Source organism: Vitis vinifera, chromosome 16 (assembly GCF_030704535.1).
Source record: "Vitis vinifera cultivar Pinot Noir 40024 chromosome 16, ASM3070453v1".
Taxonomy (NCBI): Eukaryota; Viridiplantae; Streptophyta; class Magnoliopsida; order Vitales; family Vitaceae; genus Vitis; species Vitis vinifera.
In genome coordinates this window covers 593567-737745 of record NC_081820.1, presented here as the reverse complement: position 1 = coordinate 737745, position 144179 = coordinate 593567, and the positions used below count along the sequence as shown (strand labels likewise).

The following is a 144179-nucleotide window of genomic DNA, read 5'->3' as shown; positions in this document are numbered from 1 at the left end:
CCACTTCATGCAGCAGGTACTTAAATACTATATATCTTTATAAGTTTTTACTTTGTATTTAAGTTTCTTAAAAAAAAAAATACTAACTCTACTAAATTTTATTGTAGCATACTTCTTGAATCCAAGATTTCAATATAGGCGTGGAGTTGGTAGTGATCCGAAACTACTTCAAGCTGTCCATGATCCAACTACTGAATCGCTTGGTCAATTTGGAAATGAGGTGAATAAAAAATTGTTATTTTTGTCAATAAAACAATAATTTCATTCATCAATTTATTTGAATGTTTACTAACAAATTAAATGTTGAATACATAGCTTGTACTTTTTCGAGATGCAAAAAGAGGATTCGGTGATTGAGCGGCAATTGCATCAAGGTCAACCATGGTGCCCGGTGAGTCTTTATAGGAAAAAATTGATTATTATTATTGTAAATTCACCACATAAGTATTTATATGATTATCAAATTCGTTGCAGCTGAATGGTGGTTTATGTATGGGAATCAAACACCTACATTGAGAAAGTTAGCCATCAAAGTTCTCTCACAAACTGCATCATCTTCTGCATGTGAGAGAAATTGGAGCACGTTTGCTCTCATCCACACAAAGCAACGAAATCGTTTGGCTTACCCTCGATTGGAGCAATTAGTGTTTTGTTATTATAATATGAGGCTAAAGTTACGCGATATGGAGGCAGAAAATGATCGAGTTGTTGAAAAAGATTACCTTGATCTTCTTGACATTTCAGTCGAGGTGGGTGAAGAAGAAGATAATCAGTTGTTCCAGTGGGTTAGGCCTATACACTTAGATGACGAAGTTGGAAATCCTGATCCACGAATTGCCACTCATGCTCGAGAATTTGGAGTTAATGTTGAACGTGTGTTGTCCGAAGAAGTTCACTCTGAAAGTTTTAGCAAAGATACTGATGATTCACTTCATGCGACATTGCATTCCTACCAAGAGATTGACTCCACAAGTGCTGGCCATAGTAGTAGACCTAGTGCTGCAAGTACTTCTGCTTCTGGTTACGATGGTTCAAGAGGTGGAACTAATGATGGAAGCGATAATGGGGGAGGAGATATTGATGAACGTCGACATAGTCAATATCCAATCGGCCAATTTACTTGTGAAAATGATTTCACACACTGCACACATGATGAAGACCATGGCTTTAGAAGAGCTAGTCCAGGCATAGGAGCTATTGGGAGGCCTTATAGAGGAAGAGAACGAATGATGGAACCATATAACGAGGAGTTACTTTCAGGGAGTTTTGAATCTATGAGTATAGGGACTCAATTTAGTGACTCCTCGAATGAGGCTAACATCTACCCTTCTCATGTGATGAGTTATGGTCAACCTTCAAGTTCAACAGATGAAGAGTATGGTATGTCGCATTATTCCCCTTCCAGACAAATGCCATATCAAATTCCATATCAGATGGAAGAAGGATTTGGCGTTAACACATGGGTGAACTTTGAGTATCCTATCCATGTAGAAGCAGTAGGCAGGACTCTAGAGATATATGCATGGCATGTTAGAATTTATAACCAATATTATCGAGGCTCATTGACTTGGTAACAATATTGTCTCCTACAACAAGTCGGGGTTCCTTCATCTATCAATCCCATTGAACCACATCGATCCTCATTTTGGTACTAAAGGGACATTGCAATGTAATGTGTACAAATTATTGTTATTTAATGAAATGAAGTATTTGATGTGACTTTATAATGAGAACAATTACGAAATTAACATTTCTTATAGATCGACATGATATAATTACATCTAATATCGCAAATTATATCATATATATATATATATATATATCACATTTTTCAATAAAACAATTTTAAAATGTCTATTATACTTCTAATTATATTATTATGAGGTTTTTCTTGCATTTCCATGAGTTTTTAAAAATTTTAAGCCTACCAATAATATCCGCCGATATATCTCCGATATATCCAAAAATATCTCCGATATATCCGATATATCCGTAAAATCGAATTACCGATATATCCGTGATTACCGATATTTTCATCTTTGCTTGGAAGCATGTTTGTCCACCAAATGTTGTTAGCGACTTTTATAGCCTCTTAATTTCATATGACTGCCTTTGACTGAGCGTAAAACCATAAGCAAGTTTCACCTGAGAAAAAAACTCTTATACTCTTGAACAGGTTGAGTAAAATGCAACATGTTTTAACTTATCATTTTGATAGAGGTTTAGTTGTCAACTATGATTAGGAAGGATGTCCTGGTTTGTAGGTGTAGGTTGAGTTGCTTTGCTCATCTTTGAGAATGAGGTACCTATGGTTACCTGAGATAAAAATTGTTTGGTTACCCTAGATAGAGATTGTCATGTTTTTTGTACCATGGGCTTGTAACTAGGTCACTGACCATTTTCCAATGTGTAGTAGTTGTTGAATTGACAGGCTCCAATTTTCAAACTTGTTTCTCTTACTTTACAAATATTATTAGGTATGTTTGCGAATAATGAGGTCTAAGTCATAGCACGTAGGGCTTAGGTCATGGATCCTAAGGCTATAGGTTTTAGGTAGACATATCTTCTCATAATTATTATCATATTCAAGAATTACTCTCTTAGCATGAAACAAAGAAGGGTACTATTCTGATCCATATTTGCTTCTCTTTAATCCCATATTTCTGAAACTTCAAAGCTAATATTCTTTTGAATATCACACAAGATAAAAATGATTGAAGAAAAGATTACAAAAGGAAAGGAAATAAAAGAAAACTCCATTGGAATGATTCAACTTCATTTTTTATCCTTCACGATTTTTCTAACTAAGTAGTGAAGGCTTAGACTTTCACATAGATGGCACCAATAAAGATGCTCAAAATCTTCATGAAAGAATTTTTATTCATCAAATTGGCAAACACAAAGAAGGATTTTCGTCATTTGGTAGATGCAGAGAGTGATTTTTTGTGGAGGAGGAAGACCTCCATTTGGCATACATTTTGGGGTTCATATAGTTAGGGTATTCTATCATGAGTCAAACTTTTTCACGGGTTGGCACATGGGTTGACTACCTTTTTCACTAGAAGCCAAGAGTTGATAATATCTTTTTTTTAAGGGTCAGATCTATTAGTTTATCAGACCATTAGGTAGGTCGTTGCCAAGGTACCTATTTTTAGGTGAGCTAATTTTAGGTAGCTTCACTCCCTATTATTTATGGTGTTATGTATGTTTGTATGGTAGGTAGGTAGTTAGACTAGATCTAGTTGATGTCAAGAGTAAAGAAAATATTTAACTCATTAGAATAAATTAAAGAAACAAATATTATGAGATGAATGTAAAATACAAAACTATTTTTAACTTGTATTACTCATTGATTTACTCTTTTAATCCCTTAAAAAATTATGTTTTTATGCTCTTGAGTTGCATACCTTTGGATGTTATTTTAAGGGTATGTGGTTCTTCATCATAGGTATGGATGAATATGGCTATTCAATTGAGGTTATATAGTTTCAGGACCTATGGTCTTATCCCAATTTTTTGTGTGTCTAAAAGGCATTTTATATCTTTAGATTTCAAAAAAGAGAAATATTGTAGTAAAACAGTTAGTGGGGTGGGAGTGGATGTGGAGATGGGTCAGCTAGGATGCAAGACAATGGTAGTAATTAGAATATTGGAGGGCTGAATTTCTATTTATAGTCATTGGTTAATGCCAAAATCATGAAGTTTCTTTCTCTTCTCCAAAATTAGTTATCATATATAGTTAATATTTAATTATTTTATATAAAGGGTGTGTCACGCATCTTCAAAGGCCAAATGGGTTAAATTTTAAGAGGGAAATGGAAATAAAGAAATAGGAGTTTTCCATGGTGGTATAAGTAATAGGGTATGGAACAAGGAACCATTAATTTGGGCAACAATCATGGCTAAAGAATATAGGCAAAGTCTAGACAAGTTTGAGATGAGGACAAAATCTCCTATTGTGCTTTTATAATGGTTGAATTTGGTTTGTTCAATGTACTTTTCAAATGCTTTGAAGATTCAGATAGAGTTCTTTGAGAATGAGGTACCTTTGGTTACTTGAGATGAAGATTGTCTAGTTTTTTGTACCATGGGCTTGTAACTATGTCACTAACCATTTTCCAATATGTAGTAGTTGTTGAATTGGTAGGCTCCAATTTTCAAACTTGCTTATCTTGCTATACAAATATTATTAGGTATGTCCATGTACAAGGGGGCTAAGTCATAACACTTGGGGCTTAGGTTATGGACCCTAAGGCTATAGGTTTTAGCTATACATATCTTCTCAGAATTCTTATCATATTCAAGAATTACTCTCTTAGCGTGAAACAAAGAAGGGTACTATTGTGATCCATACTTGCTTTTCTTCAATCCCATATTTCTGAAACTTCAAAGCTAACATTCTTTTGAATATCACACAATATAAAAATGATTGAAGAAAGATTACAAAAGGAAAATAAATAAAGAAAACTCCATTGGAATGATTCAACTTCATTTTCGACCCTCCATGACAACTTTTTGTTCTAACTAAGGAATGCTTAGACTTTCACACAAACAATGCCAATGAAGATGCTCAAAATCTTTATGAATGAATTTTTATTCATCAGTTTGGTAAACACAGAGAAGGATTTTTTTCATTTAGTAGATGTAGAGAGTGATTTTTTTATGAAGGAGGAGGACCTCCTTTTGCCATGCATTTTAGGATTTATATAGTTAAGGCATTCTGTCATGAGTAAAACTTTTTCACTAGTTGGCACATGGGTTAATAACCTTTTTCACTAGATGCCAAGAGCTGGTAATATCTAGTTCTTTTGAAGGTCAGGTTTGTTAGTTTATTAGACCTTGAGGTAGGTCATTGCCAAGGTACCTATTATTAGGTAAGTTGATTTTAGGTAGCTTCACTCCCCATTATTTATGGTGTTATGTATGTGTACGGTGGGTAGATAGTCAAACTAGATCTAATTGATATCAAGACTAAAGACAATATTAAATCCATTAGAATAAATTAAAGAAACAAATATTATGAGATGAAAGTAAAGTACAAAACTATTTTTAACTTGTATTACTAATTGGTTTACTCTTTTAATCCCTTCAAAAATTATGTTTTTATGCTCTTGAAATCCATATACCTTTGGATGTTATTTTAAGGGTTCATGATTCTCCATCAAGGGTATGGATGAATATGGCTATTCAATTGCGGTTGTATAGTTTCAAGGACCTATGGCTCTTTTCCCAAATTTTTGTCTAAAACGCATTTTATATCTTTAGAATTCAAAAAAGAGAAATATTGTAGTTAAGTAGTTAGTGCAGTAGAAGTGGGTGTGGGGATGGTTCCAACTAGGATGCCAGACAATGGTAGTAATTAGAATATTGGAGGGTTGAATTTCTATCTATAGTCATTGGTCAATGCCAAAATCATGAAGTTCCTTTCTCTTCTCCAAAATTAGTTACCATATATAGTTAATGTTTAATTATTTTGTATAAAGGGAGTGCCACTTCTTCGAAGGCCAAATGGATTAAAATTTTAAAAGGGAAATGGAAATAAAGAAATAGGAGTTTTCAATGGTGGTATAAGCAAGGATGAAAATATCGGTAATCACGGATATATTGGTATTTCGATTTTACGGATATATCGGAGATATATTGGATATATCGGAGATATATCAGTGGATATTTTGGAAAAAAATATCGGTAAGCTTAAAATTGTTAAAAACTCATGAAAATGTAAGGAAAACTTCATAATAATATAATTAGAAGTATAATAGACATTTTAAAGTTATTTTATTGAAAATTTTGATATATGTGTAACACGATTTATCATATTTGATAATAATATCGTATGCATCGATAAAATATGAATTTTATAAGTGTACATTTATTATTAAATTACACCTAATATTATGATATTTGATTATAATATGTCTAATTTTAAAATATATATTTGTATTAAAATATGATCCATTTAATTCAATTGTATTAAACAATATAAAATAAATAATGATATATATATATATATATATATATATATATATATAATTTTTTAATATTTAATTAATTATTAATGATATTAAAAACATTATGAAGAAAATTATATAATTTTTATATTTTTGGTAATTAATTAAAAGACTTTGCATTTAATTATAAAATAATTATAATTAATTTGCTCTTTAAAATATTCTTATATTTTCTTTATATAATGAATTTAAGTATATATATAGTTGTTGCATATTGTGTATCAAAAGGCAACTTAGCCCAGGTGGTAAGCGGGTGTTTGGGGTTCAAATCCTCTCAGCAGCAAACAAATGTGGAGGCACTGTAGCATTACTGTAGCGTGTTGACGGGTACTGTAGTGGGTTTGACTTTCGTTGACCCGCGTTGACCACACGATATATCGGAGAAAAATCGCCGATTTATCGCCAAATCACCGATATATCGCGATAAATCACCGATTTCTCGCGATGAATCCCGAAATATCGCCGGACCGATATTTCTCCATGAAATATCGTGTTGAAACCCTTCGATTTGGCGGTATATCGCAACATTTTCTTCCTTGGGTATAAGTAAGAGGGTATAGAACAAGGAACCATTAATTTGAGTAGCAAGCATGGCTAAAGAATTTAGGCATAGTCCATATAAGTATGGGATAAGGACAAAGTCTCCTATTGTGCTTTTATAACGGTTGAGTTTGGTTTGTTCAATTTGCTTTTCAAATGCTTTAAAGATGAAATTAGAATTCTTGTATAGTTTGTGCATGAATTGTTCTTATATGCATCATTGATTTTCTTTCTTAAGTGACAACATCTAATGGCTCAATTTATACAAGCAACATCTAATGAATTAATGGATATGGATTATACAATTTTATGGAGTTCTACCATAGAAAAATTTTCATAGATATATATCATGGTAGAGGAAATAAATGAAGGAAACATGAGAGGTGAAATATTTATACAAAAAATATAGATTAAAATTCATGAAGATATGAAAAGAAAAACAATCGAAACTAACCTATAAAACAAGTTAAATAGAAATTTAATAGGTTTGGCATTAAGCATTGTAAGTTTAGTAAGCTATTAAAACAAATAAGATTTAATTGGGGTGTTGAAAGAAACACTATGAATGTTACAAAGGAAGTGTGATAAAACTATTTACAAGTATATATATATATATATATTTAGATATATCCAAAGACATCACAATTTCAAAAGAGAGGATATCAGCATAACAAGTTTTTAGGACTTACCTTTAATAAAACTACTAATATTGGAGTGCTTCACCATGCATCCACTTAAAAACCACCTAAAACTAATGATGAGATAGAATTGGAGAATCAACTTATTCACTTAAACACTCATATGAATTTTGATGCCAATAGCACTAGCTATAGTAATCCTACTCATATCTTTGATGGATCAACAAGTCACCATTGAAAACAAACTGCTACAAGTGTAAAGAATAGAAAAACAAAAAAGAGAATAAATCAAAATACGTTGGTTATGCCCTTCAAGCATGAGTTGAGGCAAGAAAGGCAAAAATAGATGCCTCTTTAAACAACCAAAAACTCATAAAAAAATATTCAATTATAGACATTCCTTAGTTAGAAACATAATTAAGCATTATTTTTATGTGTTGAAAGTACTTTGTAAATGTTTTAAAGTATTTTCTTATTAAAACAAAATAAAGATATTTGGCAAAGTTTTCATTTCTAAAAATTTAAAAAGCCTTTTGAAGTCAGTTTAGGACAATCACTTATTAAATAGGGAATTTGAAATTCAGTTTTTAAAAATTATACTCTCAAAGTATTTTCTTTTATTTACATCAAAACACTAGTTAAAAAAAGGTTGTAATTTATAATCATCTCAAAATCATTTTAAAATGGATTTTAAAAACTTTTATATTCATATTATATGTACATCTTTATGTGCTATAGTTTTCTAACCAAGTTTTATTCGTTTATAATAATTTTATTTATTTATATCTTGATTTTACTCTTATCAAAGGCCTAGAATTCACACACATTCAAAGGCATAGTGGCTTGATGAGCATGGACCACCTTGGTATTTTCCAAACACGTTTCTGTTTGCAGAATATATTTTCATATTTGAAAGGATCGATACAAAAGTTGAGTTGGAAAGAAAGGTGAAAGTACATGGAATTTAGTCAAACCCAATGGCTTTTGACGACTAAATGAAATCCCCATTTTGTCTCAAATTGAACAAGAGATGGATTAAGCCTAGTTCCCATCTCTTCTTCCCAAACTATTTTTGCAACAGGTCTTGCCACCCACCCACCAAGTACTCACCTATTAATATGATATTGCTCTTTCGTCCAAATTCAATCAATCAAAATTGTGGGAGGAAGGCATGCTTGATTGATCGGTTACAAAAACCAATCTTGTATTTATACTTAGTCAAATAATTTTTCATTAAAAATTGATGAAAAAAATCATATGATTTAATAAATAAAACTCATATTCATATCATATGAAAAAGTCTCATTTATATTTTATGAACGGTAAAGATTATATGATTTAATAAATAAAACTTATATCTATATCATATGAAAAAGTCTCATCTATATTTTATGAATGATAAAAATCATATGATTTAATAAATAAAACTCATATCCATATCATATGAAAAAGTCTTGGTTATATTTTATGAATGGTAATAAAACTCATATCTATGTGACCCATATTTACATTACATATATCATCTACATATTAATTTTTGAAATTACGTTTTTATCTATTTTTTAATTTATTTTTAAAATTTGGTGAAAATAATTTTTATTTATTCTTTAAAAATTGTTCTTCATTTTTCTTTGTTTTTAAAAATTAGAAATAAAAAACAACTACCAAATAATATGCTAAAATTTTGAAAAGAATTTTCTATTTCTATAAAGACTGAAAACCGTTTTTTAACTTCTTTTAGGTAGTGCACATGGTCAAATGAAATTACATTAAGGAGGCTAACAACTCCCACATCCCACCAACCCTTTGACCGCACACCACATTTGTCTTGGGTTTTGGCTGGTAAGAAACATCCGGGCTCCATCCCTATATCCACGTGGATTCCACGTCACGTTGCAGCATCTGAGCCTTTGGCGTAGACAGATTAAGGGTCTGGATTGGTTTTCAACAAACCACATGAAGCCAGTTCGCCATCCAGCCCACCTACCAGTGACCCTGTGGGATTTCAAAGACTGCAGGGCTGAAAAGTTCTATATAAGTAGAAGCTTCATTCACCATACACCTTAGTAAGTTCAGAGCACTACTGTCTAGTTCCTCTCTCTCTCTCTCTCTTTCCTTCTTGGTTGTCGAGAGAAACCAGCTTTTTGAAGTTGTTTCTTTGTGGGGATTCTAAGATATGGATGCAACGAACTGCCATGGAAGCAACAAGGTGGAGAGTTTCTGCGTGAGTGATCCGCTGAACTGGGGAATGGCTGCGGAGACGTTGAAGGGAAGCCATTTGGATGAAGTGAAGCGCATGGTGGCGGAGTACCGGAAGCCGGTTGTTCGGCTCGGTGGTGAGACGCTTACCATATCGCAGGTGGCGGCTATCGCCGGGCGGGAGGGGGATGTGAATGTGGAGTTGTCGGAGACGGCGAGAGCGGGCGTGAACGCGAGCAGCGAGTGGGTGATGGAGAGCATGAGCAAAGGCACCGACAGCTATGGTGTCACCACTGGGTTTGGTGCTACTTCACATAGGAGAACCAAACAAGGTGGTGCCCTTCAGAAGGAGCTCATCAGGTAAAAATACTTCGTGTTTTTTGAAAATATTTATAGGCATTAAAAGCATTTTTGAAGGAAAATGACGAGTGTGTTTGAAAATGATTTTAAGGAAGTGTTTCTAACATTTATAATACTTGAAAATTTTCATCCTGTATTAAAAATATTAGAAATACTTCTTATAATCATTGTCAAATACATTCTAAGTCTTTTGTAAAATTTAAAAATCATTTTTAAAATATTGAATACTTAATACTTGATAGACTATAAGCTTAAAAATATTTTCATTAAAAACACTTTTATTAAAAGTATTTTGATTAAGAACTAGTTTGATAGTGATGTTAGGAAGCATTTTTAATATTTCTAATACGTTAAAATTTTTATCATTTAAATGTTAGAAATGTTAGAAACACTTTCTAAAATCACATTCAAGTGTACTCTTAGAGTGTGTTTGATAATGATTTTAGGAAATATTTCTAATATCTTTAATAATTTAAGAGTGCGTTTGATACTAATTTTAAAAAATGTTTATGATTTTCTAATGTTTGAAAAATAAAAATTTTTAAATATTAAAAATGTCAAAAATGCATTTTAAAATCTGTATCAAACTCACTCTAAAAATCATGACTAATACATTCTAATAAACCCATTTTAGGAGTGTTTTTTTAACGTACAAAATATTTTAGAAAAAAAATAATTAACAAAATTTAAAAAACACTTTTAAAATTGGATAAGTAAGTGTAATAGTGTCAAACCAATCAACTTTGACTTGTTAAGTTATTCGGATTTCTTAATGAATATGGTCAACACGTCCGAGCCCTTTTCGGTTACTTTCTATTATCTAAAACAGTTGTGTTCTGATTTGAAAACATGAAATGGTTGGTGATGTGCTGGGTTGTTGATGATTGATACAGGTTCTTGAATGCTGGGATATTTGGGAACGGAAGAGAGTCATGCCACACACTGCCTCACTCAACAACAAGAGCCGCCATGCTCGTGAGGATCAACACCCTCCTCCAAGGCTACTCCGGCATCAGATTTGAGATTCTGGAAGCAATCACCAAGCTCCTCAATCACAACATCACTCCATGCTTGCCTCTGCGTGGCACCGTCACTGCCTCCGGAGACCTGGTTCCTCTCTCCTACATCGCTGGTCTTCTCACCGGCAGGCCTAATTCCAAAGCTGTTGGACCTTCCGGTGAAGTTGTCAATGCCGAAGAGGCCTTTAAAATGGCTGGGATCGAGTCGGGATTTTTTGAGTTGCAGCCTAAGGAAGGCCTGGCTCTTGTTAATGGCACCGCAGTTGGCTCTGGCTTGGCCTCTATGGTGCTTTTTGAGACCAATGTGCTGGCAGTTTTGTCTGAAGTTTTATCGGCTGTTTTTGCTGAAGTGATGCAGGGGAAGCCCGAATTCACTGACCACTTGACTCACAAATTGAAGCACCACCCTGGCCAAATCGAGGCTGCAGCCATTATGGAGCACATTCTAGATGGAAGCTCTTATGTGAAAGAAGCTAAGAAGCTACATGAGATGGATCCTCTGCAGAAGCCGAAGCAAGATCGATATGCTCTCAGGACTTCACCTCAATGGCTTGGCCCACATATTGAAGTCATCCGAGCATCAACTAAATCCATCGAACGGGAGATCAACTCTGTTAATGATAACCCCTTGATCGATGTTTCCAGGAACAAGGCTCTACATGGTGGCAACTTCCAGGGGACCCCAATTGGAGTCTCCATGGACAACACCCGCTTGGCCATTGCAGCCATTGGGAAGCTTATGTTTGCCCAGTTCTCAGAGCTTGTCAATGACTTCTACAACAATGGACTGCCATCAAATCTCTCTGGAAGCCGAAACCCGAGTCTGGACTATGGTTTCAAGGGAGCAGAAATTGCCATGGCTTCCTACTGTTCAGAGCTCCAGTTCTTGGCCAATCCTGTCACCAACCATGTCGAAAGTGCTGAGCAACACAACCAAGATGTGAACTCCTTGGGCTTAATCTCCTCCCGGAAAACAGCTGAAGCGGTGGATATCTTGAAGCTCATGTCTACCACATACCTAGTGGCACTCTGCCAGGCCATTGATTTGAGGCATTTGGAGGAGAATTTGAAGAGCACGGTGAAGAAGACTGTAAGCCACGTAGCTAAGAAAACTCTAACCACTGGAGCCAATGGAGAACTCCACCCATCGAGATTCTGCGAGAAGGACTTGCTAAAAGTGGTGGATAGGGAACATGTATTTGCCTACATCGATGACCCCTGCAGCGCCACATATCCACTGATGCAGAAGGTAAGGCAAGTTCTTGTGGAACATGCGCTGAACAATGGCGAAAATGAGAAGAATGGAAGCACCTCAATCTTCCAAAAAATAGTGGCATTCGAGGAGGAGTTGAAGGCCGTTTTGCCCAAAGAGGTTGAGAGCGCAAGAGGTGGGGTGGAGAGTGGAAACCCATCAATTCCGAACCGAATCAAGGAGTGCAGGTCATACCCATTGTACAAGTTTGTGAGGGAGGAGCTGGGAACAGGGCTGCTGACTGGTGAAAAGGTGAGGTCACCAGGGGAGGATTTTGACAAGGTGTTTACTGCAATGTGTGAGGGGAAGATCATCGACCCTCTTCTGGATTGTCTCAGTGCTTGGAACGGTGCTCCTCTCCCAATCTGCTAGGGGATTTCACCCTTGCACATACTCTTTTACTTTACACTTCCAACTTTCTTTCATCTCTGTTCGTAAAACTTGAGATTGTCTGCACGCTTTCAATTTTGTGATACAAAATTTTTTGTATTAATGGATGCTTCTTTCTTAAAATCTGTTTTCTAGGTTTGATTGGTAAGTAAAGATACCAAAAATCACCCCACTTGTGAGTAAGGTCTTCTACAAGAGACGACCTTCAGAACCAACCTCCTTTCCTATTTTTTGCTGAAAAGAAATCTCCAACCACCTTTAGCAGCTTGTGGTAGACGTAAAATGAAACAGAAAAAGCTAGAGGGGAAGAATGACTATAAAAAGCCCATGGCAGCAAATAGAAGGGCATGAGACTTCCCCTATACAGTCGAAGTTGTGAAGCAGCTAAAAACTAATTCCATCTAGGCAAAAAGGAAGCCCCTCCAAACAAAACCGCCTTAAGGCAACTCGGGGAAAACCCCTCACATGACCAAAATTGACTCTTCCTTTCAAGAAATTCTTATTTGTTTTTATTAGAATATCGCTTCTGCCTTTTAACTTACAATCTTCTTCCATTTCTTTTCCAAGCACTATAAAAGCACCAAATAAATTTTGTAATATCTACTTAAATATTAAAATAGGTCTACCCTTCATCAATCCTTTCTTCCTTATTCAGAAGGATTGAGAATTTGAATGTGACCAAAACATTTGCAATTGTAGCATTAGATAGCGAAAAAGCTAGAATACTTCCTACTTCTTGCCATGCTTCTTCCTCATCCTTTGTTTGGAGAAGTATAAGAATTTGCTTTCTTTTCATCATTAGAACTCCAAAAATAATGAAGTATAAGAATTTTCTTTCTTTTCATTTTCAAATTTCACTACAAGGGAAAAAAAAAATGGTGACATTTATAATGAGTCACTATAAACATAGGGTGTCACTACAACATAGCGTCTCCTAAAATTATTATTTCTTTCATGGCTATATTCACCTTCTTTCTTTGAAACATCCTTTAGAAGAAGATGAAGTTTGCAAAGATTGTCATAGATGAACATGATTCAATTACTTACTTTGCCCTAAGTCGTGAGATTGGAGTGATCCCATCAAGCTTGATTCTTCACCCCAGCTACAACAATATGTTCAATTTTCTTGTCATGCTTCTCGAAATCATTTCAATAATATTTCGATAACCACTGAGCTCCATTTGATCACATTTCATTGACAACAAATAATCGTGATCAAATGGAGCAAATTCAAAATATTTTGTTTGACAATAAATGAATATGATCAAAATGTTAACAATATGTTCAATTTTCTAGTCATGCTTCTCAAAATCATTTCAATATTTTTTTTTATTATCAATTTGGTCCACTTGATTGGATTTGATTGAAAAGAAAATGAACTTGATTGAAATATTCTTTAAGAACATTTTTGGAATCCTTCATTATGAAGGTATCAAATTCACCTTTATAAGTTGCTTGTCTTGCCCTTGGATCCTTAATATTGTTTTAACTTTGTTTTCACCCTTATAGGAAGTTAATGTTTGTCTTGCCCTTGAAGTCCCATTAGTTTAACTTTGTCTTTACCCTTATAGGTTATTTGTTGTCACATCTTATTTCTCCTGCAAGTTGATCTTAATTTCTTATACAAGGAAAATATTTGTAGAAAAAAATACCTACATCATTGACTCATGATAGAAAAGACTATTGGTAAAAATATAAAGTGATCAGATTGTTTGAATATATATCCTTTCTTCACTTGTTATATGTCTTATATAGGAAGGTTAATTTGCTTCTTGTTTGTTTTTGCAATTATTAATTTATAAAATTCCCATTAAGGAACACTAAGCCAAGATGTAAATCATAAAGCCTGAAAATGACACAAAAAATAAATCATAAAGGGGTGAGGATGAAAGAGATTGGTATGGAGATAATGACCTCAAGACTAAGCTCTTCATTTACTAAGAATTAATACGTACCTAGATCAAGATGTCCAAAATCCTTACATTAATTGTAGTGATTTGGTCATTTTCACATTCAAAGTTCTCGTCACATGCAATGGATTCTTCAATAACAAAAAGCCCTATTTGAAAAGGGAGCAAGGCTACTTTTGGCTTAACCAAAACCTTTCATAGGATCAATCTGGCCATTTATTACTCTTCCAATGGTGTAGAAGCCTGTTAACACAATGGGGAAGATATTTATAAGTTTTCACATAGAGACTACAGAAGGTAGCTTGACCAGTATCTGATAACGGAATCGAATGTAGCATGCCATCACTTTCAAACAAGTGATGAGGGCCATGAGGTTGGTGATGGGGGTTGAGACCATTTCGAATATAGGTGCCATGCATTAAGGGCAAGCTCTCCCTCCACCATGGAGCGGTGGGTGGGAAGAAGCTCCTGGTTCCTTACTGTCACCATCTCTACTGGACTTCTGTGTTGGGAGGCTTTGGAAGAACTGGAATTCTCTCTGATGTGGAGAGTGTTGATGCCATATTATTTATGAGGATTTTATTTCGTTTAATTTTCATTTACAATTATAAAAAATAATACAGCAAATGAATTATAGAAACCACAATGAGAGAGGACAGAATTTAATTGCATGCATGCATTTACTAGTAGACTTCTCAAAGTAAAATTTTACTTGTGTAATTATCTTATTAATTTTAAGTCCTGATTATGTAGATCCATAGGAGTGGTGTTGCAGAACGTTACACCAAATGCTTCAACCCCATTGCCTTTTCTGTTCATGAACCTCTCAGCCTTGAACGCCATTGGATCTTGCCTAGTCTTTGGGATCCAACCCATCTCCTTTAATTCACAGCCTTTCTTTGAATGAGCCTTTCTTAGTGAATCTCATGATGTTTAAAGGAATGCCAGTGAGTGCTGAGATAGACAAGGTTCCGAGAATTGGAGTGCTTCCACGGTCTGCATCAACTGACTCCAAAATCCGGTGGTTCGAGGCGCCTGGCTTTAATGCAATGCATGCCATCAATGCATGGGAAGAAGGGGATGAAGAGATCATCCTGGTTGCACCCAATGCCATATCCATAGAGAACCTCGTTCACAACATAGAAAAGGTCCATTTCTCATTAGAAAAGGTGAGAATCAACTTGAGGAATAGCTCAGTCACAAGAACCACCCTTTCACAGAAGAATTTGGAGTTGGGCTCAATAAACCCTAGCTACGTGGGGAAGAGAAACAGGTATGCTTATATGGGTATAGGGGAAATGATACCAAAAATGAGTGGGGTTGTGAAAATTGACTTGGAGTTGGTGTGTGAAGTGTCAAGAAGGCTATATGGAGCTGGGTGCTTTGGAGGAGAACCCTTGTTTGTGGCGAAGGATGGTGCAAGTGAGGAGGATGACGGGTACATAGTGTCATACGTGCATGATGAGAAGAGTGGAGCCTCAAGGTTTGTGGTGATGGATGCCAAGTCACAAACCCTTGATGTTGTCGCAACAGTGAAGCTTCCTAGAAGAGTGCCTTATGGCTTCCATGGCCTTTTTGTGAAAGATGGGGATATCAGAGAGATTTACTAAGAAAGGCTCATTTTCTTGTTAAGTGACAAACAGTAATTGACTCAAATAAAACTCCTCCAATCTATCTTATGATGTAAGCAAGTTAGGTGAAAGTCACTCAATATGTCAATTTCTCTTATAAATTCTAGTTAAAAGGAAGTAAAATTCATCAACTAGCTACTTTGAAACTTATTTATCAACAGGTGTTACCACAGTATTGAAAGGTACTTTTCAATGCCTACTATGATATGTAATAAACAGGAGCTTTTATATATATATATTATTTGTATCCTAGTTTCATTTTGAGTCATTATATTAAAGACCTACAAATAATAATTAAAGGAAAAATCTCGGAAGAAGAGGAAGGCAGTTGTTCAAAGCCTAAAGAAATAGAAGAACCAATAAATCCTGAAAATACAACCGTGCAAACAATAGAACAAGTGAATATGACAAATAAAGTTAAATCTATTATTTTTCCAACAATAATTAAGTTAAAAACTATAAAATTAAAGTACATGCAATATTAGATACTGGAGCTAGTAAAAACCTTTTATTTGAAACCTTAGTGCCTCAAGAAGACCAGCAAACATTAGTTCAACCGATAGAGTTAGTTCAATATAATCAACAAAAACTAATACTAACTAAGTATATTTCAAATGTACCAATAATAATTAATAACATAACCTTAGTGTTACCCCAAACTTATCTTGTACCTACTATAAGTTTATATCCTTTCATTTTAGGTTTAAATTTTGTACATTTTTTACAAGGAGGAATAACAATACAAAATAACCAAGTAAGTTTTCATCCTAAAACCACAACAATTGTTTATACAAACATGGAAAATGTCTTAAATAAAAATCATAATGTAACTTCTCATCAAATTAACAAAGTAGAAGCACAAAAGGGTAGTATAATTAATGATTACTCAGAACAATTAAAAAATACAGATAAATTAAAAAACCTTATATTAGAAGTAGAAAAAAAATAGAAATTATAGAAGAAGATCCACAAAAACATTGGAATAAAAACAAAACAACCTTTAAAATACCAATTAAAAATCCAGATTTAACAATAAAAACGGCAGATATGCCATGTAACCTTATAGATACAAAGGAGTTTAAAATTTAAACAGAAGAACTGTTGCAGAATAACCTCATAAAACCAAGTTTCAGTCCCTATAGATCCTCAACCTTTTTAGTTAGGAACCATAATGAAGAAAAACGAGGAAAAACTAGAATGATTATTAATTATAAAATACTGAATGACAATACATATGATGATGCCTATAAAATTCCAAATAAAGATTCTTTAATTAATTCTATTCAAGGATGTAAATACTTTTCTCAACTAGATTGTAAAAGTGGATTTTGGCAAATTAGATTAGAAGAAGATAGTAAACCATGGACAGGGTTTTCATGTCCTTGTGGATTATATGAATGGAATGTAATGTCAATTGGACTAAAAAATACTCCTCAGATATTCCAACGAATGATGGATAATATTTTTGGTAAATATTATTTTGTTCTTGTATATATTGATAATATTCTTGTTTTTTCTTATACTCTTCAAGAACATATAAAGCATTTGGAACTTATTTTTAAAAAGCTAATTAGTCGTGGATTAATAGTAAGTAAAAAGAAACTAAAATTATTTAAAACCCAAATAGAATTTTTAGGATTAGAATTAGAGGATGGACAAATAAAACTACAAGATCATATAGTACAAAAAATAAATAATTTTCCAGATAAACTCGAAGAATTAAAAACCCTTCAAAGTTTTTTAGGATTATTAAATTATGTTAGACCATATATTAAAAACCTTAATAGATTAGTTGGACCCCTTTATAGTAAAACAAAAAACACAGGACATAGATATTTTAATAAAAAAGATATTAAACTTGTTCAAAAAATAAAAGAACTTGTGAAGCATCTCCCAACCTTACATTTAACCTTAGAAAGCGAATATAAAATAGTTCAAACTGATACTTTCGGTATTCTAAGTATTTATTTCTTTTGTATACTTTAACTTAATTATTATTAATCCTAGTGTCCTCTTTGCCTCTCACCATTACATATTAATATTTTTTTTCACCCCAACACAAAGCCTCAAATCTAAAATCCAAAAACATGCAATTCTTCTTTTTATTATTTTCCAATCCCTTAAGCCACATATGATCATATATTTATTTACTCATTTAATTTTTAAAATTTCATTGTTTAGATCTATTCATCTAAATTTTTTTTAATTTCCCTATTTTCATCAATGAAACAACCTATATTCATAATTTCAATTTTTTGATCTTAAAATAAATAAATTAAATAAACTAACCCTAATCTAAATTAAAATTTTCTAAAGAATATCTAATGTGTTCAAAACTAACTAATGAATATAATATATTAATCTAGGATTAGAATTTTACCTAAAAAAAATCTGAACTTCAAACTCTAGACCTCCAAACCTTTAACCCTAAGTTATCAAATTCTCTAATTTTTTTATTAATAGAGTTTTCTAAATAAAGAAGAGAAGAGGAAAATCTAATTTATACCAATGATTATTAATTGTAAAATGACTCTTTTACCTTTAATGAGTTTAATTAATTAATTAATTTGTAATTTATTATTTTGTCCTTAAAGTTTATTTTGGGGTGCTACATTATATATTATAAATCTTACTTTGCATGACTCTTAAAATAGATAAAATCAATCTCTTGGTTTTTTTAGATTTCTCTACCATGGCTAATTGAATTCTCTTGGTTTTTTAAAAAGGGAAATGCATGGAGGCAAGGAGAATAACTTAATAGCCAAGTACTACTAATGTAGGATAACCCTAGGATAGTTACCTACAATCAAATAGGTGGTCTAGGGTTTTTACTTTTAGAGTTTAAGAAGAGGAACAATGATAAAGTTTATGGCAATGGAAAAAAAGCAAAATAAAAAAATAGAGAAAGAATATGAGAAGAAAAAATGAGAGAAACCTAAGAGTTTCATAAATAAATAAAAAATAAAAAATGAAGATGAGAAGAAAAAGGGAAAGTAACTTAAGAATTTTACTAAGGCCTTCTCAAGTAGCTTTATATCTTTTTTTTCAACCTAAAAAAAGATGTTGAAGAGTGGATAAATTAATCAAAATTATTTCTCAAGTAGCTCTCTATGAATGGGAGTGTTTGGTGAGGCAACAATGTTGGCAATGATAGTGAGAAGTGGGCAAGGTTTGGTGCCGTCAACATAGCCAATAAAAAGAGATTGAAATATAGTTTTCGTGGGGGGAAGTTGTGCGACATCATGAATAGTGATAAGAGTGGGGTAAGGTGCATTAGTATTTTCTAGGATTGAGAAAATATTAATTTTCGGTAAATATTAATCATTTTATATCTTCAAATATATATATGATTGAGAAAATATAGTATTGTTTTCTCATTGATGATTGATGAATATTTACATATAAATAATGTTGAGATAAACCTCAACTAACTAAAGTCACAATAACAAGTATATCTTGTGCTTTAATTCAAACTAATAATAATTATCTTCTATTTTAAATTAAACTAATAATAGATAAATACTAATATTTAAATTAAGGATAAACATTAACTTTCACTAACATGCCCTCTCAAGATGAAGCTTCAATTGAAGATTTCAATCTTAATCTTGAGAGAAAGAAAGCCATCACAATGTTGCGATTTTGTCAAAGCATCCAATAGTTTATCTTTTCGCAACACATGAGTGATACAAGAGCACCATTTTGAACTTTATCACAAATGGAATGAAAATCAATGGTCACATGCTTTATGCAAGAGTGAAATACTAGGTTGGAGCACAGTTGCGTGATGTCTATATTGTCACAAAAAATCGTAGGTGGCTGAGGAATCCAAACATGTAGTGGGCCGATTACCCATGAACAACGGAAATACGGGAAGAATGTTGGCCATATTACCATGTCAGATAAATTAACCAAGAAGGGCATCTAGAGTAGAATGGGGATCTTCATTACAACTATCAATTTGAAGGCAAAATTTTAAAGAATGTTACAAGGACAATTAATGCTTACATTTAGAATGTTATCAAGTTAAGAAACAAATTTTTAAAAATAAAAATTTTAAAGAATTAATAAGGTATAATAAGGTAGCTAAAGTCAACATGGATGAGTGTCATTGCAAGGCGAGATGTAATAAGGTATAATGCATTCAGAAACAGTAAATAAGGCTCCAATTTAGGATACAATGAGAGAAAATTGTTTAACATGGTCTACTAATATAAAGTGAAGACCTAAAATTGAGCTAGTATAATGAACTGACTTGATCCAAGTTGAAGGTGGAAAAAAGACATGAAATAGATTTTTTAAAAAGGAAATGCATGGAGGTAAAAGGAGAATAACTTAATAGCCAAGTACTACTAATCTAGGATAACCCTACTATAGTTATCTACAATCAAATATGTGGTTTAAGATTTTTACTTTTGGAGTTTAAGAAGAGGAACAAGGATAAAGTTTATAACAATGAAAAAAAACAAAATTAAAAAATAGAAAAAGCATATGAGAAGAAAAAAAATGAGAGAAACCTAAGAGTCTCATAAATAAATAAAAAATAAAGAAAGAAGATAAGAAGAAAAAGAGAGAGACTTAAGAATTTCGCTAAGGCCTTTTCAAGTAGCTTTATATTTTTTTTTCAAGCTAAAAAAGATGATGAAGAGTGGATAAGTTAATCAAAATTATTTCTCAAGTAGCTCTCTATGAATGGTCGAGTTTGGGGAGGTAACAATGTTGGCAATGAAGGTGAAAAGTGGGCAAGGTTTGGTGCCGTCAACATAGCTAATGAAAAGAGATTGAAATTATAATTATCGTGGGGGAAAGTTGTGCGACATCATGAATAGTGATAAGAGTGGGCTAAGGTGCATTAATATTTTCTAGGATGATGACATTGGTTTTGTGGATGGCCATAGATTTTGAGGTTAGAGTTTGTAGGGTGTAGAGAAATTGATAGATGAGGACAAGCCTAATTGATGGGAAGAATAATGATTCATAAAAATGACTCTGAAAGGAGCACTAGAAATAATGAATGATAAGAAAGATTTTGAATGGAGAAAGTTGAAAGAATGATAAATGTAATTGATGATGGGAATAATAGGGTGTAGAGAAATTGGTAGATGAGGAAAACATAATTGATGGGAAGAGTAATGATTGATAAAAATATATATAAAATATATTTGATTTGAAGAAGGTTTTTAAAAATAATTTTGAACAACTAGTGTTTGAGAACAATTTTTTAGAATTGTTATATGATATTTTATTATTACAAATATTTGTTTGAAAACCTAAAATATTATTGTTTAGTTTTTTTTATGTTTTCAAATATGATTTAAAATTAATTTTTATATGTAATTTTTAATTTTTAATTATTCTCTATATTTGTATAATTATTTTTTAAACCAATTTTTAGGACATAAATAAAAAAGGACTAAAATATATTCTTCAAAAATAAAATATTTTCTACTTTTAAAAATAAAAAATTGTTTTATATTTTTTTAGTTTTTTTTTCTATTTTTTTTTGTTTTAAAAAATAAAAGAATATTTTAAGAAACAAATATCAAATGGGGAAGTAGTTTCCCCCATGATATAATGTTACCTTTACTTGACTTTGCAAGGAATTAACCCTTTTCTTTCACTACTTTGAAAGGCCAAGAGGCTGTAATTTATTTGTAAAGAGCCGTGTTAGAAGAAACAAGTTACAACCATATGAATGTACAAACACATGGGATTCAAGAAATGGCAGGTCAGTCCACCCGCAAATGGATGGAATTGAAGAAATGGCAGGTCAGTCCAGCTGTGGGGCTGAAATTAAGTGTAGAGTTCCATTCCTTATTTTTCACATGGACTAGGATACAAATTTTTTTTGCAGATGTAGAAAGTGTTTATTATATTATTATTATTGCAGATGCAGAAAGTTATTGAAATGATTTCGAGAAACATGACTAGAAAATTGAACATATTGTTGTAGCTGGGGTGAAGAATCAAGCTTGATGGGATCACTCCAATCTCATGACAAGCTTTGCAAACTCTATCTTCTTCTAAAGGATGTTTCAAAGAAAGAAGGTGAATATAGCCATGAAAAAAATAATAATTTTAGGAGATTTGAACATGAAAAGAAAGAAGATTCTGATACTTCATTATTTTTGGAGTTCTAATGATGAAAAGAAAGCAAATTCTTATACTTCTCCAAACAAAGGATGAGGAAGAAGCATGGCAAGAATCAGGGAGTATTCTAGCTTTTTTGCTATCTAATGCTACAATTGCAAATGTTTTGGTCACATTCAAATTCTCAATCCTTCTGAATAAGGAAGAAAGGATTGATGAAGGGTACACCTATTGTAATATTTAAGTAGATATTACAAAATGTATTTGGTACTTTTATAGTGCTTGGAAAAGAAACGAAAAAAGATTGTAAGTTAAAAGGCAGAAGCGATATTCTAATAAAAACAAATAAGAATTTCTTGAAAGGAAGAGTCAATTTTGGTCATGTGAGGGGTTTTCCCCGAGTTGCCTTAAGGCGGTTTTGTTTGGAGGGGCTTCCTTTTTGCCTAGATGGAATTAGTTTTTAGCTGCTTCACAACTTCGACTGTATAGGGGAAGTCTCATGCCCTTCTATTTGCTGCCATGGGCTTTTTATAGTCATTCTTCCCCTCTAGCTTTTTCTGTTTCATTTTACGTCTACCACAAGCTGCTAAAGGTGGTTGGAGATTTCTTTTCAGCAAAAAATAGGAAAGGAGGTTGGTTCTGAAGGTCGTCTCTTGTAGAAGACCTTACTCACAAGTGGGGTGATTTTTGGTATCTTTACTTACCAATCAAACCTAGAAAACAGATTGTAAGAAAGAAGCATCCATTAATACAAAAAATTTTGTATCACAAAATTGAAAGCGTGCAGACAATCTCAAGTTTTACGAACAGAGATGAAAGAAAGTTGGAAGTGTAAAGTAAAAGAGTATGTGCAAGGGTGAAATCCCCTAGCAGATTGGGAGAGGAGCACCGTTCCAAGCACTGAGACAATCCAGAAGAGGGTCGATGATCTTCCCCTCACACATTGCAGTAAACACCTTGTCAAAATCCTCCCCTGGTGACCTCACCTTTTCACCAGTCAGCAGCCCTGTTCCCAGCTCCTCCCTCACAAACTTGTACAATGGGTATGACCTGCACTCCTTGATTCGGTTCGGAATTGATGGGTTTCCACTCTCCACCCCACCTCTTGCGCTCTCAACCTCTTTGGGCAAAACGGCCTTCAACTCCTCCTCGAATGCCACTATTTTTTGGAAGATTGAGGTGCTGCCATTCTTCTCATTTTCGCCATTGTTCAGCGCATGTTCCACAAGAACTTGCCTTACCTTCTGCATCAGTGGATATGTGGCGCTGCAGGGGTCATCGATGTAGGCAAATACATGTTCCCTATCCACCACTTTTAGCAAGTCCTTCTCGCAGAATCTCGATGGGTGGAGTTCTCCATTGGCTCCAGTGGTTAGAGTTTTCTTAGCTACGTGGCTTACAGTCTTCTTCACCGTGCTCTTCAAATTCTCCTCCAAATGCCTCAAATCAATGGCCTGGCAGAGTGCCACTAGGTATGTGGTAGACATGAGCTTCAAGATATCCACCGCTTCAGCTGTTTTCCGGGAGGAGATTAAGCCCAAGGAGTTCACATCTTGGTTGTGTTGCTCAGCACTTTCGACATGGTTGGTGACAGGATTGGCCAAGAACTGGAGCTCTGAACAGTAGGAAGCCATGGCAATTTCTGCTCCCTTGAAACCATAGTCCAGACTCGGGTTTCGGCTTCCAGAGAGATTTGATGGCAGTCCATTGTTGTAGAAGTCATTGACAAGCTCTGAGAACTGGGCAAACATAAGCTTCCCAATGGCTGCAATGGCCAAGCGGGTGTTGTCCATGGAGACTCCAATTGGGGTCCCCTGGAAGTTGCCACCATGTAGAGCCTTGTTCCTGGAAACATCGATCAAGGGGTTATCATTCACAGAGTTGATCTCCCGTTCGATGGATTTAGTTGATGCTCGGATGACTTCAATATGTGGGCCAAGCCATTGAGGTGAAGTCCTGAGAGCATATCGATCTTGCTTCGGCTTCTGCAGAGGATCCATCTCATGTAGCTTCTTAGCTTCTTTCACATAAGAGCTTCCATCTAGAATGTGCTCCATAATGGCTGCAGCCTCGATTTGGCCAGGGTGGTGCTTCAATTTGTGAGTCAAGTGGTCAGTGAATTCGGGCTTCCCCTGCATCACTTCAGCAAAAACAGCCGATAAAACTTCAGACAAAACTGCCAGCACATTGGTCTCAAAAAGCACCATAGAGGCCAAGCCAGAGCCAACTGCGGTGCCATTAACAAGAGCCAGGCCTTCCTTAGGCTGCAACTCAAAAAATCCCGACTCGATCCCAGCCATTTTAAAGGCCTCTTCGGCATTGACAACTTCACCGGAAGGTCCAACAGCTTTGGAATTAGGCCTGCCGGTGAGAAGACCAGCGATGTAGGAGAGAGGAACCAGGTCTCCGGAGGCAGTGACGGTGCCACGCAGAGGCAAGCATGGAGTGATGTTGTGATTGAGGAGCTTGGTGATTGCTTCCAGAATCTCAAATCTGATGCCGGAGTAGCCTTGGAGGAGGGTGTTGATCCTCACGAGCATGGCGGCTCTTGTTGTTGAGTGAGGCAGTGTGTGGCATGACTCTCTTCCGTTCCCAAATATCCCAGCATTCAAGAACCTGTATCAATCATCAACAACCCAGCACATCACCAACCATTTCATGTTTTCAAATCAGAACACAACTGTTTTAGATAATAGAAAGTAACCGAAAAGGGCTCGGACGTGTTGACCATATTCATTAAGAAATCCGAATAACTTAACAAGTCAAAGTTGATTGGTTTGACACTATTACACTTACTTATCCAATTTTAAAAGTGTTTTTTAAATTTTGTTAATTATTTTTTTTCTAAAATATTTTGTACGTTAAAAAAACACTCCTAAAATGGGTTTATTAGAATGTATTAGCCATGATTTTTAGAGTGAGTTTGATACAGATTTTAAAATGCATTTTTGACATTTTTAATATTTAAAATTTTTTATTTTTCAAACATTAGAAAATCATAAACATTTTTTAAAATTAGTATCAAACGCACTCTTAAATTATTAAAGATATTAAAAATATTTCCTAAAATCATTATCAAACACACTCTAAGAGTACGCTTGAAAGTTATTTTAGAAAGTGTTTCTAACATTTCTAACATTTAAATGATAAAAATTTTAACATATTAGAAATATTAAAAATGCTTCCTAACATCACTATCAAACTAGCTCTTAATCAAAATACTTTTAATAAAAGTGTTTTTAATGAAAATATTTTTAAGCTTATAGTCTATCAAGTATTAAGTTTTCAATATTTTAAAAATGATTTTTAAATTTTACAAAAGACTTAGAATGTATTTGACAATGATTATAAGAAGTATTTCTAATATTTTTAATACAGGATGAAAATTTAAATTTTCAAGTATTATAAATGTTAGAAACACTTCCTTAAAATCATTTTCAAACACACTCGTCATTTTTCTTCAAAAATGATTTTAATGCCTATAAATATTTTCAAAAAACACGAAGTATTTTTACCTGATGAGCTCCTTCTGAAGGGCACCACCTTGTTTGGTTCTCCTATGTGAAGTAGCACCAAACCCAGTGGTGACACCATAGCTGTCGGTGCCTTTGCTCATGCTCTCCATCACCCACTCGCTGCTCGCGTTCACGCCCGCTCTCGCCGTCTCCGACAACTCCACACTCACATCCCCCTCCCGCCCGGCGATAGCCGCCACCTGCGATATGGTAAGCGTCTCACCACCGAGCCGAACAACCGGCTTCCGGTACTCCGCCACCATGCGCTTCACTTCATCCAAATGGCTTCCCTTCAACGTCTCCGCAGCCATTCCCCAGTTCAGCGGATCACTCACGCAGAAACTCTCCACCTTGTTGCTTCCATGGCAGTTCGTTGCATCCATATCTTAGAATCCCCACAAAGAAACAACTTCAAAAAGCTGGTTTCTCTCGACAACCAAGAAGGAAAGAGAGAGAGAGAGAGAGGAACTAGACAGTAGTGCTCTGAACTTACTAAGGTGTATGGTGAATGAAGCTTCTACTTATATAGAACTTTTCAGCCCTGCAGTCTTTGAAATCCCACAGGGTCACTGGTAGGTGGGCTGGATGGCGAACTGGCTTCATGTGGTTTGTTGAAAACCAATCCAGACCCTTAATCTGTCTACGCCAAAGGCTCAGATGCTGCAACGTGACGTGGAATCCACGTGGATATAGGGATGGAGCCCGGATGTTTCTTACCAGCCAAAACCCAAGACAAGTGTGGTGTGCGGTCAAAGGGTTGGTGGGATGTGGGAGTTGTTAGCCTCCTTAATGTAATTTCATTTGACCATGTGCACTACCTAAAAGAAGTTAAAAAACGGTTTTCAGTCTTTATAGAAATAGAAAATTCTTTTCAAAATTTTAGCATATTATTTGGTAGTTGTTTTTTATTTCTAATTTTTAAAAACAAAGAAAAATGAAGAACAATTTTTAAAGAATAAATAAAAATTATTTTCACCAAATTTTAAAAATAAATTAAAAAATAGATAAAAACATAATTTCAAAAATTAATATGTAGATGATATATGTAATGTAAATATGCGTCACATAGATATGAGTTTTATTACCATTCATAAAATATAGCCGAGACTTTTTCATATGATATGGATATGAGTTTTATTTATTAAATCATATGATATTTATCATTCATAAAATATAGATGAGACTTTTTCATATGATATAGATATAAGTTTTATTTATTAAATCATATAATCTTTACCGTTCATAAAATATAAATGAGACTTTTTCATATGATATGAATATGAGTTTTATTTATTAAATCATATGATTTTTTTCATCGATTTTTAATGAAAAATTATTTGACTAAGTATAAATGCAAGATTGGTTTTTGTAACCGATCAATCAAGCATGCCTTCCTCCCACAATTTTGATTGATTGAATTTGGACGAAAGAACAACATCATATTAATAGGTGAGTACTTGGTGGGTGGCAAGACCTGTTGCAAAAATATTTTGGGAAGAAGAGATGGGAACTAGTCTTAATCCATCTCTTGTTCAATTTGAGACAAAATGGGGATTTCATTTAGTCGTCAAAAGCCATTGGATTTGACTAAATTCCTTGTACTTTCACCTTCTTTCCAACTCAACTTTTGTATCGATCCTTTCAAATATGAAAATATATTCTGCAAACAGAAACGTGTTTGGAAAATACCAAGTTGAATGTGTGTGAATTCTAGGCCTTTGATAAGAGTAAAATCAAGATATAAATAAATAAAATTATTATAAACGAATAAAACTTGGATAGAAACTTATAGCACATAAAGATGTACATATAATATGAATATGAAAGTTTTTAAAATCCATTTGAAAATGATTTTGAGATGATTAGAAATTACAACCTTTTTTTAATTAATGTTTTGATGTAAATAAAAGAAAACACTTTGAGAATATAATTTTTAAAAACTGAATTTCAAATTCCCTATTTAATAAGTGATTGTTCTAAACTGACATCAAAAGGCTTTCTAAATTTTTAGAAGTGAATCTCAAAACTTTGCCAAATATCTTTATTTTGTTTTAATAAAAAAAAAACTTTAAAACATTTACAAAGTACTTTCAACACATAAAAATAAAGCTTAATTATGTTTCTAACTAAGGAATGTCTATAATTGAATATTTTTTTATGAGTTTTTGGTTGTTTAAAGAGGCATCTATTTTTGCCTTTGTTGCCTCAACTCATGCTTGAAGGGCATAACCAACGTATTTTGATTTATTCTCTTTTTTGTTTTTCTATTCTTTACACTTGTAGCAGTTTGTTATCAATGGTGACTTGTTGATCCATCAAAGATATGAGTAGGATTACTATAGCTAGTGCTATTGGCATCAAAATTCATATGAGTGTTTAAGTGAATAAGTTGACTCTCCAATTCTATCTCATCATTAGTTTCAGGTGGTTTTTAAGTGGATGCATGGTGAAGCACTCCAATATTAGTAGTTTTATTAAAGGTAAGTCCTAAAAACTTGTTATGCTCGTATCCTCTCTTTTGAAATTGGGATGTCTTTGGATATATCTAAATATATATATATATATATATATATATATATATATATATATATATATACTTGTAAATAGTTTTATCACACTTCCTTTGTAACATTCATAGTGTTTCTTTCAACACCCCAATTAAATCTTGTTTGTTTTAATAGCTTACTAAACTTACAATGTTTAATGCCAAACCTATTAAATTTCTATTTAACTTGTTTTATAGGTTAGTTTCGATTGTTTTTTCTTTTCATATCTTCATGAATTTTAATCTATATTTTTTTGTATAAATATTTCACCTCTCATGTTTCCTTCATTTATTTCCTCTACCATGATATATATCAATGAGAATTTTTCTATGGTAGAACTCCATAAAATTGTAAAATCCATATCCATTAATTCATTAGATGTTGCTTGTATAAATTGAGCCATTAGATGTTGTCACTTAACAAAGAAATCCAATGATACATATAAGTACAATTCATGCACAAACTATACAAGAATTCTAATTGCATCTTTAAAGCATTTGAAAAGTAAATTGAACAAACCAAATTCAACCGTTATAAAAGCACAATAGGAGACTTTGTCCTTATCCCATACTTATATGGACTATGCCTAAATTCTTTAGCCATGCTTGCTGCTCAAATTAATGATTCCTTGTTCTATACCGTCTTACTTATACCACCATTGAAAACTCTTATTTCTTTATTTCCATTTCCCTTTTAAAATTTTAATCCATTTGGCCTTTGAAGAAATGGCACTCCCTTTATACAAAATAATTAAACATCAACTATATATGGTAACTAATTTTCGAGAAGAGAAAGGAAGTTCATGATTTTGGCATTGACCAATGACTATAGATAGAAATTCAACCCTCCAATATTCTAATTACTACCATTGTCTTGCATCCTAGTTGGACCCATCCCCACACCCACTTCTACCGCACTAACTACTTAACTACAATATTTCTCTTTTTTGAATTCTAAAGCTATAAAATGCCTTTTAGACAAAAATTTGGGAAAAGAACCATAGGTCCTTGAAACTATACAACCTCAATTGAATAGCCATATTCATCCATACCCATGATGGAGAATCATGAACCCTTAAAATAACATCCAAAGGTATGGAACTCAAGAGCATAAAAACATAATTTTTGAAGGGATTAAAAGAGTAAACCAATTAGTAATACAAGTTAAAAATAGTTTTGTACTTTACTTTCATCTCATAATATTTGTCTCTTTAATTTATTCTAATGGGTTAAATATTGTCTTTAGTCTTGATATCAACTAGATCCAGTTTGACTATCTACCCACCGTACACATACATAACACCAAAAATAATGGGGAGTGAAGCTACCTAAAGTCAACTTACCTAATAATAGGTACCTTGGCAATGACCTAACTCAAGGTCTAATAAACTAACAAACCTGACCTTTAAAAGAAGATATTATCAACTCTTGGCTTCTAGTGAAAAAGGTTATTAACCCATGTGCCAACTCGTGAAAAAGTTTTACTCATGACAGAATGCCTTAACTATATAAATCCTAAAATGCATGGCAAAAGGAGGTCCTCCTCCTTCATAAAAAAATCACTCTCTACATCTACTAAATGAAAAAAATCCTTCTCTGTGTTTACCAAACTGATGAATAAAAATTCATTCACAAAGATTTTGAGCATCTTCAGTGGCACTATTTGTGTGAAAGTCTAAGCATTCCTTAGTTAGAACAAAAAGTTGTCATGGAAGGTCGAAAATGAAGTTGAATCATTCCAATGGAGTTTTCTTTATTTATTTTCCTTTTGTAATCTTTCTTCAATCATTTTTATATTGTGTGATATTCAAAAGAATGTTAGCTTTGAAGTTTCAAAAATATGGGATTGAAGAAAAGCAAGTATGGATCACAATAGTACCCTTCTTTGTTTCACGCTAAGAGAGTAATTCTTGAATATGATAAGAATTCTGAGAAGATATGTATAGCTAAAACCTATAGCCTTAGGGTCCATGACCTAAGCCCCAAGTGTTATGACTTAGCCCCCTTGTACATGGACATACCTAATAATATTTGTATAGCAAGATAAGCAAGTTTGAAAATTGGAGCCTACCAATTCAACAACTACTACATATTGGAAAATGGTTAGTGACATAGTTACAAGCCCATGGTACAAAAAACTAGACAATCTTCATCTCAAGTAACCAAAGGTACCTCATTCTCAAAGACCAGAAAAGCAATCCAACCCACACCTACCAGTTAGGACCCCCATCCTTACAGTTGATAATTAAATCTCTATCAAAAAGACCACTTAAGACATGTTGCATCTCACTCAACTTGTTTGGGAGTTTAAGACTCTTTTTATCAGGTGAAACTTGCTTATGCTTTTACACTTAGTCAAAGGCACTCGTATGAAATTAAGAGGCTATAAAAGTCGCCAACAACATATGGTGGACAAACATGCTTCATAGCACCTTGGGTGTTCATAAATAAGATGCACCGTAAGAGATCACCTAAGTCATCAAAAAGCACAAGAATGATCTTGATATTAACTCCCATACACATTAGCTAAATGGAAGCAAATCTTATCACTAAAGCAAGTGATCAGTTGAAGTTCAAATAAATCTTCTCTAACACATCTATTTTATAATATCTAGCTCATATTTTATTTTGAAAAGAAAAATGGTGAAAAAATACAACTCATGAGTTAAGAAAACCTTACAATTGACAACCTAAGGCCAAGTTAGTCTCAAGACAAAAGACCTTACCGATAATCTAGTTAGGAATAAATGGTCAAGGTGAACAACCAAAGAAATAAATAAAATCTAAAGGTATCTCTGTTAAGAACCCTAAAGAAAACTAGCATTAATGATTCTAATTCAAGACATCGATCCCTTTGTTAAACTACCCTTTATGGTTGTATGTGAAAGTTATCTTCGTGCAAAACTGACTCCTCACTATTTTGTAAACGAATCATCTTTGTGCTAAGTTGACTTCTACATCTTCGGGTATAGGTCATACTTGTATGTATTAAGTCAAACTCTACCTTTGGGTATGGGTCAACTTTGCACCAGATCAACTTTTATCTATGAGAATGGATCATCCCTATGGTAAAACCTTTAACCAAAAGGTCCTTACATATGCATTTCATAAAAAATTTGAACCGTTGTCAAAACCATAATGGTCATTTCTAACCATTCTAGTATGTATAGAGCTCAACCTAAATCTTTTCTGCTATCCACCTTGGAATCATATCAAATTCCACTGATTGCATGCAAACTAAACAATAACTTGCATGTTGACTTATGATGTAGGAACTATTATAAGACAAGACAAGCTATGAAATGAGTCTACCTCATGATAAGATCATTTAAATAATATGTTGAGAATCCTAGGCTAGCCGATTGTGACAAACTCTAATCAAAATCAACAAGTTGGACAACATAGCAAAGATATTAGCTGAATAGAGACACATCCAAGAACCTCACTTGTGAAGGTTAATGCAAGGGCAGACCATTATCAATTACATTATAAAAAAATTTAGTTTTTCATGATTGAAGCAAGCACATTGATACAAGATATCATTCTATTAGAGAGTGTGTTATAAGGAAAGAAGTACAATTAAAATTTGTAAAATATCAAGACCGAATTGTTGATATTTGTACTACAATCCTATCATTTCAACAATTGGTATCAGAGCTCAAATTGTTGTTATATTTACCACAATCCTATAACTCCAACAAATTGGCATCAAATATTTCGCATAGCCAAGAATTAATACAAAAAAAATTTGTATAACAAAATTGAAAGCGTGTAGACAATCTCAAGTTTTACAAACAAAGATGAAAGAAAGTTGGAATTGAAAAGTAAAAGAGTATGTGCATGTATCGTGTCGGTAACCATCGATACACTGATATATCGGTGATCTTTTGTCGATATATCTCGACATTTTCATCCCTGCCTTTAACCAAAAGGTCCTAAGATGTGCGTTCCAATAAAAAAGTAGAATTGTTTTTAAAACCATAATGGTGATTTCTAACCATTCTAGGATGTAGAGAGCTCAACTTGAATCTTTCCTATCATCCACCTTGGAAACATTACAAATTCCAATTATTGCATGTGAACCAAACAATTGAACTTGTCTGTTGATTTACGATGTAGAAACTATTGCAAGAGAAGACAGGATATGGAATGAGTCCACCTCATGATAAAATCATTCAAATAACATATAGAGAATATTAGCCTAGTCGATAATGACAACCTATTAATCAAAACCAATAGGTTGGAGAGTCTAGCTAGCAAAGAGATTGACTCTAAGAGAGACACATCCAAGAACCTCACCTAGGAAGGTTAATGCATGGACAAACCATTATCAATTACATTAAAAAAAATTCAGTTTTTCCTTATCATTGCAAGCACATTAATACAAGATATCATTTTATTAGAGAGCACATTATATATATATATATATATATATATAAAGAAGTACAATTAAAATTTGTAAAATCTCAAAATCGAATTGTTGATATTTGTACTACAATCCTATCATTTCAACAATTGGTATCAGAGCTCAAATTGTATTTATTTTTACCACAATCCTATTACTCCAATAAATTGGTATCAAATATTTTGCATAGCCAAGAATTAATACAAAAAAATTTTGTATCACAAAATTGAAAGCGGGCAGACAATCTCAAGTTTTACAAACAGAGATGAAAGAAAGTTGGAAGTGAAAAGTAAAAGAGTATGTGCAAGGGTGAAATCCCCTAGCAGATTGGGAGAGGAGCACCGTTCCAAGCACTGAGACAATCCAGAAGAGGGTCGATGATCTTCCCCTCACACATTGCAGTAAACACCTTGTCAAAATCCTCCCCTGGTGACCTCACCGTTTCACCAGTCAGCAGCCCTGTTCCCAGCTCCTCCCTCACAAACTTGTACAACGGGTATGACCTGCACTCCTTGATTCGGTTCGGAATTGATGGGTTTCCACTCTCCACCCCATCTCTTGCGCTCTCAACCTCTTTGGGCAAAACGGCCTTCAACTCCTCCTCGAATGCCCCTATTTTTTGGAAGATTGAGGTGCTGCCATTCTTCTCATTTTCGCCATTGTTCAGCGCATGTTCCACCAGAACTTGCCTTACCTTCTGCATCAGTGGATATGTGGCGCTGCAGGGGTCATCGATGTAGGCAAATACATGTTCCCTATCCACCACTTTTAGCAAGTCCTTCTCGCAGAATCTCGATGGGTGGAGTTCTCCATTGGCTCCAGTGGTTAAAGTTTTCTTAGCTACGTGGCTTACAGTCTTCTTCACCGTGCTCTTCAAATTCTCCTCCAAATGCCTCAAATCAATGGCCTGGCAGAGTGCCACTAGGTATGTGGTAGACATGAGCTTCAAGATATCCACCGCTTCAGCTGTTTTCCGGGAGGAGATTAAGCCCAAGGAGTTCACATCTTGGTTGTGTTGCTCAGCACTTTCGACATGGTTGGTGACAGGATTGGCCAAGAACTGGAGCTCTGAACAGTAGGAAGCCATGGCAATTTCTGCTCCCTTGAAACCATAGTCCAGACTTGGGTTTCGGCTTCCAGAGAGATTTGATGGCAGTCCATTGTTGTAGAAGTCATTGACAAGCTCTGAGAACTGGGCAAACATAAGCTTCCCAATGGCTGCAATGGCCAAGCGGGTGTTGTCCATGGAGACTCCAATTGGGGTCCCCTGGAAGTTGCCACCATGTACAGCCTTGTTCCTGGAAACATCGATCAAGGGGTTATCATTCACAGAGTTGATCTCCCGTTCGATGGATTTAGTTGATGCTCGGATGACTTCAATCTGTGGGCCAAGCCATTGAGGTGAAGTCCTGAGAGCATATCGATCTTGCTTCGGCTTCTGCAGAGGATCCATCTCATGTAGCTTCTTAGCTTCTTTCACATAAGAGCTTCCATCTAGAATGTGCTCCATAATGGCTGCAGCCTCGATTTGGCCAGGGTGGTGCTTCAATTTGTGAGTCAAGTGGTCAGTGAATTCGGGCTTCCCCTGCATCACTTCAGCAAAAACAGCCGATAAAACTTCTGACAAAACTGCCAGCACATTGGTCTCAAAAAGCACCATAGAGGCCAAGCCAGAGCCAACTGCAGTGCCATTAACAAGAGCCAGGCCTTCCTTAGGCTGCAACTCAAAAAATCCCGACTCGATCCCAGCCATTTTAAAGGCCTCTTCGGCATTGACAACTTCACCGGAAGGTCCAACAGCTTTGGAATTAGGCCTGCCGGTGAGAAGACCAGCGATGTAGGAGAGAGGAACCAGGTCTCCGGAGGCAGTGACGGTGCCACGCAGAGGCAAGCATGGAGTGATGTTGTGATTGAGGAGCTTGGTGATTGCTTCCAGAATCTCAAATCTGATGCCGGAGTAGCCTTGGAGGAGGGTGTTGATCCTCACGAGCATGGCGGCTCTTGTTGCTGAGTGAGGCAGTGTGTGGCATGACTCTCTTCCGTTCCCAAATATCCCAGCATTCAAGAACCTGTATCAATCATCAACAACCCAGCACATCACCAACCAATTCAAGTTTTCAAATCAAAACAACTGTTTTAGATAATAGAAAGTAACCAAAAAGGACTGGATTCATTAAGAGATATGAATAAGTTAACACGTCAAAGTTGACTGGTGGCCATTAACTCACGTATCCTAACACCGACTTTTAAAAGCACTTTTAAGTTTTTTTTTTTAACATCGGCTATCAAGTATTCCTTTGCGAAATATTAAAAGTAATTTTTTCACTTTTCAAAAGTGATTCAAACTACTAATATTTTTCCAAAAGTGATTTTATGAAGTATTTTCTAAAACCACTGTAAAGTAATTTTACCTGATGAGCTCCTTCTGAAGGGCACCACCTTGTTTGGTTCTCCTATGTGAAGTGGCACCAAACCCAGTGGTGACACCATAGCTGTCGGTGCCTTTGCTCATGCTCTCCATCACCCACTCACTGCTCGCGTTCACGCCTGCTCTTGCCGTCTCCGACAACTCCACACTCACATCCCCCTCCCGCCCGGCGATAGCCGCCACCTGCGATATGGTAAGCGTCTCACCACCGAGCCGAACAACCGGCTTCCGGTACTCCGCCACCATGCGCTTCACTTCATCCAAATGACTTCCCTTCAACGTCTCCGCAGCCATTCCCCAGTTCAGCGGATCACTCACGCAGAAGCTCTTCACCTTGTTGCTTCCATGGCAGTTCGTTGCATCCATATCTTAGAATCCCCACAAAGAAACAACTTCAAAAAGTTGGTTTTTCTCGACAACCAAGAAGGAAAGAGAGAGAGAGAGAGAGAGGAACTAGACAGTAGTGCTCTGAACTTACTAAGGTGTATGGTGAATGAAGCTTCTACTTATATAGAACTTTTCAGCCCTGCAGTCTTTGAAATCCCACAGGGTCACTGGTAGGTGGGCTGGATGGCGAACTGGCTTCATGTGGCTTGTTGAAAACCAATCCAGACCCTTAATCTGTCTACGCAAAAGGCTCAGATGCTGCAACGTGACGTGGAATCCACGTGTGGATATAGGGATGGAGCCCGGGTGTTTCTTACTGGTCAAAACCCAAGACAAATGTGGTGTGCGGTCAAAGGGTTGGTGGGGTGTGGGAGTTGTTAGCCTGCTTAATGTAATTTCAATTCCTTGACCATGTGCACTGCCTAAAAGAAGTTAAAAATCGGTTTTCAGTCTTTATACAAATAGAAATTTTTTTTCAAAATTTTAGTATTTTATTTGGTTGATGTTTTTTATTTCTAATTTTTAAAAACAAAGAAAAATAAAGACTAATTTTTAAAGAATAAGTAAAAATTATTTTCATCAAATTTTAAAAATAAATTAAAAATAGGCAAAAACCTAATTTCAAAAATTAATATGTGGATGATATATGAAAAGAAAATATGAGTCATATAGATATGAGTTTTACTACCATTCATAAAATATAGGTGAAACTTTTTCATATGATATACATATGAGTTTTATTTATTAAATCATATAATTTTTTTTTTCAATTTTTAATGAAAAATTGTTTGACTAGGTATAAATCAAACAAGCATGCCTTCCTCCCACAATATTATATTAATAGGTGAGTACTTGATGGGTGGCAAGAAGAGATCGGAACAAAATGGGGATTTCATCCAAAGCCATTGGATTTGACTAAATTCCTTGTACTTTCACTTTCTCTCTGACTCAAATTTTGTATCAATCCATTCAAATATGAAACCGGTATGCCTTTGAATGTGTGTGAATTCTAAGCCTTTGTTAAAAGTAAAATCAAGATATAAATAAATAAAATTATTATAAACGAATAAAACTTGGGTAGAAAACTATAACACACAAAGATGTACATATAATATGAATGTGAAAGTTTTTAAAATCCATTTGAAAATGACTTTGAGATGATTAGAAAGTACAACATTTTTTAACTAATGTTTGACATAAATAAAATAAAATAAAATACTTTGAGAATACAATTTTTAAAAATTGAATTTGAAATTCCCTATTTAATAAGTGATTGTTCTAAACAGACTTCAAAGGGCCTTTTAAATTTTTAGAAGTGGATCTCAACACTTTGCAAAATATCTTTATTTTGTCTTAATAAAAAACCACTTTCAAACATTTATAAACTACTTTCAACAAAAAAAAATTATGATTAATCATGTTTTTAACCAATGAATGCCTATAATTGAACAATTTTTTATAAGTTTTTGGTTGGCTGAAAGGGCTTCAATTTTTACGTTTGCCACCTCAGCTCATGCTTAAAGTAATCACCTACCTATTATGATTTTTTTTTTCTTTCTATATATGCTCTACACTTCTTATTGTTTGTTTCCAATGGTGACTTGTTGATCCATCAAATATATGGATAGGATTACTATAGCTAGTACTATTGGCATCAAAATCTACAGGAGTGTTTGAGTGAATAAGTTGATTCTCCAATTTTATTTCATCATCAGTGTGTGGTGCGTCTTGAGTGGATGCATGGTAAAACACTCCAGTGCCAGTAGACTTATTAAACATAAGTCTTAAAAACTTGTAATGTTCACATAATCTCTTTTGAAATTATGATGTATATATATATAAGTGTTAATATTTACCTATAAATAATTTTATCACATTTCCTTTGTAACATTCATTGTGTTTCTTTCAACATCCCAACTAAATCTTGTTTATTTTAATAACTCACTAAACTTACAATGTTAAATGTCAAATCTATTAAATTTCTGCTTAACTTGTCCCATGGAGTAGTTTCAATTGTTTTTTTTTTTTTTTTTTGTCACATCTTCATGGATTTTAGTCCTTTTTTTTATATATAAATATTCCACCTCTCATATTTCCCTCATTTATTTCCTCTACCATGCTATGTATGAAAATTTTTCCATAGTAGAACTCCATAAAGTTGTATCATCCACATCCATTAATTCATTAGATGTTGCTCGTATAAATTGAACCATTAGATGTTCTCGCATAAGAAAGAAAATTAATGATGCAGATAAGTACAATTCATGCACAAATCGTAAAAGAACTCTAACTGAATCTTCAAAGCATTTGAAAAGTACATTGAACTGTTAGGAAGTGTCCCAAATTCCTAATTAATATAGATTCCTTTTTTGTAAAGAATATTATATAGAATATTTCTAGGTTGATATATTATTGTAATATTATATTTTCTTATAGAATAAGGAAGGTTGTTGGAAATATCTTTATAAATATTCTAAGTCATGAGGGAAAAAAGTTATGAGATGGAGATTGGTCTATAGAGACTATACGAGGTGGATAGAGATGTGAGGAAGAGCGGGAGGTACTCGGTGGAGCGAGAGGGCTCGTAGTAAGGTATGGATACAAAGAGTGAGGAAACATGAGATGTTTCGGGAACCCAATAATTATATATGGTTCTGTCCTCTGTAATATTCTCTATTGTATAATAGAATCATTCTCTCACATCCATGGACGTAGGCATGGTTGGCCGAACCACGTTAAAACCTCGTGTACCGTATGTGTGATTGTTTTATCTTTGTATTCTTGAACTAACATTGTTGGCATCAAAGCTTTCGCTAGCATAACATGAACAAACCAAATTCAACCATTATAAAAGCACAATAGGCGATTTTGTCCTCATCTCAAACTCGTCTAGACTTTGCCTATATTCTTTAGCCATGCTTGTTGCCCAAATTAATGGTTCCTTGTTCCATACCTTATTACTTATACCACCATGGAAACCTCCTATTTCTTTATTTCCATTTCCCTCTTAAAATTTTAACCCATTTGGCCTTTGAAGATGCGTTACACACCCTTTATATAAAATAATTAAATATTAACTATATATGATAACTAATTTTGGAGAAGAGAAAGGAACTTCATAATTTTGGCATTAACCAATGACTATAAATAGAAATTCAGCCCTCTAATATTCTAATTACTACCATTATCTTGCATCCTAGCCGACCCATTCCCACACCCACACCCATTCCCACCCCACTAACTGCTTTACTACAATATTTCTCTTTTTTGAAATCGAAAGATATAAAATGCCTTTTAGACAAAAAAAAATAAAATGGGATAAGACCATAGGTCCCTAAAACTATATAACCTCAATTGAATAGCCATATCCATCCATACCCATGATGAAGAGCCCCATATACCCTTAAAATAACATCCAAAGGTATGCAACCCAAGAGCACAAAAATATAATTTTTTGAGTGATTAAAAGAGTAAATCAATGAGTAACACAAGTTAAAATAGTTTTGTATTTTACATTCATCTCATAATATTTGTTTCTTTAATTTATTCTAATGAGTTAAATATTGTCTTTACTCTTGACATCAACTAGATCTAGTTTGACTATCTACCCACCATACAAATATACATAACACCATAAATAATAGGGAGTGAAGCTACCTAAAATCAGCTCACCCAAAAATAGGTACCTTGGCAATGACCTCTGATAAACTAATAGACCCGACCCTTAAAAAAAAGATATTATCAACTCTTGGCTTCTAGTGAAAAAGGTAGTCAACCCATGTGCCAACCCATGAAAAAGTTTGACTCATGATAGAATACCCTAACTATATAAACCCCAAAATGTATGGCAAATGGAGGACTTCTTCCTCCACAAAAAATCACTCTCTGCATCTACCAAATGACAAAAATCCTTCTTTGTGTTTGCCAATTTGATGAATAAAAATTGTTTCATGAAGATTTTGAGCATCTTCATTGGTGCCATCTATGGGAAAGTCTAAGCCTTCGCTACTTAGTTAGAACAACAATTCATCGTGAAGGATAAAAAATGAAGTTAAATCATTCCAAGGGAGTTTTCTTTTATTTCCTTTCTTTTTGTAATCTTTTCTTCAATCATTTTTATCTTGTGTGATATTCAAAAGAATATTAGCTTTGAAGTTTAAGAAATATGGGATTGAAGAGAAGCAAATATGGATCGGAATAGTACTCTTCTTTGTTTCACGCCAAGAGAGTAATTCTTTAATACGATAATAGTTATGAGAAGATATGTCTACCTAAAACCTATAGCCTTGGGATCCATGACCTAAGCCCTACATGCTATGACTTAGACCTCATTGTTCCCAAACATACCTAATAATATTTGTAAAGTAAGAGAAGCAAGTTTAAAAATTGGAGCCTGTCGATTAAAAAACGACTACACATTGGAAAATGGTTAGTGACCTAGTTACAAGCCCATGGTACAAAAAACAAGACAATCTCCATCTAGGGTAACCAAACAATTTTTATCTCAAGTAACCATAGGTACCTCATTCTCAAAGATGAGAAAATCAACTCAACCTACACTTACCACTAGGACATCCTTCCTAATCATAGTTGACGACTAAACCTCTATCAAAATGATCACTTAAGACATGTTGCATTTTAGTCAACCTATTCAAGAGTATAAGAGTTTTTTTATCACGTTAAACTTGCTTATGGTTTTACGCTCACTCAAAGGCAATCATACGAAATTAAGAGGCTATAAAAGTCGCTAACAACATATGGTGGACAAACATGCTTCCAAGCACCTTAGGTGTTCATAAATAAGATGCACCTTAAAAGGTCACTGATCACTTGCTTTTTCATCGTTTATTGGATCAAAACAAAATTTATAACCTAATTCACTATTCTAGAGTAGTTTGTACCCGATAAAAATTGGTTTTAGTACAAACTACTATAATATAGTGGTTTTTAGGTGTCGTCCACTATAATGAATTATTCTTCATAATTAAGGCTTGAATGAGATGAGAATAAATGATTTTGATCAAGTGAAATTAATTTGAAAATTTATGGTGAAAAATCAATTTAACAATGGTCTCAAATTGAGAGGAGAAATGAAATGTAAAATGGAAGAAAATTAATAGGAAATGAAACTCTCAAAGTTAGGATTTTCTAGAAAACAATTTCCAGGGTGAATAGATGTTGAGATCTAATTTTCATCAAGTTAGATTGAAAACCTAAATTCTCATCTAAACCGATTTTGAATGTAGTTTTAAGTCTAGATCTAATTTCTCTTCAAATTAAGTTATTTAATCTAAGTGATCAATTCAAATCATATATTCAATTCATCTTAAATTATATTCCAATGATTCACACAATGCAACTATTCAATCTCATCAAATCTAGCTTTAAGAATTTAATGAATCTATCTAGTTTGCATTGTAGTAATCATTCAAGACAATTTGAAGAGAAAAATCCCCAAAATTCAATTAATCAATCAATTGGATCAAATTACCTGTGTAATTCAAGCTCATTTCTCTAATTCACCATAGATCTTGCCTCTAAATCCTCATTCATCTGAGAAAAATGAGATTTAACCACTCATGCTAGGAGATTTGGTTTCACAAGGCATGTTTGACTAGCGAGAAAATGAAGGAAAATAGAGAATTCTATTGAGAAAGAAAATATGGAAAATTCTACAATTAGAAATGTCCAAAAAGTTCTTCTTTTATGAGAAAATCAAGTTTTTATTTATAGGTCAAGGTCAAGTGGACACTTGGCATCATCTAAGAGGTCTTCTGAAAGCTTCTTCATCAAGAAACCTGGAGTGTAATAATAAAATGGTCATTTCGCATGAGATCAAGCAATTTCGCATGATTATGCGAAATAAAAAATGCAACAAAAGCAATTTACATCTTCTTGAAGCATTTCGCATGACTATGTGAAATTTTTGCATGATCATGCGAAATCAGCTTTGAAATTCCCCTTGGCTTGCAACCCAAATCCACCTTCTGGTCCATTTTGCATAGTCATGTGAAATTTTTGCATGATCATGTGAAATGGAAATATTTAATTTTTAAACTCTTTTTTTTCATTTCTTTATTTTGAATCCACCTCCAAATCAACTCTAAATATTGGTCCAAGTGCATTGAGTCTTCCTCATCATCCATATTATTTGCCCTCCTCAATTCCATTTCTCTTTTGTCACTCAATGCTTCAAAATTCACCTTGAAATATCTCCAAAACTTCATAAAAACCATTAGTATCTCTTGCAAGGGCAACAATGTATTACTTGGGCATATTATGCATAATTACTACTCAAAAGGTATGGAATTCATGAGAATTATTATTTAAAATGTGTTGTTTTTAAGTAGTAATCAGTCATCTAACTTACTCAACCTCTGTGAAAAGTATTAGAAAACACAAGAATGATCTCAATGTTAACTCACATACATATCAGCTAAATGGAAGGACATCTTATCACCCAAGTAAGTGATCAGTTGAAGTTCAAATAAGTCTTCTCTAATACACCTATTTTATGATCTCTAGCTCATTTATTCTTATTTGAAAAGGAAAATGGTAAAACCTACATTTCACAAGTTAAGAAAACCTTCCAATTGAAAACCTCAAGCTAAGTTAGTCTCAAGGAAAAAGGTCTTACTGATAGTCTAGTAAGGAATAAATGGTCAAGGTGAACAACTAAAAAAAAATCTGAAGGTATCTCTACTAAGAACCCTAAAGAAAACTAGCATTAATCCTTATAATTCAAGACATCCCTTTGTTAAACTACCTGATATGGTTGTATGTGAAAGTTATCTTGGTGCAAAACTGGCTCCTCACTCTTTTGGAAACGAATCATCTTTGTGCTAAGGCTACCCCTGCATCTTTGGGTATAGGTTACATTTATACATATTAAGTCAAATTTTACCTTCAAGTATGGGTCAACTTTGCACTACAACAACTTTTATATATGAGCATGGATCATCCCTATGGTAAAACCATTGATCAATGATGAAAATATCGGTAACTACGGATATATCAATATTTCGATTTTATGGATATATCGGATCTATTGGAGATATATCGGTGGATATTTTGAAAAAAAAATATCAATGGGCTTAAAATTGATGAAAAATCATGAAAATATTATAAAACCCTTGTAGAAATGTAATTAGAAGTATAATAGACATTTTAAAATTGTTTTGTTGAAAAATTTGATTTATGTATATTATGATTTATCATATTTAATGATAATATCATATACATCAATAAAAAAATATGAATTTTATAAGTGTATATTTATTATTAAATTACATTAAATACTATTTCATAATAATATTATGATATTTAATTATAATATGTCTAATTTAAAATATATTTAATATTAAAATTATGATATATTTAATTCAATTATATTAAATAATATAAAATAAATGATGATATATGCATATTTGTGATATTTAACAATAATGTTTATAATTTGAAAACATACTTTATGCATTATCATTTAATTTGGATGTATTTAATGACATAAAAAGAAATAATGATAATTTGTATAAGTATTTTTTATTTTAAAATTTTGATAATTTTATTCAAAAATTAATATTTATTTTATATATAATTATTATATAAAAGTCACAATCACAAAAAATAATTTATTTATAATAAATTTATTATGTTTAATTTATAATATATGTATATAATTTATAATATTTGTTTATATATATGGTTAATATATTTAATGCTAATAATATACATATCTACATATATACATAAAATGTGAACATTTTGTCAAATAAAGCATGGTTGGTTGGCTGGTGTTGGTGAGGAAATATGAGCGGGTGGTCAGGGGTGCAATTGCAATCCCACATTGACAATTGATTACACCAAAAAACTTTATTTAAGTATTGGAGTGGTGAGTGGTGGGTAGGCGTGCAACGCACGTTAGGTTGCCGAGCTATGCTAGCTGGGGGCGTGGGCTAGGCTGGAGTGGTTTGGGCTGGGCCACTCTACCTTCTCGTATAGGAATTTTGGGTCATTTTAAGAGATTTGGGGAGAGAATTAAATGGTCGATATTTTTCTTGCATGTATCGTATCGGTAACCATCAATACACCGATATATCGGTGATCTTTTGTCGATATATCTCGACATTTTCATCCCTGCCTTTAACCAAAAGGTCCCTAGATGTGCATTCCAATAAAAAAAGTATAACTGCTTTTAAAACCATAATGGTGATTTCTAACCATTCTAGTATGTAGAGAGCTCAACCTGAATCTTTCCTACCATCCACCTTGGAAGCATTACAAATTCCAATGATTGCATATGAACCAAACAATTGAACTTGTCTGTTAATTTACGATGTAGAAACTATTACAAGAGAAGACAGGATATGGAATGAGTCCACCTCATGATAAAATCATTCAAATAACATATAGAGAATCTTAGACTAGTCAATAATGACAACCTATTAATCAAAACCAATAGGTTGGAGAGTCTAGTTAGCAAAGAGATTGACTCTAAGAGAGACACATCCAAGAAACTCACCTAGGAAGGTTAATACATGGGCAAACCAATATCAATTACATTAAAAAAAATTCAGTTTTTCATTATCATTGCAAGCACATTGATACAAGATATCATTTTATTAGAGAGTGCATTATATATATATAAAGTAGAATTAAAATTTGTAAAATCTCAAGATGGAATTGTTGATATTTGTACTACAATCCTACCATTTCAACAATTGGTATCAGAGCTCAAATTGTAGTTATTTTTACCACAATCCTATTACTCCAACAAATTGGTATCAAATATTTTGCATAGCCAAGAATTAATACAAAAAAATTTTGTATCACAAAATTGAAAGCGTGCAGACAATCTCAAGTTTTACAAACAGAGATGAAAGAAAGTTGGAAGTGAAAAGTAAAAGAGTATGTGCAAGGGTGAAATCCCCTAGCAGATTGGGAGAGGAGCACCGTTCCAGGCACTGAGACAATCCAGAAGAGGGTCGATGATCTTCCCCTCACACATTGCAGTAAACACCTTGTCAAAATCCTCCCCTGGTGACCTCACCTTTTCACCAGTCAGCAGCCCTGTTCCCAGCTCCTCCCTCACAAACTTGTACAATGGGTATGACCTGCACTCCTTGATTCGGTTCGGAATTGATGGGTTTCCACTCTCCACCCCATCTCTTGCGCTCTCAACCTCTTTGGGCAAAACGGCCTTCAACTCCTCCTCGAATGCCCCTATTTTTTGGAAGATTGAGGTGCTGCCATTCTTCTCATTTTCGCCATTGTTCAGCGCATGTTCCACCAGAACTTGCCTTACCTTCTGCATCAGTGGATATGTGGCGCTGCAGGGGTCATCGATGTAGGCAAATACATGTTCCCTATCCACCACTTTTAGCAAATCCTTCTCGCAGAATCTCGATGGGTGGAGTTCTCCATTGGCTCCAGTGGTTAGAGTTTTCTTAGCTACGTGGCTTACAGTCTTCTTCACTGTGCTCTTCAAATTCTCCTCCAAATGCCTCAAATCAATGGCCTGGCAGAGTGCCACTAGGTATGTGGTAGACATGAGCTTCAAGATATCCACCGCTTCAGCTGTTTTCCGGGAGGAGATTAAGCCCAAGGAGTTCACATCTTGGTTGTGTTGCTCAGCACTTTCGACATGGTTGGTGACAGGATTGGCCAAGAACTGGAGCTCTGAACAGTAGGAAGCCATGGCAATTTCTGCTCCCTTGAAACCATAGTCCAGACTCGGGTTTCGGCTTCCAGAGAGATTTGATGGCAGTCCATTGTTGTAGAAGTCATTGACAAGCTCTGAGAACTGGGCAAACATAAGCTTCCCAATGGCTGCAATGGCCAAGCGGGTGTTGTCCATGAAGACTCCAATTGGGGTCCCCTGGAAGTTGCCACCATGTAGAGCCTTGTTCCTGGAAACATCGATCAAGGGGTTATCATTCACAGAGTTGATCTCCCGTTCGATGGATTTAGTTGATGCTCGGATGACTTCAATCTGTGGGCCAAGCCATTGAGGTGAAGTCCTGAGAGCATATCGATCTTGCTTCGGCTTCTGCAGAGGATCCATCTCATGTAGCTTCTTAGCTTCTTTCACATAAGAGCTTCCATCTAGAATGTGCTCCATAATGGCTGCAGCCTCGATTTGGCCAGGGTGGTGCTTCAATTTGTGAGTCAAGTGGTCAGTGAATTCGGGCTTCCCCTGCATCACTTCAGCAAAAACAGCCGATAAAACTTCTGACAAAACTGCCAGCACATTGGTCTCAAAAAGCACCATAGAGGCCAAGCCAGAGCCAACTGCAGTGCCATTAACAAGAGCCAGGCCTTCCTTAGGCTGCAACTCAAAAAATCCCGACTCGATCCCAGCCATTTTAAAGGCCTCTTCGGCATTGACAACTTCACCGGAAGGTCCAACAGCTTTGGAATTAGGCCTGCCGGTGAGAAGACCAGCGATGTAGGAGAGAGGAACCAGGTCTCCGGAGGCAGTGACGGTGCCACGCAGAGGCAAGCATGGAGTGATGTTGTGATTGAGGAGCTTGGTGATTGCTTCCAGAATCTCAAATCTGATGCCGGAGTAGCCTTGGAGGAGGGTGTTGATCCTCACGAGCATGGCGGCTCTTGTTGCTGAGTGAGGCAGTGTGTGGCATGACTCTCTTCCGTTCCCAAATATCCCAGCATTCAAGAACCTGTATCAAGCATCAACAACCCAGCACATCACCAACCAATTCAAGTTTTCAAATCAAAACAACTGTTTCAGATAATAGAAAGTAACCAAAAAGGACTGGATTCATTAAGAGATATGAATAAGTTAACACGTCAAAGTTGACTGGTGGCCATTAACTCACGTATCCTAACACCGAGTTTTAAAAGTGCTTTTAAGTTTTTTTTTTTAACATCGGCTATCAAGTATTCCTTGGCGAAATATTAAAAGTAATTTTTTCACTTTTCAAAAGTGATTCAAACTACTAATATTTTTCCAAAAGTGCTTTTATGAAGTATTTTCTAAAACCACTGTAAAGTAATTTTACCTGATGAGCTCCTTCTGAAGGGCACCACCTTGTTTGGTTCTCCTATGTGAAGTGGCACCAAACCCAGTGGTAACACCATAGCTGTCGGTGCCTTTGCTCATGCTCTCCATCACCCACTCACTGCTCGCGTTCACGCCCGCTCTCGCCGTCTCCGACAACTCCACACCCACATCCCCCTCCCGCCCGGCGATAGCCGCAACCTGCGATATGGTAAGCGTCTCACCACCGAGCCGAACAACCGGCTTCCGGTACTCCGCCACCATGCGCTTCACTTCATCCAAATGGCTTCCCTTCAACGTCTCCGCAGCCATTCCCCAGTTCAGCGGATCACTCACGCAGAAACTCTCCACCTTGTTGCTTCCATGGCAGTTCGTTGCATCCATATCTTAGAATCCCCACAAAGAAACAACTTCAGAAAGCTGGTTTTTCTCGACAACCGAGAAGGAAAGAGAGAGAGAGAGAGAGGAACTAGACAGTAGTGCTCTGAACTTACTAAGGTGTATGGTGAATGAAACTTCTACTTATATAGAACTTTTCGGCCGTGCAGTCTTTGAAATCCCACAGGGTCACTGGTAGGTGGGCTGGATGGCGAACTGGCTTCATGTGCCTTGTTGAAACCCAATCCAGACCCTTAATCTGTCTACGCCAAAGGCTCAGATGCTGCAACGTGACGTGGAATCCACGTGGATATAGGGATGGAGCCCGGATGGTTCTTACTGGTCAAAACCCAAGACAAATGTGGTGTGCGGTCAAAGGGTTGGTGGGGTGTGGGAGTTGTTAGCCTACTTAATGTAATTTCACTTCCTTGATTAAAAAATAACGAAAGTAAAATCATTTGACCATGTGCACTGCATAAAAGAAGTTAAAAATCGGTTTTCAGTCTTTATAGAAAATAGAAATTTGTTTTCAAAATTTTAGTATTTTATTTGATAGTTTTTTTTTATTTCTAATTTTTATAAACAAAGAAAAATAAATAATAATTTTTAAAGAATAAGTAAAAATTATTTTCATCAAATTTTAAAAATAAATTAAAAATAGACGGAAACCTAGTTTCAAAAATTAATATGTGGATGATATATGGAAAGTAAATATGAGTCATATAGGTAGTAATATCATATTTGGATGAAAGAGCAATATCATACTAATAAGTGAGTATTCGTCAAAAGTGGGGATTTCATTTAGTCGTCAAAAGCCATTGGATTTGACTAAATTCCTTGTACTTCCACCTTCTCTCCAACTCAACTTTTGTATCAATCCATTCAAATATGAAAATATATTCTGCAAACAGAAACGTGTTTGGAAAATACCAAGTTAGGTGGTCCATGCTTATCAAACCACTGTGCCTTTTAATTTGTGTGAATTATAGCCTTTGATAAGAGTAAAATCAAGACATAAATAAATAAAATTATTATAAACCAATAAAACTTGGGTAGAAAACTATAACACACAAAGATGTACATATAATATGAATATGAAAGTTTTTAAATTCCATTTGAAAATGACTTTGAGATGATTAGAAATTATAAACTTTTTTTAACTAATGTTTTGATGTAAATAAAAGAAAATACTTTGAGAATATAATTTTTAAAAATTTAAAATTCCCTATTTAATAAGTAATTGTTCTAAACTAACTTCAAAAGACATTCTAAATTTTTAGATAAATTTTTAGAAGCGAATCTCAAAACTTTGCCAAATATCTTTATTTTGTTTTAATAATAAAACACTTTAAAACATTTACAAAGTGCTTTCAACACATAAAAATAATGTTTAATTATGTTTCTAACTAATGCATGTCTATAATTGAATGTTTTTTTTATATAAGTTTTTGGTTGTTTAAAGAGGCTTCTATTTTTACCTTTGTTGCCTCAGCTCATGCTTGAAGGACATAATGTGGACCCGCATATTTCACATGCGTTCCCACTCAATCGACAAAACTCACTTTTATTGGTAAAAAATTAGTTTTGGAAAAGTTGAAGTCGTCACTTATTTGATTTTATTTTAAAAGGGAAAATAAAATAAGAAAGAAAACCCTAAAGAAGTAACTCCATAGTTTTTGGAAAAGCATGTCTTTGAAAAACCCGAGTCTTGGTCAGGGGATCAGGTTACCTATTGGGAAGGTACCTCTAGAAGGTAGCACCCATCTAAGCCTAACAAATGTCTCTACTGACTAAGTTGAGAGAATTTGGGCAATTAATTGGTTGATTGAGGGTACCTAGGTAGACTAATGTGATTTCAAAAAAATAGCATACTAAATAAGAGAATCAATCACAAATCATAAAGAAGATTTAGGGTGCGTACCCGGATTACTTCTTAAGCGCTATCACAATACATCAAAGTTAATTCAAATAGTATATCATCCAGCATGTGTTTTATCATAAATAATCGAACAATGAAACAATATATCAAGATACCCAAGCACTATCAAACATAGGCGCGGTTCACAGTGACAAGCATATTCACATAATTTAGATGGTAGGTGATAGGGGGTGTACTTGGAGAGCATAGATAACTTGTAACGTGCTTCCGCAAGACATGAGGAGTTAGATAATAAATAATAAAATACAGAAATCCTAACATGCTTGTTATCTAATTAGCATAGAAAAAATTATCAAAGTATACGAAATCATCGATTATCACATACATCTTGTATATAATTCCTAAAAAAATAGATAGATATGATTTCAACAAGTAACAAAGGTGACAACAAAGATGAGTTTTGAAAAATTTTCTTATGTAAGGATTCCACCAATTCTCCAATTGATATACACAAATCTAGCCCAGAATTATCGCATTTGTTTGGGACTACAAGCTTGGATTCGTATTCCATTCAAAACCGTAGTTTTTATTGAAAACTGAAAAAGATGCAAACCGATCAAAACATGGTTGCATATTATTTAAGAAAATGAGATTTTGATTCTAAGGACTCTAAATGAATTTAAAAAAAAAAAAATTTAAAGGGATATTTTGAGAAAAGTGTTTTGTCTTGAAGTGAAAGAAATTAATTTGAAGACAACAAAACAAAAGAAAAGAAAATCCTAAAGTAAAATTTTTGACAGCCGAGCTAACTAGAGTGGTGAGAACGAAAACCAATCTTCACTATTTTTTTATGGCCTCTGAAAAGTAAATTTTACAAGAGACTACTAAAACAATAAACTATTCAAACTTAGATCAAATAAGCTAATGAAATATCCACCAAGAATTAATGACTAGTATTCAATAAACATATCAATTGAGAATAATAATCAAGAACTAGCACGTGATCAATTAAACACACAAACGCATCTAGACTAATTAAAATGGACCAAATTAAATCAAGGCAAATATGAATTTTCAAACATAGAATCAATTTTATTAATGAACTAATATTATAGAAAATACCTAAACTAAATAGATGAGTGAAACTAAATCAGAGTAAACTAAAGGCATGAACTTTCAAATATAGAATTGATTTTATTAATGACCTAAAATTATAAAAGCATCTAAAATAATTAAAATGAATCAAATTAAATGAAAGCAAACTAAAAAAAAAACAAAATATGAATTCATGGAATCAATTTTCTAAATAAACTTACATTACTAAAATGAAATCTAAGCTTAAAATGAATTAAACAGTAATTAAGGCAAATCTAAAATCAAATCCTTAACACATATGATTAATTATTTTAACAAACTAAAATTTTATAAGAGCACTTAAACCTAAAGTTGAATTAAAAACTAACCAAAACAGATTTTAAAACTAAATCTTTAACCTATAGAATCAATCTTATTAACAAATGGATAAATAGATAACACATAAATAAATAAATAAAACTCAAATATAATGATGAATTACAAATGTATTATAGTAAATTCAAATGGGATCTTTAACATATTGCATTAATTATATTGACTAATTAAAAAAAATATAAGAAAAGAATCAGCTTACCCAGTTGGATAGGTGCGTGGACTGTATGTTGTATGTTTCCCACAGTGGCAACCGTGTGGATGATAGGATGAATCAAAAATCAATCGGCGATGCGTGCTCCAAATCAATCCGAATGGTGTGTGGTATTAGAGGCAATCGTGCTTTCCCCGAAGCTTCAATGGTGTGGTTGAGTTAGAACCCTCATCTCCTCCAAAACCAGCGTCTTGTGCACTACCAGCCGGCTACCTCTCCTTTTCTTTCCAATGGTGCGGCTGCACCTTTCTTTTCTCTCCAATGGTGCGGCTGCACCTCTCTTTCCCTTCTCAATGGTGCGGTTGCACCTCTCTTTCCTTTCTCAATGGTGCAGCTACACCTCTCTCTTCTCTCTCAATGGTGTGGCTGCACATTTCTCTTCTCTCTCACTGGTGCGGCTGTACCTTTCTCTTTTCTCTCAATTCCATCTCTATCACGCTCTCAATCAATCTCTATAATGCTGCCCCCCTCCACATCCGATCACCTTCTTTTATCTTCCCAAAACATTCTCATTCTCTTCCCTACGCTCAGCATTTTTTTTTCTTCAACGTGCTGAAAACTTCTTTTCCAAAAAAACCTTTTCCTTCTCTGTATCTTCCCCAAAAACCATCCTCATTCATCCATCATTTATTTTCTCCTTTCATGCCCTAAATCCACCTTTCCAAAACCAGTGTGACCCCTTCTCATGAGCGTCCTCTGCACTCCTTCCCATTGACTCCACCTACATGGAAAGACCACTCACCAGCCCGGAGAGAGCCAACAATCATCTGTGTGATGCTGAGTCACCTTCCCAAAAATATTCTCCATGCCAAATCATGCGTATCGTGTTCCTTTTTTGGAGAGGCCGCCTTCCATGTGTGTGCATGTTGCAGCCTCTTTAGATGTCCACTGCACTATGGTCAGGAGAAGTGTCGTTTTTAATACTCTTTCCGTCGGGATTGAACTGTCTCTGATAGGAGGATTGTCATTTTGCTTCTAAATAATCAAGGGATCTCCATAGGGGAAGTGACATTGAGTTATGCTTGAGAGAAGATCTAACAGGTTCAACCATAACTTAAAGAAACTGCTTTAACTTGGTCAAAGAGCCCACATAGATGATCGGAAGAGAACTCAATATCCTATCATACGATTCAACAGCTCTAGCTATTTCAAAATGGCTATGAAAGTCAATATATTCATGATCTCCTCGAGGGGTCTTGCTTTCTCCATCGTCTCTTCATCTACCTGCAAAAGGGTTCTTAGGTCCTCACTTTGCTGAAGCTCATGATGCGATGCTATCTTGTTAACAAATATATCCAATGCTTGACGCCTCATCTTAATAAATTCAGCACTAAAATGAACTTCTCTCCAGCACTCTTTTTTGGAAGATCGAGGAGAAACAAAAATGCCTTTGTACTTCTCAAAGAGACGGTCACGTAAACAAACAAAATCATTGTAACATCGAATAACAATTTTCTCTTGACCTTGGTACTCAGGTAAATTTGTCTTGGTGATGACGTGATAAAAGATGTAAGCCTGGACGTTATTGCCCAATTTGATAGGATCTGTGATTGAGACCGATAAAAATGGTTGTGTACTCGGAGATCTAGGGCTTTGCGAAGACCCTGATCCGCTTTGCTGCGTACTAATCATGGTTATGTGCTATTTCAGGCATGCTTCGATGAAGAAGGTTCAACGGCAGAGTAAGATCGTAATCTAAAGTCTATCGGTGTGTGCAATACGCTATTCCGACAACCGGTAAATCTTCGAGGAAAAGATAAATGGCATTAGGTTCGCCAACATGATACGTCACCGAGTCTTGCGCTCACTGCATAAATTAAAAGTTTGGCTCCTTGTTGAGAAATGTGTCGAGGACGTTGCTTTCCAGCTCCCCATTCCCCAGGTTTTCTCATGCAAAATAAAAATAAAAAAGTAATAAAGAAAGCAAGAATCCCCTAAAGTCAAACAATTCCCTTCATTAAAAGTCAACATTCCTTTCACTAAAATTTCAAGAAGTCATTAAATCCGCAAATAAGAAAATATCAATACATAGATAAAAGGTATAATACATAAATAAATAAATATTAAACATATTCAAAAAAAGAAATTAAACTAATGCAACATATAATAATAATCGACGTGTCAAACTCAAACCACGAAAAATTAAAAAAATTCATTTCATGCAACCACAAAATAAAATAAATAAACAAAATACAAATAATAATAATAATGAAATAAGATAAAATAAATCAAAACTCACTTAACCCTAAAATCAATTAATAAAATAAATAAATAAAGAAAAACAATAAAAAAAAAAATATAAGTAAAACTAAACCTAGAAAAGTGTCTAAGTGGGTCTAAGGTGGTGCCTAATGGACCAAGTGTATCTAAATGGGCCTAACAAGGAAGGAAAAAAACCTAAGTCTCAATTAAAGCTACCTAGAATCACAATGGGGTCAGATGAGTCCCTCAACCAAAATCTTCAAGGTGACTTAGAAAAGATAAGCTACATGAGCAGTAATGGACCACAAAGGAATTGTTGTAAAGTACCAAGCGAACATGTAATAGGACATGTGCTAATAGGACAAAATGAAGGGTCTACACATAACCAACATATTGTGATTTATTCTCTTTTTTGTTTTTCTATGCTCTACACTTGTTGCATATTGTTTTCAACGATGACCGGTTGATTCTTCAATTCTATCTCATCATTAGTGTCAATTGGTTCTTAAGTGGATGCATGGTGAAGCACTCCAATATTAATATATTTATTAAATGTAAGTCCTAAAAACTTGTTATGCTCACATCCTCTCTTTTGAAATTGCGATGTCTTTGGATGTATCTAACAAAATAAATAATATATATATGTGTGTGTATTAATATTTACTTGTAAATAGTTTTATCACACTTCCTTTGTAACATTCATAGTGTTTCTTTCAACACCCCAGTTAAATCTTGTTTGTTTTAATAACTTACTACACTTACAATGCTTAATGCCAAACCTATTAAATTTCTATTTAACTTGTTTTATGGGGTAGTTCTGATTGCTTTTTCTTTTCATATCTTCACGAATTTTAATTTATATTTTTGTATAAATATTTCACCTCTCATGTTTCCTTCATTTATTTCCTCTACCATGATATCTATGAAAATTTTTCTATGGTAGAACTCCATAAAATTGTATAATTCATATCCATTAATTCATTAGATGTTGCTCATATAAATTGAGCCATTTGATGTTGTCACTTAAGAAAGAAAACCAATGATGCATATAAGTACAATTCATGCACAAACCATCAAGAATTCTAATTGCATCTTTAAAGCATTTGAAAAGCACATTGAACAAACCAAATTCAACCATTATAAAAGCACAATAGGAGACTTTGTCCTTATCCTAGACTTATATTGACTTTGCCTAAATTCTTTAGCCATGCTTGCTGCCCGAATTAACGGTTCCTTATTCTATACCCTCTTACTTATACCACCATGGAAAACTCCTATTTCTTTATTTCCATTTCCCTCTTAAAATTTTAACCCATTTGGCCTTCGAAGAGGTGGCACACTCTTTATACAAAATAATTAAATATTAACTATATATGGTAACTAATTTTGGAGAAGAGAAAGAAACTTTATGATTTTGGCATTGACCAATGATTATAGCTGGAAATTCAACCCTCCAATATTCTAATTACTACCATTGTTTTGCATCCTAGTTGGACCCATCCCCACACCCACTCCTACCGCACTAACTACTTAACTACAATATTTCTTTTTTTTGAATTCTAAAGATATAAAATGCCTTTCAGATAAAAATTTGGGAAAAGAACCATAGGTCCTTGAAACTATACAACCTCAATTGAATAGTCATATTCATCCATACCCATGATGAAGAATCATGAACCCTCAAAATAACATCCAAAGGTATGCAACTCACGAGCATAAAAACATAATTTTTTTTAAGGGATTAAAAGAGTAAATCAATTAGGAATACAAGTTAAAAATAGTTTTGTACTTTACATTCATCTCATAATTTTTGTTTAATTTATTCTAATGGGTTAAATATTGTCTTTAGTCTTGATATCAACTAGATCCAATTTGACTATCTACCCACCATACACATACATAACTCCATAAATAATGGGGAGTGAAGCTACCTAAAATCAACTTACCTAATAATAGGTACCTTGGCAATGACCTACCTCAAGGTCTAATAAACTAACAAACCAGACCCTTAAAAGAAGATATTACTAGCTCTTGGCTTCTAGTGAAAAAGGTTATTAACCCATGTGTCAACCCATGAAAGAGTTTGACTCATGATAGAATACCCTAACTATATAAAAAAAATGATGCATGGCAAAAGGATGTCCTCCTCCTCCATAAAAAAATCACTCTCTGCATCTACCAAATGACAAAAATCCTTCTCTGTGTTTACCAAACTAATGAATAAAAATTCATTCATGAAGATTTTGAGCATCTTCATTGGCACTGTTTGTGTGAAAGTTTAAGCATTCCTTAGTTAGAAAAAAAGTTGTCACAGAGGGTCGAAAATGAAGTTGAACCATTCCAATGGAGTGTTCTTTTATTTATTTTCCTTTTGTAATCTTTTCTTCAATTATTTTTATCTTGTGTGATATTCAAAAGAGAAGCAAATATGGATCACAATAGTATCCTTCTTTGTTTCACGCTAAGAGAGTAATTCTTGAATACAATAAGAATTTTGAGAAGATATGTCTACCTAAAACCAATAGCCTTAGGGTCTATGACCTAAGTCCCAGGTGTTATGACTTAGCCCCCCATGTACGTGGACATACCTAATAATATTTGTATAGCAAGATAAGCAAGTTTGAAAATTGGAGCCTACCGATTCAACAACTACTACATATTGGAAAATGGTTAATGACATAGTTACAAGCCCATGGCACAAAAAACTAGACAATCTTCATCTCAAGCAACCAAAGGTACCTCATTCTCAAAGTCCATCAAAGCAATTCAACCCACACCTACCAGCCATGATACCCATCCTCAAAGTTGATAACTAAATTTCTATCAAAACGACCACTTAAGACATGTTGCATCTCACTCAACTTGTTCGGGAGTTTAAAACTCTTTTTATCAAGTGAAACTTGCTTATGCTTTTACACCTAGTCAAAGGCACTCGTATGAAATTAAAAGGCTATAAAAGTTGCCAGCAACATATGATGGACAAACATGCTTCAAAACACCTTGGGTGTTCATAAATAAGATGCACCGTAAGAGGTCACCTAAGTCATCAAAAAGCACAAGAATGATCTTCATATTAACTCCCATACACATTAGCTAAATGGAAGGAAATCTTATCACTAAAGCAAGTGATCACAAGTTAAGAAAACCTTCCAATTGAAAACCTAAAGCCAAGTTAGTTTCAAGGAAAAAGGCCTTACTGATAGTCTAATAAAGAATAAATGGAAAATGTGAATAACCAAAAAAAAATTATAATTAAAGGTATCTCTACTAAGAACCCTAAAGAAAACTAGCATTAATCCTTCTAATTCAAGACATCCCTTTGTTAAACTACCTTATATGGTTGTATGTGAAAGTTATCTTGGTGGAAAATTGGCCTCTCACTCTTTTGGAAATGAATCATCTTTGTGCTTAGGCTACCCCTGCATCTTTGGGTATAGGTTGTATTTATATGTATTAAGTCAAATTTTGCCTTCGAGTATGGGGTCAACTTTGCACTAGAAAAACTTCTATATATGAGCATGGATCATCCCCATGGTAAAACCTTTAACCAATGATGAAAATATCGGTAATCACGGATATATCAGTATTTCGATTTTATGGATATATAAAATATATTGGAGCTATATCGATGGATATTTTGAAAAAATATATATATCAATGGGCTTAAAATTGATGAAAATTCATGAAAATATTTTTTTTAAAAAAAAAAAAAACCTTGTAGAAATATAATTAGAAGTATAATAGACATTTTAAAATTATTTTGTTGAAAATTTTGATATATGTATATTATGATTTATCATATTTGATGATAATATCATATACATCAATAAAAAAATATGAATTTTATAAGTGTATATTTATTATTAAGTTACATTAAATACTATTTCATAATAATATTATGATATTTAATTATAATATGTCTAATTTAAAATATATTTAATATTAAAATTATAATATATTTAATTCAATTATATTAAATAATATAAAATAAATGATGATGTATGCATAGTTGTGATATTTAACAATAATGTTTATAATTTGAAAACATGCTTTATGCATTATCATTTAATTTGGATGTATTTAATGACATAAAAAGAAATAACGATAATTTGTATAAGTATTTTTTATTTTAAAATTTTGATAATTTTATTAAAAAAATTATATTTATTTTATATATAATTATTATAAAAAAGTCACAATCACAAAAAACAATTTATTTATAATAATTTTATTATGTTTAATTTATAATATATGTATGTAATTTATAATATTTGTTTATATATATGCACTACAAGAAAAAGGGTCATTGTTGACATATATTATCTTTACTTAAAGTAGTATATGTCAATATTTTTTATTTAAATGGGAAACTATGACATATAAAACTTAGTTAAAAGAAATAATGACATATATGAATTCTAGTGATTATTCCATGACTTATGACGATGCAACCTTGATAGAGAATTTATAAGTCAATATAAGATTTTAATATATTCATATGTCAAGGTAGGTAAATAAAGGCAATAATGACATATATGGAATTTGATAAAATTTTCTTTAATTTATAGTAATACAATCTTGATAGAAAAATTATAAGTTAATATATATAGTTAAAATATTCTTATGTCAAGGTTGGTAAAAGCTATCTTGACAAATGATTTTTAAGTCAATGTAATTTCATTTATAAATCTATCAAGGTTATATTAGTAAATATTGAAAATCTCACTTTTTTTTTCTTTGAATTCTTTTGTTTTTCTTTTAATTCTATCTAAACCCATTCCCATCTAGAAGCAACTTGAAAGAAAATTCTAAGAGGCCACCATTAAAAATTTTGTGAAAAGTAAAAATAGTTTTTATGAAAATTTATTGGATTAGATATTTATTCTCCATGCAAATATATATCCTTTATAGGATTTAAATTTTTGTTTTTGTTTTTGATTTTTTGCATTTTTTTTTTTTTTTGCATTTTTATGACATTTATTAAATGATGTAACATGACTTCCTTTTGTTTGGTTTATTATTGCAACCATAATAATTATGAAAAATAAATTCATTATAGTCTTTTAGGAAAATTTGGAACTTAAAAAATGTGGTCCTTAATTATTTTAGGAAACTATGGTACTGTTTACAAGTACCATTATATAATTTATTTGGACAACAAGAGAAAACATAAAATTGTATATCAAATTTCATTAATTATACTCTTAAGATAATGAAATTGTTTTATATTTATGCATAAAAAAGTTGGAAATAAAATATGTAATTTTAATTCTCTCTTATCTAAGTCCTAAGGATGATTTGATCTCATAATATGATAGAAACCACTGGCATGAGGTTGTCCATAATCTAACCTTAAATATGAATGAAAATTTCTTTGATCTTGAGCTCAGGTTGTGCAAGGAATGCTTACTCAAGGTTCAAAAACATTAATCAAAGGAACATGAAATTAAAGCCAAGTGAAAGCCCCATGAAATCTTCTTGAAGAAATAATTAAAAAAGAGAATAACAATTAATGCATCAGTGTTTGTTCTCCTATAGTGCATCTGTGACATATCTTCAGGTTTATAAGTGGCTTGAGATAATTGTTGTGTCAGTTAAAGAAAAACACAAGATTATATATATATATATATATATATATATATATATATATATATATATATATATATATTCATAAAACTGAAAATGTGGCTGAGATGGAGTATCCAAGGTTATTTAATTCCTCACTTCTATATTAACCAGAATTTGAAATCATATGATGTAGGAGTCTACCAATGAGAAAAAACCCAAAATGGAAATTTGTTGAAATTAACTATTTTGTTTCTCAATATGCATCGAAGATGTTATGTTAGAATACAAGATGTAAGAGCTTAGCAAACCACAAAGCTTTTTGTGTCATTTTTTGTTGTATTGATGATCATTTGTTATGAATTTGTAAAATATAAACAAAATTAAATTTAAAATGAAACAAATATTAATATAGATAACATCTATAGAGTGGGAGTTTTGACCCAAAAAAGTACATTGAAAAAAAAAATTCATAAAATAAACTTATTTTCAAAATAATACTCAATCTAATGTGTCTGTATCATATAAGTTGTCATGTCATAAGACCGTAATTGGTGACTACGGTTTTATTTTTCTAAAACGGTTAAAAACCATAGTCACCAACCACGGTTTTAACTTTAAGTTTAAAGCTACAATTAGTAACTATGGTTTTGAATTCTTTTAAAAATGATCAAAACCATAGACACCAACTGTGACTTTAACTTATATATATATATATATATATAATTATGTTGTTTCATTTAAACTTATCTCATTATTTAAAAAATATTAATATATGAAATTAAATAATTGATATTTTTAATATGGTATAAATTTCTTTATTTTATTTTATTAAAACAATTGACACTATATCTAATATAAATATAATTAATTAATTAAACTTAAATATAAATAAAATAATAATAAATTATATTTATTTTAAAAAATAAATTATGAAAGCCTATTTATGAACTTAAATAAAAATATGATAATATTTTCATAAATTATGATCCTATGGACATGATGTGATATTATGAACTAAAATTAAATATGATAAATTTTAAATTTAAATTGAACTTATATAGACATGATATTATATACCACTTAGATATAGTATATAAAAAATTATTAATTAACAAAAGAAAACAAGACATGTTGACCACGGATTATTAAAGAACACATGGGATAAGTGGAATGTACAAGTTGCACCACATACCAAAGGCTAATAAAAAATTATTTCTAAATCGTAATTATTTTTTTAGATTTAAACCAAGTGTCTTGGTGTTTTTCTCAAGTCAACTTGATTTATACCATCCAAAACCATGGAATTTAAATAGTTCAATTAAGATAAAATTATGACATATTGGAATCATATCAACTAATGATCAACTTAAGTAAATCAAATCCATTTTTCGACTTACTGGACGTGACCCTTTTTAAGTTCCACAACAAAATTTTTAGTTGAGATAATTTCCTAATGCTTTGAATAGTAGGCCCCTTATAGAACACATAAATCTTCTACACATACCGGCAAGAAGAAATCTTAGCTCATCGTTGCCACTTTGATATGAAGGGACATAATGAAGAGAGGCACCATGGAGTTCCCATTAAGAATTCAATGCCTTAGAATTTAACCTCAAAGAGGCGCCATGGCTAGATTTGAGGTCATGTACTTGAGAGCCAAGTTTGATAAAAGAAACAAATTGAGAAACTGAAATGGGGGTGACATACTTGAAATCATTTTTTCTACTAATATCAAAGGCGAAGTGCCTTCAGATGCAGTAAAATGCCTCCTTTCATGGTCAGTAAAGCACCATATCGTTTAAAAGTTTCTTTGTATTTTCCTTTTCTCAATATCACTTCATGTATAGCCCGTGTTTAAGTTGAAATTGAGAATGCAAGTTTTTCCCTTTTTATTTTTTTTTCTTTTGATGGTGGAGAGGCAATTGAGATGAGCTGAACACTAGAAAAGAGTTGGGAAAATAGCTAAGACTAACGGGTTTGCCACTTCATGTTTCAGATATTTTATTTTATTTCAAAGTTCTACCATGCAAGTAAACATCAATTGAATCCTAAAGCAATAAAGTAGAATCATAATAGGGAGAATGAACAAGAACATCTAGAACAAGAAGCATATCCATTCCCTAGGTTAACAAATTTCCAAACCTTATCACCAGTGAGTTTCATGCCAAAATCAATAGTAACAGAGAACAAAAGGTTTATAACATTCTAAAAGCATAGGAACAAGAAACCATCACAAACGGTATCCTAATTATTATATCTCAAACAGTTTAGAACTGAACTACATAAGCAATCCCATGAAATTTTTTTGCTTATTATTAAGCCAAAAGAAAATATCAAGGTCTAAAATATTAACCAATAGCCTTGAATAATAACCAGTTCAAATATATACATACACACCTTAGCAAATTCAATTAAGTTGATATATTAACAACAAAGTGATATTTTGGCAGGGAATGACATTTTTCCAAATGGAATGGGTCAGTTGTGGGCTCAGTGGTTAGAGTCTTCCTCACACAGAATGTTTCAGATCACCTTTCTAGATGAACTACAATTTTTGAGAAAGTTGTTAATAGAATTTAACATTATAGATAAAAAGTGAGAAAACTCATTAATCCATCTCTTCCTTCTTTGCAGTTCTGCATTCATGTCACTTGCTGCCCATTTTCCCTATAAGTGCAACCACAGGCCATCAATTGAATTGGAAACGAGGATTTTAGTTGTGATCATATCACCTGATTCAATAGATAAAATATTTCAGTCTATTTTCTGTTTAAACTTATAGCAATCTTGTACCATGGGTAAATCAGAAAGTTCAGCTCTTACTTCCAACATTATATAACCAGATTTCTAGAAAGAAAAAAAATGATGTACACCCTCTTGATACTATCCATGACCCAAGGGAACAAAGCAGTGGAATCATACAATACTAAATTGTAAATTATGTAGAAATAGATATATAATTTCTTACCTATACGGATTTGGGAACGTGAATGCTCTTCCACCATTCAAGTTCATGGAGAACTCTCAAACCACACAACAAAATAGATAATTACAGAAGGATTTGGAAAACCCTACCTCTCCAAAGTTGAAACCTTCAAATGGAACAACCATCTCCACTTCTTCACCAATCCTCTCAGCATGCTTAACAAGTTCACTGGATCCATGTCCTACTGCCCAAAATATCGTGGAGTCATCATCAACATATTTCAACTAGCACATTATAGAAAATTTTCATTTGGTCAATATGGATAGATAGAATACCACAATTAGACATGATGACATTTTCATGGAAGCCACCCTCAGTTTAAAATTAACAAGCGATAACATAGACACAATAAGTCAAGCTAAAATTAGTGGCCTCTAGAAAAGCACTTGAACATTTTCTTTGCGTACCTTAATTTTCGAACTTGTGAGAAAGTCATACTTCACACAAATAGGAGAGCTTTTGTAAAGATTAAATTTAAGACTCCCTATATCTCCATGCAAAACCATATTAAATGTCGTGTCCCACCTAGGGCTTGAACCTGGACTTGCATACGTTCTCCTGGTTAACTCTCCAAGTTCAACTTCTATAAATCTTTGCAGAACTTTGTTCTCATTATTCTCTTCCAAAGTAGCATCCATGAGAGAGCTTTCTTGTCTCCCAGAAGGGCTTCCTTTCATGTTATTCCTAGTCAATATACTTGCTGAAATGATTGTGACAAAAAGTATCCCTCCAACAGCTTTTTTCCTCAAATTAATTGATGGCAGAGAGTAACATTGGTGGCGTGGCTCAACCATTGTCTTATCTAATGTATTAGTGAAAAGTTTAACCTGATCAAGCAAGAAAATACATCATGGAAATACAAAATTGAATGTTTGGTTGAAGAAATTAAGTTGTATTGCAAGTAAACAGGGCATTTCAAGCGGAAGAAAATGTCATATTTCACAAACTCAAGAAATTAGCAGAGAATTGAACCAGCCAGGATGAAACACGAGGCAGTTTTGTTGCAGATAGAGTTTATTTTCCACCTCTTCCAAATGCAACTCCAATCCTCACCTCAGGAGTTGTTTCAAATGCATAAAAAATCATTTTTCCATTCAGAACTGGCATCAATACAAGCTGTGTAGGACAGTATAAGAAAACATCAATTAAACTTGCAAAGATAGCACATAAGCATTGCTAGAAAAATATTATATGGTAAAGCATGCCTAACAAACAACATAATTCTGAACTTAACAAATGGCTAAAATCTGAAACAGGAAACTTTTGAAATTGGAGCATAAAACTTTAAATTTACAGTACTTACTATCACAGTGAGTATCAAGTACTTTTTAGTATCCTTATTACATTAACAGTAATGAAAATGGAAAGAATCTAGTGTGTATATAACTTAAGTGAACCGAAAGAGAGTTATTTAGGAAAACTACGAGGATGGAAAATTTTCTTTTTATGTATTCAGGAAAACTACAAGGATTATGGCTAGAGGGAATTCTTGTATCTTGTAGTTTCTTTTGGTTTAAATAAAGATAGTGGTAGTTGTGCTAAAGCTTTTAATTCACTAGGAGGGTGAAGAGAGCTGATTTCGTATCTGGAATCAGTCCTCCACTTGGTCAGAATTGGAATAAACCCAGACAAATCAAAGAAATGGCAGTGGCAAAAAAAGACCAAAGATCTCATGAAATATATAGAATTGAAGTCACTAAAAATGATGGAAGAATAGTAGCCAGAAGGTGAGGATAAACTTTTCAAAACTAAAAGATTTTAAAAATTATACAAGAAAAACTTCTGCACAAGAGCAGGAGTACTAGAATGATGGTTGCCTTCAATTTACATAAAAAAATTTTAAATAAAAAAGAATAAGCATTAATGAGAAAATTTATTAGCATACATCCCCCTTGATGTGGAGGTTGTTTATGACAATCCGTGCGGTCCCAACAAGTGGTTTTATCAACTTAGAAAGCAACAAAATACTCATTTCATTTGTGTTCTAATCAAAACTGATATGCATTATTTTCTGTAAAACAAGCAAGAGGTGCTTACTGATAATGTTAAAATTGTAAACGAAGAAAAATTGTCACAGCATATAATAAAGTCACAACAACATAAATAGCTTCAATAGTCAAAAGTCATTGGACAAGGCTTTCTGAATTGGTTCAGAGTCCTTTTATTGAAAAGATTTTGCTAGTGAAGGAGTTGTTGAGGCCAGTCTAGATGGTTAATCTGATAGAGAATCGTCCCAGACAGTGACTCATTTCACAAGAAGATCAATTTTCTTACAGTTGAGGAACAAATGTGAAGAATAGGCATCTTTCCACAACATGGTATGATGGTCAAGGTCACTTGGATCCTGCCATTGCAGCTGTGCAGGAAATGCATTGTACGAAGAATCAAAGCATTTTTAGTCTCATCAAGACTCCAAGTTTCAGGACCAATAACCACAATTTCTTATAAATAAAATGTGCAATCTCATAACATGACACAAATTCACCTCATATTAACCCAAATTTCTTTTTGTTAGTAACAAACAAGAAAGAGTAAACACTTTGTTTATTGCATCTTCTTTTAGAATTTTTAATTGGATGTCTCCTCAAACTAATTTATTATGTTTCTTTGTTATCCACTTTGAAGATTTTGAATGAAAAACAAAGTAAATGCACTTTGATTTCCTACTATACTATAATAGTCACAGTTTCATTCAAAAAATTCTCCTTCGTACTGCTTGCTCTGCAAAGAATCCATAATCTTGGTACCTGAAACCAGAGGTCTGCACATTAAACCCAGAAGACACGGTCACATGGAATGAGAAAATGTCAAATCAAGCAATCTGTGACAAGAGTTCTATGACACTACACCACACTGAGGAAGTTGTTAACAGCAATAGATCCTATCGAAACAGTAGAGGCACAATTGGCACTGTTGATATTTCAAAAGACAATTGGGAATAGCAAATTGGTGAGATCTTGCATAGTTGGGCACCAAGTAGTAGTTGTTGACGAAGTCATTGCTTTAAACAAAAGGAAACAAAACATGCTTAAACTCACCCTTGAGATTGTGAACCAAAAGCGAGATGGATGGACTCTCCCTATGTCCGCATCTTCCCTTTTCCGATTCAAGGTGGCCACCTCAACGCCATGTTAAACTCACCCAAACACTGCGTGCTGAGCCTCCAGCTCAAATACCATAGCCATAGTTTTTTTTAATCCAAACCACTTACGAGAAAAACAGAAGCATTCCAAATTCTAGTAAATGACATGAAAAAAATAAGTAAAGAAAGCAACATAAAATCACAAATGCACAAACAAAATGATTCAAATGGTACACCCAATAAGGTTGTATTGATAGGCAAGAACAGTGAACAAACTTCACCAATTATATAAAAAAAAAATTCCTCTTCCAGAAAACCCACCAAAAAGCACCCATAACCACCAAGCTTGAAACAAAAACTCTTTTAATTCAATTGATTTACCCCAAAGTCCACAACAATTAATATCTAAAACAAGAGCTGAACACTTGTTGCATGTCGGATTCCCCATGGTGAGTTCTGATGGAGTTGATAACCGAGTTCTACATGATGAGCCAAAAAACGTTTGGATGGGGCCATCCCTGCCACCTCTTCACGGATCATTTGTTGCATATTGAAACTGCTATGGTGTTCAGTTTGAAGGAAAGAAGAAGACGATAAGACAGTGAGGCTAGGTGGTGTTGATCAAAATGTGCATGTGCGAAGGGATAAGAAGGGAGAATTAGTGGATGGGAAGCAATCCAGCTATTCATTATGACATATGGGTTTTGGGTAGCCCAAAGCATGGGCTGTGGCAGAAGAAAGACGTTTTATGTCTAATGAAGGTGGTAGTGATAGGTTTTTTTGATTGCCTAAAAAATAGGTTGTTGCAGGGTATGGCATGGTTTGAAGTACTTGTCTTGAGCAACTAAAATTTAGCTTTAAAGAGAGAGTGGTATGACTCATGGATTAAAATACATTTTAAGCCATCTAAAATATGAGCAGTAGCAACAAAGCACTTGATGGGTGAGAGAAATGGGAAGCTAGGCTAACGACCTATGGAGACTATTGATGGATGGTTGGGTTAGTTTAAGGTGTGTTTGGTATGTTTTAAATTATATGAAAGCTAAGTATAAATATTTCATAAAATCATACAAATTGCATATTTGTTTTTGATTTAGAAAATTAATTTATTTTATGTTTTGATGTGTGAATTTTAATATCATATAGACTTTATTTATGATTCATGATATCTAAAAATAATAATTATTTTGGCATGTTTATTATAAAAAAAAAATAACACATTTTGTTTTATATTTTAAGACATGAATTAGATAACCATAATAAACTCATTTTAATTTTGTTTCTGGTTCATAAAGTATTAAAAAGAGAATTGCTTTGATATATTAATAAACTCAAATCTTTATTTTGAATTAAGATTCCTGTGATGTTAAAAAATAAAATTATTTTGTCACAAAATAAAGCTTTGAATATATATTAACAACCTTAACATATTATTTCTCAATTTAATCATCCAATATATTGATTAATACCTCAATTTCTATAATTTATAAGATAAAGTTAACAAAAAAAACTTGAATCTTATCAAATCATTCTTTAAAAAAAAAAAAAAAAAACTCATTCCAATTCATTATCAAAACCTTATTGTATTTTATATTTTTAAAGAATATGATATCAATTATTATATTATTTTAAAACGTGAATTTATTTGTAAGAATTAAGGTTTTAGAATTCTAAACAAACCTAAATATGTTGTAAATCAATAAAAAAAACAAAGTCCTAAACTAATAATTAAGGGTCACTACACGCGAAATAGGGATCCACTTAGTCTCTTCAAAATATCTAATTGAAAATCCAAAACTAGTGATCGATATAGTCTTAGTGGACCATCAATTAATAAGAGCTAAAAACAACTGAAAAAATGACCACAATTGCACACTAAAGCATCAAAGGATGTAGGAGGACAATCCTATAAAATGTGTCAAGATCACAAAATAGAGGGTTTATAATATTCTAAGAAAAAAAACATGTTACCATATACATAATCACTTTGAAAAAAATGTTTTCATTAGGATTATAATTGAAATGTTGATATAGAAATTAACTAAGATGTAGAAATTCATTATGTTTCTTATATATTATTGTATTTGGATGTCATATTAAATTATAAATAAGAATTCATTGGAAAACAAATATAAATCATGTTTAACTAACTATCAAATGAAAACTAGATGGAGTAAAATATAATTTTAAAGTATTGTGTTTTCCTTTATTTGTATTTTATACTTTTTAATTTATTTAATCTTTTCATTTTTTTTTTTAAAAAATGGCAAAAAATTTGCTCTTAAGAAGCTCCCTATATTGTTAATGAGAAAACAATTATCTGATAATGTTGTTAATTTCTAAAAATAATATTTAGTTTTTAAAAATGAAACTATAGTTTGAATGGTGGTACTATTACAAAATATTGTTATGATTGACTAAGTTGTCTTACCTCATAAAACAAAAGATTCTCTCTCCAACTACAAAATGTCTGTTTTGAGATTACTTTATTTTATTTTTTTTCTTATTTTCTCTTCTTCTAAGCTTTCTTTTTGTTTTATGATTCTATAAGCATAATATGTGTTTGTCTTTATATTTATTATAATAATTATAATAGATGGATGAATGCACCTCCCTATTTCAATTTTAATTTTGGATGTTTACTGGTCAAGTTGTAATACCATTATATATATATATATATATATATATATATATATATATATATATATTATCTCAATTCTTCAAAGTACAGTGATCTTTCTCATTGGCCATTTAAAAAAAAAAGATTAATACAATAAGCTTTAAAATTTCATTTCCATCTTGAATTTCTCGAATAAAAGATTCTATTAAGAAAATTAGAGAGAATGTATTAAGAAAATTAGGGGAACGAAAATGGACGAATATGAAATTTGAAAAAAAAAATGTTATACTAAAACTTCATAAGTCATTTTCTGCTATGTTATGTAATCTAGATTATAATATATGTTATATTAAAAATGTTATTTTTTAAAAATATCCCATTATTCCAACTGGTGGTCTTGGTAATGAGATACTAAATGAGTATACGTTTACTCAATTCCAAAACTCCAAGAAGCATGACAAAGAGGCCATTGAAAAATATATTGGACATGTTATCCTGGCATCCTGCAAGTGTAAAGGCAATGTTAGAGGTTAGATGGGAAGTGGAGGACTATTTTAATTCATTTAGTGGAGTCACGTCATCAGCATCCTAACTATCAAGTGCTTAAATGTTGTAGGTTAGATGGGAAGTGGAGGACTACTTATAGGCTATAGGATAGTGGAGAAGTGGAGAAAGGTCATATCCCCAATCATCATCCCTAAATTGTTAGCTACTTATAGCATGTCAAAATATTGAACATTACTACCCGATCGGTGGAGAAATAAATTAAAAAGCGGGAAAAAAATTCCATAAAAACTTGTTGCTATATATTTAAACCTTTTTTTTATTTATATAATTAAAAGCAAAGACAAAAATATCAATAATTACGAATATATCGATACTTCGATTTTAGGGATATATCGAAAATATAAGATAAATATCAATGAATATTTTTGCACAAATATCGGTGGAGCGAAAATTATTTAACATTCATAGGAATGCTTAGAAAAACTGTAAAAATGATAAAATAAGCAAGAATACACATTTTTAAATTATTTTGTAAGTATAATTGACATAGATATGATAAAAAGAAAAAAACATAGGTAAACATAGATATATTGGTAGATTCGATATTTCAATTTTAAGAATAATAAATATGAATTTTGGAAATGAATAAAGTTAGAATTGAGTTTAAAAAATATTTGTTTTTATTGAATAAAAACAGTTTATACATAAATATAATACATATGACATTATAATAGTACTTAGTAAAATGAAGATCGATGTGGTTCTATCATATTATTAGATGAAGGGAGCCTATCTTGTTGAAGACAATATTTATTTTAAAATTTTTAAAATAATTTTATTATAACATATTTTATTACATTTTAAATGAAAAATGAATTTAATTTATATAAAATATTTTATTTGAGATTTAATTTCTACAATTTTATTAAAAATATGTGGTAACAACTTTTTCTATTAACATTAATTTATTTAAATAATTAAAATTATTAATAATTTATCTTATAAAATTAATTTTAATTTCTAAAATATGGTCTATAGAAAGCGAAATTTCAATCCATAGTAGTGATTTCATCAAAATGGATAATTAATAAATATTTTTTATAGAGGGAGGCAAATTGTTCTCATAATTTGTTTCCTTGTTTTTTTATCTATACTAAATCTAACAATCAAAAGCCAACTCACTTCTCTAACTCGGCCATCAAGAAGCCATTTCTGAAGTTGCCTTTCACAAGAGAGAATCCCTAAAAAGGCCATTTTTCCCTTTGTCACTCTCATTCGTCCCAAGTACTAATCTAATGAGGTTATTATTATTATTATTATTATTATTATTATTATTATTATTATTCCAATCCCCATTTGATTCCCAATAAAATCCATCCCTCATTCCATTTTTGGGAAGATTCTTCCTCGTTTGATTTCGGAGATAATCCATGAAAACTCCCCATGGAAAACCATAAAAATTGTTTCTTTTTTCCCTCCCTATGGTTTCTAGATCTGTTGTAAGGGTCTCTTGGTTTTTGTGGCATTGGATTTAAATTTCATGAACCCTAAATTCACGATTTTTGAGTCAGGCTGAAAAACACAACCTTTGCCTACAAATCATGGTCAGATTACCGAACAACATCTTATGTCTTTTTTTTATAAAAAAAAAATAGATAGCTTTTGTATCCTATGCGTGGGTTGCACTGGTAGGAAATATCGGTAACTTTCCCGAAAAATCAGTAAAAATACCAATAAATACCAATATATCGGAGAAAATTTGGAAATATTACCGAAATTTCCATGGACCGATAATCGGTTATGGATTTTGTGTTGGAGCTGGCTGATCAACGATATTTCTCTCCGAAATTGTTGGACATTTCAATCCTTCGTTAGAACTATATATTCACTTAATTATGTTATGGTTATTACATACATTTGCATCAATTAATAACCAATGTGTAAAAATTAAAAACATGTCATTTTTAACCTTGTGTTTCCATACCATCTTTTACTCTTTATAAATATGACTTAAGCAAGCTTGAGTCTCAATTTGATAGAATAAAGTAAATTTTTGTATCTTACATCCTGATAATGACAGAAAGTAAAATACATAACTAAATAACTTCAATTTAAAAGAGATTTAATTTTAATATAAATCCATATAAAATAATTAAATAGATTCAATATAATTCTTATAAACAAATTAAAATAGTATTTTATTTAGAATTATTATGAAAGCAATGATAAGAAAAAAAATTTATTAAAAAATATGACAAATTTTATGGTAAAATTATTTATTAATCAAAATTTGTTTCTATAAAAAAGATAAACATGAAATATGACAATTCTAAAATTATTGAAATAAAAAGATTATAAAATGGATATTTTATAATTCTAATTTATTTATTACCAAATTCATTATAAAATATTTTATTGCTATGTAATAATGGTCCACAATTTCCAACCCATTGTAGAAATAAAGCAAAGCTTTCTCAAACAACATTGGTATGTAATGATGATCCTATTTTTTTAACCAAAAAGTACAACAAGAAACATGGAACATGGATGAGAAAAAAACAAACAAACAAGAGGAAAAAGAACTAAGAGTTTTAATGGAGATTGATGTTCTATTTGTTGTTTAAAAGTTCATATCCTTGTACCAAAAACACAGGTCCTCCTAATCCTGGGTTAACTTTTCAATTTCTCAATCACTAGAGGACAATTTTAAGGGACAAGTCTTGTTAAGGTAATTCTTTACTCTCTCCGGTTTCTCTCTCTCTATACTTTGCAATGAAACTCTAACTTGTCAATACTTCATTTTTTTTAAAGGAAATTGAACATAAATAATCAAACTTGCAGTTGAGTTATTTGATGGTTAGTAGATTTGGTCTAGTGGGTGGGTTTACTTTTGATTTAATTTGATTCCATTGAATGTGACGTTGATGACTTTATATTTTGAGTATTAACTTTTGTTTGTTTATTGCCAAGTGCAATTAAATTTCTCTACTCATGAGTTTTGAAGTGAATATATTTCTTTTTTCCTCTACTAGGCAAATAACAAATATGTTAAAGGAATTAAATGTATTTCCTTTTAATGTGTTTAGGATACTTAGATAGGATTTAAATAAGTTCATGCATGAAACATTAGACTTCCTGTTCTATCATCCTTGTATGACAAAAATTTCTCTTATTACATGCTAAGGACATTTAAGTTGTCAAAGAATGAAAAGGGTTCATTGATGAACTAGTTTGAAGTTGACAACTTCTAACTTTGTCTAGCATGTGAATGAGACTATTTTTTTCTACAAATGATGCTTGAATTGTCCAATTGGACAGTATAAGGAAAACATAATATCTTTGAAGTTATGCTCTTCTGCTTGATCATTTTTTAGAAATTTTGACAGTCGTTCTTTTTGTTCTCTGGGTGCATATTTGGACAAGGCTAAATAATATACCTTCTCCATTTTGTGTACTTGGAGAACTATAGGGAAATGCTGCCGAAATTTTTCTAAAATGAATCGAAACATAATAGTAGTTGACATGTAGGGATTATGTTTTCCTATATGGGATAGGAACCACCACCTAAACTAGGAAGCTGGAGATGTTAGAATGCATAAGACATGTAGTTTAAGTTGATTTTAGTTTAACAAGATAGAATCATGAGAGTTAATTATGTTTCTTGGTTTAATATTTTGATATATAAATTTGTTTTAATTTTACAGATATATGCATAATAAATGATCTTCGATGATTCGAGATTGAATAAAGACTTAAAAAAATGTAACATGTATTTATTTCTCATTTGTATGGTAGTGCATAAACTAGATAGAATCATAATTCTATAAGAGAACCCCATTTTTTACTTTGGTTCAATACCTAATGAAATTAAATGTATTTAATAAGATGAAATATCATGAACTAATAAGAATTTTAAATGGATAATTTGTGGCATTACCTACAATGACATGAATTGAATAAGACAATTTTTATAATTAACTATCCCACTATGATATACTTGTAGACAACATGGATATATTACATGATGAATCCTTTTGAGATATGATACAACATTAATGTTAAAATTCCTCATGATTAATTCATTGTGTATTTCAATCATAGAATGGATCGAAGTTGGATGTCTAAAGATAGAATGTCACAGGAGTACGAGGAAGGAGTTGAATACTTCATTAATTTTGCATTAGAACATTGTTCGAATCAAAGTGGAATTCGTTGTCCTTGTATGCGATGTGGAAACTTAATACATCATACACCTAACAAGATTCAGGAACATATGTTTTTCAATGGTATTGACCAGAGTTATCATACATGGTATTGGCATGGAAAAACAGGTCCTACTAGTAAAATACCAACTGAAATGGCACAATGTTATGACACAATGGATTGTGGTGATGTTGCTAGTACAGTAGAAATGGTTTATGTTATAGATGATGAGTTCATGACAGACTCAATCTTATTTAAAAAATTGCTTGAAGATGCTGAAAAACCTTTGTATCCTAGTTGTATCAAGTTCACCAAGCTTTCTGCATTAGTTAAATTGTACAATGTGAAGGCACGATATGGGTGGTCAGATAAAAGTTTTTCAAATTTACTCCAAATATTAGGGGATATGCTACTAGTCAACAATGAGATGCCCTTATCCATGTATGAGGCAAAGAAAACATTGAATGCATTAGGGATGGAATACAAAAAGATACATGCATGCCCAAATGATTGCATACTATACAGGAATGAGTTAAATGATGCATCTTCATGCCCTACTTGTGGAATGTCAAAGTGGAAGGTAAACAAGGCTGGGGCAAGAAACACTAAGAGGATTCTTGCAAAATTTTTGTGGTATTTCCCACCCATCCCTAGGTTTAAGAGGATGTTTCAATCTCCCAAAATAGCGAAAGACATAAAATGGCATGCAAAAGGTAGAGAAAATAATGGTAAACTTCAACACCTAGTGGATTCCCCAACATGGCAACTAGTGAACCAAATGTGGCCTGAATTTGCTTCAGATTGTAGGAACCTTAGACTTGCTATTTTAGCAGATGGTATCAATCCTCATAACTCCATGACCAGTAGGCATAGTTGTTAGCCTGTTCTCACAATAACTTAGAACCTTCCCCCTTGGTTATGCATGAAGAGGAAATTTATGATGTTATCTCTGCTAATATCAGGACCAGGACAACTTGGTAAGGATATTGATGTTTATTTGGAACCATTAGTCATTGATTTGAAAGCATTGTGGGAGGTAGGGGTGAAAGCCTATGATGCACATCAACGAGAGTTCTTCACATTAAAGGCTATTTTGTTATAGACGATTAATGATTTCCCTGCATATGGGAACTTGTCCGGTTGCACTGTTAAGGGATATCATGCTTGTCCAATATGTGGTGAAGAAACAAATTCACTTTGGCTAAAACATGGGAATAAGAACTCATACACCGACCATAGAAGGTTTCTTTCATGCAACCATCCATTTAGAAAGCAAAAGAAGGCATTTAATGGTGAACAAGAGTTTAGGTTACCTCCAAAAGAACTTATTGGAGATGAAATATTTACAAAGGTTGATATGATCCATAACTCATGGGGAAAGAAAAAGAAAGTTAAACAATGTGAATCCTTTGCTAATCCTACAAGTTATTGGAAAAATAAGTCTATATTTTTTGAACTTGAATACTAGAAATATTTTTATATCTGACACAACTTGGATGTCATGCATATAGAGAAGAATGTTTGCGAGAGAGCATCATCGGAACTGTGCTTAACATTTCAGGTAAAACAAAGGATGGAGTTAAGTCTCGACTTGATCTTCTCGAAATGGGCTTAAGGCCTGGCTTAGCACCAATGTTTGGGTTGAAGTGAACTTATCTTCCCCCTACATGCTATACTCTAAGTAGAAAGAAGAAAAAAATAGTATTGCAAACTTTAGCTAATTTGAAGGTTCCTGAAGGTTATTGTTCAAACTTTAGAAACCTTGTGTCCTTGGAAGAGCTAAAGCTTAATGGTCTTAAGTCCCATGATTATCATGCACTTATGCAACAACTACTACCAATAGCATTAAGATCTGTGTTGCCTAAGCATGTCATATATGCCATTACAAGATTGTGTTTTTTCTTTAATGCACTTTGTGCAAAGGTGGTGGACGTGTCAAGATTGAATGATCTACAACAGGACATAGTGGTGACTTTGTGCTTGCTAGAGAAGTATTTTCCACCTTCCATCTTTGACATCATGCTTCATTTAACAGTGCATTTGGTAAGAGAGCTTAGATTATGTGGACCAGTGTATATGAGATGGATGTACCCATTTGAAAGGTACATGAAAGTCCTCAAGGGTTATGTTCGAAATCATAATCATCCAGAAGGGTGCCTTGCTGAGTGCTATATCGCTGAAGAAGCCTTAGAGTTTTGCACAAAGTATTTATCAAGCATGGATGCAATTGGGATTCCTTCTAGTATGAAAGATGAATGGAAATGTGGGAAACCATTACTTGGTGGCCGGTCGTGCAATAAATATTCATGATTATAAATTGGTGGAGCAAGCACATCATTATGTTCTACAAAATACAACCATTGTACAACCTTTTATTGAGTAAGTGTCATATATGTGAATATATGAGTTTGAAACTGTAGCTAATGTTTATACAAACCATGACATGCCTATTTTTCCTTGATAGTGAACATATGAAATATTTGAAGACAAAATATCCTCATCAATCAAAGAGAGTAAAGTGGCTAGAGGATGAACATGTGCGCACATTTAGTTATTGGCTTAGAAAAAATGTATGAAACTCAATATTCATACTCCTCTTAAAATTTAATGCTTTCAAAATTTTAAATTACATTAACTTACATATCATTAATGAACCTTATAGGTTTCAGATGACATAAGTAAGAAAGAACTTATTGAAAATGAACTTAAGTGGCTTGCGCAAGGACCAAGACAATAAGTTCTTACTTACCCTGAATATATCATTAATGGTTGTCGTTACCATATCAAGGAGCGTGATGAGGCACGAGTCAACCAAAATAGTAGTGTCAGTATTGTGGCATCGACCATGTAAATTGCAAGTTCCAAAGATAAGAATCATGTGCTTGGTGACATGTATTTTTATGGGATTGTCATATAGATATGGGACCTTGATTATAACATGTTTAACATTTGTGTTTTTAAGTGTGATTGGGTTGATAGTAAGAATGGTGTCAAAGTTGATGAGTTTGGTTTTACATTAGTTGATTTGAGCAAGATAGGACATAAATCAGATCCTTTCATTTTGGCAACACAAGCCCAACAAGTATTTTATGTAGAAGATCAAGTTGATCCAAGATGGTCTATTGTATTATCAAGGCCAAAAATGGAGTTGTTTGACATAGAAGGTGATGGCAACATAGCCGATAATGACATGGAGCATCACCCATTTGTGAATGGGATGCCTAATATTAAGTCTTTTGATGAAGTTGAAAATTATGATGAAATTTGTATGCGTACTGATTGTGAGGGGATTTGGATTGAACATTAAGCTTAATTTTTTTTTTTTGTTTTTTTTTTTTTTTTTTGGGTTATGCTTTGTGACTACTAAGTGTATTATGTGATTTTTGAGTTATTGTTAATATACAATGTGATGCTCAACAATGTTATGTTTTTATTTTATTCTTTTCAAATATATTTTTTACTATTATATTCTTGCTAAGTTATTCTAAATAAATGTAGTTAGTATCATATTTATATATATTGAGATTTAAGATTAATTTTCATGTATTGCAAAGTTTGTACAACAATGATTTATTACTACTTATGAAATTATTTTGTAACTAATTTCTTTAGATTTAGTTGAGATACATTTTCAAGTGTTGTTTATTAGTGCATAATTCTTAATTATTTGGGAACTTGGGCAAAAAGTGCAACATCTTTATGGATGTCTCAACCAAGAAGAGATAAAGAGCAGGTAACTATTAAAATATCATGCTTTACTTTTGAATGTAATATATATATATGTATGTATGTATGTATGTATGTATGTATGTATGTATGTATGTATGTATGTATTATGAGATTGATCATATTCTTTTGATTGTCATGTAGATGGATGGAAAGGAAGGAAAACAGAAGATTACTTCACCAAAAAGGTTCAGAGGCCCAACTATAAAACCTAAAATTGCTAAAAAGAGAAGTGAAGGAGTGAAAATTGACATTCAATATAATGATGATGGTGAGGGAGTGGGTGAGGGATATGTACAACTTGTATCATACTTGGGGGTGCTAGCACGAACCATGGTGCCAATATATCATACTGATTGGAGAGTAGTGCTTGTAGAATTAAAGGAGAAATTATGGGATTGCATTAAGGTATATAGTAATTAATTGAAATTATTTTCCTATATTTTGTGTAGACCTTACATGATTATTAAATAATCAAGATCTTCTTATAAGGTATATAGTAATGTACTGAAATTATTTTCCTATATTTTGTGTAGACCTTACATGCTTATTAAATAATCAAGATCTCATATTTTAGGGTGCATTCTTGGTTGATGAGAATAGCAAATACAACGTCATATCATCAACTGGGACTAGTTTTAGGTCATTTAGGCACACATTGACAAAAGAGTATATCCTGCCTTATAAAGATAAGCCCGAGTACCTTTTGCAGCCACCAATTGAATATAATTACATTCCAATTGAAGACTGGAGAAAGTTAGTGGCTAATAGGTTGTCAACAGAGTTTCAAGTTAAATCAAAAAAAGAAAAAGAAATGAGGGCAAAATATGTTTATATTCATCAAGTGAGTAGGAAATGATATGCAGGACTTCAAGAAGAATTGGTAAGTTGAATTAGTGTATTTTATTTTGTTGGACATTTACTTTTGTAAAGTTTAATTACTTCACTTTTTTGTTTTTTGATAGATGCAAAAGACAGGTTCAAGGAAACCTATTGATAGATGGGTCTTGTGGAAGTTAGAAAGATTGAAAAAATGTGAATATGATGATGTTACGAGGCCTATAGCGGAAAAGATTGTAAGTTGTCAAACCTATACTTAGTTTTAGTCAATTTCATTTGTTTTTTTTATTTATTTAATATGACTCTTGAAGCATCTTATATTTTTTTTGGAGGATGAGTTAGCAAAGGCTGTTGAGGAAGGGAATATCACATGTGTTGGCCAAAAGGATATCCTCACTTTAGCATTGGGTACATCCGAGCATCCTAGACGGGTTAGAGGAAAAAGTGGGGAAAAAAAGCCAAAACAATTCTTCAACACACCAAAACCCACAAAAACTCTTGAAGAAGAGGAATGTCAAAGGATGTTAAGGGAGAAAGTAAAGAGCTTGGAAGAGGAGATCATTTCTTTGAAAGCTGAAAAAAAAAAAAAAAAAAAAAAAAAACCCTAACACCCCACTCTGAAGTGAACAACACAAACATAAGGAAACAATTGTTGGAACGTGAAGAAATACGAGGGAAGACTCATTATAGTGCTCATGAGGAGAACCTATCAGCAAAAGGGACCACTAACTTAGGTATATATGGCTTTACCTAAGTTAAATTTATAAAAACAATATATAAAATAACTATAATGAAAGACTAAGGATTAGAAAATATGTTTTTACAGGTTTATAAATGCAAATTAGCTCTTGAAACTGAAGAGAACATTGTTACATATGGAACTTATTTGTGAGATTCAAAGATTTCCATTGATGGAACTGACATATTAGTGGTCATCCTTTACCCTCTTCAACCTAATGCACTTCTTCCATTCCCACTTTCTGAAAACATTAGTACAATAAGGGAGGGTGTTGGATATGAGGTTTTGTGGCCTGTTACATTTGTGATAAATGATGAAAATGATGAGGTGAATAACATTATACCCAAACTTTCAAAGTTGAGTTATATTTTCTTACACTCTTGGTTTATTTATTTTTCATTTTAATGTCATGCATCTATTTATGTGTTTAGGATCTTGGCAAGAGGAAGAATAAAATGAAGAAGATACAAGCATCCCCAAAGAAAATCAAATATGAGAATCCAAGAGATATACAATTGTTTTCTAAAACAATTTTAGCAATGTTGGAGGGTCAACCGACACCCAAAGTTGACTTTCCAATCAATGTTTTTGGGATGAAATTTCAAACCTTCCTTTTGACAACTGAACTGAAGGATGTAATTTATGCAAAAAGAGTTGACTATGAATTGTATATGTTTCTATATTTGGTGAGATTTTGTTTTAAATCTTTATGTTACATTCATGATATAAATAAGTAGAAGCCGTTTTTTTTTTTTTTAAATAATTCTAAACTAGGTGATATTTCATTAGGTGGCTGCATGAACATCTGAATGATACACTACATGAAAAAATTATATTTGTTCATCTAGGACTAGTGTCCAAGGCTGGAACAATAGCCCCACAAATTGAAAAAAGAGCAAGAATCATTGCTAATCGCCTAATTGACTCTAAATTGGCAGATCTGATTTTTCTTCCGTATAACCCAAGGTAAGTTGTTAATTATAATTGTTTTTAATTTCTTAGCCTTATAAATGCTATTTATCTAAATTATATGTTAATATATTGTAGGTTTCATTGGGTTTTGGCTGTAATTGACCTCAAATCACAAACAGTCTACTATTTAGACTTGCTATTACAACAGTCATACTAAGATATAAAAGATATTGTGAACATGTAAGTCTACCATAATTTTAATTTTCATGTCTCAAAATAAACACTAATGTAATCTTATTTTTTGTAGGGGGTTTCGAATTTTTGTATCTCAAAAGAAGAAAGGATCTAAAAAATAGCTCAAGTGGATAGTTATTGAGGTTACATTTTTTCCTTCTTCTAAACTTTTTGAAGACTTACCTACATTTAAGTTGCTTTCTTGAATTAAAGTTTACTTGATTTTTGAAATATGAAGATTCTATATGGCTTCCTTTCACATGGATATATACCCATACATATGAATTTTCTTAGCTTATAATTGTTTTTGTTATTATTTCCTATTCCTAAGTTGAGTTGAGAAGGATACCATATTTGTTTGTTTCACCACCTTATGAAAATATAATTTAAATTGCTATGAATACAATGTACTCATTTGTCCATTATTCCACTAGTAATGAAGTAGTACTAAAAAATAACAAACCCATAGTATTGACAATCCTTTACAACAATTTAGATGTATGTGTGGGTAAGGAAGCCATGAGGATTCATTTAGATAGCTTTGATCATGTTACTTAGGTGTGAGTTGTTCTTTATATCTTTCTTTTGGCCTTAGTATGTCTTACATACATCCTATATTTAGTTTAGACATTTCTTGTAAGGCACAACGTCTCTCTCTCTCTCTCTTTAATCTAAACTCTTTACTCTTTTATCCATCTTCAATCAAATTGTTCATATGTAAAACATTTATTCCTGATAATTACTAATTGCATTTCTCTTCTATAATGTCAATCTATGAGATGTAAAAGGATGCTAATACTACATATTTCCAAATATATTATCGATAATTGCTCTTGAAGCTTGATTGATTTACCTTAATGAAGTCTTAAAAGTCATGATATTTTCTAAGGGATATTTTCACACAAACAAAAGTTAACTATTCTCTTTTTTTTAAGTTAATCACTATTCTTAATAAATATATCTATTCCTTTTTTTTTTTCCATATTTCACATATACGTGTTATTTGACATTCTTATATTTTACTCAATTTAACCCTCAAAGTTGTAAAAATGGGAGCTTAGGGTATTATGCTAGACATGTATTGACTTAATTTAGGTGCAAATTTTATTTGAAACTAACATTATGTCATTCATTGTTTTTAAAAAATTTAAATGTGAAGGATGAAAAAATTGACCAAATTTATATGATGTCATATTTGATCATGAAATTTTGTTGATATAATTTTGCTCATAGGGGCCCAAACAGTTGGATGGTGTCATGTGCGGATATTTTGTCATGCAATACATGCGAGACATAATTGCAAATAGAAGTCTTCTAACATCTCAGGTTTATTTACCTATGTATTTTCATAAGTACATGAGAACTTATACATATATTTAATGTTTCACGTTAACATATTTTCTCTTCTCATATATTTTAGTTTGAAGGGAAAAAAACTTATTCACGAACTGAGTTAGATGAAGTGAGATCTAAATGGGTCTCATTTTTTAGGACTCTTATCTTAGACCAAGTATAGTGGGTATGTGAATTTTATAATTTTTTAATAAAATCTCAAACATAAATTTTAATTAATGTTGCATTTTTTCTCTTTGCAAGGTATAGGGTGACATTTGCAGTTGTTGCAATTTTGAGATTTCAAGATTAGACGTAAGATCTTATTGTCATGCATAGATGCTCAAGTTTTGGATACTTTTGGGTACATACCTATATCTTTTAAAAGATACATTTGATGAAAGTACCAATTAATGTTTTTTTTATTATGTATGTTTGTTGGATTATTTTTGCATAAATTTCCGTACATGTTAATATCATTTTAGTAAAATTTTAAATATAGTCTTAAAGTAATGTAGTTTTTTTATCTACTTTCAAGAAGTTGTATAACATTTGTAGTAGTTGGAATTTTGAGAATACAACATCAGCATAGGTTCTTGCTATCATGTATGAAAAGTTGCAATTAGTTTTTTCTTTTATTAGATATTTTTAGGTACATATCTTATCTATATTTTTTCCCTAAAAGTTCATTGCTAGATTTTAAAAAAAAATATATATTTTGGTACATGTTTATATCTTTTTAATTAGTACTTTTAAATATAACATAAACTAATATTGTTTTTTTCTTATTTGCAAGAGGTTGGGTGATATTAGCAACATTTACAATTTTTAGAGTACAAGATCATGCATAAGTTTTTGTCATCATGTATAGCTATTAGATTTTTTGGTAAATATATGTCATTTTATATATATATATTTGATAAGAGTACAAGATCATGTATAGTTGCGTGGTTGTTTGTGAATACATTTGGATATATTTGGGTACATGCTTATATCTTCTTCTTTTTTAATTTTGAAACATAAATATAAAGTAATGTTGTTTTTTTTTTATTTTTACTTGCAAGAGGTTGGGAGACATTTGTAGCACTTGAAATTTTTAGAGTACACGATCATGTATAAGTTCTTGTTATCATGCATAATTATTTAATTTTTGGTTCTTTTTTAGTAACTATCTCATATATATATATATATATATATATATATATATATATATATATATATATATATATGATAATAGTATAAGATCATGTATACTTGTTAGGTTGTTTGTGGATACATTTCGATATATTTAGGATGCATATTTATATATTTTTAATGAACTTTCAAACACAAACATAAAATAATGTTACTTTTTTCTTTCTTGTCTGCAGTTAGGTGACATTTGCAGTAGTTGCAGTTTTTAGAGGAGAAGATCATGCATAAATTTTTGTTATCATGTACAGATACTTAATATTTGGTTATTTTTGGGTAAATATCTATCCTTTCTTCATATATATTTGACAAGATAACAAGATTATATATAGTTGCTAGGTTGTTTGGGAATACATTTGGATACATATTTATATCATTTTATTAATCTTTCAAATATAAACATATACTGATGTTTTTTTTTTCCTACTTGTAGAAGGTTAGGTGGCATTTGCAACAATTACAACACTTTTGAAGGCACAAGATCATGCATACATTATATTTATCATGTATAACTACCGGATTTTTGGGTACATATTTGCCTTTTTTTGGATGTATGTGATGATAATACAAGATTATGCAAGGATATTAAGTTTTTTTTTTTTTTTTGTCAATATATTTGCCTACATGTTCATATATTTTTTTAAAATATATTTTATACATTCATGCAGTTTATCCGTATATATATATACACAACGGGTTCAATTTTTATGTAGATCATTTGGGCAACAGGTTAGGTTGTTGTCATGTTCCATATGCAACCTTGATATGAAATAAAACAAATTCCTTTATATGAATAAAGAAATCTTGACATAAAAGACATTGTAGTCCTTGACATAAGAATAAAGGAACCTTAACATATTAAAATTTCAACTTTCAAAAAAAAAAAAAATTTAAAAAACAAAATCCTTGACATATGTGTAAATTAAATTTAAAAGCATATACAACAACAACATTGACATATATCATACTTAAGGTTAACAAATATTGAATATAATCTTAACAAAATAATGAGTCAACCTTCACATATGTTTAACCTAACCTTGACTGACATGGAAGAAACATTAACATATGTCATATTAATAAGATTCCTACATTGATAGAAATAAGGCCTACCTTATTTCATGCATATGTTAAGGTAGCTTTTATCACTTCTTGACACTGGCATAGATAACATTTGTGAATACTGATCTACCTTAATAGATATACCTTATCTTGACGATGAAAAACTGTCAATGACGACCTTTTTCTTGTAGTAATGGTTAATATATTTAATGCTAATAATGTACATATCTACATATATACATAAAATGTGAACATTTTGTCAAATGAAGCATGGTTGGTCGACTGATGTTGGTGAGGAAATATGAGCGGGTGATCAGGGGTGCAATTACAATCCCACATTGACAATTGATTACACCAAAAAACTTTATTTAAGTATTGGAGTGGTGAGTGGTGGGCAGGCATGCAGCTCACTTTGGGTTGTCGAGCTGTGGTGGCTGGGGGCGTGGGCTGGGCTGGAGTGGTTTGGGCTAGGCCACTCTACCTTCTCGTATAGGAATTTTGGGTCATTTTAAGAGATTTAGGGAGAGAATTAAATGGTCGATATTTCTCCTGCATGTATCGGGTCGGTAACCATCAATACACCGATATATCGGTGATATTTTGTCGATATATCTCGACATTTTCATCCCTACCTTTAACCAAAAGGTCCTTAGATGTGCATTCCACTAAAAAAGTAGAACTGTTTTTAAAACCATAATGGTGATTTCTAACCATTCTAGTATGTAGAGAGCTCAACCTAAATCTTTGCTACCATCCACCTTGGAAACATTACAAATTCCAATGACTGCATGTGAACTAAACAATTGTACTTGACTGTTGATTTACGATGTAAAAACTATTACAAGAGAAGACAGGCTATGGAATGAGTCCACCTCATGATAAAATCATTCAAATAACATTTAGAGAATCTTAGGCTAGTCGATAATGACAACCTATTAATCAAAACCAATAAATTGGAGAGTCTAGCTAGCAAAGAGATTGACTCTAAGAGAGACACATCCAGGAAACTCACCTAGGAAGGTTAATGCATGGGCAAACCATTATCAATTACATATAAAAAAATTCAGTTTTTCATTATCATTACAAGCACATAGATACAAGATATCATTTTATTAGAGGAGCGCATTATATATATATAATTTGTAAAATCTCAAGATTGAATTGTTGATATTTTTACTACAATCCTATCATTTCAACATTTGGTATCAGAGCTCAAATTGTAGTTATTTTTACCACAATCCTATTACTCCAACAAATTGGTATCAAATATTTTGCATAGCCAAGAATTAATACAAAAAAATTTTGTATCACAAAATTGAAAGCGTGCAGACAATCTCAAGTTTTACAAACAGAGATGAAAGAAAGTTGGAAGTGAAAAGTAAAAGAGTATGTGCAAGGGTGAAATCCCCTAGCAGATTGGGAGAGGAGCACCGTTCCAAGCACTGAGACAATCCAGAAGAGGGTCGATGATCTTCCCCTCACACATTGCAGTAAACACCTTGTCAAAATCCTCCCCTGGTGACCTCACCTTTTCACCAGTCAGCAGCCCTGTTCCCAGCTCCTCCCTCACAAACTTGTACAATGGGTATGACCTGCACTCCTTGATTCGGTTCGGAATTGATGGGTTTCCACTCTCCACCCCATCTCTTGCGCTCTCAACCTCTTTGGGCAAAACGGCCTTCAACTCCTCCTCGAATGCCCCTATTTTTTGGAAGATTGAGGTGCTGCCATTCTTCTCACTTTCGCCATTGTTCAGCGCATGTTCCACCAGAACTTGCCTTACCTTCTGCATCAGTGGATATGTGGCGCTGCAGGGGTCATCGATGTAGGCAAATACATGTTCCCTATCCACCACTTTTAGCAAGTCCTTCTCGCAGAATCTCGATGGGTGGAGTTCTCCATTGGCTCCAATGGTTAGAGTTTTCTTAGCTACGTGGCTGACAGTCTTCTTCACCGTGCTCTTCAAATTCTCCTCCAAATGCCTCAAATCAATGGCCTGGCAGAGTGCCACTAGGTATGTGGTAGACATGAGCTTCAAGATATCCACCGCTTCAGCTGTTTTCCGGGAGGAGATTAAGCCCAAGGAGTTCACATCTTGGTTGTGTTGCTCAGCACTTTCGACATGGTTGGTGACAGGATTGGCCAAGAACTGGAGCTCTGAACAGTAGGAAGCCATGGCAATTTCTGCTCCCTTGAAACCATAGTCCAGACTGGGGTTTCGGCTTCCAGCGAGATTTGATGGCAGTCCATTGTTGTAGAAGTCATTGACAAGCTCTGAGAACTGGGCAAACATAAGCTTCCCAATGGCTGCAATGGCCAAGCGGGTGTTGTCCATGGAGACTCCAATTGGGGTCCCCTGGAAGTTGCCACCATGTAGAGCCTTGTTCCTGGAAACATCGATCAAGGGGTTATCATTCACAGAGTTGATCTCCCGTTCGATGGATTTAGTTGATGCTCGGATGACTTCAATCTGTGGGCCAAGCCATTGAGGTGAAGTCCTGAGAGCATATCGATCTTGCTTCGGCTTCTGCAGAGGATCCATCTCATGTAGCTTCTTAGCTTCTTTCACATAAGAGCTTCCATCTAGAATGTGCTCCATAATGGCTGCAGCCTCGATTTGGCCAGGGTGGTGCTTCAATTTGTGAGTCAAGTGGTCAGTGAATTCGGGCTTCCCCTGCATCACTTCAGCAAAAATAGCCGATAAAACTTCAGACAAAACTGCCAGCACATTGGTCTCAAAAAGCACCATAGAGGCCAAGCCAGAGCCAACTGCAGTGCCATTAACAAGAGCCAGGCCTTCCTTAGGCTGCAACTCAAAAAATCCCGACTCGATCCCAGCCATTTTAAAGGCCTCTTCGGCATTGACAACTTCACCGGAAGGTCCAACAGCTTTGGAATTAGGCCTGCCGGTGAGAAGACCAGCGATGTAGGAGAGAGGAACCAGGTCTCCGGAGGCAGTGACGGTGCCACGCAGAGGCAAGCATGGAGTGATGTTGTGATTGAGGAGCTTGGTGATTGCTTCCAGAATCTCAAATCTGATGCCGGAGTAGCCTTGGAGGAGGGTGTTGATCCTCACGAGCATGGCGGCTCTTGTTGCTGAGTGAGGCAGTGTGTGGCATGACTCTCTTCCGTTCCCAAATATCCCAGCATTCAAGAACCTGTATCAATCATCAACAACCCAGCACATCACCAACCAATTCAAGTTTTCAAATCAAAACAACTGTTTTAGATAATAGAAAGTAACCAAAAAGGACTAGATTCATTAAGAGATATGAATAAGTTAACACGTCAAAGTTGACTGGTGGCCATGAAGTTTTTTAAAAGCGCTTTTAAGTTTTTTTTTTTTTTTTTAACATCGGCTATCAAGTATTCCTTTGCGAAATATTAAAAGTAATTTTTTCACTTTTGAAAAGTGATTCAAACTGCTAATATTTTTCCAAAAGTGCTTTTATGAAGTATTTTCTAAAACCACTGTAAAGTAATTTTACCTGATGAGCTCCTTCTGAAGGGCACCACCTTGTTTGGTTCTCCTATGTGAAGTGGCACCAAACCCAGTGGTGACACCATAGCTGTCGGTGCCTTTGCTCATGCTCTCCATCACCCACTCACTGCTCGCGTTCACGCCCGCTCTCGCCGTCTCCGACAACTCCACACCCACATCCCCCTCCCGCCCGGCGATAGCCGCCACCTGCGATATGGTAAGCGTCTCACCACCGAGCCGAACAACCGGCTTCCGGTACTCCGCCACCATGCGCTTCACTTCATCCAAATGGCTTCCCTTCAACGTCTCCGCAGCCATTCCCCAGTTCAGCGGATCACTCACGCAGAAACTCTCCACCTTGTTGCTTCCATGGCAGTTCGTTGCATCCATATCTTAGAATCCCAACAAAGAAACAACTTCAAAAAGCTGGTTTTTTTCTTGGCAACCGAGTAGAAAAGAGAGAGAGAGAGAGAGAGAGGAACTAGACAGTAGTGCTCTGAACTTACTTTGTGTATGGTGAATGAAGCTTCTACTTATATAGAACTTTTCAGCCCTGCAGTCTTTGAAATCCCACAGGGTCGCTGGTAGGTGGGCTGGATGGCGAACTGGCTTCATGTGGCTTGTTGAAACCCAATCCAGACCCTTAATCTGTCCACGCCAAAGGCTCAGATGCTGCAACGTGACGTGGAATCCACGTGTGGATATAGGGATGGAGCCCGGATGTTTCTTACTGGTCAAAACCCAAGACAAATGTGGTGTGCGGTCAAAGGGTTGGTGGGGTGTGGGAGTTGTTGGCCTGCTTAATGTAATTTCAATTCCTTGATTAAAAAATAACGAAAGTAAAATCATTTGACCATGTGCACTGCCTAAAAGAAGTTAAAAATCGGTTTTCAGTCTTTATAGAAATAGAAATTTGTTTTCAAAATTTTAGTATTTTATTTGGTAGTTGTTTTTTATTTCTAATTTTTAAAAACAAAGAAAAATGAGGAATATTTTTTAAAGAATAAGTAAAAATTATTTTCATCAAATTTTAAAAATAGACGGAAACCTAGTTTCAAAAATTAATATGTGGATGATATATGGAAAGTAAATATGAGTCATATGAGTTTTACTACCATTCATAAAATATAGGCTAGACTTTTTCATATGATTTTTATTTATTAAATCATATGATTTTTTTCTTTAATTTTTAATGAAAAATTATTTGGCTAAGTATAAATAAAAGATTGGTTTTTGTAACTAATCAAACAAGCATGCCTTCCTCCCACAAATTTGACTAATTGAATTTGGATGAAAGAGCAATATCATATTAATAAGTGAGTATTTGGTGCAGGGTGGCAAGATCTGTTGCAAAAATAGTTTGGGAAGAAGAGATGGGAACCGGTCTTAATCCATCTCATATAAATTTGCAGGCTAAGCAGACCGCGTTTCTTGTTATTGGCGTATGCTGCTGCTCTTCTGCCTTTTTGTCCATGTCTTGATTTGAACCTAGAAGCCGAAAATCACGCCAAATAGCCAACAGCCTGCCGGCGGCTTCGACGTGGAGTGTTGCCCTCCAAGTGTTTGATCAAATGCCGTCGTTGCATTGAATCTGATAATTATATTAAGAAACTGGTAAGATGAGAATAATATTAATTCTTCTTTTCTTTCGTATGAGTATGAGTGTGTGCTGTGTGTACATGTATAGATTTCTCGATAGAAGTGTTTGTCAATAGAGCCGCCGGCCCTTCAACAGCATGGCTCGCCACTTTATTTTGTTTTAATAAAAAAAACACTTTAAAACATTTGCAAAGTATTTTCAACACAAAAATAATGTTTAATTATGTTTCTAACTAATGAATGTCTATAATTGAATGTTTTTTTTTATAAGTTTTTGGTTGTTTAAAGAGGCTTCTATTTTTACCTTTGTTGCCTTAGCTCATCCTTGAAGGACATAATGTGGACCCGCATTTTTCACATGCGTTCCCACTCAATTGGCAAGACTTGTTTTTATTGGTAAAAAATTAGTTTTGAAAAAATTGGAATCGCCACTTATTTGATTTTATTTTAAAAGGGAAAATAAAACAAAAAAGAAAACTCTAAAGAAGTGACTCCATAGTTTTTGAAAAAGCGTATCTTTGAAAAACCTAAGTCTTAGTCCAGATATCAGGTTACCTATTGGGAAGGTACCTCTAAAAGGTAGCACCCCTCTAAGCCCTACAAAGGCCTCTACTGACTAAGTTGAGGGAATTGGGGCAATTAATTGGTTGATTGAGGGTACCTAGGTAGATTAAGGTGATTTAAAAAAAATAGCATACTAAACAAGAGAATCAATCACAAATCATAAAGAAGATTTAGGGTGCGTACCTGGATTGCTTCTTAAGCGCTATCGCAATACATCAAAGTTAGTTCAAATAGGATATCATCCAGCATATGTTTTATCATAAATAATCGAACAATGAAACAATATATCAAGACACCCAAGCACTATCAAACATAGGCGTGGTTCACAATGACAAGCATGTTCACAGAATTTAGAAAGTAGGTGATAGGGGGTATACCTGGAAAGCATAGATAACTTGTAACATGCTTCCGCAAGACATGAGGGGTTAGATAATAAATAATAAAATACAGAAATCCTAACATGCTTCTTATCTAATTAGCATAGAAAAAATTATCAAAGTATACAAAATCATCAATTATCACATACATCTTGTATATAATTCCTAAAAAATAGATAGATATGATTTCAACAATAGCAAAGGTGACAACAAAGATGAGTTTCGAAAATTTTTCTTATGTAGGGGTTCCACCAATTCTCCAATTGATATACACAAATCTAGCCCAGAATTATCCCATTTGTTTGGGACCACAAGCTTGGATTCGTATTCCATTCAAAACCGTAGTTTTTATTGAAAACTAAGAAAGATGCAAACCGATCAAAACATGGTTGCATATTATTTAAGAAAATGAGATTTTGATTCTAATGACTCTAAATAATTTTTTTTTTTTAAAAAAATTGATTTTCAAAGGGATATTTTGAGAAAAATGTTTTGTCTTGAAGTGAAAGAAATTAATTTGAAGAAAACAAAACAAAACAAAACAAAATCATAAAGTAAAATTTTTGACAACCGAGCTAACTAGAGTGGTGAGAACGAAGACCAATTTTCACTATTTTTTTATGGCCTCTGAAAAGTAAATTTTACAAGAGACTACCAAAGCAATAAACTATTCAAACTTAGATCAAATAAGCTAATGAGATATCCACCAAGAATTAATGATTGGTATTGTAGACCCTCAATTTTGTCCCTCGACACTGGCATTTATCCTTCGGGTGTCACATCCACCCATCGTTCGCATATGGCACCAGTAGGGCCCCTTTTGGGCTTAGTCGGTGTCCGAGCCTCGTGTGGGTTTGTCTGTGGTCCATTGTGGTACATATGTGGTTCATTTTGGAGGGTCACCATGGCCATTTTCCTAGTCGTTCACATCACGCTATAGGAAGGAAGTGGGGTCATCCCGATGTTTTAGCTTAGTTGGAGTTTATAGGGGCATGTTGAGATTCGGAGCACTCGGGCTTGTTTTGATCGTATTTCCCTCATCCAAACTCGGAATCAAGAACCGTTTATTTTTATGGATTCCTTATTCTCCCAGGAACATTCTGTAAAATTTTCAAAATTTTTTGCAACCGGTCGGCTGGTTGGCAGCCGGTTCATCGAGTCAGCCGGTGTAGAACACTACTTTTTGGTAATTGTTTTGATCATATCTCCCTCTTCCGAACTCGGAATCATGCACCATTTTTTTTCATGGATTCCTTAATATTCTAGGAACATTATGTCAAATTTTCAAAAAAAATTGCCATCGGTTCGACCAGTTGGCATCCGGCTCGGCCGGTTCAGCCGGTTCATTGAGTCAGCTGAGGTAAAACACTAATTCTAGTAATTTTGGGGCCCAAATCCTACATGGCTCAGGCCCGTAAGCTCCACATCAGTTTTGGGCAATGTTGTGGGTCCATTTTGGGCCTTGGTTTGGGTTCCTTTCAGCCCACCACGAATCCATATGGATTCTTGGTGGTGAAGCAAGCTGAAAACTGAAATGAGTGAGCTGGCCTCGTAAGTTTAAGAGAAGTAATGAGGGGTGTGGTTCCCATGCTGATGAAGGGGAAGGAACCCAGGAGGCTCAAATGCTAAGAGGGGTATAAGTATAAAAGGTGAGAGGATAGGAGAGCAAAGGACGGGAGGGGACATTTTAGAGAGGGGAAATTTTGCTGGTGAGAAAAACAAAAGGTCAATAGCATCTTCTAAGTTGAGAGCTTGGGGGAAAGCTTCAGCACTGTGGTTTTTTTGAAAAGGAGAGTGACAACATCTCAGTTTTGGAAGTCATCATCGGCATACATGGATCATATTTGGTGGAGATTCTGAGGTAAGCATGCTGAATTTTTTTTTACCTATAGTTTATCTTCCTCGTCTTCATATGCTTTTTCTCCTTCATCATCATCTTTTCTTCCCTTTGATATGAAGATTGTATTGCTTGGGTGTGGATAATAAAGGCCACACATGATTGTTGTTGATTGGTTATGAATGGTTTAGGAACTTTCTAACCGAATTTGGGATTTTTTATCAACCAGCTGAATCGGTTGGAAACCGGTTCAACCAGTTCAGCACCATAGCTGGCTGCCTCTGTCAGCCATGAAGAACACCTGCCTTTCTTTGTCTGGTTCTCACTCATCCGAGCTCGGAATTGAGAACCGTTTCTTTTTTTTGCTTCCTTAATCACTTAGGAACTTTTTGACCGAATTTGGGATTTTTTATCAACCGGCTGAACCGGTTGGGAACCGGTTCAACCGGTTCAGCACCATAGCTGGCTACCTCTGTCAGCCATGAGGAACACCTGCCTTTCTTTGTCCAGTTCTCACTCATCCAAGCTCGAAATTGAGAACCGTTTATTTTTTTTGCTTCCTTAATCACTTAGGAACTTTCTGACTGAATTTGGGATTTTTTATCAACCGGTTGGAAACCGATTCACCGGTTCAGCACCATAGCTGGCTGCCTCTGTCAGCCATGAGGAACACCTGCCTTTCTTTGTCCGGTTCTCACTCATCCGAGCTCGGAATTGTGAATCGTTTCTTTTGTTTGCTTCCTTAATCACTTAGGAACTTTCTAACTGAATTTGGGATTTTTTATCAACCAGCTGAACCGGTTGGGAACCGGTTCAACTGGTTCAGTACCATAACTGGCTGCCTTTGTCAGCCATGAGGAACACTTGCCTTTCTTTGTCTGGTTCTCACTCATCCGGGCTCGGAATTGAGAACCGTTTCTTTTGTTTTCTTTCTTAATCATTTAGGAACTTTCAAGCCAAATCTGGGATTTTTTATCAACCAAATAAACCAGTTGGGAACTAGTTCAACTAGTTCAGCACTATGGTTGGCTGACTCTGTCAGTCATGAGGAATACCTGATCTTTCTTTGTTTGGTTCTCACTCGTCCGGGCTCAGAATTGAGTGTCGTTGCTTTTTTTTGATTCCTTACTCATTTAGGAGTCTTCTAAAAAAATTTGGGAATTTTTATTACCAGTTGAGAACTGGTTCAACCTGTTCTGCAAGAGGACTTTGGGTAGCCCTCGATTTTGGCATCTTTCGAGCCCGTATCCATTTGCGATGGGGCACTTGTGAGCCATCTTGAAGGTTTAAGTCCGAGTTTAATTTCAGTTAGTGTGGGCCAATTTTGAAGTTATGGATGGTGTGGTCTAGATGAGTCTAGTTTGATTTGTATGACAATTGAGGAGTCCCTTACCTCATTTCAACTAACTTTCTTCCTTTTTGGCACAAACTTTGATGTTTGATTCTGAATACATGTTGCGTGGCTGACTCACCCTCTGCTGTAGCACATGGCTAGGGACTACAGGTACGCATCGTTGTTTTTGATTGTTGAATCATATGCATGCATGGTGCTTAATCTTGAATGTTTGTTAGGTGTTTATCGACCTTTTATGCAGCGCTTGGCTAGGGACCACAGGTACGCACTCATTATTTTGGTTGGTTGAATTCATATGCATGCCAAATACCAACTAGGATTGTGTGATTCATGACATCTATTTGGCTTAAGGTTTCATTTGATCTTTGACCCATATGCTCCCACATACCCAATTCATTAGTAGAGACCGAGTTCCGAGCCTAGAGAGGTGCTACCTCGCATAAGGTACCTTCCCAATGGGTAACCTGATCCCCGGACCCAGAATCTAGTTTGCGTAGACCGTTTTTTCCATACTGGGGTCATTAGGGGTTTTTGTTCTTACTTAATTTTCCCCATTTAAAAATAAAAATAAAAAGTAAGTGGCGACTCCATACAACACCGTTCCTCACCGGGGGCGGGTTTTTCAAAACCGGAAAACTCAACTTTTTCATTTCTTTCTTTTCTTTTAAAAGCGAGTCGCGTCGGTCCGGTGGATCGGGTGAGGGTCCACAGGTATTCAATAAACATATCAATTGAGAATAACAATCAAGAACTAGCACATGATCAATTAAACACACAAAAACACCTAAAATAATTAAAATGAATCAAATTAAATGAAAGCTAACTAAAAAAACAAAATATGAATTCATGGAATCAATTTTCTAAATAAACTTACATTACTAAAATGAAATCTAAGCTTAAAATGAATTAAACACTAATTAAGGAAAATCTAAAATCAAATCCTTAACATATATGATAAATTATTTTAACAAACTAAAATTTTATAAAAGCACTTAAACCTAAAGTTGAATTAAAAACTAACCAAAACAGATTTTAAAACTAAATCTTTAACCTATAGAATCAATCTTATTAACAAATGGATAAATAGATAACACATAAATAAATAAATATAACTCAAATCTAATGATGAATTACAAATGTACTATAGTAAATTCAAATAGGATCTTTAACACATTGTATTAATTATATTGACTAATTAAGAAAAATATAAGAGAAGAATCAGCTTACCCAGTCGGATAGGTGCGTGGACTGTATGTTGTATGCTTCCCATAGTAGAAACCGTGTGGATGATAGGATGAATCAAAAATCAACCAGTGATGCTTGCTCCAAAGCAATCCGAATGGTGCATGGTATTAGAGGCAATCATGCTTTCCCCAAAGCTTTAATGGTGCGACTGAGTTAGAACCCTCATCTCCTCCAAAACCAGCGTCTTGTTCACCACCAACCAGCTACCTCTCATTTTCTTTCCAATGGTGCGGTTGCACATTTCTTTTCTCTCCAATGGTGCGGCTGCACGGTTGTACCTTTCTTTCCTTTCTCAATGGTGCAGCTACAGCTCTCTCTTCCCTCTCAATGGTGCAGCTGCACATTTCTCTTCTCTCTCACTGGTGCGACTGTACCTTTCTCTTCTCTCTCAACTCCATCTCTATCATGCTCTCAATCAATCTCTGTCATGCTACCCCCCTCCACATCTGATCACCTTCTATTATATTCCCAAAACATTCCCATTCTCTTCCCTACGCTCAGTATTTTTTTTCTTCAACGTGTTGAAAACTTCCTTTCCAAAAGAACCTTTTCCTTCTCTGTATCTTCCTAAAAAACCATCCTCATTCATCCATCATTTATTTTCTCTTTTCATGCCCCAAATCTACCATTCCAAAACCAGTGTGATCCCTTCTCATAAGCGTCCTCTGCACTCCTTCCCATTGACTCCACCTACATGGAAAGACCACTCACCATCCCGGAGAGAGCCAACAATCATATGTGTGATGCTAAGTCACCTTCCCAAAAATATTCTCCATGCCATATCATGCGTATCGTGTTTCTTTTTTTGAGAGGCCGCCTTCCATGTGTGTGCATGTTGCAGTCTCTTCAGATGTCCACTGCACTATGGTCAAGAGAAGTGTCATTTTTAATACTCTTTCCGTCAGGATTGAACTATCTCTAATAGGAGGATTGTCGTTTTGCTTCTAAATAATAGAGAAATCTCCATAGGGGAAGTGGCATTGAGTTCTGCTTGAGAGAAGATCTAGCAGGTTCAACCATAACTTAAAGAAACTGCTTTAACTTGGTCAAAGAGCCCACATAGATGATCGGAAAAGAACTCAATATCCTATCATACGATTCAATAGCTCTAGCTTTTTCAAAATGGCTACGAAAGTCAATATATTCATGATCTCCTCGAGGGGCCTTGCTCTCTCCATCGTATCTTCATCTACCTGCAAAAAGGTTCTTAGGTCCTCACTTTGCTGAAGCTCATGATGTGATGCTATCTTGTTAACAAATATATCTAATGCTTGATGCCTCATCTTAATAAATTCAGCACTGAAATGAACTTCTCTCCAACACTCTTCTTTGGAAGATCGAGGAGAAACAAAAATGCCTTTGTACTTCTCAAAGAGACGATCATGTAAACAAACAAATTCATTGTAACATCGAATAACAATCTTCTCTTGACCTTGGTACTCAGGTAAATTTGTCTTGGTGATGACATGATAAAAGATGTAAGCCTGGACGCTATTGCCCAATTTGATAGGATTTGTGATTGAGACCGATAAAAAGGGTTGTGTACTTGGAGATCTAGGGCTTTGCGAAGACCCTGATCTGCTTTGCTACGTACTAATCATGGCTATGTGCTATTTCGAGCATGCTTCGATGAAAAAGGTTCAACGGCAGAGTAAGATCGTAATCTGAAGTCTGTCGGTGTGTGCAATACGCTATTCCGACAACCGGTAAATCTTCGAGGAAAAGATAAATGGCATTGGTTCGCCAACATGATACATCACCGAGTCTTGCGCTCACTACATAAATTAACAAAAGTTTGGCTCCTTGTTGAGAAATATGTCAAGGACGTTGCTTTCTAGCTCCCCATTCCCCAGGTTTTCTCATGCAAAATAAAAATAAAAAAGTAATAAAGAAAGCAAGAATCCCCTTAAGTCGAAACAATTCCCTTCATTAAAAGTCAACATTCCTTTCGCTAAAATTTCAAGAAGTCATTAAATCTGCAAATAAGAAAATATCAATACATAGATAAAAGGTATAATACATAAATGAATAAATATTAGACATATTAAAAAAAAGAAATTAAACTAATGCAACATATAATAATAATCGAAGTGTCAAACTCAAACCACCAAAAATAAAAAAAATTCATTTCATGCAACTACAAAATAAAATAAATAAACAAAATACAAATAATAATAATAATGAAATAAGATAAAATAAATCAAAAACTCACTTAACCCTAAAATCAATCAATAAAATAAATAAATAAAGAAAAACAATAAAAAAAATCTAAGTGAAACTAATCCTAGAAAAGTGCCTAAGTGGGCCTAAGGTGGTGCCTAATGGGCCAAGTGTATCTAAATGGGCCTAACATGGAAGGAAAAAAACCTAAGTCTCAATTAAAGCTTCCTAGAATCACAATGGGGTCAGATGAGTCCTTCAACCAAAGTCTCCAAGGTGACTTAAAAAAGATAAGCTACATGAGCAGTAATGGGCTATAAGGGAATTGTTGTAAAGTACCAAGCAAACATATAATAGGACATGTGCTAATAGGACAAAATGGAGGGTCTACACATAACCAACATATTGTGATTTATTCTCTTTTTTGTTTTTCTATGCTCTACACTTGTTGCAATTTGTTTTCAATGTGACTTGTTGATTCTTCAATTCTATCTCATCATCAGTGTCAGTTGGTTCTTAAGTGGATGCATGGTGAAGCACTCCAATATTAATATATTTATTAAATGTAAGTCTTAAAAACTTGATATGCTCGCATCCTCTCTTTTGAAATTGCGATGTCTTTGGATGTATCTAACAAAATAAATAATATATATAGATAGATAGATAGATGTGTGTGTGTGTGTGTGTGTGTGTGTGTGTATTAATATTTACTTGTAAATAGTTTTATCACACTTCCTTTGTAACATTCATAGTGTTTCTTTCAACACCCCAATTAAATCTTGTTTGTTTTAATAACTTACTAAACTTACAATGCTTAATGCCAAACCTATTAAATTTTTATTTAACTTGTTTTATGGGGTAGTTTCGATTGCCTTTTCTTTTCATATCTTCATGAATTTTAATTTATATTTTTTGTATAAATATTTCACCTCTCATGTTTCCTTCATTTATTTCCTCTACCATGATATCTATGAAAATTTTTCTATGGTAGAACTCCATAAAATTGTATAATCCATATCCATTAATTCATTAGATGTTGCTCGTATAAATTGAGCCATTAGATGTTGTCACTTAAGAAAGAAAACCAATGATGCATATAATTACAATTCATGCACAAACCATCAAGAATTCTAATTGCATCTTTAAAGCATTTGAAAAGCACATTGAACAAACCAAATTCAACCATTATAAAAGCACAATAGGAGACTTTGTCCTTATCCTAAATTCTTTAGCCTTCGAAGAGGTGGCACACTCTTTATACAAAATAATTAAATATTAACTATATATGGTAACTAATTTTGGAGAAGAGAAAGGAACTTTATGATTTTGGCATTGACCAATGACTATAGCTGGAAATTCAACCCTCCAACATTCTAATTACTACCATTGTTTTGCATCCTAGTTGGACCCATCCCCACACCCACTCCTACCGCACTAACTACTTAACTACAATATTTCTTTTTTTTGAATTCTAAAGATATAAAATGTCTTTCAGATAAAAATTTGGGAAAAGAACCATAGGTCCTTGAAACTATACAACCTCAATTGAATAGTCATATTCATCCATACCTATGATGAAGAATCATGAACCCTCAAAATAACATCCAAAGGTATGCAACTCACGACCATAAAACATAATTTTTTTTAAGGGATTAAAAGAGTAAATCAATTAGTTATACAAGTTAAAAATGTTTTGTACTTTACATTCATCTCATAATATTTGTTTCTTTAATTTATTCTAATGGGTTAAATATTGTCTTTAGTCTTGATATCAACTAGATCCAATTTGACTATCTACCCACCATACACATACATAACACCATAAATAATGGGGAGTGAAGCTACCTAAAATCAACTTACTTAATAATAGGTACCTTGGCAATGACCTACCTCAAGGTCTAATAAAATAACAAACCTGACCCTTAAAAGAAGATATTACTAGCTCTTGGCTTCTAGTGAAAAAGGTTATTAACCCATGTGTCAACTCCTGAAAGAGTTTGACTCATGATAGAATACCCTAAATATATAAATCCTAAAATGAATAGCAAAAAGAGGTCCTCCTCCTCCATAAAAAAATCACTCTCTGCATCTACCAAATGAAAAAAATCCTTCTCTGTGTTTACCAAACTAATGAATAAAAATTCAATCATGAAGACTTTGAGCATCTTCATTGGCACTGTTTGTGTGAAAGTCTAAGCATTCCTTAGTTAGAACAAAAAGTTGTCACAAAGGGTCGAAAATGAAGTTGAATCATTCCAATGGAGTGTTCTTTTATTTATTTTCCTTTTGTAATATTTTCTTCAATCATTTTTATATTGTGTGATATTCAAAAGAATATTAGCTTTAAAGTTTTAGAAATATGGGATTGAAGAGAAGCAAATATGGATCACAATAATACCCTTCTTTGTTTCACGCTAAGAGAGTAATTCTTGAATACGATAAGAATTTTGAGAAGATATGTCTACCTAAAACTAATAGCCTTAGGGTCTATGACCTAAGCCCCAGGTGTTATAACTTAGCCCCCTTGCACTTGAACATACCTAATAATATTTGTATAGCAAAATAAGCAAGTTTGAAAAATGGAGCCTATCGATTCAACAACTACTACATATTGGAAAATGGTTAATGACATAGTTACAAGCCCATGGTACAAAAAACTAGACAATTTTCATCTCAAGCAACCAAAGGTACCTCATTCTCAAAGTCCAGCAAAGCAATCCAACTCACACCTACCAGCTCGGATACCCATCCTCAAAGTTGATAACTAAATTTCTATCAAAACGACCACTTAAGACATGTTGCATCTCACTCAACTTGTTCGGGAGTTTAAGACTCTTTTTATCAGGTGAAACTTGCTTATGCTTTTACATCTAGTCAAAGGCACTCCTATGAAATTAAAAGGCTACAAAAGTTGCCAGCAACATATGGTGGACAAACATGCTTCAAAGCACCTTGGGTGTTCATAAATAAGATGCACCGTAAGAGGTCACCCAAGTCATCCAAAAGCACAAGAATGATCTTGATATTAACTCTCATACATATTAGCTAAATGAAAGGAAATCTTATCACTAAATCAAGTGATCACGAGTTAAGAAAACCTTTCGATTGAAAACTGTTAGCCCAAGGGTTCTCCTAATCAAGTTTTAATGATAACAAACTATGGTTAAGTGACTAATTGTTTTAAATGGTAAATAATTTCAGGTATAAATTCGGAAATTCATCAAAGGGCCAAATAGATACAAGATCAAGACTTTGGGAAGACTTTTGATCATAATAAACGAATGTAAGATGAATGCATGGGTGCACTTAGGATTTTCATACCGTTTCATGCATCTTAGAAAACTCGGTTTATCTTTTAAAACTTTGATTTCATTAAAACCCAAGTTTTTATCAAAAGTACCTTAGGCAAAACGTTTTAAAATTGGCATATTATTTCACCTAAAGACCTTGCCTAAGTGTTATAAAAGAAAGGAATTGAAAAAGATAGGTTTTCAGGGCCAAAACACTAAACCGGTCAAGGCTCTAGCCAACCGGCTCAACCGGTTGGGGAACCGGTTGCCCTTGTCCGGTCGAGGAGTGCCAAAAACACTTTCTCTCATCCAGTAGCTTCCTCTTCCCAATTGAGGTTGACCCCTTCCCGATCGAGGTTCGATCGAGGTCCGGTCGAGGCAATGGTAACCTACCAAGCATTAAATGCTTCAACGGCTAGTGAACCGGTCAACCCCTAGCTCGACCGGTCGAGGCTTCCTTTTGCTGTTTTTAGCTCCCGAGCTTAGAAACCTATAAATTGAGAGCTCCACTTCATTTATGATATAGAGAACACTTGCAATCAATTGTTTACCTACCTATTCTTGACCAAAAAGCTCTCATTTCTTTCTTAGTGCATTAAATCATCACTTGCATATCCTTTAGTGCACTCTTGTGTGTCATCCTAGCTTTGTCTTGTATTTGAGTTATCCTTAAGCTAGGTTGAGGGATTCATTCTTGTAAAAACTGAGTGTTAAAGCCTTCAAGAGGTTTGAATCTTGAAGAGATTGTGTAAGAGCCCATTGGAGCCGAAATCCAAGCGTGAGAAGATTGGAAGCTTGGTTGAAGCTTCAAGTTAGTGGAACCCTCCCTCGGTTAGGAGATTGAGGAGAGTGGACGTAGGCAAGGAAGTGTCGAACCACTATAAAACTCGAGTTTGAATTCTCTAACTCTATCTCTTTGCTTTTATTTATATTGTGCTTGAACTTGTTGTGTTTGAAAAGATTTAAAAAAAAAAACTCAATTCACCCCCCCCCCCCCCTTTTGGGTGTTTTTTTTAATTAAGCATAACATTTATTTTCTTAATTGGTATCAGAGGCAGACCTTTTGTTTAAGACCTAATAGTCTAAGAGGAAATGACTATTCCATCAAGCTCATCTCACACTGAAATTTTTGCAAAACATAGAGCTTCATTTTTTACGGGAACCGACTATCCCTATTGGAAAACTAAAATGACTTGGTTTTTACAATCAACCGATCTAGATGCATGGGATGTCATTGAAGATGACCCAACTTTTCCTTCTAAACTAGTTGATGGAGTCTTGGTTCCAAAACCCAAGCAAGAATGGAATGATCTTGGTAGAAGAAATTTTCAATTAAATGCTAAGGTTGTTTTCACTTTGCAATGTGTTATGGATAGAAATGAATATAATAGAATATGTCAATGCAAATCAGCTAAAAAAATTTGAAGATTACTTGAGATAACTCATGAAGGAACAAATCAAGTGAAAGAGTCAAAAAATAATTTACTTGTTCATAACTATGAATTGTTTTCAATGAAAGAAAATGAGACTATTGTTGAGATGATTACTAGGTTCACCAACATTGTCAATGGTCTTAAAGCTTTGGGAAAAACCTACAAGGAATCTGAGAAGGTGATGAAGGAGGTCTCTCCCATCAAAGTGGCATACCAAGGTCACCACAATTCAAGAAGCAAAAAACTTGACTAAGCTACCTATGGAAGAGCTCATAGGGTCATTGATGACATATGAGATTAACTTAGCAAAGAAGCTACAAGAGGGTGAAGATAAAAAGGAGAAAAACATAGCTCTCAAAGCTACAACCAAGGAAGAAGAAGACGTTGAAGAAGAAAAACCAAGTGAGGAATATGAAGATTTAGCCCTCATCACAAGAAAGCTTAACAAATACATGAGGAGTGAAAGGTTTAGAGGAAGAAAATTCACCTCTAGAAGAAACCTTTCTAAAAAGGAATCCTCATCTCATGGTGACAAGGAGAAATGGGAAGAGAAAAGAGATTTGGTGTGTTTCAAATGCAAAAAATCGGGACACATCAAATATGATTGTCCTCTCTACAAAAGGGAAGCCAAGAGAAGAATGAAAAAGGCAATGATGGCCACTTGGAGTGAAAGTGAAGAATCCTCCGAAGAAGAAAATGAGAAAGAAGTGGCAAACATGTGCTATGTGGCAATAGATGATCTTGATGAGGTAAACTCTAACTTTAGTGATGAAGATATGCATGATGTTTTTGAAGAATTATATGAGGATTTTGAAAAATTTAGTTTGAAAAATAATTCTCTTAAACAGAAAATTCAAGAACTTGAAAGAAAACTTGAAGAAGTGAAAGAAAAATTTTCAATTGTTGAAATATCTAAAACTCATCTTGAAAAAGAAAATGAGATTTTGAGAAGTGAAAGTGAGATATTGAAAAAGAAAAATGAATGCTTAACCTCATCTCTTTCAATTTTTTCTTGTGGACAAAAATCTTTTGAAATGATCTTAACTAGCCAAAAATGTGTTTTTTACAAACAAGGGCTAAGATTCAAATCCTTAAAGAATAAAAAGTATTTTAAAAACTATTTTGTAAAAGAATCCTCAAGTGCAAGTCCTTCTACAACTTGAAACTTTTGTGGAAGAGGAGGGCAAATTAGTAGCACATGTCCCTTAAGAAATGGATCTCAAAAGAATTCAAATGCTAAGGTTAAAAAGGTTTGGATTAAGAAATCCAAGGTCACTAACCCTCAAGGACCCAAAAAGATATGGGTACCTAAATCAACTTGAATCTTATTTTGTAGGGTTCAAAGAAGGATAAGTGGTTCTTGGATAGTGGATGCTCAAGACACATGACCGGGGATGAATCCAAGTTTGTCTTCCTTACAAAGAGAAAGAGAGGATACGTTACCTTTGGAGACAATGCAAAAGGAAGGATTATTGGTCAAGGCAACATTGGTAATGGCACATCCTCTCTTATTGAAAGTGTTTTATTAGTGGATGGTTTAAAACATAATCTTTTAAGCATTAGTCAACTTTGTGACAAAGGTTTTAAAGTAATTTTTGAAGCATCTCATTGCATCATCAAAGATATTAAAAATGATAAAACCATCTTCATGGACCATAGATGTGATAATGTTTATGCTATAAATATTTCAAAATATGATGGCCATGATATATGCTTTTCAAGCATGCATGATCAAAGTTGGTTGTGGCATAAGAGGTTGGGACATGCTAACATGGACCTCATTTCCCAACTCAACAAAGATGAACTTGTTAGAGGCCTTCCCAAAATAAATTTTCAAAAAGACAAAGTTTGTGAAGCTTCTCAAATGGGAAAGCAAATCAAAAATTCTTTTAAAAACAAAAATTTCATTTCAACAACTAGGACACCAAGCCTTGGAGGAAAATCTTATGCATATGTTATTGTGGATGACTTCTCTAGATACACTTGGATCTTGTTTTTAAGTCAAAAGAATGAAGCCTTTTATGAGTTTTCAAAGTTTGCAACAAGGTTCAACATGAAAAAGGTTTTACAATTACTTGTATAAGAAGTGATCATGGGAGAGAATTTGAAAATATTGATTTTAAAGACTATTGCAATGAGCATGGTATTAACCACAATTTTTCGGCTCTTAGAACTCCTTAACAAAATGGGGTAGTTGAAAGGAAAAATATAATTCTTCAAGAAATGGTTAGAACCATGCTAAATGAAAACAATTTACCAAAATATTTTTGTGTTAAAGCGGTTAACACTTCTTGTTATGTTTTAAATAGAATATTATTAAGGCCCATTCTTAAGAAAACTCCTTATGAGGTTTGGAAAAACAAGAAACCCAACATTAACTATTTCAAAGTCTTTGGGTGCAAATGCTTTATATTAAACACCAAAGACAATCTTGGAAAATTTGAGGCAAAATCAGATGTTGGAATTTTTCTTGGTTACTCAACTTCAAGTAAAGCCTTTACAGTTTTTAACAAAAGAACCATGGTTGTAGATGAGTCCATCCATGTTATTTTTTATGAATCTAACAATTCTTTCCAAGAAAAAGAGAGTTTTGATGATGATTTAGGCTTGGAAACCTCCATGGGAAAATTACAAATTGAATATAAAAGGCAACAAGAAGAAATTAGAGAGGATCCCAAGAAAGAAGAATCACCATTGGCACTACCCCCTTCTCAACAAGTGCAAGGTGAATCAAGCCAAGACCTTCCTAAAGATTGGAAGTTTGTCATCAACCACCCACAAGATCAAATTATAGGTAATCCATCTAGTGGGATAAGAACTAGATCATCTCTTAGAAATATTTCCAATAATCTTGCTTTTATCTCTCAAATTGAACCTAAAAATATAAATGATGCTCTAGTTGATGAAAATTGGATGATTGCTATGCAAGAAGAATTAAATCAATTTGAAAGAATTGAAGTATGGGAATTAGTACCAAGACCTTCAAATCAAAGTGTTATTGGAACTAGATGGGTCTTTAGAAATAAAATTAATGAAAATGGCATAATTGTTAGAAATAAAGCAAGATTGGTAGCCCAAGGTTTTAATCAAGAAGAAATGATAGATTATGAAGAAACCTTTGCTCCCGTAGCTAGATTGGAAGTCATTAGGATGCTACTTGCCTTTGCATGTTTTAAAGACTTTGTTTTATATCAAATGGATGTAAAAAGTGCTTTCTTAAATGACTTTATAAATGAAGAAGTATATGTTGAACAACCACCCGGTTTTCAAAGTTTTAACTTTCCTAATCATGTCTTTAAACTTAAAAAGGCACTTTATGGTTTGAAACAAGCACCTAGAGCATGGTATGAAAGATTGAGTAAATTTCTTTTAAAAAAGGGTTTTAAAATGGGAAAATTTGACACAACTCTTTTCACAAAAACTAAAGAAAATGACATGCTCTTAGTGCAAATATACGTTGATGACATCATTTTTGGAGCTACTAATGTCTCTCTTTGTGAAGAATTTTCTAAATGCATGCATAGTGATTTCGAAATGAGCATGATGGGAGAACTTAACTTCTTCCTTGGACTTCAAATCAAGCAACTAAAGGAAGGAACCTTCATCGATCAAGCAAAGTATATAAGAGATCTTCTCAAAAGGTTTGACATGGAAGAAGCCAAAACAATGAAGACTCCAATGAGCTCATCCATCAAGTTTGACAAGGATGAGAAATGTAAGTCCATCAACTCAATTATGTATAGAGGCATGATAAGTTCTTTGCTATATTTGACCGCTAGTAGACCCGACATCATGTATAGTGTATGCTTGTGTGCTAGATTTCAATCTTGTCCTAAAGAATCTCACTTAAGTGCCGTAAAACTAATTCTTAGATATTTGAAAGGGACAATGGACATAGGTCTATGGTATCCTAAGGGTGATAACTTTGAATTAATTAGATTCTCGGATGCTGACTTTGTCGGTTGTAAAGTTGAAAGGAAAAGCACTAGTGGCACTTGTCATTTCCTAGGACACACACTTGTTTCATGGCATAGTAAGAAGCAAAATTTGGTAGCCTTGTCAATGGCGGAAGCCGAATACATAACAGCCGGTTTGTGTTGTACACAAATCCTTTGGATGAAACAAACACTTAGTGATTTCAATTTGTTTTTTGAGCATGTTCCTATTAAATGTGATAACACTAGTGCAATAAATATTTCAAAAAATCCCCTACAACACTCTAAGACTAAGCATATAGAAATTAGACACCATTTTCTTAGAGACCATGCACAAAAGGGTGACATTACACTTGAAGTTGTAAGCACAAAAGATCAACTTGCCGATATTTTTACAAAACCTTTAAGTGAAGGGTAATTTTTTTATATTAGAAGACAACTAGGGGTGATTTCTTTATGATCAAATGATTGCTTGATGAATTCTTGTTGAATATACCTTATGTTTGCATGAATTTCATATCATATGCATCATATAGAAATACACTTAGGAAAAAGGTCAAATTTTGACCAAAAATCAAAATCCCATTAGCATTGGACATCAAAATTTGGGGATTTCAACTGAAAAAGGTAGGGGAAGGATCCCAAGACAAGAAAAAGCACAAAAAAAAAATGGAGCGTTGACCGTTGACCATTGACCAAGCGATCGACCGGATCATGGACCGGTCAATCGGTTCGTCAAGGCTAGGAATTTAAAGAGCCTCCCGCGCCTCATTTTCTCCACTGTTCTCCTCCATTTCTTCAAGGCTTTTCGCATTTCTACTTCCAGAGACCAATTTGGGCAAGATCTTGGACTGTTTGCAGGCCTTGGAATAGATTTTGGGATGATCAGAGACTAGGGTTTCAAATTTGGGACCTAGGGCTTTCATTTTTGGACGGTTTCTCCTCAGTCCGCGCGTCACAATTAGCTTCAGGACATTCCAGCATGCCTAGGGCTTTCGGGTGTGTGTGATTCTCTCTCTACCAGCTTCGCCTCCCTCATTTCTTCTTTTCTGATGGAGCCTAGGAGAGAGACGAAAGCATCTAGGGCTTAGGGTAAGCGCCCTGCTGAGACATCTCAGCCTAATCAAACGAAGGCTCGCCAAAAGGCGAGGTATGACATGACCTTCTTCAATTCTATAGAAGAGTATCAAAGATACAAGCAAAAATTCACTCAAAGGAAAGTCGTTCCAGGGAAAAGTATTAATTTCTCCCTAACTTCAGTATTTCGGGTTTAAGGGACTATTCGGACGGATGGGATGGCTGCTAGTAGTGACGATTTTCGAGTCGATCTTCCCGACTCTGGTGCATGCATTTTATTCACGGGTGACCTATGGACTTGGTGGACCGATCACTTCCACCATTAGAGGTGTTGAGATCAGACTAAGCCCAAGAGCATTGTGGACCCGCATTTTTCACGTGCGTCCCCACTCGATCGGCGAGACTCGCTTTTTATTGTGAAAAATTAATTTTAAAAAAAGTTGGAGTCGCCACTTATTTTATTTTTATTTTTGAAACGAAAATAAAACAAGAAATAAAACCCTAAAAAAAATGACTCCATAATTTTTGGAAAAGCGTGTCTTTGAAAACCCAAGTCTTGGTTCGGGGATCAGGTTACTTATTGGGAAGGTGCCTCTAGGAGGTAGCACCCCTCTAAGCCCTAAAGAGGTCTCTACTGACTAAGTTAAGGGAAGCGTGGCAATTAAATGGTTGATCTCGGATGCCTAAGTAGGCTAGGTGATTCCAAAAAAACATAACATATCAAACAAAATCAAATCACAATTAAGGAGAGTTAAAAATGCGTACCTGGACGGCTTCCCAAGCGCTATCATAAAACATAAGAGATTAGTTTGGAGATACATCACACAACATTTGTTTTATCAAAGATAATCAAACAATCATCAAATGTTTATCAAGGCAATTAAAGAGGATAGCAAGCATGGGCATACATATTCATAGGGTTTAGAAAGTGGGTATTAGGGAACGTACCTGGATAGCATATTTAACTCCTAATGCGCTTCCACAAAACATGAGAGGTTAGATAACAAACAATAAAATAAGAAGTCCTAGCATGCTCGTTATCTAATTATCATAGCAGAAATTGTCAAAATATATGAAAACAATAATTATCACACTCATCTTGTATACAATTTCTAAAAAAAAAAAATAGATATAATTTCAAAAAGTGACAAAAATGGCAACAAAAATAATTTTTGAAAAGATTTTCTTATGTAGGGGTTTCACCAATTCCCCAAATTAATATACACAAATTTAGCCCAGAATTATCCCATTATTTGGGACCACAAGCTTTGATTCGTGTTTTTGTTCAAAACCAAACTTTTTGTTAGAAACCGAGAATGATGCAAACCAAACAAAATATGGTTGCATATTATTTTTTAAAATAAAAAAAAAAAGATTTTGATCCTGAGGACTCTAAATGGGTTTTTGAAATAGATTTTTAAAATGATTTTTTGAGAAAAGTATTTTATTTTAAAATAAAAGGAATTAATTTGGAAAAAATAAAATATAAGAAATAAAATACCAAACAAAACAAAAATGAAACCTCAAAGTAAAATTTTTTAGTAATTAACAAAAATGATAATGGTGATGGTAGAGGTCAATCTTCATGATTTTCCAATGGCCTCTAAAAATCAAATTTAATAAATATTCACCAAAGCAACAAACCAAACGACTTTAGATCAAATAAAACTAATGAAATATTAATCGAGAATTTATAAGGATCAATCAAACACATAAATTGAGATAAACAATCTAGAACTAATTTAAAATCAACCAAACACCTAAACATGTAATTATAATAATGTGAATATAGTAACACAAGCACATAGAATTCTAAAACATATTAACTAATCAAAAACTAGAATCATCAATTTTAGAACGTGAGCAAAATAACATAAGATTAGTTAAACTAATTAACCTATTAGAAAAAAAAAAGCATGAACTAAATATTGATAAACCAAGAATGAAGATTAGTATACTCAAAACATGAATAATACGACTTAGGGTTAATTAAATTAGTTATCTAAAACTTTGGAAAACATACAAACTAAAAGTGGATCAACCAAGAATTAACCAAATATTTCTTAAACTAATCAACTTAAATCCTAAAAAGGATGAATCAGAAAAATGATTTACAATTTTTTTTTTAAAAAACATAAATTTAATTAGATGGGATCAAATAGACTAATGAGCTAAAATTCTAAAATATCTAAACTAAATAAGATGAACCAAAACATGATCAAAATAAACTTAAAAACATAAACTTTATTACATAGGATCAATTAGAATGATAGACTAAAAATTATAAAACAGTTGAACTAAATAAAAAGCTGACTCATAAAAAAATTGACTTTTAAAATTAAATCTATTAAAACCGATCTAAGAAAAATTCTAACTTTTCGAACTAAGCAAGGAATCAAATCCAAACTACACAAAGATTCTAATTTTTCAATGTAATATAATGAATCAAAATTAAAATAAAACAAAAAATTCTCACCTTTTAAACCAAAGTAATGAATCAAAACTAAGCAAACAAAAATTTACTTTTCAATCTAATATAAAAAAATCAAAACTAGATTAAACAAAATTCAAACATTTCAAAATAACGCAAGGAATAAAAAAAATAGATTAAATAAAATTTTAACCTTTCAATCTAGTTCAATGAATAAAAAATTGAATCAAACAAAAATTCTAATTTTTCGAGATAAACATAATGAATTAAAATTAAACTAAACAAAACCTAACTTTTGAAACCAAGACAATGAATCAAAATCAAACTAACTATATTCTAACTTTTTCATCCGATTAAAAAAAATCAAAATTAATACATAAAAACTCTAACTTTCAATCCAATAAAAAATTAAAACTAAAATCCTTAGAAATTCTAACTTACCTTCTCTAGAATCCCTCTATGGTGGTGCGGCTGCTAGTGCTCAATGGTCAATGTGTGGTGGCTGCCTCCTTCAGACCTCTCTTTGTTCCCAGAATAATATCTCTTCCGTGTGCCTTCTAAAAAAATCTCCTTGCTAAACTCTAAAAAAAAAACCTCATTTTCTCTACTGCCCGTTCCTTTCTTATATGGCAGCCTCACATTGTATGGAATATTCTATTTCCTTTTTCCTTCTAACGCACGTGGATGGCCTCCTCTAAAAAAATCCTGCCTTCTTTTGTTCCTCTGTCTTATTTATATGGTAACTCACCCTTTCTGTGGAATTCTCTATCTGTTTCCTTTTTTAATGCGTGTGAATGGCCTCTCTAGTATGGAAAGTACGACTGTCAATATGGAATGCATGACTACTTGTGTACGAGGTTTCTGATTTTGTCTTCCCAAAGAATCTCTCATTCAGCCACGATATTTCCTCATACACTGCATCTTTCCGAGTTTATAGATTCTCTAACTTCAGCTTATATGTCTTTATTTCTTGAGCTTGATCTTTGTGAAGCTTTTTAATGATCTCCAACGCCTTAGTGTACTGGGTAGCAAAGAAAATATCATCAAACTTCCCTTTTTTTTTTTTTTTTTTAATGTTGAAAGATCTTATAGTGGTCAGTTGGCATCATCTTGGTGCACAAATATAATATTTTCAAGGACAGCCTTTGGGAGCCCCATTAAAGTAGTATTTTTTTTATCCATGTCAGCACATCTAGCTAAGGCAAACTTTCTCCCCAGTGTGATGATTAATCGTTTGAAGGACACTCTTAATTGCCTTCCCTCTGACAATCACTTGTCCTCATCACCTTCTTCTTCGTCCTCAAGATGTTCCCTATACTTATTATTCATATCTTCATACTGCTTATTGTTCTTCTACAATTTCTATTTCATTGAGTTCAGGGCCTGGGCATTGCTACTACTCATCTTCTTCTTGGCGTCCTTATTTGCCAAAGCCCGACTCAAAAAGTCCTCCAACATCACAAGTGCCTTAATGTAAAGGGTAGGAACTTTGTCAGATTCTATAACCCGCATGACTTTCTCAGGCTGCTTATTTATTTTGTCAAAGCTCTCTTGTAGGCTGACCCAGTCATTGATCTTCATAGCATTCTTCGTCTGATCAATAGTAGTAGACATCTCCTCAAACCGCTTGTCTTTGGCAGATCGCACAACACGCTCTTAACCATCAAAATCATCGCTATCACTAGCATTAGCCCGTAGGTATCTGCTCCCAGCATGTGGTGCAGACTCGCCTGCTGCTTCTCCATTTTCAATTCCATCCTCATAATCACTCTTCTTCTCCTCAGTGTCACTGTCAAAGCTCAATCAATGCAGCAAATAAAACACCAGAATTATCTGGAGCATTACGAAGCCCAGATACTTGTTTTGATGCCTTATGAATTTCTTGCCAAAGCTCATTCGATGCAACAAAGAAATCACTAGAACTATCCTGACTATTATGAGACCCGCTTACGTGTTTGGCTCCCTTGTCTTGTATCATTCCCCTTCTGTGACTTAAATTTCTCTCCGATCAGCATCAAACTCTTCTGTATCAGAATCTTCATCATCGAAAAACCAATCTTCATCCTCATTCTAAGGGTCTGCTCCAAAATCAAGGCTTTAGGATTTAATATCTTCTGGTACTTCAAATCGGACAGCTCCATCTTTAACAGTAGCAAGCTCTCTCTCAATAATTTCCTCATGCAAAACAGAATAAAATAAAAAAAAAATAAAAAAAAAATAAAATAAAATATAGAAGAAAAAAGAAGAAACTAATGGAAATCATGAGATTGGTAATAAAATAATGATTTAAAAGAAAAGAAAAAGAACCAAGAGAGACTAGATTATATATCCCCTCATTAAATAATGGGGCGTATGTCTATTTAAAGTCTAAACAATTCAAGCAATTTCCTATTAGATAAGTAAATAAATAAAATAAAAATAAAAAATAATAATAATAATAATAATAATAATGACAATGATAATAATAAACAAATAAAAAGTAAAAATGAAAATAAATAAACAAAATATATATAATTATCGAATGCATGCAATAATAATAATAATAATAATAACAATAATAAAAGTTATATATATATATATATATATATAAAAGTTAAGCCCGATGAAGTGTTTAAACGGCCCTACATGGGTGTCTAATGAACTAAGTATCCTAAAGTGGACCTAGGGTGCCTAAGTGGACCTAGGGTGCCTAAATGGGCCTAGAGTGCCTAAATGGGCCCAGGGTGCCTAAGTGGGCCTAAAAGAGCACCTAAGAGCTATCCTAAAAAAGAATGAAAAACTTAAGTCTAAATCAAAATTGCCAAGGGTCACAATAAGGGGTTAGGCAATCCCTCAACCAGAGTCTCCGAGGTGACTCAGAAAAAGATAAATTGTACGAGTAGTAATGGGCCACCAAGGAACTACTATGGAATACTGAAAACAAAATTTAAAGACATGTGCTAAAGGGACAAAATTGAGGGTCTACAAGCATTTTCCGTATTTTCGACATCATTTCAGTTGGACTACGGGTGTATAAGTCCAAGGTTTGGCCCACTGTGTCGGGTTTCGAGCCTAAAGAGGCTATTCAGAGGTTGTGCGGCCTTGCAGACGCCTAGGGGATGGGCAAACCATCGGCACATAGCCTGATCATGACCAACCAAGTCCTTTATCACATGATATACTCTATCCTATTGTCATGAGGCGGACATCGAGACGAGGTCTCCTACCTTGAGGCATTCATTGTGGACTCGATTCTAACGGGGAGACGGATTCACGTGGGGTATCTGATGATGATGCACATGATCTCTTGCTGCGATAGCACGACCCGATTACTCCCCTACGACCGCTTCCTTACTAGAGTATTCAAGGATGTTAGGATTGATTTGAGCAGAGAGACAGACTTTGAGGCCCCTACCATTTATGACACTTATGATGAGCAGTCCTTGGGGCGGATGAAGTTTGAGAAGGCCCCCGATGGCTCCTGGATTAGGAGAGCTAAGCGAACTCCAGCATATGCCTGGGAACAGGGACAAATGCATCCCGGAGTAGAGGAGAAGGCCGAGATCAGAGAAATGGAGGGTGGGTTAGACCCTTAAAGGGACTTTGACAAAAGAAGGCTCGAGCTTGACATTCCTCCTTCACCTCAGTCAGAGGGTATTCATTTTGAGGCCACATTCTCTGAGCCTATGATGACTGAGCCGACTTACACAGCGGGACCTTCCTCTCAGCCATCATTCACCGAGCTTCCTCACACAGAGATACCATCTCAGGCACCTCACGCTCCTAATCATGCGTCTTAGATGGATTTATCTACTCAGATCAGTTCACTTGGCACTCGTATGGAGGAGTTTGTCGTAGTCAGTGATACTCGATTCTAGTCAATGGAGGATTGCATAGATCAGTATCAAACTGGCTTCACTTCTCAGTTTGAGCATTTCCAACAGAGATTTGAGCGTATAGAGGAGCGTATGGATTAGCAGTAGGCTACATTCGAGCATCTCTAGCAGAGTATTGAGCGCATTGAGAGTCGCCAGGAGAGTAACCATGATGAGATGATGGCTTACCTCCGTTCCGTGTTTCCACCTCCTCAACCTTGATTTCATCGAGACCCTCTTCATTTCTTTTTTATGTTGCCAAAAGGGAAGAGATATTTAGGATCTAGGAGACCTATACTTGCATATCATTATCATAGCATCTGCTTGGTTTGGCTTTGCTTCGTGTACATTTGATTTTACTATATATGATATGCTATTTTCATGATTTACATTGTTTGCTTTTGATAATTTGCATGTCCTGTTTATCTCGGCTTTAAATTCATAAATTTCAAATTAATTGATCCATGATTGATTTGAGGGGGAGATTTCTTTTTCTCCTAGATAACCGAGGTTTGTCATCATAAAAAAGAAGGAGATTGTTAGCCCAAGGGTTCTCCTAATCGGGTTTTGATGATAACAAACTATGGTTAAGTGACTAATTGTTTTAAATGGTAAAGAATCTTAGGTATAAATTCGGAAATTCATCAAATGACCAAATGGATACAAGATCAAGACTTTGGGAAGACTTTTGATCATAGGAAATGAATGTAAGATGAATGCATGGGTGCACTTAGGATTTTCATACCGTTTCATGCATCTTAGAAAACTCGGTTTATTCTTTAAAACTTCAATTTCATTCAAACCTGAGTTTTATCAAATGTACCTTGGGCAAAACATTTTAAAATGGGCATATTATTTCACCTAAAGACCTTGTCTAAGTGTTATAAAAGAAAGAAATTGAAAAAGATAGGTTTTCGGGGCCAAAAGACTGAACCGGTCAAGGCTCTGGCCAACCGGCTCAACCGGTTGGGGAACCGGTCGATCGGTTGCCCTTGTTCGATCGAGGCCCGGTCGAGGAGTGCCAAAAACACTCTCTCTCATCTAGTAGCTTCCTCTTCCCGGCTGAGGTTGACCTCTTCCCAGTCGAGGTCCAATCAAGGTCCGGTCGAGGCAACAATAACCTGCCAAGCATTAAATGTTTCAACAGCTAGTGAACCAGTCGACCCCTAACTCGACCGGTCGAGGCTCCCTTTTGCTGTTTTTGGCTCCTGAGCTTAGAGACCTATAAATTGAGAGCTCCACTTCATTTATGATATAGAGAACACTTGCATTCAATTGTCTACCTACCTGTTCTTGACCAAAAAGCTCTCATTTCTTTCTTAGTGCATTAAATCATTACTTGCATATCCTTTAGTGCACTCTTGTGTGTCATCCTTGATTTGTCTTGTATTTGAGCTATCCTTAAGCTAGGTTGAGGGATTCATTCTTGTAAAAACTGAGTGTTAAAGCCTTCAAGAGGTTTGAATCTTGAAGAGATTGTGTAAGAGTCTATTGGAGCCGAAATCCAAGTGTGAGAAGATTGGAAACTTGGTTGAAGCTTCAAGTTAGTGGAATCCTCACTAAGTTAGGAGAGTGGGCGTAGGCAAGGAAGTGTCAAACCACTATAAAACCCGAGTTTGAATTCTCTAACTCTATCTCTTTGCTTTTGTTTATATTGTGCTTGAACTTGTTGTGTTTGAAATTGAAAAGATTTATAAAAAAAAACCCAATTCACACCCCCCCCCCCCCCTCCTTTTTGGGTGTTTTTCTTAATTAAGCATAGCCTTTATTTTCTCAAAAACCTAAAGCCAAGTTAATTTCAAGGAAAAAGGCCTTACTGATAGTCTAGTAAAGAATAAATGGACAAGGTGAATAACAAAAAAAAAATTCTAATTAAAGGTATCTTTACTAAGAACTTTAAAGAAAACTAGCATTCATCCTTCTAATTCAAGACATCCCTTTGTTAAACTACCTTATATGGTTGTATGTGAAAGTTATCTTGGTGCAAAATTGGCCCCTCACTCTTTTGGAAATGAATCATCTTTGTGCTAAGACTACCCCTACATCTTTGGGTATAGGTTATATTTATACGTATTAAGTCAAATTTTGCCTTCAAGTATGGGGTCAACTTTGCACTAGAAAAACTTCTATATATGAGCATGGATCATCCCCATGGTAAAACCTTTAACCAAAAGGTCCCTAGAAGTGCATTCTAGTAAAAAAGTAGAACTGTTTTTAAAACCATAATGGTCATTTCTAACCATTCTAGTATGCAGAGAGCTCAACCCGAATCTTTTCTATCATCCATCTTGGAAACATTAGGAACTATTACAAAAGAAGATAGACTATGGAATGAGTCCACCTCATGATAAAATCATTCAAATAACAGATCGAGAACCTTAAGCTAGTCTATAATGACAACCTCTTAATCAAAAGCAATAGGTTGGAGAGTATAGCAAAGAGATTGACTCTAACAGAGACACATCTAGGAACCCCTCCTGGGAAGGTTAATGCATGGGCAAACCATTATCAATTACATTATAAAAAAATTCAATTTTTCATTACCAATGCAAGCACATTGATACCAGATATCATTTTATTAGAGAGTGTATTATAAAAAAAAAAAGTATAATTAAAATTTGTAAAATCTCAAGATCGAATTGTTGAGAGTGTACTACAATCCTATCATTCCAACAATTGGTATCAAGATTAAATTGTAGTTATTTTGACCACAATCCTATTACTCCAACAAATTGGTATCAAATCTTTCGCATAGCCAAGAATTAATATAAACAACTTTTGTATCACAAAATAAAAAGCGTGCTGACAATCTCAAGTTTTACAAACAGAGATGAAAGAAAGTTGGAAGTGAAAGGTAAAAGAGTATGTGCAAGGGTGAAATCCCCTAGCAGATTATGTGCAAGGGTGAAATCCCCTAGCAGATTGGGAGAGGAGCACCGTTCCAAGCACTGAGACAATCCAGAAGAGGGTCGATGATCTTCCCCTCACACATTGCAGTGAACACCTTGTCAAAGTCCTCCCCTGGTGACCTCACCTTTTCACCTGTCAGCAGTCCTGTTCCCAGCTCCTCCCTTACAAACTTATACAATGGGTATGACCTGCACTCCCTGATTCGGTTTGGAATTGATGGGTTTCCACTCTCCACCCCACCTCTTGCGCTCTCAACCTCTTTGGGCAAAACGGCCTTCAGCTCCTCCTCGAATGCCACTATTTTTTGGAAGATTGAGGTGCTGCCATTCTTCTCATTTTCGCCATTGTTCAGAGCATGTTCCACCAGAACTTGTCTTACCTTCTGCATCAGTGGATATGTGGCGCTGCAGGGGTCATCGATGTAGGCGAATACATGTTCCCTATCCACCACTTTTAGCAAGTCCTTCTCGCAGAATCTCGATGGGTGGAGTTCTCCATTGGCTCCCGTGGTTAGAGTCTTCTTAGCTACGTGGCTTACAGTCTTCTTCACAGTGCTCTTCAAATTCTCCTCCAAATGCCTCAAATCAATGGCCTGGCAGAGTGCCACTAGGTATGTGGTAGACATGAGCTTCAAGATATCCACCGCTTCAGCTGTTTTCCTGGAGGAGATTAAGCCCAAGGAGTTCACATCTTGGTTGTGTTGCTCAGCACTTTGGACATGGTTAGTAACAGGATTGGCCAAGAACTGGAGCTCTGAACAGTAGGAAGCCATGGCAATTTCTGCTCCCTTGAAACCATAATCCAGACTCGGGTTTCGGCTTCCAGAGAGATTTGATGGCAATCCATTGTTGTAGAAGTCATTGACAAGCTCTGAGAACTGGGCAAACATAAGCTTCCCAATGGCTGCAATGGCCAAGCGGGTGTTGTCCATGGAGACTCCAATTGGGGTCCCCTGGAAGTTGCCACCATGTAGAGCCTTGTTCCTGGAAACATCGATCAAGGGGTTATCATTCACAGAGTTGATCTCCCGTTCGATGGATTTAGTTGATGCTCGGATGACTTCAATCTGTGGGCCAAGCCATTGAGGTGAAGTCCTGAGAGCATATCGATCTTGCTTCGGCTTCTGCAGAGGATCTATCTCATGTAGCTTCTTAGCTTCTTTCACATAAGAGCTTCCGTCGAGAATGTGCTCCATAATGGCTGCAGCCTCGATTTGGCCAGGGTGGTGCTTCAATTTGTGAGTCAAGTGGTCAGTGAATTCGGGCTTCCCCTGCATCACTTCAGCAAAAATAGCCGATAAAACTTCAGACAAAACTGCCAGCACATTGGTCTCAAAAAGCACCATAGAGGCCAAGCCAGAGCCAACTGCAGTGCCATTAACAAGAGCCAGGCCTTCCTTAGGCTGCAACTCAAAAAATCCCGACTCGATCCCAGCCATTTTAAAGGCCTCTTCGGCATTGACAACTTCACCGGAAGGTCCAACAGCTTTGGAATTAGGCCTGCCGGTGAGAAGACCAGAAATGTAGGAGAGAGGAACCAGGTCTCCGGAGGCAGTGACGGTGCCACGCAGAGGCAAGCATGGAGTGATGTTGTGATTGAGGAGCTTGGTGATTGCTTCCAGAATCTCAAATCTGATGCCGGAGTAGCCTTGGAGGAGGGTGTTGATCCTCACGAGCATGGCGGCTCTTGTTGCTGAGTGAGGCAGTGTGTGGCATGACTCTGTTCCGTTCCCAAATATCCCAGCATTCAAGAACCTGTATAGGAAATATCAAGCATCAACAACCCAGCACATCACCAACCAATTCAAGTTTTCAAATCAAAACAACTGTTTTAGATAATAGAAAGTAACCAAAAAGGACTGGATTCATTAAGAGATATGAATAAGTTAACACGTCAAAGTTGACTGGTGGCCATTAACTCACCTATCCTAACACCGAGTTTTAAAAGCGCTTTTAAGTTTTTATTTTTATTTTAAAAAAAAAACACTCCTAAAACGTCGGCTATCAAGTATTCCTTTGCGAAATATTAAAAGTAATTTTTCACTTTTGAAAAGTGATTCAAACTACTAATATTTTTCCAAAAGTGCTTTTATGAAGTATTTTCTAAAACCACTGTAAAGTAATTTTACCTGATGAGCTCCTTCTGAAGGGCACCACCTTGTTTGGTTCTCCTATGTGAAGTGGCACCAAACCCAGTGGTGACACCATAGCTGTCGGTGCCTTTGCTCATGCTCTCCATCACCCACTCACTGCTCGCATTCACACCCGCTCTCGCCGTCTCCGACAACTCCACACTCACATCCCCCTCCCGCCCGGCGATAGCCGCCACCTGCGATATCGTAAGAGTCTCACCACCGAGCCGAACCAGCGGCTTCCGGTACTCCGCCACCATGCGCTTCACTTCATCCAAATGGCTTCCCTTCAACGTCTCCGCAGCCATTCCCCAGTTCAGCGGATCACTCACGCAGAAACTCTCCACCTTGTTGCTTCCATGGCAGTTCATTGCATCCATGTCTTAGAATCCGCACAAAGAAACAACTTCAAAAAGCTGGTTTTTGTCGACAACCAAGAAGGAAAGAGAGAGAGAGAGAGAGAGAGAGAGAGAGAGAGAGAGAGGAACTAGAGAGTAGGGCTCTGAATTTAGTGAGGTGTATGGTGACACAGAAGCTTTTACTTATATAGAACGTTTGAGCCCTGGAGTCTTTTAAATTCCACAGGGCCACTGGTAGGTGGGCTGGATGGCGAAGCGGCTTCATGGGGTTCGTCGAAAACCAATCCAGACCCTTAATCTGTCTTACGCGAAAGGCTCAAATGCTGGAACGTGACGTGGAATCCATGTGGATTTAGGGATGGAGCCCGGACGTTCTTACTGGTCAAACCCCAAGACAAATCTGGTGTGCGGTCAAAGGGTTGCTGGGATGTGGAGGTTGTTAGCCTACTTGATGAAATTTCAATTTGTTGATTAGAAAAATAAAAGGAAAATCATTTGAGTATGCACCATCTAATAGAAGTTAAAAAATGGTAATTGTTTTTAAAATTCTATTATACAGTTTCATCTTTGTTTTTTATTTCCAACTTGGAAAAACAAAGGAAAATAGAAAGCAATTTTTAAAAAATAAGTAAAAATTACTTTCACCAATTTTTAAAAATAAATTAAACATGGATGGTACATGCCGCATGAATACGAGTTTTACTACCATTCACAATGTATAGATGAGACATTTTCATATAATATAGATACGAGTTTTGTTTATATTCACATGTTTAAATCATACTATTTTTTTTCATCTATTTTTAATGAAAATTATTTGACCTAGCATAATTAGAGGATTGGTTTTTGTAACTTACCAAACAAGTATGCCTTTATCTCACGATATTGCATGAATGAATTTAAACAAAAAAGCAATATCATATTAATAGGCGAGTGTTTCGTGGGTGGCTAGAACCTTTGCAAAAATAATTTTAGGCTAAAATTTCTTTAAGTATTGGATATTTTCCTAGATGAATTGATTTACTGGTATAGGGTTAATAAATAAATAAATATATACTTAGAATAATATTTATCAAGACTTTAATTTGAATGATTCTTTTAAATCTCTTATGTGACTGTTCATTTAGATTTATTCAACTTAGGTAAGGGAATTTTGTAAAAGTATATAAAAAAATGTTTAGATAAGTTTGAAATATTAAAATTTGGAATTATTTTTATTTGACTATATTTGTACTTTATATGTACATTTTGGTTATCTAACCTTAGTCAATAAGGGAAAAGATGTTGACCTTTGTCACTTTTGGTGGAGATAATGATAATAAAAAACTTAGTAGGGTAGTTAGTAATTCATGATAATAAAAACTTGGTGGAGATTGGTTTCAATTTCAACTATTAACATGTAAGGAACATTTGAGGCTAGTCACTTTTATAAGTCCTACTATGATGGACACCTCTGTAAGTCCCACTATTATGGACACTTCTATTAATAATCAAAATTTTATTTTGAATATATGCATGTTTATCAAGAAATTTGATTTGATACTTTTATTGAAAAATAGTACATGTAATACAAGTTTGTTTCGTATGATTTCACTTATGTTACAAGCATTTCCTATTTCATTTTTGGGGAAAAAAATGTACTTGATCTCTATCCCTTATTGGGCTTTCAAACTCACTTCTTTTATTAAATGTTTTTAGGCACACTTGATTCTAGGAATGAGTGACATGAATAAGAAGGGTTCAAAAAGTTCTTTTATTTGTTTAGTTTTGAGACTAGTTTATTTGGATTTTAGTGATTTTTTATTTCCTACTACTTTTGGGAGAATTGTCATAATTAGGATTTATGGATTTTGTATGTGAAGACAAATTTTTAATTAAGACTTTTAGGTAAGCTTAATTACTACTTCAAATAGGTTTTGTGATTAGCATGTTGCTAATTATTCCAACTTATTGGATCATTTTTATGTCAAGCCTTTGAGTTTTACATGTAAAATAACTATGGTGTCCTAACTTTGTGGTTTGGGTCATCACACAATTATATGTATTAGTGTAGTCTCTCCCTTGTTGTTAATAAGACATTTAATACTAAAGATTTTGAGCAATATCAAACTTGTTGCCAAATTTTCAATTATCAATCCCACGATTTTTTTTAATCCAAAGAAAGAAAAACAAAAATAAGAATGAGAAATCATTTTAAAAAATAATAATAAAAAGTGATGATAAAAAATTAAATTAAAAATACATATTCAGAACGATGGAGGATAGCTAGTATAATAAATAAATCATTATAAGGTCTAAAAGGCTCCCAAATTAAGAGCTCATTTGACAGTAATTTTAGAAAGTATTTCTAACCTTTTTAATACTTAAAATTTTGTATCATTCAAATGCTAAAAATATTATAAACGTTTTTTAAAATTACTATCAAACACACTTTAAATTTAATAAAATTGCTATTCAAAGTAATCAAGCCAAATGCTCCCTTTTTGGTCAGAAGTCTTTAAATCCACTTTGTTTCCTAGCCTAGACTTGAAACTCTAGCTTCCATATCCTTTGTTATATAACAATGAGGACCATTATTAACAAGTTACGAAACAAACATGGGACCAAGTGTGGAGGTACTAGAGTTTGTTTCTTACATCTCTTGGGGTCTCGATGATCAAGGAATCTACACACACACACACACACACACACATATATATATATATATATATATATATAAGACCATTGTCAAACAGTGGACTCTATTATATTTTTCCTCTTATTTCCTTTGTTTTCCTCTAATTTCTTAATGTAACCTAAAAACATACATAATAATAATAATAATAATAATAATAATAATAATAATCTTAATAGAGGAGGAAAAACATGATGAGAAAAAACCTAACCTTAGAGAAATCTCTTCTTATTTCTCTATATGTGTGGACTTTGTAGAAGAATGTCTCATCCGATTGAGAGAAGTCCTTTTCCATTTTTTGTTTTTTGTTTCCTTTTCCATTTTTTGTTTTTTTGTTTTCTCTTGGTTTTAAAAACACAAAAAATAACCTATTTTGCTTTTTAAAAATTATTTTCTTTTTAATCTCATTTTTAAAATTTGTACCTAGAGATTAATAAAGGCCAAACACAACTAGAAGTTAAACCGTATTTTATTTTTAAAAATAGAAATGAATTTTTAAAACTTCCTAATCAATAATAAAATTTTCAACAACTTTAAAGTTTATTTGATCACATAATTTAAAAATTATTTTTTATTTTTAAAAATAAAAACCTGTTTTTAAATTTTCAAAAATCCTTTTGTTTTTAGCTAGAGTATGATTACATCATTTTTTATTATTATTTTTTTAACGAGTTCGGATTTGGAGATATAAATTACATTACGTAGGCCAACAATTCCACATGGCACCAACCCATTGACCGCACACCACAGTTGTCTTGGGGTCTGACCAGTACGAACATACGAGCTCCATTCCTAAATCCACATGCAGATCACGTTGCAGCATCTGAGCCTTTAGCGTAGACAGATCAAGGGTCGGGATTGGTTTTCAACAAACCCCATGAAGCCACTTTGCCATCCCGCCCACCTACCATTGACCTGTGGCATTTCAAAGACTCCTAGGCTCAAGGCACTCTATATAAGGAAAAGCCTCTGTCACCGTACTTCTCAGGAAACTCAGAATTTCAGAGCCCAACTTTCAGATTTCCTCCAGTTCCTCTCTCCCTCTCTCTCTCTTTCCTTCTTCGTTGTCGTGAAAAACCAGCTTTTTGCAGTTGTTTCTTTGTGGGGATTCGAAGACATGGAAGCAATGAACTGCCACGGAAGCAAAAAGGTGGAGAGTTTCGTCGTGAGTGATCCGCTGAACTGGGGAGTGGCAGCGGAGGCGTTGAAGGGGAGCCATTTGGATGAAGTAAAGCGCATGGTGGCAGAGTACCGGAAGCCGGTGGTTCGGCTTGGTGGTGAAACGCTTACGATATCGCAGGTGGCGGCTATCGCGGGGCGGGAGGAGGATGTGAGTGTGGAGTTGTCGGAGACGGCGAGAGCGGGCGTGAACGCGAGCAGTGAGTGGGTGATGGAGAGCATGAGCAAGGGCACCGATAGCTATGGTGTCACCACTGGGTTTGGTGCCACTTCACATAGGAGAACCAAACAAGGTGGTGCCCTTCAGAAGGAGCTCATCAGGTAAAATTACTTTACAGTGGTTTTAGAAAATACTTCATAAAAGCACTTTTGGAAAAATATTAGTAGTTTGAATCACTTCTCAAAAGTGAAAAAATTACTTTTAATATTTCGCAAAGGAATACTTGATAGCCGATGTTTTAAAAGTCGGTGTTAGGATACGTGAGTTAATGGCCACCAGTCAACTTTGACGTGTTAACTTATTCATATCTCTTAATGAATCTAGTCCTTTTTGGTTACTTTCTATTATCTAAAACAGTTGTTTTGATTTGAAAACTTGAATTGGTTGGTGATGTGCTGGGTTGTTGATGCTTGATATTTCCTATACAGGTTCTTGAATGCTGGGATATTTGGGAACGGAAGAGAGTCATGCCACACACTGCCTCACTCAGCAACAAGAGCCGCCATGCTCGTGAGGATCAACACCCTCCTCCAAGGCTACTCCGGCATCAGATTTGAGATTCTGGAAGCAATCACCAAGCTCCTCAATCACAACATCACTCCATGCTTGCCTCTGCGTGGCACCGTCACTGCCTCCGGAGACCTGGTTCCTCTCTCCTACATCGCTGGTCTTCTCATTGGCAGGCCTAATTCCAAAGCTGTCGGACCTTCCGGTGATGTTGTCAATGCCGAAGAGGCCTTTAAAATGGCTGGGATCGAGTCGGGATTTTTTGAGTTGCAGCCTAAGGAAGGCCTGGCTCTTGTTAATGGCACTGCAGTTGGCTCTGGCTTGGCCTCTATGGTGCTTTTTGAGACCAATGTGCTGGCAGTTTTGTCTGAAGTTTTATCGGCTGTTTTTGCTGAAGTGATGCAGGGGAAGCCCGAATTCACTGACCACTTGACTCACAAATTGAAGCACCACCCTGGCCAAATCGAGGCTGCAGCCATTATGGAGCACATTCTAGATGGAAGCTCTTATGTGAAAGAAGCTAAGAAGCTACATGAGATGGATCCTCTGCAGAAGCCGAAGCAAGATCGATATGCTCTCAGGACTTCACCTCAATGGCTTGGCCCACACATTGAAGTCATCCGAGCATCAACTAAATCCATCGAACGGGAGATCAACTCTGTGAATGATAACCCCTTGATCGATGTTTCCAGGAACAAGGCTCTACATGGTGGCAACTTCCAGGGGACCCCAATTGGAGTCTCCATGGACAACACTCGCTTGGCCATTGCAGCCATTGGGAAGCTTATGTTTGCCCAGTTCTCAGAGCTTGTCAATGACTTCTACAACAATGGACTGCCATCAAATCTCTCTGGAAGCCGGAACCCGAGTCTGGATTATGGTTTCAAGGGAGCAGAAATTGCCATGGCTTCCTACTGTTCAGAGCTCCAGTTCTTGGCCAATCCTGTTACCAACCATGTCCAAAGCGCTGAGCAACACAACCAAGATGTGAACTCCTTGGGCTTAATCTCCTCCAGGAAAACAGCTGAAGCGGTGGATATCTTGAAGCTCATGTCTACCACATACCTAGTGGCACTCTGCCAGGCCATTGATTTGAGGCATTTGGAGGAGAATTTGAAGAGCACTGTGAAGAAGACTGTAAGCCACGTAGCTAAGAAGACTCTAACCACTGGAGCCAATGGAGGACTCCATCCATCGAGATTCTGCGAGAAGGACTTGCTAAAAGTGGTGGATAGGGAACATGTATTTGCCTACATCGATGACCCCTGCAGCGCCACATATCCACTGATGCAGAAGTTAAGGCAAGTTCTGGTGGAACATGCGTTGAGCAATGGCGAAAATGAGAAGAATGGAAGTACCTCAATCTTCCAAAAAATAGTGGCATTCGAGGAGGAGTTGAAGGCCGTTTTACCCAAAGAGGTTGAGAGCGCAAGAGGTGGGGTGGAGAGTGGAAACCCATCAATTCCGAACCGAATCAAGGAGTGCAGGTCATACCCATTGTACAAGTTTGTGAGGGAGGAGCTGGGAACAGGGCTGCTGACTGGTGAAAAGGTGAGGTCACCAGGGGAGGAGTTTGACAAGGTGTTTACTGCAATGTGTGAGGGGAAGATCATCGACCCTCTTCTGGATTGTCTCAGTGCTTGGAACGGTGCACCTCTCCCAATCTGCTAGGGGATTTCACCCTTCCACATACTCTTTATTTTCCACTTCCAATTTTCTTTCATCTCTGTTTGTAAAACTTGAGATTGTCTGCACACCTTCAATTTTCTGATACAAAAATTGTTTATATTAATTGTTGGCTATATGGAAGCTCTGATAGCAATTTGTTGGAGTAATTGGATTGTTGTAATTAAAAATATCTACAATTTGAACTCTTATACCAATATTTTGGAATAATGGGATTGTAGTAAAAATATCAACAATTTGACCTTGAGGTTTTACAAATTTTAATTGCACTTCTTTTTTTATAATGCGCTTTCTACTAGAAAAATATCTTGTATCAGTGTGCTTGTTTCGATCATGAAATATTAAACTTTTTTTATAATGTAATTGATAATGGTCATGCATTAACCTTCCCAGGTGAGGCTCCTGGATGTATCTTTGTTAGATTCAATCTCTTTGTTAGACTCTCCAACTTGTTGTTTTTGATTAAGAGGTTGTTATTTTCAGCTAGCGTAAAATTTTGATCTGTTATTGGAATGATTTTTTCATAACGTGGACTCATTTCATAGCTTATCTTGTCTTGTAATAGTTCCTACATCTTAAGTCAACAGGCAAGTTCAATTGTTTAGTTCCCATGCAATTAGTGGAATCTGTAATGTTTCCAAGGTGGATAGTAGAAAAGATTTAGGTTGAGCACTATACATACTAGAACGGCTAGAAATGACCATTATGGTTTTGACAACTAGTCAACTTTTTTGCTAGAATGCACATCTAAGGGCCTTCTGGTTAAAGGTTTTACCATAGAGATGATCCATGCTCATAGATAAAAGTTGGTTTGGTGCAAAGTTGACCCATATTCGAAGGCAAAGTTTGACTTAATAAGAATAAGTGTGACCTATACTTGAAGATATAAAGGTCAACTTAGCACAAAGATGATCCGTTTTCAAAAGAGTGAGGGGTTGGTTTTGCACTAAGATAACTTTCACATACAACCATAGAGGGTATTTTAACAAAGGAATGTCTTTAATGAGAAGGATTTATGCTAGTTTTATTTAGAGTTCTTAGTAGAGATACCTTTAGAATTTTTTTTTAGTTGTTCACCTTGACAATTTATTCTTGACTAAACTATCAGTAATGGCTTTTGTCTTGAGACTAACTTGGCCTTTGGTTTTCAATTGGAAGGTTTTCCTAACTCATGAGATGTAGGTTTTCACCATTTTCCTTTTCAAAATAAAAAAAATAAGTTAGAGATCATAAAATAGGTGTGTTTGAGAAGACTTATTTGAACTTCAATCGATTTCTTGCTTGGTTGATAAGATTTCCTTCCATTTAGTTGATGTGCATGTGAGTTAACATCAAGATCATTCTTATCTTTCTAATGACTTCTCATAGAGGTTGAGTAAGTTAGGTGACCTCTTATGGTGCATCTAATTTATGAACACCCAAGTTACTTTGAAGTATATATGTTTGTCCACTATATGCTGCTAGCGACTTTTATAGCTTCTTAATTTCATACGAGTGCCTTTGATTGAGCGTAAAACCATTAGCAAGTTTCACCTAATAAAAAGGGTCCTAAACTTCCGAACAAGTTGAGTAAGATGCAGTATGTCTTAAATGGTCGTTTTGATAGAGGTTTAGTTGTCAACTATGAGAAAGAGTGTCTTGGCTGGTAGGTATACATCGAGTTGCTTTGTTGGTATTTGAGAATGAGGTACCTCTGGTTACCTGAGATGAAGATTGTTTGGTTTTTTGTACTATGGGCTTGTAACTAGGTCACTGACTATTTTCTAATGTGTAGTAGTTGTTGAATCGCTATGCTCCAAATTTCAAACTTCTTCTCTTACTGTACAAATATTATTAGGTATACCCACGAACAAGGAGGCCGTCATAGCACCTGGGGCTTATGTCATGGACCCTAAGGCTGTAGGTTTTAGGTAGACATATCTCCTCAAAATTCTTATCATATTCCATCATTACTCTCTCAACATGAAACTAAAGGGGTACTATTTTGATCCATTTTTGCTTATTTTCAATTCCATATTTATGAAACGTCAAAGCTAATATTCTTTTGAATATCACACAAGATAAAAATGATTGAAGAAAAGATTACAAAAGGAAAAGAAATAAAAGAAAACTCCCTTGGAATGATTTGTTTGCAGAATATATTTTCATATTTGAATCAAATGATGCAAAAGTTGAGTTGGATAGAATGTGAAAGTGCAAAGAATTTAGTCAAATCCAATAGCTTTGAACGACTAAATCCCCATTTTATCTCAAATTGAATAAGAGATGGATTAAGGCTAGTTCCAATCTCTTCACAAACTATTTTTGCAATGGGTCTTGCCACCCACCATATACTCACCTATTAATATGATATTGCTCTTTGGTCCAAATTCAATCGGTCAAAATTGTCGGAGGAAGGCATATTGGTTTTGTAAGTTGCAAAAACCAATCATGTATTTATACTTGGTCAAATAATTTTTCATTAAAAAATAGATTAAAAAAATCATATGATTTAAACATGTGAATATAAATAAAAATTGTATCTATATCATATGAAAAAGTCTGGTCCATATATTGTGAATGGTAGTGAAACTTGTATCTATGTGACATTTACCATCCACGTATTAATTTATGAAGTTTCATTCCATTTATAATTTATTTTTAAAAATTGATAAAAATTATTTTTACTTATTTTAAAAACTATTTTACGTGTTTCTTTGTTTTAAAAAGTAAAAAATAAAAAAACAATAATCAAATAGTGTAATAAAATTTTAAAAATATTTTTTTACTTTTTAAAATAGAAAACCGTTCTTTAACTTCTTTTGGACTGAGTATGCCAAAAATCGTATCTATATCATATATTTACGTGGCATATACCATCCACATATTAATTTTTAAAGCAAGGTTTTCATTTATTTTTAATTTGTTTTTAAAATTTGATAAAATTAACTTTTACTTATTCTTGTTCTTCGGTGTTCTTTGTTTTTAAATATTAGAAATAAAGAAGTAGACCGTTTTTTAACTTCTTTTAGGGAGCGTATGCTCAAATGATTTTCCTTTTGTTATTTTTTAATCAAGGAATTGAATTACATTAAGTAGGCTAACAACTCCCACAACCCACCAACCCTTCGGCCGCACGCCACATTTGTCTTGGGTTTTGACCAGTAAGAACATCCGGGCTCCATCCCTAAATCCACATGGATTCCACGTCACGCTGCAGCATCTGAGCCTTCCGCGTAGACAGATTAAGGGTCTGGATTGGTTTTCAACAAGCCCCATGAAGCCACTCTGCCGTCCCGCCCACCTACCAGTGACCCTGTGGAATTTCAAAGACTGCAGGGCTGAAAAGTTCTATATAAGTAGAGGCTTCTGTATACACCTTAGTAAACTCAGAGCCCTACTCACTAGTTCCTCTCTCTCTCTCTCTCTCTCTCTCTCTCTCTCTCCTTCTTGGTTGTCGAGAAAAACCAGCTTTTTAAAGTTGTTTCTTTGTGGGGATTCTAAGACATGGATGCAATGAACTGCCATGAAAGCAACAAGGTGGAGAGTTTCTGCGTAAGTGATCCACTGAACTGGGGAATGGCTGCGGAGACGTTGAAGGGAAGCCATTTGGATGAAGTGAAGCGCATGGTGGCGGAGTACCGGAAGCCGGTGGTTCGGCTCGGTGGTGAGACGCTTACCATATCGCAGGTGGCGGCAATCGCTGGGCGGGAGGGGGATGTGAGTGTGGAGTTGTCGGAGACGGCGAGAGCGGGCGTGAACGCGAGCAGTGAGTGGGTGATGGAGAGCATGAGCAAAGGCACCGACAGCTATGGTGTCACCACTGGGTTTGGTGCCACTTCACATAGGAGAACCAAACAAGGTGGTGCCCTTCAGAAGGAGCTCATCAGGTAAAATTACTTTACAGTGGTTTTAGAAAATACTTCATAAAAGCACTTTTGGAAAAATATTAGTAGTTTGAATCACTTTTGAAAAGTGAAAAAATTACTTTTAATATTTCGCAAAGGAATACTTGATAGCCGATGTTAAAAAAAAAAAAAAAACTTAAAAGCGCTTTTAAAACTCGGTGTTAGGATACGTGAGTTAATGGCCACCGGTCAACTTTGACGTCTTAACTTATTCATATCTCTTAATGAATCCAGTCCTTTTTGGTTACTTTCTATTATCTAAAACAGTTGTTTTGATTTGAAAACTTGAATTGGTTGGTGATGTGCTGGGTTGTTGATGCTTGATACAGGTTCTTGAATGCTGGGATATTTGGGAACGGAACAGAGTCATGCCACACACTGCCTCACTCAGCAACAAGAGCCGCCATGCTCGTGAGGATCAACACCCTCCTCCAAGGCTACTCCGGCATCAGATTTGAGATTCTGGAAGCAATCACCAAGCTCCTCAATCACAACATCACTCCATGCTTGCCTCTGCGTGGCACCGTCACTGCCTCCGGAGACCTGGTTCCTCTCTCCTACATCGCTGGTCTTCTCACCGGCAGGCCTAATTCCAAAGCTGTTGGACCTTCCGGTGAAGTTGTCAATGCCGAAGAGGCCTTTAAAATGGCTGGGATCGAGTCGGGATTTTTTGAGTTGCAGCCTAAGGAAGGCCTGGCTCTTGTTAATGGCACTGCAGTTGGCTCTGGCTTGGCCTCTATGGTGCTTTTTGAGACCAATGTGCTGGCAGTTTTGTCTGAAGTTTTATCGGCTGTTTTTGCTGAAGTGATGCAGGGGAAGCCCGAATTCACTGACCACTTGACTCACAAATTGAAGCACCACCCTGGCCAAATCGAGGCTGCAGCCATTATGGAGCACATTCTAGATGGAAGCTCTTATGTGAAAGAAGCTAAGAAGCTACATGAGATGGATCCTCTGCAGAAGCCGAAGCAAGATCGATATGCTCTCAGGACTTCACCTCAATGGCTTGGCCCACACATTGAAGTCATCCGAGCATCAACTAAATCCATCGAACGGGAGATCAACTCTGTGAATGATAACCCCTTGATCGATGTTTCCAGGAACAAGGCTCTACATGGTGGCAACTTCCAGGGGACCCCAATTGGAGTCTCCATGGACAACACCCGCTTGGCCATTGCAGCCATTGGGAAGCTTATGTTTGCCCAGTTCTCAGAGCTTGTCAATGACTTCTACAACAATGGACTGCCATCAAATCTCTCTGGAAGCCGGAACCCGAGTCTGGACTATGGTTTCAAGGGAGCAGAAATTGCCATGGCTTCCTACTGTTCAGAGCTCCAGTTCTTGGCCAATCCTGTTACCAACCATGTCCAAAGTGCTGAGCAACACAACCAAGATGTGAACTCCTTGGGCTTAATCTCCTCCAGGAAAACAGCTGAAGCGGTGGATATCTTGAAGCTCATGTCTACCACATACATAGTAGCACTCTGCCAGGCCATTGATTTGAGGCATTTGGAGGAGAATTTGAAGAGCACTGTGAAGAAGACTGTAAGCCACGTAGCTAAGAAGACTCTAACCACTGGAGCCAATGGAGGACTCCATCCATCGAGATTCTGCGAGAAGGACTTGCTAAAAGTGGTGGATAGGGAACATGTATTCGCCTACATCGATGACCCCTGCAGCGCCACATATCCACTGATGCAGAAGTTAAGGCAAGTTCTGGTGGAACATGCGCTGAGCAATGGCGAAAATGAGAAGAATGGAAGTACCTCAATCTTCCAAAAAATAGTGGCATTCGAGGAGGAGTTGAAGGCCGTTTTGCCCAAAGAGGTTGAGAGCGCAAGAGGTGCGGTGGAGAGTGGAAACCCATCGATTCCGAACCGAATCAAGGAGTGCAGGTCATACCCATTGTACAAGTTTGTGAGGGAGGAGCTGGGAACAGGGCTGCTGACTGGTGAAAAGGTGAGGTCACCAGGGGAGGAGTTTGACAAGGTGTTTACTGCAATGTGTGAGGGGGAGATCATCGACCCTCTTCTGGGTTGTCTCAGTGCTTGGAACGGTGCACCTCTCCCAATCTGCTAGAGGATTTCACCCTTGCACGTACTCTTTATTTTCCACTTCCAACTTTCTTTCATCTCCTTTTTGTTAAGCTTGAGATTGTCTGCAGGCTTTCAATTTTGTGATACAAAAATTGTATATATTAATTCTTGGCTATATGGAAGCTCTGATAGCAATTTGTTGGAGTTTGGATTGTTGTAATTAAAAATGTCTACAATTTGAACTCTGATACCAATTTCTTGGAATAATGGGATTTAGTAAAAATATCAACAATTTGACCTTGAGGTTTTACAAATTTTAATTGTACTTCTTTCTTTATAATGAACTCTCTAATAGAATGATATCTTGTATCAATGTTCTTGCTTCGATCATGCAAAATTGATGATAATGGTGTGCTCATGCATTAACCTTCCCAAGTGAGGTTCTTGGATGCGTCTTTGTTAGAATCAATCTCTTTGCTAGACTCTCCAACCTGTTGCTTTTGATTAAGTGGTTGTCATTAACAGCTAATGTAAGATTCTCAATCTATTATTTGAATGATCTTATCATGAGGTGGATTCATTCCATAGCCTAGCTTGTCTTGTAATAGTTCCTACATCATAAATCAATAGACAAGTTCAATTGTTTAGTTCACATGCAATCCATGGAATTTGTAATGTTTCTAAGGTAGATAGTAGAAAAGATTCAGGTTGAGCTCTCTACATACTAGAATGGTTAGAAATGATCATTATGGTTCTAAAAACAGTTTTACTTTTTGGTTGGAATGCACATCTAAGGACCTTTTGGTTAAAGGTTTTACCATAGGGATGATCCATGCTCATAGATAGAAGTTGGTTTAGTGCAAAGTTGACCCATACCCGGAGGCAAAGTTTGACTTAATACATATAAATGCAACCTATACCCAAAGATGCAGAGGTAGGCTTAACACAAAGATGATCTGTTTCCAAATTAAAAGAGTGAAGGGTCAGCTTTACACCAAGATAACTTTCACATACAATCATATAAGGTAGTTTAACAAAGGGATGTCTTGAATTAGAAGGATGGATGCTAGTTTTCTTTAGGATTCTTAGTAAAGATACCCTTAGAATTTATTTATTTTTGTTGTTCACCTTGACCATTTATTCATGACTAGACTATCCGTAAGAGCTTTTGTCTTGAGACTAACTTGGCCTTATGTTTTCAATTGGAAGGTTTTCCTAACTAATGAGATGTAGGTTTTCACCGTTTTCTTTTTCAAAATAAAATAAATGAGCTAAAGATCATAAAATAGATGTGTTAGAGAAGACTTATTCGAACTTCAACTAATCACTTGCTTGGGTGATAAGATTTCCTTCCATTTAGCTTATGTGTGTGTGAGTTAACACTAAGATAATTCTTGTGCTTTCTTATGACTTCTCATAGAGATTAAGTTAGGTGACCTCTTAAGGTGCATCTTATTTATGAACACCCAAGGTGCTTGGAAGCATGTTTGTCCACCATATGTTGTTGGTGAAAATAGTCTCTTAATTTCGTACGAGTGCCTTTGACTAAGAATAAAAACATAAGCAAGTTTCACCGGATAAAAAGTCTTAGACTCTCAAATAGGTGAAGTGAGATGCAGCATGTCTTAAGTGGTCGCTTTGGTAGAGGTTTAGTTGTCAACTGTGAGGAAGGGTGTCCTGGCTGGTAGGTGTAGGTCGGGTTGCTTTGTTAGTCTTTGAGAATGAGGTACCTTTGGTTACTTGAGATGAAGATTATTTAGTTACCTTAGATGGAGATTGTCTAGTTTTTTGTACCATGGGCTTGTAACTAGGTCACTAACCATTTTTCAATGTGTAGTAGTTGTTGAATCAACATACTCTAATTTTCAAACTTGTTTGTCTTGCTATACAAATATTAGGTATGTCCACGAACAAGGAGGGCTAGCTAACTCATAGCACTTAGGGCTTAGGTCATGGGCCCTAAGGATGTAGGTTTTGGGTAGACATATCTTCTCAAAATTCTTATGATATTCAAGAATTACTCTCTCAGCATGAAACAAAGAAGGGTACTATTCCGATCCATATTTGCTTCTTTTCAATCCCATGTTTCTCAAATGCTCCCAAATTAAGATATCGTTTGGCAGTTATTTTAGGAAGTATTTTTAATATTTTTAACACTTAAAATTTTGTATCATTTAAGTATTAGAAATATTAGAAACATTTTTTAAAGTCAGTACCAAACACACTCTTAAGTTTAATAAAATTGTCCCTCAAAGTAATTAAGTTAGATACTCCTTTTCTGGTCAGAAGTCTTTAAATCCACTTTGTTTTCTAGCCTATACTTGAAACTCTAGCTATCCTTTGTTATATAACTATACTAGGAATCACAATGAGGTGCATCTCCTCACCCTCAACCATGATTAACAAGTTACAAAACAAACATGGGACCATGAGAAAAAGTGTGGAGGTACTAGAGTTTGTTTCTTACATCTCTTTTGGGTCTCCATGATCGAGGAATCTACATATATATACCTCTAAGTTCAACAGAAAGGGAAAGAGAATAAGACTATTGTCAAACAGTGGACCTATTATATTTTCCTCTTATTTCCTTCGTTTTCCTCTAATTTCTTAATAGCCAAACAAATGTAACCTAAATACATAAATAATAATAATCATCATCATCTTAATAGAGGCGAAAAAAGGGGGAAAACATAATGATGAAAAACCTAACTTTAGAGAAATCTCTTCTTATTATTTCTCTATATGTGTAGACTTTGTTGATGAATCTCACATCCATTCGAGAGAAGTCCTCTTCCATTTTTTGTTTTTTGTTTTCTCTTGGCTTTAAAAACACCAAAAATAACTTATTTTATTTTTTAAAAATTGTTTTCTTTTTAATCTCATTTTTAAAATTTGTTCCTAGAGATTAACAAAGTCTAAACACAATTAGAAGTTATATCGTATTTTACTTTTAAAAATAGAAATGAATTTTTAAAAATTTCCTAATCAACAATAAAATTTTCAACAACTTTAAAGTTTATTTTATCACATAATTTAAAATTTATTTTTTATTTTTAAAAATAGAAAACAGTGTTTAAATTTTCAAAATTCCTTTTGTTTTGGGAGAATTACCATTAAGGGTAGGTTGAGGGAAAAAATGACCAACGAGGGTAGGTAAATTTGATAAGTCTTGTAAAGGGTAGGGTAAAATGATGATAATTCCTCCAAAGGCCTTATTTTATTTAAATGTCAATACTACCCTTAATAAGTGAAGTGAAAAGCAAGGAAAGTGAAAAGCAACGGAAAGTGAAAAAGAGTTTATTCTCCCTTTCTTTAACCTACCTGGAGCCGAGTTGTAGAAGAAAAAGGGAAAAGGAAAAAGGTGCGCACTTCAGGTCATTCTCTGCAACCGATACACAAAACTTGTTTTTTTTTTTTTTTTGTGAATCTAGCAAGAAATCCATTAAAGGTCAGTTTTTTTTTTTTTAATACAAAAAAAAAACGTTAGTTTATGGAAAAATAAATAAATAATTTAAAAATCGGATTGAATGAAGGAAAAGTTAATAATTTTAACAATGTAACTGTAAGATATTAGATCTGAAATATTGAATGAGGTTTTCAGAAAAAAATTACATTTTTTTTAAATGTTATTTAAATTTATTATTTTGAATTTTTTTATATTATTTAGGTCATATTGAAGATGTGTTTTTATTTTTAATTTATTTGCTGGGTGGGTTGTTTGATATGATTATTATTGATTTCCATTGAAAAGGTTTGCACTTTAGTTTTGTTGTTAAGACTTTTTGACATGATTGAAGAAAAAATGTTCTCGGTTGTTTCATGCTTGTTTGGGACCACTTTGTTTATGTATTTATAAACATATTTGGATTGTCATTGAAAACTGAAATCCCCTTTGTACGAGACCACTTTGTCTTTTATTATGAATTTGTAAAAGAGTTAAGATCACTATATTTTTGTTATAAATTTGTTACCTTTTTGTATAAGTATTATTTTGGTATGATGAGTTGAATGCCTAGTAGTTTGAAGGTTGTGTAAAAGAACCATTATTTCAGTTATAAAGTATAAGTACAATACAAATGCAATATAGTTACAATGAAAAAATATTAACATTATGATACATTACAATATACCAAAATGACAAAATATTGAATTATTTTTTACTGATTTGGCATTTCTAGGCTATCATGTTGTATTCCTATCATAAAGCATCCTTGCAAGCCAAAATTATAAAAAAAAACAACAACAACAAAAATACACTATTGTAATTTCAATACATGAAGTTGTTGATGATAATCCAATGATGGATAAAAAAAAATCTATAAAATTAATTTTTTTTTATATAAAAATATAGAGGTATAATAAAAATACAGTACAATTACAATACAAATACAATAACATTACGATACATTACGATAAGGTAAAATTTTGAAAATGTCAAATTTCTTATGAAACTGGGCAATTATGGGTTCTTTGGCATATGCCTAACATGTATAATATACAACAAATATTGTTATTTATTATATAAAATATGTCTCAATTGATCATAATTTTCATTTGTTTATTTTGTATTCGTTGTAAAATTTTCATTGATTGTAATATTGTGAAATAGTTGTTGATGATAATCCAATGATGGATAAAAACAAATCTATAAAATTAATTTTTTTTATATAAAAATATAGAGGTATAATAAAAATACAATACAATTACAATACAAATACAATAACATTGCGATACATTACGATAAGGTAAAATTTTGAAAATGTCAAATTTCTTATGAAACTGGGCAATTATGGGTTCTTTGGCATATCTCTAACATGTATAATATACAACAAATATTGTTATTTATTATATAAAATATGTCTCTCAATTTATTATAATTTTCATTTGTTTATTTTGTATTCGTTGTACAATTTTCATTGATTGTAATATTGTGAAATAGTTGTTGATGATAATCCAATGATGGATAAAAAAAAATCTATAAAATTAATTTTTTTTATATAAAAATATAGAGGTATAATAAAAATACAGTACAATTACAATACAAATACAATAACATTACGATACATTACGATAAAGTAAAATTTTGAAAATGTCAAATTTCTTATGAAACTGGGCAATTATGGGTTCTTTGGCATATCCCTAACCTGTACTTTATGACCTTGTCCTGTACAAAAGAGTATATAATATAATATTAAGAAAAATTCATGATCATAAAAAATATATATATATTTTATTCACCACAATATAATACATTTGCAATTGCACGAGAAATTCCACGGTTACTCCATAATTGCATAAACTTCATTACAAATATGCCACAATCCGTTCTGCAAATAGTAATTAAGGAAATTATAAGTCAATTGGGTATCAAATTAGTAAATTTATAACCTAATTTGCTTTGCATAGGGTATCAAATTAGTCAATTGGGTATCAAATTAGTGGAATAAAAATCTTCCATTTCAATTTGTCTCCAAAAATATATCACCCCTCACACAAGCAAAATCAAATCAACCTTTTCAATTGACCATACTGCTTCCACCAACCAAGTCAGCCCAAAAAAATAGAAAAAAAGCCAACCCAAAAAAAAGAAAATCAAATCATACTTTTCAATTTACTGTAAATGCAATTTTATATTATAATGTGTCACCAAAGGTTCAAAGACAAGGGTTCTGACAGGGGTGGTTTTGGAGGTGGAGGCGGAGGTGATTCAGACAGGGGTGGTTTTGGAGATAGGGGCCGTGGAAGGAGGGATCAAAGTGGTGGCTGGAACAACAGAAACAATTCTGGTGAGAATAATAAGTCCTTTGAATGGAACAAAGAGTCAAACAATAATGGGGAAGGGTGAAAAGGTCATGATAGTGCTGTCGGTTGGGGCCAAGGAGGTGGTGATAAGGGGCCAAGGAATTGGAATTCTGGGACTGGCAGAACTAGCAATCAATTGAGGGTAAATTAGTCTAATAAAAATATAAGGCCTTCAAAAGAATTATCAAATTTACCCACTCTTTTCAGTCATTTTTTCTCCCAACCGACCCTTAAGGGTAATTCTCCCTATGTTTTTAGCTAGAGTACGAGTACATAATTTTTTATTATTATTTTTTTAACGAGTTCGGATTTGGAGGAATAGAAATTACATTACGTAGGCCAACAATTTCATTTAGTATTCCACATGCCACCAACCCATTGACCGCACACCACAGTTGTCTTGAGGTCTGACCAGTACGAACATACGAGCTCCATTCCTAAATCCACATGCATATCACGTTGCAGCATCTGAGCCTTTAGCGTAGACAGATCAAGGGTCTGGATTGGTTTTCAACAAACCTCATGAAGCCACTTTGCCATCCCGCCCACCTACCATTGACCTGTTGCATTTTAAAGACTCCTAGGCTCAAGGCACTCTATATAAGGAAAAGCCTCTGTCACCGTACTTCTCAGGAAACTCAGAATTTCAGAGCCCAACTTTCAGATTTCCTCCAGTTCCTCTCTCCCTCTCTCTCTCTCTCTTTCCTTCTTAGTTGTCGTGAAAAACCAGCTTTTTGCAGTTGTTTCTTTGTGGGGATTCGAAGACATGGAAGCAATGAACTGCCACGGAAGCAAAAAGGTGGAGAGTTTCGTCGTGAGTGATCCGCTGAACTGGGGAGTGGCAGCGGAGGCGTTGAAGGGGAGCCATTTGGATGAAGTAAAGCGCATGGTGGCAGAGTACCGGAAGCCGGTGGTTCGGCTTGGTGGTGAAACGCTTACGATATCGCAAGTGGCGGCTATCGCGGGGCGGGAGGAGGATGTGAGTGTGGAGTTGTCGGAGACGGCGAGAGCGGGCGTGAACGCGAGCAGTGAGTGGGTGATGGAGAGCATGAGCAAGGGCACCGATAGCTATGGTGTCACCACTGGGTTTGGTGCCACTTCACATAGGAGAACCAAACAAGGTGGTGCCCTTCAGAAGGAGCTCATCAGGTAAAATTACTTTACAGTGGTTTTGGAAAATACATCATAAAAGCACTTTTGGAAAAATATTAGTAGTTTGAATCACTTTTGAAAAGTAAAAAAATTACTTTTAATATTTTGCAAAGGAATACTTGATAGCCGATTCTCTCCAAAATTAATTTTACGAAAGCCACTTCCATTCCATTAAAGGTACTTTGACTAATAAACCCGTTTTAGGAGTGTTTTTTTTTTTTAATTTAAAAAATACTTAAAAGCGCTTTTAAAATTCGGTGTTAGGATACGTGAGTTAATGGCCACCAGTCAACTTTGGCGTGTTAACTTATTCATATCTCTTAATGAATCTAGTCCTTTTTGGTTACTTTCTATTATCTAAAACAGTTGTTTTGATTTGAAAACTTGAATTGGTTGGTGATGTGCTGGGTTGTTGATGCTTGATACAGGTTCTTGAACGCTGGGATATTTGGGAACGGAACAGAGTCATGCCACACACTGCCTTACTCAGCAACAAGAGCCGCCATGCTCGTAAGGATCAACACCCTCCTCCAAGGCTACTCCGGCATCAGATTTGAGATTCTGGAAGCAATCACCAAGCTCCTCAATCACAACATCACTCCATGCTTGCCTCTGCGTGGCACCGTCACTGCCTCCGGAGACCTGGTTCCTCTCTCCTACATTGCTGGTCTTCTCACCGGCAGGCCTAATTCCAAAGCTGTTGGACCTTCCGGTGAAGTTGTCAATGCCGAAGAGGCCTTTAAAATGGCTGGGATCGAGTCGGGATTTTTTGAGTTGCAACCTAAGGAAGGCCTGGCTCTTGTTAATGGCACTGCAGTTGGCTCTGGCTTGGCCTCTATGGTGCTTTTTGAGACCAATGTGCTGGCAGTTTTGTCTGAAGTTTTATCTGCTATTTTTGCTGAAGTGATGCAGGGGAAGCCCGAATTCACTGACCACTTGACTCACAAATTGAAGCACCACCCTGGCCAAATCGAGGCTGCAGCCATTATGGAGCACATTCTAGATGGAAGCTCTTATGTGAAAGAAGCTAAGAAGCTACATGAGATGGATCCTCTGCAGAAGCCGAAGCAAGATCGATATGCTCTCAGGACTTCACCTCAATGGCTTGGCCCACACATTGAAGTCATCCGAGCATCAACTAAATCCATCGAACGGGAGATCAACTCTGTGAATGATAACCCCTTGATCGATGTTTCCAGGAACAAGGCTCTACATGGTGGCAACTTCCAGGGGACCCCAATTGGAGTCTCCATGGACAACACCCGCTTGGCCATTGCAGCCATTGGGAAGCTTATGTTTGCCCAGTTCTCAGAGCTTGTCAATGACTTCTACAACAATGGACTGCCATCAAATCTCTCTGGAAGCCGGAACCCGAGTCTGGATTATGGTTTCAAGGGAGCAGAAATTGCCATGGCTTCCTACTGTTCAGAGCTCCAGTTCTTGGCCAATCCTGTTACCAACCATGTCCAAAGTGCTGAGCAACACAACCAAGATGTGAACTCCTTGGGCTTAATCTCCTCCAGGAAAACAGCTGAAGCGGTGGATATCTTGAAGCTCATGTCTACCACATACCTAGTGGCACTCTGCCAGGCCATTGATTTGAGGCATTTGGAGGAGAATTTGAAGAGCACTGTGAAGAAGACTGTAAGCCACGTAGCTAAGAAGACTCTAACCACTGGAGCCAATGGAGGACTCCATCCATCGAGATTCTGCGAGAAGGACTTGCTAAAAGTGGTGGATAGGGAACATGTATTCGCCTACATCGATGACCCCTGCAGCGCCACATATCCACTGATGCAGAAGTTAAGGCAAGTTCTGGTGGAACATGCGCTGAGCAATGGCGAAAATGAGAAGAATGGAAGTACCTCAATCTTCCAAAAAATAGTGGCATTCGAGGAGGAGTTGAAGGCCGTTTTGCCCAAAGAGGTTGAGAGCGCAAGAGGTGCGGTGGAGAGTGGAAACCCATCGACTCCGAACCGAATCAAGGAGTGCAGGTCATACCCTTTGTACAAGTTTGTGAGGGAGGAGCTGGGAACAGGGCTGCTGACTGGTGAAAAGGTGAGGTCACCAGGGGAGGACTTTGACAAGGTGTTTACTGCAATGTGTGAGGGGAAGATCATCGACCCTCTTCTGGATTGTCTCAGTGCTTGGAACGGTGCACCTCTCCCAATCTGCTAGGGGATTTCACCCTTCCACATACTCTTTATTTTCCACTTCCAACTTTCTTTCATCTCTGTTTGTAAAACTTGAGATTGTCTGCAAGCTCTCAATTTTATGATACAAATTTTTTTTGTATTAATTAGTGCTTCTTCCTTAAAATCTGTTTCTCAGTTTTGATTATAATTAAGTGAAGATACCAAAAATCATCCCACCTGTGAGTAAGGTCTTGTACAAAAGACGACCTCTAGAACCAACCTCTTCTCCTACCTGATGCTGAAAAGAAATCTCCAATCAACAACCTTTAGCAGCTTGTGGCACATAGCTGAAAATGACACAGAAAAAGCCTGCTTCCTTCATGGGAAGAATAGCAATAAAAAGCCCAAGGTAGCTAAGAGAATGGTATGATATTTCCCCTCTCCAATAGGCAGAAAATCAGAAAAAGATGGTACAATTGAAGTTATGAGGCAATGAAGCGGCTAAAAACTAGTTACAATTAGGCAAAAAGGCAGCACCTCCAAACACCCACCTTTAGGGCAGCTCGAGGAAAACCCCACACAAGAACAAAACTGACTCCCCCTTTAAGCAATTCTTATTTGTTTTGATAAGAATATCACTTCTTCCATTTAACTTAGAATCTACTTCCCATTCTTTTACAAGCACTATAAAAGTACCAAATAAATTTTGTAATACCTAGTTAAATATTACAACATTTTCAATTATAGCATTAGATAGCATAAAGCTAGAATGCTCCCTGCTTCTTGCCATGGTTCTTCCTCATCCTTTGAAGAAATAATAAAGTACAAGAATCTTCTTTCTTTTGAGTCTCAAATCTCCTAAAATTGTTGTTTCTTTCAAGGATATATCCAGTTTCCTTCCTTTGAAACATCCTTTTGAAGAAGATAGAGTTTACAAAGCTTGTCGTAAATGAACATGATTCAATTCTTTGCCCTAACCATCATGAGATTGGAGTTGATTCCATCATGTTTGATTCTTCACCAGCTACAACAATATGTTTAATTTTCTAGTCATGTTTCCCAAAATCACTTCAATAATATTTTGATAACCAATTTGCTCCATTTGATCACATTTGATTGACAAACAAAATGAATATGATTGAAATGTTAACAATATGTTCAATTTTCTAGTCATGCTTCTCAATATCACTTCAATAATTTTTTGACAATCAATTTGCTCCGTTTGATTGCATTTAATTGAAAACAAAAGGAACTTGATTGAAATATTCTTTAAGTCTGTCTTCAAGATTTCACCCTTCGTCTTACCCTAACTTAGAGTCTCATCGTTTTAACTTTGTTTTCACCCTTAAAGGAAGTTAATGTTTGTCTTGCCCTTGAAATCCCATTAGTTTAACTCCAATTATCTTCACCCTTATAGTTTATTTATTGTTACATCTTACTTATCCTGCAAGTTGATCTTAATTTCATAGCATTTTCTCCTTGTTATATATGTATATATATAGAAGAAAATACTTATATCATTGACTCGTGATAGAAAAAACTATTGGTAAAAATATAAAATGAGATTGTTTGAATATCCTTTCTCCACTTGTTATGTGTCTTATATACAGGAAGGCTACTTTGCTTCTTGTTTGTTTTTGCAATTACTAAGTTATAAAATTCCCATTAAGGAACACCAAGCCAAGATGTAAAAATAGAAGATAAAGATGACCTCTCACTATAAAATTGCGAAGATAAAGCCTGAAAATGACAGAAAAAATAAATCATGAAGGGGTGAGGATGAAAGAGATTGGTATGGAGATGATAACTACTACAAGACTATGCTCTTCATTATTTACTAAGAACATGTACCTAGATCAAGATGCTCAAAAACCATACATTAATTATAGTGATTCCATCATTTTCACATTCAAAGTTCTTGTCACATTCATGTCAATAACAATAAACCTACTTTAATCTTACTTCCATCTAGGAGATAAGTGAACCTGCAAGGGGTTCTTCATCACTATTGTCAACTCCTGCTTCTCTGATAGATCAACTTCCTCCCCATCCACAGCTCTCCTTTCAAAATTTAACACCAAATTGGCTACAAAGTACTCCAAATGGAAAATGGCTAGGTCATACTCTGGACAAATTCTCCTTCCAGCACCAAATGGAATCATTTTGATCTCCTTCCTCCCAGTTACATCAAATGCTTCCACTCCATTGCCTTCCTTGTTCATGAACCTCTCCGGTTTGTATGCCACTGGGTCTTCCCAAGTCCTTGGGTTCCAACCTACGTCTGCTACCATGAAATTCACTACAGTGTCTTTTGGTATCACAAACCCTCCCAAGGTCACATCTCGGGTCACTGAATGAGGCAACAGAAAGTGCAACGGAGGATGACGCCTCAGGCATTCCAGTATCACCGCCTTCAAGTATGGCATCTTCTGCAAATCTTCCTCCCTCACCTCCTGTCTTCCTTCCTCCACAACTCCACTAATCTCCTCAAAAATCTTGGATTGAATATGCGGGTGCTTCACCAGGTTTGCCATGATCCACTGCAGTGCAGTGGATGTAGTTTCAGTCCCGCCACTGAGAAACTCCGCGCACAAACTAACCATCTCTCCTTCGTTAAGCTTACTCTCCTCTTCCGGCAGTTGCAGATCCAGCAAAGTGTCCACATACGACAAGACATATTCAGATAAGGAGGAAGATGAACCCGGGTTGCTGTTGTCTTCTTGTTGTTTGCTTCGAATTTGTTGCTTTAACTGCTGTCTGGCTCTTATGTGTGGAAGCATAATCCCTTCCTGATCTTTGCGCACCTGCAACACCTCCTCCCAACACTTTCAGAAAAGTATCTTTCCCAACCTTGGCCAGAAGTCTAATATAATGATGCCACAAGAACGGAACAATAATCTGAAAGAATTTAGATGCAATATATTCAATCCAAAGCATATGAAACTTCTGCCATAAAAATCATTTCTAAAAAATTTAGGATCATCTACTTACCTCCAACCATTGTTTCCGAATTGTAGTTGATGAAGTCTTTGATTTCCAAGCTCTAATCTCTCTTATGAGATGGTGTATAACTGAAGGGAAAATAGCAGAAAGATGAGTTCGGGACTATGAGATATCTATATAACTGTGGCTTCTCATCATACCACGTTGTTCCTGATTTTGCCACCACTATGAGCAATTTGTGGAACATGCTCCTAACCGTAGCGGACACGAGATCTGGTGGAGGACGTGGTCAGGTGTTGGACCACTTCAGAGTGGTGAGCATATGTGAGCATGTAGCTGATAACATTCTCCCACTTGGTCCACACCTTTAACCTAATGTCCTATCTTAGCCCATCAATTATCCGCATTAAATAGCAAATATATGAATCATGGTGATAAGTCCTCGATATAACGAGTGTTACCTTCTATGTATTACAGTGTATTCATTTCTTAATATTATTCTTTATGTGGCAATATTACTTAATGAATAAATCCTATATTCATTCTTGGTCCAATGAAGTTAAATTTTCTCAAAATTAAATAAATGTGCATATCAATATGAAAAAACATCATAATAAGAGTTTGTACAATAGAAACTACATAAGGAAACTAAGTCCCATGTTCACTACATGATCCTTGAATTTCAACGATGGCATGCCCTTAGTCAAAGGATCAGCGATCATCTATTCAATGTTAATGTACTCAATAACCACTTTCTTTTCTTTAACATGCTCTCTTATGGCTAGATACTTAATGTCGATGTGTTTGCTTCGACTTCCACTTTTATTGTTCTTTGCCATAAAGACTGCAGCTAAATTGTCACAATATATACTCAATGGCCTAGATATTGAATCCATAACTCTAAGCCCAGAAATGAAACTCTTAAGTCATACACCATGTGAAGTAGCCTCAAAACAAGATATGAACTCAGCTTCCATAGTAGAAGTAGCAATCAAGGTCTGTTTAACACTCCTCCAAGATATGGCTCCATCGGCCAATATAAAAATGTATCCAGATGTTGATTTACGCGAATCAACACAACCAACAAAGTTTGAATCTGAATAGCCAACAACCTCTAAATTGCTTGTTCGTCTATACATAAGCTTGTAATATTTGGTTTCTTGAAAATATCTCATCACTTTCTTTGCAGCTTTCCAATGGTCCAAACCTAGGTTACTTTGATATCGTCCTAACATTCCAATAGCAAATGCAATGTTAGGCCTTGTACAGACTTGAGCATACATCAGACTTCCGACTGCAGAAGCATATGAAATGTTCTTCATTTGTTCCCTCTCAAGATCATTTTTCAGGCATTAGTTCATATTGAACTTATCTCCCTTCACTATAGGGGAAACACTAGGTGAACAATCCTTCATCCGAAATCTCTCTAAAACTTTATTGATATAGGTTTCCTGTGACAAACCTAAGTGTAAACCCTCAATTTTGTCCCTTTAGCATACGTCTTTAAATTCGTTTTCAGTGCCCCATAGTAACCCCTTGGTGGCCCATTACTACTTATACCACTTACCTTTTTCTGAGTCACCTCGGAAACTTTGGTTGAGGGATTATTTGATCCCTTATTGTGACCCTTAGCAGCCCTAACTTAGACTTAGGCTTTTCTTGTTTTTTTTTTAGGATAGCTTTTAGATACACTTGGCCCATTAGGCACCACCCTAGGCCCACTTAGTCTCATCATAGGCCGTTTAGGCACACTTAGCCCATTTGGACATTTTTAGTGTGACTTGTATGACTTGCATGGTTACATGGCTATTGGGCTCAACTTTTGTTTATGGGTTTATTTTTATTTTATTTTATTTTATTTTTTAGTTTTAGTTTTATGATTATCATTCACTTTTTATTGGTTATCTTTCTCTTTATATTATTTTCCTTAACTTATTTAGTTATTTATTATTTATTTATTTATTTTTACCGTTTCCTAATTTATTTACTTGCTTATCTATTCATTCAATTATTTAACTTCAAAAATTTCATATTTTTGCAAGGAAACTTACCATTGGAGTTTAAGGAAGGTGGGACTCTCCTTGGAAGGTTTTGGAGGGGAATTTGAAATTGGGAAGATTGCTTTTGATTGGAAGATTTAAAAAAGAAGAGAAGAAGAAAGGAAATTGGAGAATTTTCCTTTTGAGAAACAAATTTAGGTCTTGAGGGGTGATATATATAGGTAAAAAAAAGGGGAAAGAATGGGGGGTGGAAGCACGTATTAGAGTCTTGGTAGGGAAAAGAAGGAAGATAGCAGGAAAGGAGATTTTTTTAAAAAAAAAACTTTCAGCACGCATTGGAAAAAGCAGAGGGAAAAAGGAGTATTCTTTTGGGGGATTTGGGGATTGTCTTGAGAAAAAAACACAGAGGGAGAGACTGGCAGCAGGCATCCTCATCTCGCTTGAAGCCGAGCAATACTCCTCCAAGATTGGTTCTTCCAGGTATGGTCACACCAAATTCGCATCCTCTCATCCCTATATGATCCTAAATATTATTCTGCAAGTCCGGGTATTGTCTTATTGATTGTTGTGGAAGTTTAGGACTGATCGCTTCTCTTGTTGAATATATTTAAACATGAGCATGCTCTGTTTTTGGTTTTTATTTTTAATCTTTTTAATCTCTATTGTCAATGGCTGATGTATGGGATTATCATTGATATTGATATTCAAGAACCGTTCTCTTCTCCTCTGATATCCTCACCTGTTTTTTTTTAGCCCATTGACAAAGCAATGGAATGTGGCTTTGCTTGATGATTTACTCTATGCCTACCTTTCCTCTGTTTTGTTTTGTTTCTTTGTTTCTTTTCGCATCTTTTTCTATTTCTCTGTCACCCATCCCTTGCTGCACGATAGTTTGCACACCTACTGGGTATTCTCCTGAGTCAGTTGTGATTGGTCCTTGGATAGCAAAGAAAGCCAAGTTCTTAGTAATTCCAGAGAATTCGAGAATCAGAAATAAATTCAGAGAAGAGAGTTTGAGTCTGCTTCTGTGGCTACAGTCAAAAAGTTCTCAGACACGACAAGGGATGATTCTGAGTCCTGTGTTTTTCCTCCATCTCCGTCCATCACCTACTACTGTGAATCTGGGTAGTTCTCATACAATGATTTGCATGATCATATAAATCAAGTGACAAACAGATTATCACAGGTGGCTTATGATTCAGTCTGCATTAGAGAAGAAGCATTTATCATACGAATGTTAATCCTTTGTGAAATGTGATTCAGTAGGAGTTTTAATTCATCTGGATGAAGTGGAAGGTATCAAAAATTCATTGCATAGTGAACTACTCTGGTTCATGGCGTGGCCTAAAACTAAAATTCAGAAAGAGTAGGAAGAATTTATATGGAAAGATGTGGGGAACCTAGGTTGGATAAAGTCTGAGAATGTTTTCCTGGCAAAAATACTACAAGAGTACTGTCTAGGCCTATGCTAAAGGAAACTACTTCTCAAAAGTGTTTGGCTATATGCATTAAAGGAAGACTCTTCTACATGGGTTTGCCGGTCATCCAGTGGTGGCAACGAAATAGAAAGGGTGCTATTAAAGAAAGTGGCGAAATACAGAGAATTAAACAGAATTTGTTAGAAGGTTGTGCCCATTACAGCTTTGGAGGGTATAAATATATTACTTGCCTTAAATGCAACTGTGTTCATGCCTTAATCTTCAGAACATTATGCATATTATTCTACATATCCTTTTACCATATGGACCTCCCACAGATGGCCATCCTTCAGCTTGAAAAGGTTCATTGGGATGTCATGAATAATTCAAAAGGGGAAGAAAGCTTCAGTCTATAACTATTGAGCTGAGACCACGAGAGTCAGTGCATGGTCCTATTGATGTTTCAATAAAAACAAATGCAGAAAATGATTGGGTCATGATGGAAAGTCTCGGAATGACACAGTGGTATTGGAAAGCATGTACCCGGTGCTGTGTCTGTTGACTTGGAGCCCACTGTCATTGATAAGGTGAAGAGAGGGAATGTACCACCGGCTTCTTCATCCGGGACAGCATTAAGGAGGACTTCTCTGGCCGGATTGTGAATTATATTGTGGTTGACCCTTATAAAATAGGGGAATTTCTTTGGTGGTTCCATTCAGCATGGAGCTACATCTTCCAACATTTTCTATCCATTGGAATCTTTCTTGGGGTTGTAGGATTTAAAGCTCTTTCAGGCTCGGTCCTCCTTGTCATTTGTAGATTTCTGAACGTGTCACTCGTAAAAAATACAGACCTAGGAGGACACAATGCTGGGTTTCTATGTAAATTCATTTGCTGAAACAGGGGACAACCCCACACTTGCTGTCCATTGTTCCTATGGATGTGTATGGTGAATGTGGTGCGGCTTCAAGTGCTCAACGGCAATTCGATGAAATGTCCCATCGGACATGGCCACTTGGAA

At 34.7% G+C, this 144179-nt stretch overlaps 11 protein-coding genes, 2 long non-coding RNA genes and 1 pseudogene across 19 annotated transcripts; 7 read left to right on the top strand and 7 right to left on the bottom strand.

The window, feature by feature from the left end:
- The first annotated feature begins 9258 nt into the window (after nt 1-9258).
- LOC100855356 (phenylalanine ammonia-lyase) lies at nt 9259-12532 on the top strand. Its single transcript, XM_059733829.1, has 2 exons — nt 9259-9748; nt 10642-12532. The coding sequence occupies exons 1-2, from the start codon at nt 9366-9368 to the stop codon at nt 12389-12391; spliced, it is 2133 nt and encodes a 710-aa protein (XP_059589812.1). The 5' UTR covers nt 9259-9365; the 3' UTR covers nt 12392-12532.
- Nucleotides 12533-15260: 2728 nt separating this feature from the next.
- On the top strand, nt 15261-15929 carry LOC104881993 (zeaxanthin 7,8(7',8')-cleavage dioxygenase, chromoplastic-like). Its single transcript, XM_010663870.1, has one exon. It carries the CDS (start codon nt 15261-15263, stop codon nt 15927-15929), a length of 669 nt encoding a protein of 222 aa, XP_010662172.1.
- Nucleotides 15930-22768: 6839 nt separating this feature from the next.
- Nucleotides 22769-26052, bottom strand: LOC100853659 (phenylalanine ammonia-lyase-like). Its single transcript, XM_003635609.4, has 2 exons — nt 25556-26052; nt 22769-24656 (listed from the first exon to the last, which is right to left on the bottom strand). Exons 1-2 carry the CDS (start codon nt 25936-25938, stop codon nt 22907-22909), a joined length of 2133 nt encoding a protein of 710 aa, XP_003635657.3. The 5' UTR covers nt 25939-26052; the 3' UTR covers nt 22769-22906.
- Nucleotides 26053-32615: 6563 nt separating this feature from the next.
- On the bottom strand, nt 32616-35422 carry LOC100263160 (phenylalanine ammonia-lyase). The gene is made up of 2 exons (XM_002268696.5): nt 34917-35422; nt 32616-34574 (listed from the first exon to the last, which is right to left on the bottom strand). Exons 1-2 carry the CDS (start codon nt 35297-35299, stop codon nt 32825-32827), a joined length of 2133 nt encoding a protein of 710 aa, XP_002268732.1. The 5' UTR covers nt 35300-35422; the 3' UTR covers nt 32616-32824.
- Nucleotides 35423-43989: 8567 nt separating this feature from the next.
- On the bottom strand, nt 43990-46830 carry LOC100240904 (phenylalanine ammonia-lyase-like). The gene is made up of 2 exons (XM_003633938.4): nt 46342-46830; nt 43990-45999 (listed from the first exon to the last, which is right to left on the bottom strand). The coding sequence occupies exons 1-2, from the start codon at nt 46722-46724 to the stop codon at nt 44250-44252; spliced, it is 2133 nt and encodes a 710-aa protein (XP_003633986.1). The 5' UTR covers nt 46725-46830; the 3' UTR covers nt 43990-44249.
- A 13566-nt stretch (nt 46831-60396) lies between these two features.
- LOC104881974 (uncharacterized) lies at nt 60397-64846 on the bottom strand. Of its 5 annotated transcripts, none has more exons than XM_010663771.3 (4): nt 62007-64846; nt 61442-61861; nt 61124-61258; nt 60397-60715 (listed from the first exon to the last, which is right to left on the bottom strand). In XM_010663771.3, the coding sequence occupies exons 2-4, from the start codon at nt 61826-61828 to the stop codon at nt 60572-60574; spliced, it is 666 nt and encodes a 221-aa protein (XP_010662073.1). In that variant the 5' UTR covers nt 61829-61861; nt 62007-64846; the 3' UTR covers nt 60397-60571. The 5 variants fall into 5 exon arrangements, 4 of the variants coding, with proteins under 4 accessions (XP_010662073.1, XP_010662072.1, XP_010662071.1 ...); XM_010663770.3 differs by having other exon boundaries at nt 61442-63781; nt 64073-64845; XR_787835.3 differs by having other exon boundaries at nt 60397-60780; nt 61124-61215; nt 61442-64845.
- An 8805-nt stretch (nt 64847-73651) lies between these two features.
- On the top strand, nt 73652-76244 carry LOC132252732 (uncharacterized). The gene is made up of 3 exons (XR_009464512.1): nt 73652-75179; nt 75317-75580; nt 76138-76244. It is a non-coding gene; the product is annotated as an uncharacterized LOC132252732 (long non-coding RNA).
- Nucleotides 76245-77548: 1304 nt separating this feature from the next.
- On the top strand, nt 77549-80995 carry LOC104881973 (uncharacterized). Of its 2 annotated transcripts, none has more exons than XR_002032128.2 (6): nt 77549-77717; nt 77799-77903; nt 77971-78040; nt 79500-79593; nt 80600-80696; nt 80854-80995. It is a non-coding gene; the product is annotated as an uncharacterized LOC104881973 (long non-coding RNA). The 2 variants fall into 2 exon arrangements; XR_787833.3 differs by having other exon boundaries at nt 79494-79593.
- A 1816-nt stretch (nt 80996-82811) lies between these two features.
- LOC100245997 (phenylalanine ammonia-lyase) lies at nt 82812-85460 on the bottom strand. Its single transcript, NM_001397918.1, has 2 exons — nt 84971-85460; nt 82812-84640 (listed from the first exon to the last, which is right to left on the bottom strand). The coding sequence occupies exons 1-2, from the start codon at nt 85351-85353 to the stop codon at nt 82891-82893; spliced, it is 2133 nt and encodes a 710-aa protein (NP_001384847.1). The 5' UTR covers nt 85354-85460; the 3' UTR covers nt 82812-82890.
- A 27391-nt stretch (nt 85461-112851) lies between these two features.
- Nucleotides 112852-115675, bottom strand: LOC100251137 (phenylalanine ammonia-lyase). The gene is made up of 2 exons (XM_059733855.1): nt 115158-115675; nt 112852-114783 (listed from the first exon to the last, which is right to left on the bottom strand). The coding sequence occupies exons 1-2, from the start codon at nt 115538-115540 to the stop codon at nt 113034-113036; spliced, it is 2133 nt and encodes a 710-aa protein (XP_059589838.1). The 5' UTR covers nt 115541-115675; the 3' UTR covers nt 112852-113033.
- Nucleotides 115676-119176: 3501 nt separating this feature from the next.
- Nucleotides 119177-121982, top strand: LOC100256293 (phenylalanine ammonia-lyase-like). The gene is made up of 2 exons (XM_003633937.4): nt 119177-119693; nt 120021-121982. The coding sequence occupies exons 1-2, from the start codon at nt 119311-119313 to the stop codon at nt 121768-121770; spliced, it is 2133 nt and encodes a 710-aa protein (XP_003633985.1). The 5' UTR covers nt 119177-119310; the 3' UTR covers nt 121771-121982.
- A 3164-nt stretch (nt 121983-125146) lies between these two features.
- Nucleotides 125147-128045, top strand: GVVPAL2 (phenylalanine ammonia-lyase pseudogene; annotated as a pseudogene). The gene is made up of 2 exons (XR_077533.5): nt 125147-125654; nt 126002-128045. The product of XR_077533.5 is annotated as a phenylalanine ammonia-lyase pseudogene (transcript).
- A 6071-nt stretch (nt 128046-134116) lies between these two features.
- On the top strand, nt 134117-136961 carry LOC100266593 (phenylalanine ammonia-lyase-like). Its single transcript, XM_002267917.5, has 2 exons — nt 134117-134659; nt 135091-136961. The coding sequence occupies exons 1-2, from the start codon at nt 134277-134279 to the stop codon at nt 136838-136840; spliced, it is 2133 nt and encodes a 710-aa protein (XP_002267953.1). The 5' UTR covers nt 134117-134276; the 3' UTR covers nt 136841-136961.
- A 1698-nt stretch (nt 136962-138659) lies between these two features.
- LOC100244342 (cytochrome P450 89A2-like) lies at nt 138660-139655 on the bottom strand. Its single transcript, XM_059733723.1, has one exon. The coding sequence runs from the start codon at nt 139575-139577 to the stop codon at nt 138756-138758; it is 822 nt and encodes a 273-aa protein (XP_059589706.1). The 5' UTR covers nt 139578-139655; the 3' UTR covers nt 138660-138755.
- Between the last annotated feature and the right edge of the window lie 4524 nt (nt 139656-144179).

Excerpts from the sequence above, each read along its gene's own strand:
- LOC100855356 (XM_059733829.1), top strand. The coding sequence starts at position 9,366 with ATGGATGCAACGAACTGCCATGGAAGCAACAAGGTGGAGAGTTTCTGC. Across the intron at positions 9,749-10,641 it reads CTTCAGAAGGAGCTCATCAG|GTTCTTGAATGCTGGGATAT; the intron begins GTAAAAATACTT and ends TGATTGATACAG.
- LOC104881993 (XM_010663870.1), top strand. The coding sequence starts at position 15,261 with ATGCCAGTGAGTGCTGAGATAGACAAGGTTCCGAGAATTGGAGTGCTT.
- LOC100853659 (XM_003635609.4), bottom strand. The coding sequence starts at position 25,938 with ATGGATGCAACGAACTGCCATGGAAGCAACAAGGTGGAGAGTTTCTGC. Across the intron at positions 24,657-25,555 it reads CTTCAGAAGGAGCTCATCAG|GTTCTTGAATGCTGGGATAT; the intron begins GTAAAAATACTT and ends TGATTGATACAG.
- LOC100263160 (XM_002268696.5), bottom strand. The coding sequence starts at position 35,299 with ATGGATGCAACGAACTGCCATGGAAGCAACAAGGTGAAGAGCTTCTGC. Across the intron at positions 34,575-34,916 it reads CTTCAGAAGGAGCTCATCAG|GTTCTTGAATGCTGGGATAT; the intron begins GTAAAATTACTT and ends TGATTGATACAG.
- LOC100240904 (XM_003633938.4), bottom strand. The coding sequence starts at position 46,724 with ATGGATGCAACGAACTGCCATGGAAGCAACAAGGTGGAGAGTTTCTGC. Across the intron at positions 46,000-46,341 it reads CTTCAGAAGGAGCTCATCAG|GTTCTTGAATGCTGGGATAT; the intron begins GTAAAATTACTT and ends TGCTTGATACAG.
- LOC104881974 (XM_010663771.3), bottom strand. The coding sequence starts at position 61,828 with ATGGTTGAGCCACGCCACCAATGTTACTCTCTGCCATCAATTAATTTG. Across the intron at positions 61,259-61,441 it reads TCACAAGTTCGAAAATTAAG|TTGAAATATGTTGATGATGA; the intron begins GTACGCAAAGAA and ends ATAATGTGCTAG. Across the intron at positions 60,716-61,123 it reads AAGGTTTCAACTTTGGAGAG|GGAAAATGGGCAGCAAGTGA; the intron begins GTAGGGTTTTCC and ends TTGCACTTATAG.
- LOC100245997 (NM_001397918.1), bottom strand. The coding sequence starts at position 85,353 with ATGGATGCAACGAACTGCCATGGAAGCAACAAGGTGGAGAGTTTCTGC. Across the intron at positions 84,641-84,970 it reads CTTCAGAAGGAGCTCATCAG|GTTCTTGAATGCTGGGATAT; the intron begins GTAAAATTACTT and ends TGATTGATACAG.
- LOC100251137 (XM_059733855.1), bottom strand. The coding sequence starts at position 115,540 with ATGGATGCAATGAACTGCCATGGAAGCAACAAGGTGGAGAGTTTCTGC. Across the intron at positions 114,784-115,157 it reads CTTCAGAAGGAGCTCATCAG|GTTCTTGAATGCTGGGATAT; the intron begins GTAAAATTACTT and ends TTTCCTATACAG.
- LOC100256293 (XM_003633937.4), top strand. The coding sequence starts at position 119,311 with ATGGAAGCAATGAACTGCCACGGAAGCAAAAAGGTGGAGAGTTTCGTC. Across the intron at positions 119,694-120,020 it reads CTTCAGAAGGAGCTCATCAG|GTTCTTGAATGCTGGGATAT; the intron begins GTAAAATTACTT and ends TTTCCTATACAG.
- LOC100266593 (XM_002267917.5), top strand. The coding sequence starts at position 134,277 with ATGGAAGCAATGAACTGCCACGGAAGCAAAAAGGTGGAGAGTTTCGTC. Across the intron at positions 134,660-135,090 it reads CTTCAGAAGGAGCTCATCAG|GTTCTTGAACGCTGGGATAT; the intron begins GTAAAATTACTT and ends TGCTTGATACAG.
- LOC100244342 (XM_059733723.1), bottom strand. The coding sequence starts at position 139,577 with ATGCTTCCACACATAAGAGCCAGACAGCAGTTAAAGCAACAAATTCGA.